The sequence below is a fragment of the Bombina bombina genome, unplaced genomic scaffold, assembly GCF_027579735.1.
Source record: "Bombina bombina isolate aBomBom1 unplaced genomic scaffold, aBomBom1.pri scaffold_572, whole genome shotgun sequence".
NCBI lineage: Eukaryota > Metazoa > Chordata > Amphibia > Anura > Bombinatoridae > Bombina > Bombina bombina.
Genome location: NW_026512403.1, coordinates 168,721 through 310,707, shown reverse-complemented (window position 1 = coordinate 310,707; position 141,987 = coordinate 168,721). Strand labels below are relative to the sequence as shown.

General features: G+C 39.7%; 2 protein-coding genes across 2 annotated transcripts in view; both read right to left on the bottom strand.

Annotated features, from left to right (window-relative positions):
• Positions 1 to 20,319: 20,319 nt before the first annotated feature.
• LOC128644276 (mesenteric estrogen-dependent adipogenesis protein) lies at positions 20,320 to 104,086 on the bottom strand. Its single transcript, XM_053696950.1, has 5 exons — positions 103,489 to 104,086; positions 93,933 to 94,069; positions 50,908 to 51,023; positions 44,105 to 44,290; positions 20,320 to 21,623 (listed from the first exon to the last, which is right to left on the bottom strand). The coding sequence occupies exons 1-5, from the start codon at positions 103,692 to 103,694 to the stop codon at positions 21,540 to 21,542; spliced, it is 729 nt and encodes a 242-aa protein (XP_053552925.1). The 5' UTR covers positions 103,695 to 104,086; the 3' UTR covers positions 20,320 to 21,539.
• A 36,285-nt stretch (positions 104,087 to 140,371) lies between these two features.
• LOC128644277 (arachidonate 5-lipoxygenase-activating protein-like) overlaps positions 140,372 to 141,987 on the bottom strand; it is a 31,677-nt gene continuing 30,061 nt past the window's right edge. The window contains exon 5 of the mRNA XM_053696951.1: positions 140,372 to 140,613. Within this exon, the coding sequence (XP_053552926.1) occupies positions 140,451 to 140,613 (163 nt within the window). The 3' untranslated portion in view covers positions 140,372 to 140,450. The remainder of the gene's footprint in view (positions 140,614 to 141,987) is intronic.

Below are 141,987 nucleotides of genomic sequence, written 5' to 3'. Positions count from 1 at the left end.
ATGAACAATAGCAAATAAACAGTTAGTGCCGGCACTATCTTGTAACGATATAGTTAAAAATATAACCTAAAAACATTTAAAAATAGCAGCTTGAAGTTTGTAGCAATATGCAAAGACAAGATTTATACTTGCTTGCAGGATGTTATTTTTGCAGCGTATAACATAGAATATTTCTGTATTAGAGAATGATACAACGTTCTTAGCTAATATTTGCAGAGTTACCGTCTCTAAAATAGAAAGTGTTGTCCGTTATTAAGCAGTCCCGTGTCTTTGTATGGAATGGAACGGCTCTCCTGATTGAAACGGAGCGTATAGTGATCCAGGTGACAGGATGCTTATTAGGAAATTTCTTCAACCTGTTGGTTAGTTCTTTCTGTACACCCACCAAGAAACAAACAAATTAACCAATAAGGAAGAACTCTAAGGTATTTAAATCCGGATCACAACAGAACGAGCATCTTGATAAAGGCCTACAGGGCTGAAACCGTAGATTTGCTCGTCTATCCGACTTTTGTATTTGATACACAATTGGTTACAGTAGGTGCGGTGCATAATCCCTCTCGCTAAAAACCTGAGTGGCTGATATATGCTTAAAATCCCACCCATGACCTGCATACCTCTTGTTTTCAACAGGTACCTGGTCTGTAAAATTGTCTAATTGTCTGGGGTTTTATTAAAGCTCCTTCACCTCCACATTGGAAAGGGTAACAGGACTCGTTGGTATAGCTGTGAAAAAAATCTTCTGCTGTCAGCTAATACCTCGGTCCCAGGACCTACCCACTTCCCTGCTATCATTACCAACATCCTAGGATGCCGCAAGGCAATCTACAGAAAGAACTAACCAACAGGTTGAAGAAATTTCCTAATAAGCATCCTGTCACCTGGATCACTATACGCTCCGTTTCAATCAGGAGAGCCGTTCCATTCCATACAAAGACACGGGACTGCTTAATAACGGACAACACTTTCTATTTTAGAGACGGTAACTCTGCAAATATTAGCTAAGAACGTTGTATCATTCTCTAATACGGAAATATTCTATGTTATACGCTGCAAAAATAACATCCAGCAAGCAAGTATAAATCTTGTCTTTGCATATTGCTACAAGATTTATACTTATACAACTTCAAGCTGCTATTTTTAAATGTTTTTAGGTTATATTTTTAACTATATTGTTACAAGATAGTGCCAGCAATAAACTGTTTATTTGCTATTGTTCATTAAATTTATCTTATCATCTAATCATATATCTTTATTATTATCTTACACATATATAATTTTCATTTGAATCTCATTTAGAGTGACCACATGATTATTACTCCTAGTTCACCTGTACGTTTTATATTAGTCTCACATACATTTGCTTTAAGTAGCGCTACCCTACCCCCACTTCCTTGTTGTCACTTTTCATTAGCAATTTGGAGATTTGCTAATGTTTTTGGGTTAGCACAATAGAGCCAGAGAGTGTTAGCATCTTTTACACGCTATCCTTCTAGTCCCTTTTGGCGGTGCTAAGACCACGGGGCATAGCAGTGGCGCCTTATCTAGACGACATCTTAATTCAAGCGTCGACTTTCCAGCTAGCCAAGTCCCACATGGACATCGTGTTGGCTTTTCTGAGATCTCATGGGTGGAAGGTGAACATAAAAAAGAGTTCTCTTTTCACTCTCACAAGAGTTTCCTTTTTAGGGACTCTGATAGAAATGAAAATATTTCTGACGGAGGTCAGGAAATCAAAACTCATAACCACCTGCCGAGCTCTTCATTCCATTCCTCGGCCATCAGTGGCTCAGTGTATTGAGGTAATCGGATTTAGGGTAGCGGCAATGGACATAGTTCCTTTTGCCCGCCTACACCTCAGACCACTGCAACTATGCATGCTCGAACAGTTGAAAGGGGATTATGCAGATTTATCTCCTCAAATACATCTGGATCAGGAGACCAGAGATTCTCTTCTCTGGTGGTTGTCTCAGGACCACCTGTCTCTGGGAATGTGTTTCCGCAGACCAGAGTGGCTCATAGTAATGACAGATGCCAGCCTACTGGGCTGGGGTGCAGTCTGGAACTCCCTGAAAGCTCAGGGCTTATTGTCTCAGGAGGAAGCTCTCCTCCCGATAAACATTCTATAATATTCAATGCTCTTCAGGCGTGCCTCAGCTGGCTGCGGCCAAGTTCATCAGATTTCAGTCAGACAACATCACGACTGTAGCTTATATTAATCATCAAGAAGGAACACGGAGTTCTCTAGCGATGATGGAGGTGACCAAAATAATCCGATGAGCGGAGACTCACTCTTGCCATCTTTCAGCAATCCATATCCCAGGGGTAGAGAACTGGGAGGCGGATTTCCTAAGTCACGAGACTTTCATCTGGGGGAGTGGGAACTCCATCCGGAAGTATTTGCCCAGCTGACTCGGCTATGTGGCACTCCAGAATTAGATCTGATGGCGTCTCGTCAGCTTCCTTGTTATGGGTCCAGGTCCCGGGATCCCCAGGCAGTACTGATAGATGCTCTAGCAGTGCCCTGGTCCTTCAACCTGGCCTATGTATTTCCACCGTTTTCTCTCCTTCCACGTCTGATTGCCAGAATCAAGCAGGAGAGAGCTTCAGTGATTTTGATAGCGCCTGCGTGGCCACGCAGGACTTGGTATGCAGATTTGGTGGATATGTCATTGGTTCCACCATGGACTCTGCCGATGAGGCAGGACCTTCTATTCCAGGGTCCATTCAAGCATCCAAATCTAATTTCTCTGCGTCTGACTGCTTGGAGATTGAACGCCTGATTTTATCAAAGCTTGGGTTTTCTGTCATTGATACCCTGATTCAGGCTAGAAAGCCTGTCACCAGGAAAATCTATCATAAGATATGGTGAAAATATCTTTATTGGGGTGAATCCAAGGGTTACTCATGAAGTAAGATTAGGATTCCTAGGATATTGTCTTTTCTCCAAGAAGGATTGGAGAAGGGATTATCAGCTAGTTCCTTGAAAGGACAGATATCTGCTTTGTCTATTCTTTTACTCAAACATCTGGCATATGTCCCAGATGTTCAGGCGTTTAGTCAGGCTTTAGTCAGAATCAAGCCTGTATTCAAACCTGTTGCTCCGCCTTGGAGCTTAAATTTAGTTCTTAAAGTTCTTCAAGTGTTTCCGTTTGAACCTATGCATTCCATAGATATTAAGCTTCTATCTTGGAAAGTTCTGTTTTTAGTAGCTATCTCTTCGGCTCGAAGAGTTTCTGAGTTATCTGCTTTACAGTGTGACTCACCTTATCTTGTTTTCCATGCTGATAAGGTGGTTTTGCGTACCAAACCTATATTTCTTCCTAGGGTTGTTTCTAATAGGAATATCAATCAGGAAATTGTTGTTCCTTCTCTGTGTCCTAATCCTTCTTCCAAGAAGGAACGTCTGTTGCACAATCTTGATGTGGTTCGTGCTTTAAAGTTCTACTTACAAGCAACTAAAGATTTTCGTCAAACATCTTCGTTGTTTGTTGTCTATTCTGGTAAGCGGAGAGGTCAAAAGGCTACGGCTAGCTCTCTTTCTTTTTGGCTGAAAAGCATCATCCGTTTGGCTTATGAGACTGCTGGCCAGCAGCCTCCTGAAATGATTACTGCTCATTCTACTAGAGCAGTGGCTTCCACATGGGCTTTTAAAAATGATGCTTCTGTTGAACAGATTTGTAAGGCGGCAATTTGGTCTTCGCTTCATACTTTTTCCAAATTTTACAAATTTGATACTTTTGCTTCTTCGGAGGCTATTTTTGGGAGAAAGGTTCTACAAGCAGTGGTGCCTTCTGTTTACCTGGTACCTGTCTTGTCCCTCCCTTCATCCGCGTCCTAAAGCTTTGGTGTTGGTATCCCACAAGTATTGGATGAGTCCGTGGACTCAATACATCTTGCAAGAGAAAACAGAATTTATGCTTACCTGATAAATTTCTTTCTCTTGCGATGTATCGAGTCCACGGCCCGCCCTGTCTATTTAAGACAGGTAGTATATTTTTATTTAAAAAACTTCAGTCACCACTGCACCCTATAGTTTCTCCTTTTTCTTCCTAGCCTTCGGTCGAATGACTGGGGGGTGGAGCTAAGGGAGGAGCTATATAGACAGCTCTGCTGTGGGTGCTCTCTTTGCCACTTCCTGTTGGGAAGGAGAATATCCCATAAGTATTGGATGAATCCGTGGACTCGATACATCGCAAGAGAAAGAAATTTATCAGGTAAGCATAAATTCTGTTTTTTGATAACTATGGATTCCATCCCACCTTCCACTTATATCCTGAACTCCAGAGTGCTTGCCCAGTCATGAATAATTTGACCAATACTATCTCTGAAAACTTTTCGATCCTTTCTGACAACATCAAAGCAGCCTAGATTTGTCAGAAAAGATACTATGATCTCAGAAGGAGACCCTCTCCTGACTTCTTTATAGAGGACTTGGTTTGGTTGTCCACTAAAAACCTAACACCTAGATTACGAGTTTTGCGTTAGAGGCTGTGCGGTGCTAACGAGCAGTTTATGCTCACCGCTCACTTACAGACAGCGCTGGTATTACAAGATTTTACAAACCAGACAAGAAGTGAGTGTTGAGCAAAATTTTGCTCCTTACCGCACTCCAATACCAGCTCTGCTTACGTTAGCGGTGAGCTGGTGTAACGTGCTTGTGCACGATTTCACCATAGGAATCAACGGGAAGAGCTGGCTGAAAAAAGTCTAACACCTGCAAAAAAGCAGCGTGAAGCTCCTTAACGCAGCCCCATTGATTCCTATGGGGAAATACATTTTATGTCTACACCTAACACCCTAACATGAACCCGAGCCTAAACACCCCTAATCTTACACTTATTAACCCCTAATCTGCCGCCCCTGACATCGCAGACACCTACATTTATAATTGTTAAACCCTAATCTGCCGCTCCGGACACCGCCACCACCTACATTATACTTATGAACCCCTAATCTGCTGCCCCCAACATCGCCGAACCCTACATTATATATTAACCCCTTCTCTGCTGCCCCAATGTCGCCGCCACCTACCTACACTTATTAACCCCTAATCTGCTGTCCCCCCAACATCGCCGCCACTATAATAAACATATTAACTCCTAAACCGCCGCACTCCCGCCTCGCGGCGGTTCCTTTAAATGATGTCATCCAAGATGGCGCCCCTTCAATTCCGATTGGCTAATAGAATTCTATCAGCCAATCGGAATTAAGGTAGAAAAAATCCTATTGGCTGATGCAATCAGCCAATAGGATTGAGCTGGCGCAATCAGCCAATAGGATTGAGCTGGCATTCTATTGGCATCAGCCAATAGGATTTTTTCTACCTTAATTCCAATTGGCTGATTGAATTCTATCAGCCAATCGGAATTGAAGGGACGCCATCTTGGATGACGTCATTTAAAGGAACCTTCATTCAGTCTTAACCGTTGGATGAAGAGGATGCTTCGCGTCGGATGTCTTGAAGATGGACCCGCTCCGCGCCGGATGGATGAAGATAGAAGATGCAGTCTGGATGAAGACTTCTGCCCGTCTGGAGGACCACTTTGCCCGCTTGGATGAAGACTTCTCCCGGCTTCGTTGAGGACTTCGGCCCGTTTGTATGAAGACTTCTCCCAGTAAGGTGATCTTCAAAGGGTTAGTGTTAGTTTTTTTTTTAAGGGGGTATTGGGTGGGTTTTAGAGTACAGTTGGTTGTGTGGGTAGTGGGTTTTAATGTTGGGGGGGTATTGTATTTTTTTTTACAGGTAAAAGAGCTGATTACTTCGGGGCAATGCCTGCAAAAGGACCTTTTAAGGGCTATTTGTAATTTTGTATAGGGTAGGGATTTTTATTATTTTGGGGGGCTTTTTTATTTATTAGGGCGATTAGATTAGGTTAATTAGTTTAAATTTTTTTTAATTATTTTATTATTTTCTGTAATTTAGTGTTTGATTTTTGTCGTAATTAGATAATTATATTTAATTGTATTTAATTGTAGTTAGTTTAGGGAATTAATTTAATTTAAGTGTAGTGTTAGGTGTAATTGTAACTTAGGTTAGGTTTTATTTTACAGGTAAATGTGTTTTTATTTTAACTAGTAGCTATTAAATAGTTAATAACTATTTAATAACTATTGTACCTAGTTAAAATAAATACAAAGTTGCCTGTAAAATAAATATAAACCCTGAGATAGCTACAATGTAACTATTAGTTATATTGTAGCTAGCTTAGGGTTTATTTTACAGGTAAGTATTTAGTTTTAAATAGGAATAATTTAATTAATTGTAGTAATTTTATTTAGATTATTTTAAATTATATTTAAGTTAGGGGTGTTAGGGTTAGGGTTAGACTTAGGTTAGGGGTTAATATATTTATTATAGTGGCGGCAACGTTGGCGGCGGCAGATTAGGGGTTAATAAGTGTAGTTAGGTGGCGGCGACATTCGGGGTGGCAGAGTAGGGGTTAATAAATAAAAAGTAGGTGTCGGCAATGTTGGGGGCAGCAGATTAGGGGTTCATAAGTATAATGTAGGTGGCGACGGTCTCCGGAGCGGCAGATTAGGGGTTAATAATATAATGCAGGTGTCGGCAATGTCGGGGGGCGGCAGATTAGGTGTTTAATAAGTGTAAGATTAGGGGTGTTTAGACTCGGGGGTTCATGTTAGGGTGTTAGGTGTAGACATAAAATGTGTTTCCCCATAGGAATCAATGGGGCTGCGTTAGGAGCTGAACGCTGCTTTTTTGCAGGTGTTAGGTTTTTTTTCAGCTGATTCTGCTCCATTGACTCCTATGGGGAAATCCGTGCACTAGAGCACGTTTTTCCAGCTCACCGCTACCGTAAGCAACGCTGGTATGTATGTGGAGCTAAATTTTGCTCTCCGCATCACTTTTTTGCGGCTAACGCAGGGTTTAAAAAAACCAGTAATACCAGCGTTGCTTGTAGGTGAGCGGTGAGCATAAACTGAGTGTTAGCACTGCAAGCCTTACGAACAAAAACTCAAAATCTAGCCGTTAGGGTTTATTTTATAGGTAAGTATTTAGTTTTAAATAGGAATTATTTAGTTAATGATAGGAATTTTTATTTAGATTTCTTTTAATTATATTTAAGTTAGGGGGTGTTAGGGTTAGACTTAGATTTAGGGGTTAATAACTTTAGTATAGTGGCGGCAATGTTGGGGTTGGCAGATTAGGGGTTAATAAATTTAGGTAGGTGTCAGCGATGTTAGGGACGGCAGATTAGGGGTTAATTAACTAATATTTGTGAGGCAGGAGTGCGGCAGTTTAGGGGTTAATATGTTTATTATAGTGGCGGCGATGTCCGGTTCAGCAGATTAGGGGTTAAAAATTTATTTTAGTGTTTGCGATGCGGGAGGGCCTCGGTTTAGGGGTTATAGGTAGTTTATGGGTGTTAGTGTACTTTTTAGGCACTTTAGTTAAGAGTTTTATTGCTACGGCATTGTAGTGCAAAACTCTTAACTACTGACTTAAAATGTGGTACCAGTCTTGACAGGAGAGGGTGTGTACCCGCTCACTTTTTGGCAGACTCGTAATACCAGCGCTATGCAAGTCCCATTGAAAAAAGAGGATACGCAATTTACGTAAGTGGATTTGCGGTATTTCCAAGTCTGGCCAAAAAAGTGAGCGGTACACCTGTACCTGCAAGACTCGTAATACCAGCGGGGCGTTATAAAGCAGCGTTAGGACCTCTTAACTCTGCTTTTTAAACATAACGCACAACTCATAATCTAGCTGTTAGACTTTCTACTCCTAGTAGGAAATTCAATAGGTTCTACATAGGACCTTTTCCTATAATTAAAATTGTGAATGTCAAAGCTGTATCTCTCCAGTTACCACCTGACTACAAGATTCATCCAACCTTTATGAGTCGTTACTCAAACCCTACCAGTCTCTTAGTAACAACCAATCTCTTGCCTCCACCCACATTCCTATAGAACCGGATTGTGAGTTTGAGGTTCATAGTAATTCTAGACTCTAGAAAGGTGTCGGGACGTTTACAGTATTTGGTCCAATGGAAGGATATCCACATGAGGAAGATTACCTGGGAACCATCTACGAATCTATCTGCTCCTAGACTTGTCTCCTTGTTTTATAGTCGATATCCCAATCATCCTCGTCCTTGAACCTCGGAGCAGTTCTTTGTTGGGGGAGCTATGTAACAATTGCTTCTCTAATTATTTTATGGAGCTTTTACTTTATGAAGGAGTCACCCTTAATCACCAGAAACCAATAAATAGCAACCCTGTATCATACAAGGTTGCTTGGTAATATTTGTAAGTGTCTGATGCTTTAACCAGTCATTGCTGTTTATTCATACTGGACTCTACTAATTTTCTCCTAAGCCGTTCTTACCCCCTTTGACTCTGGAATCTAGCTGCTCACAACAGATTCTTTTTGTTACTTTAATACCCTTTTGCTGCTAATAGACCTTGTACGTTAATCTCCAGATTTCTCTGTGCCTCAGTCTGAACTCGCCTGCATTCGGTGACGTCACCAGAGCGAGACGCTAACCGTTTCTGCTCTACTCTGCTGCAGTTGATTTCTGACTAACTCGCTACAAACTCGGCTCCAAAACAACTATTACATCGTACTCCTTGTCTCAATAACCAATTCAGCTCATCTACCAACTGTTTGATCATTTGGCTGTGTAAGCCTTACATTTGTTACTAGGATTCCTTTATACTTTCTGTATCGTTATTTGTGTACAAAGAGTAATTGTAGCCTCTCTCACTTCAGTAATGGTTTGTTCCTGAAACGGTGTTTTTCTCACTTTACTGCATACGCTGTCGGCATTTATCATTGCACAAGCAGTTCTGGTGAACTGCTTGTGCAATGCCGCCCCCTGCAGATTGGCAGCCAATCAGCCGCTAGCAGGGGGTGTCAATCAACCTGATCATATGCGATCGATCGGATTACTGTCCACCGCCTCAGAGGTGGTGTAACTCCTGTTTCCGGCGAGCCCCCCTGGTCTTAACATATCTCTGCTATGTCTGCATATAACACTATTAAATCTCTATAGGGATCTGAATTGTCAGAGAAGAGTGACCAGCCGTGTACAGCACCAGACCTATCTCCTTCCTTGCTAACCCATGTCACTAACTGCTTTCTCATATCTCCTCTTTGATGTCCTCTCACTACCTCAAGTTAAATCTCTCCTAAACTGAGCTCATTATTTCCCCCCTTCTTTCAAAATCTCAACCCCTCATTTCTCTATAACGGTCGATAACTCCATCATTACCCCTACCCCACATGCCCGATGTCTTGGGGTCACACTTGACTCAGATCTTTCTTTCACTCCTCACATTTAGTCCTTGGCTAAAGCTGGCCACTTTCACCTTAAAACATCTCTAAAATTAGACATTTCCGTGCACAAGACACAACTAAGATTTTAATCCACTCTCTCATCCTTTCCTGACTCGACTACTGCAATTCCCATCCTCTCTGGTCTCCCTAGCTGCCACCTAGCTCCTTTACAATCCATAATGAATGCCTCTGCCAGGCTCATCTTCCTTACACGTTGCTCTTCATCTGCTGCACCTATCTGCCAATCCCTTCACTGGCTTCATCTTGCCTCCAGGATTAAACACAAAGCCTTCAACTGTACTGTTCCCCTCTACATCTCAGACCTTGTCTCCAGATACTCTCCCTCCCGTACCCTTCACTCTGCTCATGATCTCCTACTCTCCTCCACTCTTGCTACCTCCTCACATTCCCATTTACAAGACTTCTCCACACTGGCTCCCATCTTATGGAACTCTCTGCCTCGCTCCATAAGACTCTCCCCTAGTTTTGAAAGCTTCAAGCACTCCCTGAATACTCTACTATTCAGGGATGCATACAACCTACACTAACCTTCCTAAATCCATTGCTATCCCCTTGAACCCCTAAGTATGTAAGCCTATGAGCCCAGCTGTTGTAGTTCACCTTCATAAGAGCCGACTACAACATTGCAACTCTCGGCAGGGCCCTCTACCTATTTGATCCCTATAATGTTATCTTGTATACTGCCTAGGGCTCCAGGATCTGTTGGTGCGCTACAAATACCTGATAATAATAATAATAATAATTACAGTGACATAGTTCTTTTGGATAAAACATCCATGCTCTTACTCTTGCCGACACTTAAAGGGACAGTCTACTCAGAATTGTTATTGTTTAAAAAGATAGCTATTCCCTTTATTTATATCAATACACTTTTTACCTCTGTAATTACCTTGTATCAAAGCCTCTGCACACTCCCCCCTTATTTATGTTCTTTTGACAGACTTGCATTTTAGCTAATCAGCGCTTTTTCATAAGTAACTCCACGGGTGTGAGCACAATGTTATCTATATGATACACATGAACTAAGGCCCTCTAGCTGTCAACTAAGAATACCAAGAGAACAAAGCAAATTTGATGATAAAAATGAATTGGAAATTTGTTTAAAATTGCATGCCCTATCATGAAAGCTTAATTTTATCTAGACTGTCCCTTTAAATAGCATAGGGATTGCAAAACTAAAATCACCCAAACATAAAATACTAAATAATCCAAGATAGATGTTTTATAAAATGTCACATAGTTTTACACTCACTTTTCTAATTTGTTTGCTTAGAGAAGAAATGATCTATGAGTCCTGATATCAACATAATGGGGCAAGGAACAGGGAATCTTATTAGCAGCGCAAGTCTGACAGGCCTTAACATAATCCTGAGAGTCAGACTTCATAGTAGGCCACCATACATGTCGGGAAAGAAGTTTAAAGGTTCTTGTAAATACCAGGATGTCCTGATAGTTGTTGTCATGAGCCTAGGATAGCACTGGAGTGCAAAGGTTCAGAGGTACGAAGAAGATATCGGGAGCCGGAGGAGCTTTAGGAGGTTTTCCTAGACTGGGCACGTTTGCAGTCTTTAAAGAAGAGAGGTGTTAAGGTGAGCAAGCAGACAGGACGGAGGAATGATGTGTTCATAGGTGCTTCAGAAGAGTCGTTAGACTGAAGAAACTGACGGGAAAGAGCATCAGCCTTTTTATTTTTGGTCCCAGGAAGATAAGAGATTCTGAAGTTAAAACGAGAAAAGAACAAGGCCCACCTGACCTGTCTAGGATTGAGTCGATGAGCAGTCTCTAGGTACATCATATTCTTGTGGTCAGTGACAATCTGAACGGCGTTGGCGGTACCCACATCATTATTCCTCTCTGCAGGAGTAAACCGTTTAAAAAAGGCTAAAAGGTCCCTTTGGTTCAAGACTGCACCAGCTCCTATCTCAGAGGCATCAACCTCTAGAGTGAACTGTAATTCAGGATCAGGATGGCGGAGCACAGGAGCAGAACAAAATATCTTTTTTCAGATGAGAGAAAGCATCCACAGCTACAGGAGGCCAATTCTTGCATTCTCTGTTTCATTAGTCAGCTCAGTGAGTGGAGCAACGATTTGGGAGAGGTTCTTTATAAACTTGTGAAAATAATTGGAAAACCTCAAGAATCTCTGTAGTTCCTTTAATGAGGTGAGTTGAGGCCATTCCAGAACTGCGGTTCGCTTTGTAGGATCCATGGCAAAACTCTCCTTTGAGATGAAATATCCAAGGAACTGGATCTGAACTTGATCAAACTCACATTTCTCCAGCTTGGCTACCAAAGAATGGTTTCTGAGGTGAAAAAGTACCTGTTTTACATGCTCATGATGCTCCTCAAGGGTGGAGGAGAATATGAGGATGATATCTAAATAGACAATGACAGTGCGATTAAGGAGGTCACATCATTGATGAATGCTTGCAAAACAGCAGGGGCATTGCACAACCCAAAAGGCATTAAGAGGTATTTGTAATGCCCTGATCTCATGTTGAAGGTAGTCTTCCACTCATGTCCCGGGAAGATACGAATGAGATTGTACTCCCCATGTAGATCCAACTTTGTAAAGTAGCAAGCATTTGAGCAAATCATATAATTCAGTGATCAAAGGAATAGGATAACAGTTCTTGATTGTAATGTTGTTTAGGGCTCTGTAGTCAAAACATGGTCTGAGGTCACCATCCTTTTTACTGACAAAAAGAAGCCAGCCCCGGCAGGAGAGGAGGAAGGGTGAATAAAGCCTTTAGCTTGGTTCTCTTGGATATATTAATCCATGGCCTTGGTTTCAGTTTTGGAGAGCGGATAAGTCCTCCCTTTAGGAAGTGGGACTCCAGGAAAGAGGTCAGTTTTGCAGTTGTAAGGATGGTGAGGAGGCAGAACATCAGCTGCTTTCTTTTCAAAGACATCCATAAATTCTGCGTATACTGAGCGAAAATTAGAAGGGGTCAGAAGGCTGGCTATAGGAATGTGATGCAGGGGAGTAACCTTAGCCAGGCAGGAGTGAAAACAGGATTTACCCCACGAGGCCAACTGTCCCTCAGTCCAGTCGAATTAAGGATTGTGTTTACGTAGCCAAGGAAGACCAAGGATAACTAGTTGTGTAGAAGAATGAATGACATCTGCAACTGTATGTAGGACTCCCACAGTCATGGTTAGGGGTGCTGATTCGAAATGGATTAAACCTGATCCAAGGGGAGTGCAATCTAGAGTGGTTATTTTAATTGTTTTTTCTGAAGAAGAGGCAACCCTGTGTGAATCATGAGACGGTGATCTAGGAAATTTCCAGCTGCCCCTGAATCAATAAAGGCTTGAGTGTGGACAGAATTCTGAAGAAAGGTAAGGGTAACAGGTACCAGGATCCTAGAAGAGTAAGGGGAATTAGTAGTGGCCAGGCTTAGAGGTACCCCACTGTTATCCTCTAAGCGTTGGCTTTTCCTGACAGTATATCACAATTCTTGATTAGGTGCGAATTAGAACCACAATAGTCCAACATAGTCTTAATCTACTTCTTCTCTGTCTTTCAGATTCAGAGGGCTTAAGGGAAGAGAGATCCATGGGTTCTTCTTCAGAGGTAACTGGAGGTGCTGAAGGGGTAGAGGATAGTCTAGTAACTGGACAAGTAGTAGGACAAAAGGGAAGGATTCTGCAAATTCTCTCTCTCTCAGCTTGTGTCTCCTGAAACTGAGAATCCAGACTGATGCAAAGTGTTATGAATTCATCCAGGGAAGATGGAACATCACGATAAGTGAGCTCTCCTGAAGGCCGCTTTGAGGGCACTGCCATCCCAACTGGTCTCATGTGCCAAGGTGTGAAACTTGATGGCATATTGTGCCACAGATCTATTGCTCTGACGGACATCCAAGAGAGAGTATTCTGCAGCAAAAGTGCGGCCAGAGATCCCAAATACGGAAGATAATGCAGAAATGAAGGTATCTGCATCATTCAGGAGCTGAACACTCTGTTCCAAAAGGGGAGAGGCCCAGGCTAGGCCTTGTCTTTCAATAAAGAAATTATAAAAGTGAGCTTTTAATTGATGAGATTGGAAGGTGTGAGGGTCATTGCGGTAGTGCAGCCTGCACTGGTTGAGAAAACCCCTACAGTTGGTAGTACCATCATACTTGTCATGCTACGGTATCCAGGGTTTACTACCAGAAACAGGGGAGGAGGTTGCAGCACTAGCAGCAGGGACTGACTGTGTGGCAACAGAAGCAGCGTTTTTCTCTGTGACCAGTAAGGAGAGCATAGCGGTTATAGTCTCTAGTTTAGAACCCAAATTCTACCTCAATTGGGTCCATGGTCCAAGTATAATGTAATGCTTGTGGGATATTTCCCTATCAGACCAAACTTGGCCAGTAGTCTTCTTATCCCGGCGTCAAGTAGAAGGATAAGGAAATATTCCAGAACAAAGTGAGTTTAAGAAATGAGGTAAAAAGTACTCACGGTAGACAGGGTAGTCCTTCACAACAATAAGGGTAATCCAGCAGTTCAGGAGTTAACCAGTAGAATGATCAGAGACAGGCAGAGTTCTGCAACAGAAAAGCAATCCAGCAGGTCAGGGGTTAACCAGTAGAATGGTAAGAGACAGGCAGAGGTCAGCAACAATAAGGCAAAACCAGCAGTTCAGGGGTAAACCAGTAGAGTAGTAAGGAACAGGCAGAGGTCAGCAACAATAAGGCAATCCAGCAGTTCAGCAGTTCAGGGGTAAACCAGTAGAATAGTCAGGAACAGGCAGAGGTCAGCAACAATAAGACACTCAGCAGTTCAGGGGTTAAGCAATAGAATAGTCTTGAAACAGGCAAAGTTCAGTAATAATAAGGCAAACAGCAGTTCAATATAAGCACCCAGGAACACACACAGTAACACCTATACTTGGGCTAAATGCATAAAGTGAGAGGTACTTACATAGGTGCAGGTTCGCGCCAAGAAGATCAAACAGGAGAGCGGCATCAGAGGCCAGAAGCGGCATGTGGTGATGATGTCATCGCCACAACAACCGCCCCAACCATGACAATGGCCGTGGTAGGGAAGGAAGAGCCGCTGCCAAGATAGAGCGGCGTGACAGTTTCCAGGTGATTATATAAATGGTGAATCTCCCCTCTTTCAAATGAGCAATCATATTTTCTATAGCAATCACCTAGTTCCTACAGAGGTAAAAGCAAGTTTCATATTAAATAATTTAATTGATTAATTTGTGTACAGTGTATGATGTCCTTATGGGACAGAGCAATAGTGGCAAAGCTTGCATTGCTTGCCTAAGCTAGCTTGGTAAATCCAACCAGCATATTGCCCACTGCTAGCACCTTTCTGCATTCAAGAGAATATTTTAGATAATTATTGCCAATGTATGTACAATTGATTCCTTTTTCCAAAGAGGGGTCACTAGTGCTAGGTGGTATGGTAAATGACTCCTCATCTACATTCACAAGTCATTTTTTAAAAGCTTTCCCTTAGTCGACTAAGAAAATGTGTTGTAGAAAATGTAGGGCCTGCAGATGAAAAACTCACTGGGATAGAGAGAAATCAAACAAAATCTTTGGGTATTTTTTTAGACCATATATTTTATTGTATTTGTCTGTCCTTCACATCTAGTGCCCTGCAAAGCAATATTTGCCTTTTTTTTTATTTACTTCAAAGACATCGCAGTGATGATGAGACTTCTTAGATAATTTCATCAAAACGGAGAGCTTTATCTCATTGGGCCCATAAAGATAAAGTGGAGATATAGCAAATGATAACCTCTCTGAGAACAATGACCTAAATATAGTAAAATAATATTTAAAATGTTGATACTTCAATTGATTTTTAATGGCAATGCAGAAATACAAGGTTTTTCAGAAAACGTTAAACCCACCCAAGGCCTTATTTAATACTGGGATACCTATTAAGCCTACTAATGGCTAGAAATGTAGTTACAGATATTCAATTTAAATAGATGTACTGTGGAAATTTAGCCCACATAGGCCTAGATTTAGAGTTTGGCGGTAGCCGTCAAAACCAGCGTTAGAGGCTCCTAACGCTGGTTTTAGGCTACCGCCAGTATTTGGAGTCAGTCAGGAAAGGGTCTAACGCTCACTTTCCAGCCGCGACTTTTCCATACCGCAGATCCCCTTACGTCAATTGCGTATCCTATCTTTTTATGAGGGTCCCCCGGTGGAATACATGATCGCTCTTATTAAGTACTGTTTATTCAAGAATTACTTCCGTTTCGAAAATAAGTTCTATTTACAAGCGGCCGGTACGGCCATGGGTTCCTCCATGGCCCCCGCATACGCCAACATCTATATGTCACATTTTGAAAATGTGCACCTATGGCCCCAACATTGTGCATCGGTCATCTGTTATTACAGATACATAGATGACATCTTCTTGGTGTGGCGTGGGGGCATGGAGGAACTCCAGGCCTGGTACAATTCTTTTAACAATTGTACCAGCAATGTTAAATTTAAAATGACAGTGGATGAACACTCCATCAGCTTCCTTGATCTTACAGTCTTTAAAAATTCAGACAAGCTTGGTAACACATTATACCACAAGCCTACAGACTGTAATTCCATACTTAGGTCGGACAGCTGCCATCCCCCAGCCCTACTGAAAGGCATTGTGAAGTCACAATTCATCAGAACTATTAGCGACTGGGGTCTCCCAACTGGTAGGTGTGGGTGAGAGATTCCGCTCAAGGGGTTACAAGGCATCCGTGATCCAAGAAATTATGGAATCTGTATCCACATTAACACAATCTGAATTAATTCAACCGAAGCCTAGACGGGACACTACAGATAAACTCATCATGTCCACCACTTTCACTCCGGCAACCAAGAACACTGGTCAAATTCTCCGCCAGCATTGGCCCATCATGTCCTCTGACCCAAAGTTGACATTTACCAAGAATTTAAAACCCATGGTGGGTTTCAAGAGGGGTACCAATCTAAAAGATTTGCTGATGAGAACAGACCCTAAAACGTGTTACAGCACTGCCGTCAGAAGGAACATTAAGGGATCTTACCGGTGCTTAGGTTGCACTACTTGCAACGGTCTAATTGGCACGAAGGTGTTCCATCACCCACACACGAATCGGACCTTCACAATTAGACACTCAATAATGTGCACCACTACGCACGTAGTGTAGCTTTTATTCTGTCCTTGCTCCATGTTTTATGTAGGCAAGACCTCTGGTACATTACGTGAACGGATGGCCAACCATCGACACGCTATAAGGACTGCCCTCAAAGATGGTGATTCGGAGCAGCCAGTGGCGCGACACTGCGCCTATAAGGGACACTCAGTTTCCTCAATCCGTTACATCCTGATTGATCACGTACCCCCATCGCAACAAACAGCTTTTAAGATGTGAGGCCCAATGGATGTTTCGCTTGGGTACTGTGCAACCTGGTGGCCTGAACACCACGCCAGATTTCAAGAATCTCTTGTGAACCTGACCTAGTGTGCTACATACCTTGAGTATTTTTAGGGGGGCAAAGTGGCTCTGTGTTTGTGCTGTGCCGTACCACTCCCTTCATTGGGTGAGGTTTGCATAGCTCTCACAGAACTGTAAATTGGGATCTTTTAAGGTTCCATATTCTACAGTGGAAGCCTGGCCAACCTTTATAAGTTACTTTATCTCTTGCACTGAATACCATAGCTAATCTAGGCTATGGGGGTCTGACCACCTATTATATTTTGGGACACTCTGTAAACTATATACATATGTCTGTATACCCAGTGGTGTATACCTCTACATTGTGTTTTTTCATTTACCATACTAGGATTTAGGTACTAGGGATATATATACATATACTTTGCTTAGTTATGCAAAGAGGGTCTGTTATGCAATAACTGATCGTTGAAACGATAGGTCATGTCGTTATCACATATAATGACCATTCCCCTTAATATGTATCCACGTTACCAGATTAGTTGCCTTTAAATTTGGATAGCCATTTAACTGCAGTTATGTTTATTAGAACACCTTTGAGACAATTGAATTGTCATTAATAGCACTATGTTGTAGCCCAATTTTGTTTTTAACTTTTAATCTTAAAAAAAAATATTTCACTACTAGGATTAATAATCCAGGCTAGTAATTGTTCTGTTTTACTTTATAGTTTAAAGTGGTCTCACATATCTAAGTATAGTTTATGGGTTTCACCTTTAATGCGAACACAGTTACTATAATGTGTGAGGCTCATTCCACTAAAGAATTAGTAACAATATTGGTGTCCATGACAGCGGTTGCCATGGTAACAGAATCACATTTGAACAACAAATTTTGACACAACAATATTTGTCACAATATAACTGTTAAGTATACACACTTGTTTGATCACTACTTTTTATAAGTCACAGTATAAACTTGGTTATAGTGATGTTTGATGACAATTTCTTTCACTGTTGTTGTCTGTATAATAATTTCGGCGAAAACCGTAAGTGATGTCATTGAACTTCCGGTTTCGGCACTGACCGTGGAACGCACTTTGTGTTCCACTGACGAATCTTTTGGCGCAATTTTGGAGGAGTGAGGTTTGTGTTTGTTCACTTTTATGTATACACTATAAAAGGGTTGTTTTATTGCACAGTTGTATGCTGATGAAGGGGTGTTAAACCCCGAAAACGTTCCATATTAAAATTATTGTTGAAAAGACCTGTGAGTGCATCTCTGGTTACTTTTTACTTTATAATATATATATAATGTAGACATACTAAGTGCACAATTGTAAAGCAAGAAAACATTATTTAGAAAAGTGTTTTTAGATTACTGCAACAACGACTGCTTAAAGACAGAGATGCACACACAGAATACAAAATAGTTTTTTTGAGCTAACGAAGCCGGATAATATAGTGATAGCGCATTTATCAACATATTCTGACAGCATCGATCGGTGTCTGCTATAGACAGATCCCCCAAGGACCTCAGATTCCACAGTTGCTGTTTAAGTGATCGACCCTAAGTTCTGACTAGGAGAAAGCTTCTTCTCCAATTAAAAACAAACCCAACGGTGTTCCTAGTAGCTAGAACCCTCAGCAGAGCTTTGAGTTTAGGCTGTCAATTAGGTAAATAAGACACGGAACAAACACAACAGTCAAGCTTTACGCTCGCCACCCAGGGAGCATATGTAAATACATGGTCGGGCAAATGGTTTATACATTGTACGTACCTCGTCCTGCCCTCTGTACTGTTACCTAACGTGACCGGCATCGGCTGCCTGCGCCTGCACCTCTGCTGTGTTTGACCGCGCTAATAAATTTGCGCACAAGGTTATGAGCATCACACACAGCTGCGCAGCCGCAGGACTTGACGAATCCCCTCCAGGCCAGCCTGTTAGCCCACCAATACCGAGTCTCGACCCTCTTCCCCCTCCCACACACACCCCAGGCTCCGTATCTCCTCTCCCTATCTCCTCCTGGGCTAAGAGCTCCCCTTGGCAGCTAATTTTTTTTTAATCTGTGCTTAGTTTACTTCTGCTTGCTGCACCAGGGGAGCTCTTAGCCCGGGACATTTAAGGGTATTTCCGGGACACAAAGCGCCCGACCAGGACTGTCCTGGTGAAACATTTAAGGGTAGGGTGGGTGGCAACCCTACATGGGGAACACATTCTGAGAAAAACAATTTTACAGTGAACTGTCCCTTTAATCATTCAATCAGGATGCTAAATCACAGGACTTGCAAGAGAGCATACATATGGCATGTACAGCACAGTTACTTTATTCCCCTCCTCAGTTTAAGAAAGTTTACTATGAAATCTCATGGGTTTCAGTGAAATACCATGAGATTACAGTATAGCACAAAGTAAAGTGTGAAATCAGCACAGATGAAGTTGATCGCAGTCTCCCCCTATTAACAGAATCCTGCACTGCAGCTACATTAAAGGGACAATTCACTGTAAAATGCCAATATAAAGGCTAAGGAGCTATTTGGAAACAATTTAATACACCCCAGCAGGTAAAATAGATCACTGGGAACAAATTAAAGGAAAGTTTTGGATAGACTGTCTCTTTAATAATGTGCTGAATAAGAAGTACTGTACTGAGCGTGCCAGGTGGCAACATAACTAACCATCTATACTGGATTGTGGAACTGCTGCAAAACAAAAGCTTATTTGTATCAAATAACTTAAAAATATTTTTAAAGTTAATGGGGCCGATTTATCAAGCTCTGTATGGAGTTTGATGCCCCTGTATCCGCGCGAGCCTTCAGGCTCGCCGGAAACAGAAGTTATGAAGCAGTGGTCTTAAGACCGCTGCTGCAAAACTTGTCCGCCTGCTCTGAGGCTGCGGACAAAAATCAACCTGATCGAATGCGATTGGGTTGATTGACACCCCCTGCTAGCCGAGAATCTGCAGGGGGTAGCATTGCACCAGCAGTTCACAAGAACTGCTGGTGCAATGATAAATGCCGACAGAGTATGCTGTCGGCATTTATCGATGTGCAGCGGACATGATACGCTACATTGTATCACGTCCGCTCACACTATGATAAATCTACCCCATAGAGTTCGGACTACCATTAGACCAATTCAAAAGCTATCAGCATGCTAACTTTCATGAAAATACATTCAGCCATGTCAGCCGTAGAACTGCCCATAAATTCCAATTATAAGTCAATGAACTTTAGTCTACATTAAATAACTTTAAAAGTTGTATTTTGTAGTCTTTACTAATATTACTAATAACTACAAAAGTTACTAATTTTAGCACAATTACTTGATTTGTTTAAGTTATGCAACTTTGGAAAAAACAGAAACTGTTTAAACTATAGCTGATAGCTCGACAAACCCAGTAGCCTGGGAGCCACTGGCTCCTAGAATTTTAACCCTGGCTCCTAACTTTTGGGGGTTTTATCCATATATCTTTATAGAAATCCCATTCTCTGGCTCCTAAATATTCTTACTGGCTCCTGTTTTTTAAACAGATTTGTCAAGCACTAATATATACACACACACATATACATATATTTATATATTAAATACTGTTGAAAAAAGCAGAGACAATACATATTTTATCACAAGTTTTCTTTATTTCAATATCTCATGAGGTAAAAACGTTGTGAACAACATGTCAGCAATATATTGCAGAGATAGAATTCACAGATTTAGGTTAGAAAAGGATAACAATACTAACAGCCTTTAAGGTGGCAGCTATGCAATTTTTTTCCATTCTTAAAAACATGTTAACCTTATTTTATATAGGGAAATTAAACTGCAATAAGCTGCAAAGTAGTTAAAGACATAGTTAAAGTCAGCTCTACAGCAGCACTACATAGCATGAGTTGAACGCGACCGGTAATTGGCAGCTACACATAAACCACCCCTGTATAACTCACCAGCTGTGCTAAGCTAAAGACTAGTAGTGCTAATATGTATAGCCAGACATTAGTGTAATAAGAAAATGTTCAGAATATTTTGCTATTGCAACGTTATGTCTTTTTACCATTTTTTTAAAAATATATTTATGTTTTTCTTTCTGTAATTCTGTCATACTGATGATTAATTTACAAGAAAAAGCTTAGATGTGCCAGGTGTTTTCTTTACTTTTATGGACTATACAAAAAACATTTTGTACAGGGTCTGCACACATAAAAGGAATAATAGCGATCACTGAAGTATGGAGTTGAATATACATCATAAACATTTTACACAATTGCTTTAGCTGTTGAGTCACAACAAAACTTCTGACATTTGAATTCTTCCCTAATCAGCAAGAATGTGTTTTATCTTTTATCATTATGGAAATGCAATGAACCTCCAAAGGCATCTTAATCTGTTGCTGTACTGCGTTCTTTGGGGCCGAATTATCAAGCTCCGAATGGAGCTTGATGCCCCTGTTTCCGTGCGAGCCTTCAGGCTCACCAAAAACAGCAGTTATGAAGCAGCGGTCTAAAGAGCTGCGGACATCAATCCTCCCGATCCTATACGATCGGGCTGATTGACACCCCCTGCTAGCGGCCGTATACTATCGGTATTTTTCAATGTGCGGTGGAAATGATACTCTACATCGTATCATGTAAGCTCGCACTTACATAAATCGTCCCCATTGTCTCCTATATGTCTGGAGTCATATACAACCCGCCCTCCCCTATTTGATCATTCACCCGTTCATAACATATTATGAGTTGTTTGCATAAACATTGTGCTCAGGTCCTGCTTGTACATGTCAATTGCTTCAGTTCTTTCAGTACAAAGAACTATAAAATTCTCTTTATGTCCCACTTATGGTTTCAACTCGGCTCCGAAACGAAGGCAAGGAAAAGTTCTTCTAGATTATGTTTTTCTTCAATAGTTCTGTTTCTTAAATAAACAATCTAAAAGAAACAGGAAAAACAGCATATTTAATAACATTAAAATTATACTTTACAATATTAAAGGGATATGAAACCCAAATTTTTCTTTCCTGATTCTGATAGAGCATGCAATTTTAAGCAACTTTTTAATTTGCTCCTATTATCAATTTTTCTTCATTCTATTGGTATCTTTATTTAAAAAAGGCAGGTGTGTAATCTTAGGAGCCAGCGAATTTAAGGTTCAGCACCCTGGGTAGCACTTGTTCATTGGTGGCTATATTAAGCCACCAATCGGCAAGTGTTACCCAGGTACTGAACCAAAAATGGGCTGGCTCCTAAGTATAAATTCCTGCTTTTCAAATAAAGATACCAAGAGATCAAAGAAAAATTGATAATATGGGTAAATTAGAGAGTTGCTTTATATGAATCAAAACCTTTTAAAATATTTAAGTTTGATTATTTGTATTCATGCAACATACACAATTAATCTAAGATTCCTATATTGTACATTTTAGGATTTGTGCAGATCTACACTATTTATTATAAGCAATTCTTTACTAAAATTATAGGTGCTATGAAGTGATTTTAACGTATTGTTATTGCTTACATTTTTTTTAATATTGGGTATCGAGCACTTCTGTTCTACTGATAAAGCAGCCGTTTTTGACAAGCTGTCATTGGAAGTTAATTTCCTTTATTATTTTTATTTAAAGGGATAAAAAAAGGTTAACATTGAAGTGTGCATGGGCCCTTTTTAATTTTAAATGGACAGACTACTCCAAAAATGTTATTGTTTAAAAAGATAGATAATCCCTGTATTATCCATTCCCCAGTTTTGCATAGCCAACATGGTTATATAAAGATACTTTACCTCTGTGATTACCTTGTTTATAAGCCTCTGCAAACAGCCCCTTATCTCAGGGCTATTTATTTATTATATATTGACTTACATTTTAACCAATTAGTGCTGTGACCTGCACAACTCCACGGGAGTGAGCACAATGTTATCTATATGGCACACATGAATTAGCAGTGGTTTGTTGTGAAAAGCTAATAAAAAAGTATGTGATAAGAGGCTGTCTGTTGTGGCTTAGAAACAGGCAGACATTTAGAGGGTTTTAATGTTATAAAGTATATTAATATAACAATGTTCGTTATGCAAAGCTGGGGAATGGGTAGTAAAGGCGTTATCTATCTTTTTAAACAATAACTGTCCATTTAAATATATATTTTTTTGCAATATATTTCCATTAGCAAAAATGCTTCTAGTAAAGGTTTTTATTGTTTTTCAGTGGCATACACACATATGCTTCGAGTGCTCTGTGCATCAGCATTTCATTTTTTTTTTATTGGTTTACAGGTACAAAGTCTACGAGGCAAGAGCAATACATAACATGCTGCTAGGTAATATCCAATAAATGTCATACACCCCAATATCCACCAATGTACCATATGTAGTCTATTACCAATATATCCACATATATACCCCAATATCCACCAATGTACCATATGTACTCTATTACCAATATATTCACATATATACACCCCAATATCCATCAATGTACCATATGTACTCTATTGCCAATATATCCACATACATACACCCCAATATCCATCAATGTACCATATGTACTCTATTGCCAATATATCCACATATATCCACATATATCCACCCCAATATCCACCAATGTACCATATGTACTCTATTACCTATATATCCACATATCTACACCCCAATATCCACCAATGTGTCATATGTACTCTATTACCAATATATCCACATATTTACTCCCTAATATCCATCAATGTACCAATGTTCTCTGTTTACAATATATCAACTTATATACACCCCAATATCCACAAATGCACAATATGTTCTCTATTACCAATATATCCACATAAATACACACTGATATCCACCAATATACCAATGTTCTCTATTACCAATACAGTATATCCACATAAATACACACTGATATCCACCAATATACCAATGTGCTCTATTACCAATATATCCACATATATACACACTAAAATCCACCAATATACCATTGTACTCTATTACCAATATATCCACATCTACACACCCCAATATATACACCAAACTACCATATATACTCTATTACCAATATACAGTATCTAGATATATACCCCCCCAATTTCCACTAATGTACCATATGTACTCTATTACTAATATATATATATATATATATATATATATATATATATATATATATATATATATATATATATATATATATATATACACACCCCAATATCCACCAATATAACAATGTTCTCTACTTCTAATATATCCACATACAGGGAGTGCAGAATTATTAGGCAAATGAGTATTTTGACCACATCATCCTCTTTATGCATGTTGTCTTACTCCAAGCTGTATAGGCTCGAAAGCCTACTACCAATTAAGCATATTAGGTGATGTGCATCTCTGTAATGAGAAGGGGTGTGGTCTAATGACATCAACACCCTATATCAGGTGTGCATAATTATTAGGCAACTTCCTTTCCTTTGGCAAAATGGGTCAAAAGAAGGACTTGACAGGCTCAGAAAAGTCAAAAATAGTGAGATATCTTGCAGAGGGATGCAGCACTCTTAAAATTGCAAAGCTTCTGAAGCGTGATCATCGAACAATCAAGCGTTTCATTCAAAATAGTCAACAGGGTCGCAAGAAGCGTGTGGAAAAACCAAGGCGCAAAATAACTGCCCATGAACTGAGAAAAGTCAAGCGTGCAGCTGCCAAGATGCCACTTGCCACCAGTTTGGCCATATTTCAGAGCTGCAACATCACTGGAGTGCCCAAAAGCACAAGGTGTGCAATACTCAGAGACATAGCCAAGGTAAGAAAGGCTGAAAGACGACCACCACTGAACAAGACACACAAGCTGAAACGTCAAGACTGGGCCAAGAAATATCTCAAGACTGATTTTTCTAAGGTTTTATGGACTGATGAAATGAGAGTGAGTCTTGATGGGCCAGATGGATGGGCCCGTGGCTGGATTGGTAAAGGGCAGAGAGCTCCAGTCCGACTCAGACGCCAGCAAGGTGGAGGTGGAGTACTGGCTTGGGCTGGTATCATCAAAGATGAGCTTGTGGGGCCTTTTCGGGTTGAGGATGGAGTCAAGCTCAACTCCCAGTCATACTGCCAGTTTCTGGAAGACACCTTCTTCAAGCAGTGGTACAGGAAGAAGTCTGCATCCTTCAAGAAAAACATGATTTTCATGCAGGACAATGCTCCATCACACGCGTCCAAGTACTCCACAGCGTGGCTGGCAAGAAAGGGTATAAAAGAAGAAAATCTAATGACATGGCCTCCTTGTTCACCTGATCTGAACCCCATTGAGAACCTGTGGTCCATCATCAAATGTGAGATTTACAAGGAGGGAAAACAGTACACCTCTCTGAACAGTGTCAGGGAGGCAGTGGTTGCTGCTGCATGCAATGTTGATGGTGAACAGATCAAAACACTGACAGAATCCATGGATGGCAGGCTTTTGAGTGTCCTTGCAAAGAAAGGTGGCTATATTGGTCACTGATTTGTTTTTGTTTTGTTTTTGAATGTCAGAAATGTATATTTGTGAATGTTGAGATGTTATATTGGTTTCATTGGTAAAAATAAATAATTGAAATGGGTATATATTTGTTTTTTGTTAAGTTGCCTAATAATTATGCACAGTAATAGTCACCTGCACACACAGATATCCCCCTAAAATAGCTAAAACTAAAAACAAACTAAAAACTACTTCCAAAAATATTCAGCTTTGATATTAATGAGTTTTTTGGGTTCATTGAGAACATGGTTGTTGTTCAATAATAAAATGAATCCTCAAAAATACAACTTGCCTAATAATTCTGCACTCCCTGTATATACACCCAAATATCTACCAATGTACTTTTTATTACCAACATATCCATATATACACTAAATATATATATATATGTAGTCTATTACCAATATAGCCACATATAAACACCCAAATAGCTACTGTTCTGTCTATTATATGGTTATTATGTTGATGGCATCTGGTGGGTTTATATTGAAATTACAGTTTAGTTCCTCTCAAGAAGGAATCAGGAAGTGTCCTGCCCTTTGTTAATAAAGTTCTCAATTGTCAATAAAAGTTTTTACTTTCAGTTTCACAGCAGCTTCAAGAAGCATATAAAACCAGCTCTTCATATTTGCCTCTAGATATACATATGCCTGTAAGTTATTTATTGTTTGCTAAGAGTTCATTGTACATTTGAATTGCATTATTATTTTGCTGTAAGGTTTAAATGTGAGCTCCATGAATTGCATTGTTATTTTGCTGTAAGGTTTAAATGTGAGCTCCATGTATCATTGTATGTATTGAAAGCACCACGTGTAAGTAGATATTGTAATTTCTATCTATCTGATTGTATTGCAGTTTTACAACCAAAAAGAATAACTATTCAGAAGTAAAATCAGTTTGGAATAAACACAAAGCTATTTCTGTCTGTTTTGTTAACTAGCTGTCTAGCTATCAGTAGTGAGGATAGTATAGTAAAAAGGCAGGCTATATCAAGGGAAGATACAGAGCTAGCTGCCTTGTAAAGTGAGAAGCAATAACAAGCAAGATACAAAGGTTTTAAAGTAAAAAGCAGTAAATAACAAGCAAACATACAAGACCTGCAATTTAAAGTGAAAGGCAGTAAAAATAATTTGCACAAGAACTGCATTTAAAATATTGTGCTACTTTAACCTGATCACTATGAACCAAGATAAGTGTTGATATGACGCAGCAAACTTTAGAGACCAGATCCTATGCCTCTGGCTCTAAATATTCCATGCGCTCTTGCAGATCATCAGCCAGTTCTGCAGGACTCAGAGCCCGTACTAAAGCGCAAACAGCTCAGGTACAAGTTTCTTATGCTGAAAAAGAAGCAGACATGATAAAGCAGAAAGCAGCACTAGAAGCAGAGGCAGCTAGGCACAAAGTAGATATGGAAGCAGAGACAGCAAGGTGTGAAGCTGAAACAGCGCAATGCAAGGCAGAGTTAGAAGCTAATATGCATGTGCTAAAGATTCAAAGGGCAGCAGTTGCAGCATCTGCAGAAGCAGCAGTCTATGAAGCAGCAGCTGAACTAGAAGATGAACCACTTCAAGATTTTGCAGAAATAACTACCCATGATTCAGTACAAAGGACTCGTGAGTATGTACAGAACCATGCTCTGGACCAAGATAAAACAGAGCATGCTCCTATCCAACCTATGTCCAGCATAATACTACAGTTTCCTGGCTCAACATATTTACAGTCCACTCCAAGTATTCCTGACCTGCACCCTCCTTCCCAGACTGACACTGCAAATGTCTCAACACCAAGGGTGCGCTTTCAAGAAAGCAGAGGCTGCGCTGATCCACAACATCCATCACATTATATGGACTCTCACATATCCCCTCTCAGAAATAGTACATTAGGATCTTCAGAGACTACTGACCTAGCAAAGCACCTGATTCGTCAAGAGTTAGTGAGTACAGGGCTACTAACATTTGATGATCGACCAGAGAACGACTGGGCATCGAAGACATCATTCCAAGGTGTCACCAGAGATCTTAATCTTACAGCCAGAGAAGAACTAGATCTTTTGACTAAGTGGCTTGGACCAGAGTCATCTCAACAGGCTAAGAGAATCAGGTCAGTGCATGTTCATAACCCAATTGATGGAGTTAAAATGGTATGGCAGAGACTAGAAGAATGTTATGGCAGCCCTGAAGCTATTGAGCATGCAGTGTTAAAGAAGCTAGAAAACTTCCCCAAAATCTCAAACAAAGACAACATAAAGTTAAGAGAACTCGGTGACATGTTGTTGGAGGTGAATGCAGCTAAGACAGGAGGCTATTTGCCAGGACTGGCATACCTAGACACAGCTTGTGGCATCAAACCAATTATTGAAAAACTGCCATATAGCCTGCAAGAAAAATTGATTTTTTCAAGGTTCCAAGTATAAAGAAGACCATCATGTCTCCTTTCCACCATTCAGTTTCTTCACCAGATTTATTGTCAACCAAGCAAAGACCAGAAATGATCCAAGCTTCATATTCTCAATGTGCAGCAACCAAGTTCCAGTAAATAAAGAGAAGACAGGAACAAGGTACAGTAACAGACCAACAGTGTCAGTAAGAAAGACAGAAGTGTCAGCTACTAATGCAACTCCACAAGTGAACAGCCCTGCATGGAAATCCATGGAATCAGACAGTCCATGTCCAATTCATAATAAACCACACCCACTGTCAAAGTGTCGTGGGTTCAGAAGCAAGCACATTGATGAATGTAAAGCTTACCTGAAGGAGAATTCTATCTGCTTTAGATGTTGTGCATCCCCCAGACCCATCGTCAAAGACTGCAAAAATAACATTAGATGCAGAGAATGCAACAGTGACCAGCATACTTCAGCGTTGCATCCAGGTCCAGCTCCCTGGGTAGTAGAGACTCCTTTACCTAAGAGAGAGCAAGGCAGGGAGCAAGAGGAAGATACTCCACCCACTGTCGTATCCAAGTGTACTGAGGTATGCGGGAAAGGGACAAGGCCCAGATCATGTTCCAAGATTTGTTTAGTGACTGTATATCCCTCTAATAAACCTGACTGTTCTGTAAAGATGTATGCAGTGTTAGACGATCAAAGTAACCGTTCTTTAGCCAAATCAGAGTTTTTTTATGTGTTTAACATTAGTGGTGAAATATTTTCCTACACTCTAAGAACATGCTCAGGCATTACAGAGAAAACAGGGCATAGGGTATCCAACTTCACTGTTCAGTCTATTGATGGGAAAACACACATGAAACTCCCCACACTCATTGAATGTGACATGATACCTGATGACAAGTCAGAAATTCCAACACCTGAGATTACACAGCATTTCCCCCATCTGAAATCCTTAACAGACAAGATCCCAGCACTTGACCCTAACGCACAAATACTTCTTTTGTTAGGAAGAGACATTCTGAAGGTGCACAAAGTACGCGAGCAGCTTAATGGGCCTCACAATAGTCCTTATGCACAACATTTAGATTTAGGTTGGGTCATAGTTGGGGAAGTATGCTTAGGAGGAGCGCCTAGACCAGCAGATGTGAACTCTTTCAAGACAAATGTGCTGCCTAGTGGACACACTTCCCTGTTCAGCCCATGCACTAGCTATATACAGGTATAAAGAGACTTTTAATGCTTATAAACAACAGCCATAGACCCCCTCATTGTGTTATTTAGGAACTGCAACTCACAATGTGGACAGTTTAGATGATAATGTGTTTGTTACTACTCCAAACGATGACAGACCTGCTATGTCTATTCAAGATGGTATGTTCCTTGATGTAGTTGAAAAAGAGATGTTTATTGATGAAGCAAATTACTGGATAGCACCCCTACCATTTCACTCACCTCGTCTTAGACTACCAAACAACATAGAGCAAGCCCAGAAAAGACTTCTTGCCCTACAGTGTTCCTTTGTGAAAAAACCTGAAATGAAGGAACATTTTGTTAACTTTATGAAAAAGATCTTTGACCATAACCAAGCAGAACCTGCCCCACCATTGGAACCAGGTGAGGGGTGTTGGTACCTACCAATCTTTGGTGTCTATCACCCTCAGAAGCCAGGACAGATCAGAGTAGTTTTTGACTCAAGTGCTCAGTTTGAAGGCATCTCACTGAATGACACACTCCTCACTACTAGGTGTCCTTTTAAGTTTCCGCAAAGAGCAGGTTGCAATTACCACTGATGTACAACAAATGTTTTACTGTTTCATGGTTAGAGAAGATCACCGTAACTATTTGAGATTTCTTTGGTTTCGTGACAATGACCTTACCAAAATAATTACAGAGTTCAGGATGAAGGTACATGTCTTTGGAAACAGCCCTTCTCCAGCCATAGCCATTTATGGTCTAAGACAAATAGCAAAGCAAGGAAAGAGTGAGTATGGTGAAGATGTAGAACAGTTTATCTTGAGGAATTTCTATGTAGATGATGGACTCGCATCTGTGCCTACTGAAGCTGAAGCAGTCAGCCTCCTGCAGAGGGCTAAGGACATGCTACACAGGATCAAATCTCAAGCTACACAAAGTGGCATCCAACAGAAGTCCAGTAATGATAGTATTTCCCACAGATGACAGAGCTAAAGATCTAAAGGACCTTGTTTTAGGTGTCGATCCTCTACCCCTCCAAAGGAGCTTGGGAGTAAGTTGGAACTTACAGACCGAGAGTTTCACTTTTCAAGTGTCTAACAAGTTAAAACCTTTCACACAGAGAGGTATCCTGGCTACAGTAAACAGTCTTTATGACCCACTTGGGTTTGCATCTCCAATCACTATGCAAGGTAAATCTTTAGTCAGAGAACTCTCAACAGACCAATGTGACTGGGATTCCCCACTCTTACCAGATAGAGAAGCTCAATGGAGAGCATGGACAGAAGACTTGATCCATCTTGAAAATCTCAGTATTCCCAGACCCTATGTGCCGGTGTCACTATCGTCCATAGTGAGAAAGGAGGTATGTGTTTTTTCTGATGCTTCTACTGTAGCGATAGCAGCTGTGGCATATCTCAGAGTCATAGACAGTAGTGGTCAATGTCATTTAGGCTTTATTATGGGCAAATCTAAACTAGCTCCAAGACCAGCCCATACAGTGTCACGTCTAGAATTATGTGCTGCTGTTTTGTCAGTTGAGCTAGCTGAATTTATAAATTAAGAAATGGACATTGAACTTTATGCAGTTAAATATTACACTGATAGCAAAATTGTGTTAGGTTCTATTCACAATACTTGTAGGAGATTTCATGTATATGTCTCAAACAGAATAATTTGTATTCGAAAATCTACTAATCAAGATCAGTGGCATTTTATTAACACCAGTCAGAATCCAGCAGATCATGGTACAAGACCAATTCAGGCAGCTCACCTAAAACATACCAACTGGTTCTCAGGCCCAGATTTCTTACATCAGGTAGATACAAGTGATCAATCTGAAGCTAAAGTATTTGACCTCATTGAACCAGATTATGACAGTGAGATCAGACCTGAGCTTTAATAAGTGAAGTGTATGAACGCCAGTTAGACTCACATAGATTTCTCAGATTCTTAAAGTGGAAGTCCCTTGTGAGAGGTATAGCAACACTCATTCACATTGCCAAGTCATTTTCTAGCAGCACTCAAAAGGAGTCATGTACAGGCTGGCATTGCTGCAAAGGGTTATGCCATTCATTAGATTTCTTGCAAGCTGAAACAGTGATTATCAAATGTATCCAACAAGAGGTGTTTTCGGTAGAGAAAAGGTCTTTATTAAAAGAAAAAAATATCCCTGATCAAAGCCCAATCAAATATTTGAATCCTATAATTGACAAAGACGGATTGATTAGAGTAGGAGGGCGTTTGCTTAATGCAGACATGACGGAAAATGAGAAACATCCTCTTATAATTCCTGCCAACCATCACATAGCTACACTCTTAGTTAAACATTATCATGAAAAGGTAGCACATCAAGGTCGTCATTTCACTGAAGGTGCTCTATGTTCAGCTGGCTTGTGGATCATTAGAGCTAAAAAACTAATTTCCAGTGTTGTTCACAAGTGTGTCACCTGTAAGAAGCTGAGAGGAAGGCTGCAGGAACAGAAAATGTCAGATCTTCCAACAGACAGACTTACTGTAGCTCCTCCATTCTCACATGTAGGGCTTGATGTTTTTGGTCCTTGGAATGTAGTATCTCGCTATACTAGAGGACATTCTGCAGAGAGTAAGAGATGGGCTGTGATGTTCACTTGTTTAAGCACTAGAGCAGTTCATTTGGAGCTGATTGAATCTATGTCATCTTCAAGCTTCATTAATGCTCTGAGAAGATTTCTTTCCCTTCATGGACCAGTTAAGCAATTCCGATCTGACAAAGGGACAAACTTTGTAGGAGCCTGTAAGGAACTACAAATTAACCCAGATGATCCTGAGATTCAAAACTACCTACTGGATCAGGGATGCACCTGGACTTTCAATGCCCCCCACTCATCTCATATGGGAGGAGTGTGGGAGAGAATGATTGGTGTGGCTAGACGTATTCTAGACTCAATGTTGATGCAAAGCAAAAACACTTGACTGTCCCATGAAGTGCTTACTACATTGATGGCTGAAGTTAAAACTATAATAAATGCTAGACCATTGGTTTCTATAACAGACCCTGAGAGACCCTAAATTCTTACACCAGCAATGCTCTTGACTCAAAAGGCTTTTGCAATATCAGCTCCAAAAGAACTTTACAAGTGCCAGTGGAAGCAAGTTCAGAATCTTGCTGATACCTTTTGGAAACATTGGAGGCAAGTGTACCTGTCATCACTCCAAACAAGAAGAAAGTGGATAGAGGAGAAACCAAATGTTCAAAAAGGAGATCTCGTATTGTTGAAAGACTCCCAAGTAAAGCACAATGAATGGCCAATGGGTCTTATTGTAAAAACCATTCTTAGTGGTGACGGTAAAATTCGCAAAGTAGAAGTCAAAATCATTAAGCAAGGGACTGCTAAAGTATATTTCAGACCTGTGTCATATTTGATTGTTCTTTTTCAAAGTAAAGAGTTAGCTGGTTGAATTTAATAATAATTTATAGATCATGTAATAGTGGTATATGTTTATACCAGGCGGGGAGTGTTCTGTCTATTATATGGTTATTATGTTGATGACATCTGGTGGGTTTATATTGTAATTACAGTTTAGTTCCTCTCAAGAATGAATCAGGAAGTGTCCTGTCTTTTGTTAATAAAGTTCTCAATTGTCAATAAAAAGTTTTTACTTTCAGTTTCACAGCAGCCATCTTAGCTTCAAGAAGCATATAAAACTAGCTCTTTATATTTGCCTCTAGATATACATATGCCTGTAAGTTATTTATTGTTTGCTAAGAGTTCATTGTACATTTGAATTGCATTGTTATTTTGCTGTAAGGTTTAAATGTGAGCTCCATGAATTGCATTGTTATTTTGCTGTACGGTTTAAATGTGAGCTCCATGTATCATTGTATGTATTGAAAGCACCACGTGTAAGTACATATTGTAATTTCTATTTATCTGATTGTATTGCAGTTTTACAACCAAAAAGAATAACTATTCAGAAGTAAAATCAGTTTGGAATAAACACAAAGCTATTTCTGTCTGTTTTGTTAACTAGCTGTCTAGCTATCAGTAGTGAGGACAGTATATCTACCAATGTGCTCAATTACCAATATATCCACATATATACACCCCAATATCTACCAATGTACCATATGTAGTTTATTACCAATCAGGGGCGGACTAAGAACAACCAGGGCCCCCGGGCAAAAGTGTGGCAGGGCCCCCAACCCCCTCTTTGCTCCACTTACCTCCTCTGCCCCTCCTCCACCCCATTGCCTCTCCAATCTCCTGTGCCCCTCCCACCTCCCTTGCCCCTCCCACTTTATATGCCCCTCCCCTTGTTTTTAATTGCCATATAAAGAGACAATTTTTTTTCTTAAATATTTTTAATAAGAACTAAATATTGTAAATTAGCAAGTGCTTATGCCAACAACAAAAAATCACCATGCCAATATGCACTACAGTATGGAGCAGAAAGTAATAAGGGGCAAACAAGGGGGTAAAATAATTTGTTACTGGCAGCTAAAGAGGTAAAATCATTTGTATTTGTATATTTCCTTTCAATAAGAGATGCATGATCCTATAAGTAGGTGTCTATACTAAATAAAGATAAAACTATCTCCATTTAACTGAAACCAGGGCAGGTTTAAAGAAATTAATTTTAAAGGTAAAGTCAAAATTAAACTTTAAAGGAACATAAACCCCCCCCCCCCAAAAAAAAATAAATAAAATTCATGATTTAGATAGAGCATACAATTTTAAACAACTTTCCAGTTTACACTTATTATCAAATTTGGTTCATTCTCTTGGTACCATTTGTTGAAGGAGCAGCAATGCACTACTGGTTTCTAACTGAACATATGGAGCCAATGACAATCGATGTTCTCTCTGTCACACACACAGCCCCCCTAAAACTATAGGTGCTATGAAGTGATTTTAAAGTATTGTTATTGCTTACATTTTTTTTAATATTGGGTATCGAGCACTTCTGTTCTACTGATAAAGCAGCCATTTTTGACAAGCTGTCATTGGAATGACATGAATGCAAACGGATGAGGGCCTGTTTAATACCCACCTTCCTCCATTTATATTGCTCTTGGGGGTGATGGCCATGCATTTACTTATCAAAGCAGTCAAACAGTTTGACTTAAAGGGACATGAAACCCAATTTTTTTCTTTCATGATTCAGATAGATGATGCAATTTTAAACAACTTTTCAATTTACATCTATTATTTAATTTGCTTCCTTCTCTTGTTATCCTTTGCTGAAAGATTTATCTAGGCAAGCTCAGGAGCAGCAAAGAACCTAGGTTCCCGCTGCTGATTGGTGGATGCATATATATATATAAATATATATATATATATATATATATATATATATATATATATATATATATATATATATATATACATATATATACAGATTGTCATTGGCTCACCCATATGTTTAGTTAGAAACGAGTAGTGCATTGCTGCTCCTTCAACAAATGATACAAAGAGAATGAAACAAATTAGATAATAGAAATAAATTAGTAAGTTGTTTAAAATGGTATTCTCTATCTAAATCATGAAAGAAAATGTTTAGGTTTCATGTCCCTTTAAGCTCTTATAATTATTACCATTTGACTGGTTAGTATGAGTCAGGTGAGGCATTTGAGTGAAGTTCAAATTAATAGATTAGTCAGTGTAAGTAATTAGTAAAATACTGCAATCTGCTTGCTTGAACCTCTAAAATATATATATGTGTATATAAGGAACTGGCGAGGGGGGTGTATTTGTGACAGAGGGAACCTCTGTAATATATATCTGTATATAAGGATCTGGGGAGGGGGCTGTGTGTGTTGCAAAGGGGACCTCTATAATATATGTATTGTGCTATCTGGTAATATACATACCACACAATGGTTCTCAAACGAACCACGTCCATCCTGTAACTACTGATATGTAAAACATCCCACTTCCTAATAATGAGTAGTCATTAAGCAATAAACAAACCACACACCACTGATATTAAAAATGATTAAAACTCCACCTGTAATGATTCTGCTCACACGTATGTAAATTTTTTACACCATTAATAGTAATACATCTTGGACTTCCAACAGCCAGAGATTAATAAAAGTACGATGATTTGCAGATAGTTGAGTGCTGCATTTGGCTTCTGACTTACCTGAAGACATCCTGGGGCCAGCAGTACTAATCCAGTGGTCGGGGCTGACAGGACGACTCCCCACCTGCCACTAGCACCTATAACAAAGCCACAGCCGTTAAATGGAGAAAGGCAGACCGGGACAGACCGCCGCAGCTCACCTTTCGTTAGCAGTATGGCAATGGCACACATCTCCAGTTGCAGCCAGATAGCTAGGCTGGGTTGGCGATCCATTTAAACACCCTGCTCTCCCGGGTCAGAGCTGTTTGTGTTCAGGGGTCAGGGATGTGCACGGGAAGTGTTACAACCCGGCGCGTTTGTCATGCAGATCTCCGCCCCCGAGGATAACAACTATACTCTTAATGTGCCCAAGCAAAGTATTGGGAGAACCTGCAAAGGCGTGAACACTGACGGCTACATTGAGGATAAAAATGCTGTCCCTAGCTCATACTCCACCTCCTTACAATTGCTATTGGCGGAAAACGTCACAAGCTTCGCCCCAAAGCACTAGAACCGCAGACTTATTGTACTGTAAACTGTCAGTCATATAACTTTTGTAGTTCTAGTGGCAGAGGGCGGTAGAAAATATTTAAAAGAATTTGGTTACTTATACACCGCACTGGCCGCACATGTGAGGCCACCCCCGCTCACAAAAAAAAAAATCAAGGCAATAAAATAAAAAAACGTAATACATTTTTTTAATAGAAAAAAAAATGCAGCTTCAGTATGATGCATAGGGCCCCTTTAAGAAGCCAGGTCTTGTCAGTCCGCCCCTGATATATCCACATGTATACACCCCAGATTCCACCAATGTATTCTATTACCAATATATCCACATATATACACCCCAATATCCACCAACATAACAATGTTCTCTATTACCATTAAATACACATATATCCACCCCAATATCCACCAATATAACAATGTGCTCTATTACCAATATATCAACATATATACACCCGAATATTGATCAATATACCAATGTACTCTATTACCACTCTATCCACATATATACACCCCAATGTCCACCAATGTACCAATGTACTCTATTACCAATATATCCACATATATACACCCGATATCCACCAATTTACCAGTATACTCTATTACCAACATTTCCACATATATACACCCCAATATCTACTAATGTACCATATATACTCTATTACCAATATATCCACATATATCCACCCCGATATCCACCAATGTACCAATGTACTCTATTACTAATATATCCACATATATACACCCCAATATCCACCAATGTACCATATATACTCTATTACCAATATATCCACATATATCCACCCCATATCTACTAATGTACCATATGTTGTTTATTACCAATATATCTACATATATACACCCAAATATCCACCAATGTACCATATATACTCTATTACCAATATATCCACTTATATCCACCCCAATATCTACTAATGTACCATATCTTGTCTATTACCAAAATATCCACATATATCCACCCCAATATCTACTAATGTACCAATGTTCTCTATTACCAATATATCCACATATATACACCCCAATATCCACCAATATACCAATGTTCTCTATGTTCCCAATGAGGTGACGTTTCTACCTCTAAGCCAATAGCTAGCCCTGCTAGGCCGGAGGCCCTCAGCTCTGCATACATTTTGATGGCAGATAATGACCTAAATGTACATAAAGTCTCCTCTGTAACATTTTTATTTAGCATATTTAAATCTTCAGACTGATTTTACCAAGATGAGCAAATCACATATATCACTAATATAAGCACCCAATGTGAATACAACAAACTGGAATACATGAATAAATGGAAGGGAGAATAGTGTACATGGTGACAGCTCTCCCGAATAAGGAGAATCATGCAGAATGCAGGGCAGATGGGAGCTCTGATAAAATAAGTAATCTGGAACCACTTTCCATATATTGTACAACCACATTCAGAAGGAACTGCGATATATTGTGTATGAGTTCCAAATAAACAAGCAGATTCTAGAATTCCCAATCATTTTATCCCACAGAAAACTGAGGTCTGATAAACCAAATTCAAATGAACTGACTTCTTTATCAAAGCCGACCCCCAGCATCAATGTGTCTCTTTACTGTACTAATATATCCTACTACACATCACATTTGCCAAATGTCACATTTTTCTAGCCAAAGCCCCAGTTTTTGTCCTCCTATCCCATGATACAGTTTGTTGCTACAGTTTGCAGAGTCTGTTCCATGTTGATAAACCTGCCTTGAATTGTAAGCTTGGCTGTTGGAATCAGACATGAAGATTTATTTGCACATGGTGGCATTTAAAGGGACAGTAAAAACCATGGAATTTCAAGACATTTCTGTTCTGATGCTATAGAATAACTTTAGGATGACCATATTGCCGCTTTAAAAAGGGACACATGAAAAATACATATGTCAGGGTTCTTATATAACACATTTTTTTAAACAGCCCTGACATGTATTTTTCATATGTGTCCCTTTTTAAAGCGGTGATATGGTCACCCTACTTATCAGTCAAGTCTTAAAGGGACAGGAGGAGAACAAAATTCCTGGGATCAGGGCTGGGTGCAACCGGTTAGCGGCAGGAGCGGGCTCACTATAACTGAAGAGGTGAGTACATAATCAAGTGCATATTGCTTTTGTGCCTTGGTTTATAATGTATTATATAGAGAACAAAATAATATTATATACTACTGCATACTATGGAGCATATTTATTATCAAGCTCCTTCAGGGTCGCCGGAAACAGAAGTTCTGAAGATGTTATGAAGCAGCAGTCTAAAGTACGCTGCTCCATAATTTGTCTGCCTGCTCTGAGGCAGCGGACAGAAATCAACCCGATCGAATACGATCGGGTTGATTGACACCCCCTGCTAGCGGCCGATTGGCCGCGAATCTGCAGGGAGCGGCATTGCACCAGCAGTTCACAAGAACTGCTGGTGCAATGATAAATGCTGACAGCGTATGCTGTCAGCATTTATCGATGTGCCGCGATGTGCCGCTCGCACATTGGTAAATATACCCCTATATATTTATTATTGAAAAGGTATTGCTGCATACATTAATTGTGCGAATGTGATTCAGGGATCAGGGGGCGGCTAACATAAAGCTGTTGCCCAGCCCTTTTATCTGAGCGTTACAGGATTGTTGAGGACAGCATTTGCTACATAATTCTAAAAGGTAAAAAAATTTACTTTTACAAATACTATTTTTAGGGGTATTAATCTATTTAAAGTTTTAGTACTGCACTGCTGCTGCTAGGTTACCAACCTATTATGAGTGAACTGGTCCTTTAATGTTTTAAAAATAAATTAACCTTTTTTCTGCAATCATTTTGCAATAGCAAACTCCACCATTTGTCTTATTTGGAGGAGCCAATCTAGGGTTTAGTCAGCAGACAACAACGCTAGTAACTGTTGTATAGTTAGTATAAAATGCATTTATTTACAGTTGTTATCAATTAAAGCCATAAAGGGACATATATGTAGCAGAGTTTGCCTTGAAATGACAAATACATGAGTATTAGAAATTGCTAAAGTTTCAGAGCCAAAGTACATGAAAAGGGGGGTGGAAATAATTAAAATATTTTGCATTGCAAAGTAGCTTCATTATTTACAAATAAACATTTTATATAAACATTTCAAGGTGTTCACTGTCCTTTTAAGATGTATTCTATCTCTTCTGAGCATGGGCAATAACCTTACTTCCTGTTTCTCTATAAGTCACTGCTTAGTGATTTCTTTATTAAAACTAAATAGGCTGTTTTATATCCCTTTAAGAAAAATTGAATAAACGCTCCTTAAATTTGATTAATTACATTTTTCTTTTTTCTTTTCTTTTTTTTTTGAGTACAGTGACGTTTTACCTAGAGAGGCTAAGTTCTTGCCACAGGGGAGAAAACAAAGTAGATATTCCTGTTCTTCCATTATCTGTCATGCCTTTGTTATTGTTCATTTTTGCCATATGCATAGCATTATTGACAAAAAGAACTGAAAATGATCAGATGCAATTTAGTAGATCTGACGTATTCCCATGTCAAGCACTGTACGTTTATTATTCTAACATGCATGTTGTTTCATGGTAGTGAATATGTCAAACTGACAAACCAGTTTACTTTTTTTAACTCTAAGTTTATTGACGTACAATAAAGAGATTGTATTAAAAATCACTCCCTGTCTTTCTTTAGAAATTAATTTAAAGGCAATGCTGTAGTATGAACAATTATATTTAAAGGGCCACAATAGTCAAAAAATGACTGTGACAGACCCCTCTGTCAACCTCCCTACGGATTATGGATTCAGGCATTATGTTAAGTCACCCTGTGCCCATTATAGGTACAGGGTGCAAATCCAACAGTACTGGAGGGGTTAACTTCAGTTTTGAGTAACTGTTAGTTTTGAGTAACTGTATTGTCTAAGACAGTTGTGAGCAGTTGTTGTTGTTGCACCAGTTTTAAGCAGTGGCTAGAAGCAAAATAAATAGCTGATTTAGACTTAAACTTGGACTGAATTATTTAGACAACATTTTTAAGATGAGGATGTCTCTGCCTAACTAAAAGATATTGCGGAGCCTACTGCCTCTCCGCTACAATTGGTGGCAAGCAAATACACATCCGGACCTAATGGGAATACAGTATGAAAGGCTGAAAAGAGCCACCCTTAAAGACCTGCTAGAACAACTGTACAGTGAGTTGTTATACTGTTAAGTCTGGGAAAAGTAAAGTAGAAGGGAAAGTGTTGCTTCAAGGAATAATTGTGAGTTACTGCACACACAGCAATAATCAGACTGAGCAGACAGACAGACAGAGAACACAGCTTGCTTGTTACAGGACTTAAAAAAGCGACTTCTTGAAGAGGGAGATTATTACAATACTGACCGAGATGGACGGAGTACCAGGGCCTGAAGGAACCAATGAGCCCAGCATATCAGACAGAACTCCTGAAGAAGCAAGCTTTGACCGGGCGGTTAAAATAAGACCGGACATTATGGCCCCAACCCGACTGCTGAAATTATCGACCGGGTCATAGCAGCTGTGGATGCCAACCTACTTCGCCAAAGCAGCGCTGCAGCAGCCCAAGTCACAGCAACCCCAGTGGAAAAGAGAAAGGTACATTTTGCAGCTTTTAAAAACTTCATTGAAACAGAAGGAGAGATTGATAGGTACCTTGCGGATTTTGAGAGACAATGTGCACTACATAAGTTACCCGCAGAGGACTGGGTCACGATATTATCCGGAAAATTATCCGGCCGGGCCAGCGAGGCTTTTCGGGCCATTCCAGATGAGGAAGTCAGGGATTATAATGTTGTAAAAGAGACTCTGCTCTCCAGGTATGCGATTACACCGGAGGCATACAGGAGGCAGTTCAGAGACACTGTTAAACTAGCTGGAGATTCCTACGTCGAGTGGGCATATAAGGTGCACCGCACAGCAGCTCACTGGATAGCGGGGTGCCAAGCCGTATCTGGGGAAGAGGTGCTGCAGCTATTCCTGTTGGAACATTGCTTCCACAAGTTATCCGCATGAAGCTGCTCGCCTGGCAGATGAGTATACGGATGCCCGCAAACTGGACACTGCTACCACTAAGATCCCTGCCAGAGTGGAGTACAGACCCACAGACACCCCAACAGTTACCAACCCCCGGCGCACCGCTCTACCACACCGCCTTCAGCCACGAACTATCCTCAGACAGCCCGGTTCAACTCACGGGATTACTCACAGCCTATTCGGTGCTTTGGATGTAAGCGACTAGGGCACAAAAGACCAGAGTGTCCCCTAAACAGAGCAAACCAAGCACAGTCCTGGAGGAGACCCTCCGGCGGAAACCCACATAACCCTCAGCCTACTGCCCACTGAATAGAGGAGGAAGAATGCTGGGGCATCCTACATGAAGCAGACCCTGTGCAAGCTGCCCACCGGGATAACCGGCAACAGCACCGGCAACTGGTTGAAGTGAATGGGAAGGAGGTCAGTGGTCTACGGCATACTGGTGCTACCATGACCTTGCTCCAAAAGAACTTGGTGTCTGAGAACCAGCACACCGGAGACACTGTGGCTGTGAGGGTAGCAGGGGGCGCTGTGTTCCGCCTACCTGTTGCCCGGGTACATTTGGATTGGGGAGTGGGCTCTAGACATGTGAATGTGGGGGTCATGAAGGACTTACCAGCTGATGTTCTCCTTGGAAATGACTTGGCCCCCCTTGTTTCTGCCTACGCTTCCATGGGTCCCACCAATGTTAACCCTGTGACTACTCTTGCCCAGATCCGTGCCACAGAGACTGACCCACCTGCTGCTGAGCCCCAGGACGCTGAGCTCAGTAAATCTCTGTCCACTATTGATACGTGGAAGTCCCGTTACAATGCACTGATGAAGGAGAAGAGGATGAAATGGTCATGTTAAATAATCATGTAACGATGCTAGCGGGAGAAAAGAGGAGCGCAGAGGAAAAATCGCATTTAGAACGGGAATCTCTGCTAGACAAGCAGCACCGACAGACCGCAGAAAACACCAGCTTCAGAGTGGAACATGAAACATTAAAGACAAACTTAGTGACACTGGAGGAGAAGCTGACGCTGGCTCATAGTGAGGTGCAGCAACTCAAGGGCACCCTACTTCAGTATGAAGGACTTGTGGATACCTATAAAGAGCAGGTACAAAAAACTTGTAAAGAAGATGATGAGATTTGTCTCCAAATGGAAAGAAGCGTCTCTGAAAACAAAAACTTGAAGGAATGTTTAGCCCTGGTCTGGGCACTGAAGAAGTTGAACCCTTATTTATACGGACAGGAATTCTCTCTCATAAGGGGAATGCAGATGGATTGTCCCGGCAAACTGACATTCCTACCACCTCCTAGTCCGGTCATCCCCAAGTTGACCCGCCAAAGGGTCAAGCCGGGTCTGCCAAAGTGTCCCACAAGGAGGGGGCCATGTGACAGACCCCTCTGTCAACCTCCCTACGGATTATGGATTCAGGCATTATGTTAAGTCTCCCTGTGCCCATTATAGGTACAGGGTGCAACAGTACTGGAGGGGTTAACTTCAGTTTTGAGTAACTGTTAGTTTTGAGTAACTGTATTGTCTAAGACAGTTGTTGTTAGCAGTTGTTGTTGTTGCACCAGTTTTAAGCAGTGGCTAGAAGCAAAATAAATAGCTGATTTAGACTTAAACTTGGACTGAATTATTTAGACGACATTTTTAAGATGAGGATGTCTATGAAAAACTAAAAGATATTGCGGATCCTACTGCCTCTCCGTTACAATGACATGCTCTATCGACCCTACACTACTGTGTGTTTAAGCCCTGCAAAGTACTGCTCCGGACCCACAGAGCACTGCTGCTCCTGAGCAGAACCACTGCTGATTGGATCACTCGCATGACTGGCTACTCACATGACTCAGCTGTGTAACTAGAGTTGCTGATTGGGTCAGCAGTGGTGTCTGCTCTGGACCAGCAGTGCTCTGTGGATCCCGAGTAGTGATTCTTTGCGGGGGTTAAACACACAGTAGTGTAATGAAATAGCCAGTGCCATAATTTTGGACTGAGAGACACTTTGCAGCAGATTGCTTGACTTCATTAGCTGTTTGTATACAGTTCTCTGTAGGAGATCTGGCAGGTGAAAGCTGTGCCGGGTGCCAGCAAACTGATATGCTGTGAATACCCAGAAAGCCTGATTTAGCACCTCAAATATAAGTTTCAACATATCTGTGAGTTGTTTACTCTCTTAGATAATACACATGGTGGCACTCTCTGTTTTTCTTTCATGTCTTTTTAGCTTAATTTCCAAACTTAACTTAGAAGTGATTCTGATGCAAAAATAACAAGAGTATTGTATTCAGAAGTAGTAATACCTTTTAGTTGTCATTTTCTTAGAAGTATCATAGTGATATTTTAAATCCATACTTCCCAATATATGGGGCAAGCTATTAGAGACTAGGGAGGTTGAGGAGGCCGTCGCATTCATGTTGGTGGTGCAGTATTGGGAGGGGCGGGGTCATGGGCATTTCTGGGTGGTCAGTTGGTGTATCTGAACAGTTTGTGGTGGTGTTTGGGTGGGGCTAAGGGTAATTCTGCAAGCAGGGAAATATGGCTGCCTCAGAGGGACAGAGCTCAAAATTATGAACGGTCCCTCTCAAACAGGTAGCTATGTCTGAGGAAAACCATAGATATTGTGAACATGCTTTGCCTGTAGCATATACAGGTATACCCCGCTTATACAGCGGGTTAAGGAACGGAGCCCCGCTGTAAAGTGAAAACCGCCTTAAAGTGAAACAAGGCGGTTTAAACTTTCTTTTCACTTGCCAGTGTGTTTAGAAACTTGAAAACATGTTTGAACTAACATATGTTGGGGGGGGCAATAGTACTAAGTTTAGTTTAATACTAGCACAGCACAGTATTCAATTAGTATTTAATAAATACTGTACCTGTAAAATAGTAACAATTACTGTAGTAAAATTTGCCAGACTAACACACTGAGACTCAGATTGCACTTTAATGCTGTAAACAGGGTGAACTGCACATAACAAAATGGTGCCAGTCACAATCTCATGATGATTACAGCACTGTTTCAAAATCCTTGGAGGTTGAACTTCAGCTCCACAAATCGCTGTATTATCGAAGCGTTGTAAAGTGAAGCGCTGTAAAGTGAGGTATACCTGTATATTATTAATATTAGTGAAAAGGAAATGAGGGCAAAGCAGTAATTTATTAATGTTAATGTATCACTTTCGTGTCCCTACAGCAAAAATGTTATTATCAATATAGAAACATAGATATTAACGGCAGATAAGAGCCATAGGCCCAGCAAGTCTGCTGGATATTACCTAACAGTATAAACTTATCTAGTTCATAAGATAGCCTTATGCTTGTCCCAGGCATTCTTAAAGTCCCCGACAAACACTGTCGGGGACTTTAAAAATGCATGGGACAAGCATGAACTAGATAAGTTTATACTGTTAGGTAATATGGGGCAGACTTGCTGGGCCTATGACTCTTATCTGCCCTCAATATCTATATTTCTATGTTTCTATATTGATAATAACATTTTTGCTGTAGGGACACGAAAGTGACACATTAACATTAATAAATCACTGCTTTGCCCTCATTTCCTTTTCACTAATATTAATAATATACAGGTATATCTCACTTTACAGTGCTTCACTTTATAGTGCTTCGCTAATACATCGCTTTAATATGTTCATATTTCACAAACAAATTTAAAATGTTCATACAGACCTTTCCATGGAGTGAAAACCTCCTCTTGCTAAATCCAAACCAATATGGAAAGTCACAAGATGCATCACTTTCATAGTTCAGGTTAAATGTTGTGTTCAGCCAATCTGGGGTTACAGTACGAGGTCCAACTGTAATTGCAAAACCTTGGTCTTGTGTCCATTTCTGCAGAGTTTCCTTTAAATCAATCTAAATAACAGAGATCAGCATAATATTATTACTATGGAAAAAAAGTAAAATATTTGTAAAAAAAAAATCAGTTTCAGTTATATATTAGAGGGTGTAGATGTAAAAGAGAGTCATAGGGGTTCCAAACGTTTTGCATATCTGACCTTCAAAGTTAGTTTTCACTTGAAGGGCCAAAGATCACATTTAAGAAATACTACCACATTAGAAAAAAAATATACAGTACTTCTACATAAATAAACTTCAAATGCGTAAAACTTTATTCAGAAGTACCAATGTCTGCTTGTTATAAGATTACCCATTGATGTATCTATGATATTGTACGGACCCAAACAGAAACAAATGAAACAGATATAGGATTTTATCTAACTTTCTGACTTATACTCTGATAACAGGGGAGTTTCTAGGGATATCATTTGGGGAATCAATAGATCACAGCAAAGCTTTATTGTGCAGTGTGGGGAACCTTTTATTTTAATAATTATTCATACCTTATTTCTTACCCTAACCCCCTTCTTCCGTTACCTCTTTCATTGTTCTGTGTAGACCAATAGCCATTTAAAAAAGCCTCTGTCATGCAAATGCAGGACAGCTAATACCTTTCAATTTTGGGATGAAACTGTAATCAATGGGGTTATATCACATCCCAGCAACTACCTAGAACCAGCACTGACTGATATGTATACAGCCACAGCCTGTGTATAACAAGTTGGGAGGTTTAAACCATTAATGATCAAAACCGTTCAGCTGTAAATTAAAAACATTTTCAAAGTCTAAAAATGCAACATATAAAGTCACATTTGTGTAATAAACTTATTTAAAACTGTTGGTTTAAAAATATTTTTAAATGTTTAAAGCAAACCAAAAAGTAAATTTAAATTTGCGTAGATGGCTTTGAATGTCCAATAAGCTATTTGTAGCAGAGTGAAAATGGAGAAAAGAGGTAAGATGATTCTGAGTTCTTGGTAGGATACAAAAGACCAGGGGCTTCAGCCCATACTTACATACAACAACCCTCCTAAAAAAAGCAACCTACGCTGTGTCTCAAGACTATTTATTACATACTGCGTAATGGTTGTTTACCCCTCTAAGCTACCAGCGATATACATGGATTATTTATTTATTCTCTTTGCTGCAGAGCCATCTGATATGCCAGTACATACATAGCAATTATTTAAAGGGACAGTATACTCTGACATTTTAGCTCAAGATTACATGTGCAACATGTATTAAACCTAAGTTTCTTTCATCAATTGTTAAAAAACTGTATTTTTAGACTATATATTTGATCTACAAACCTTTACCCCTTGTGTGTTCACTGTCCGCCTACCGAACCGCCGATTTCCCCCCCGATTTTTTTATAATTAGAGATCAACCTTTAGTGATGATCTGTCGCACTATGTACCAGATTAGTGAAAGCGCGCACGATGACATCATCTACTTCTGGTTTGCTCTTTTCTCATTTATGCGCATTGATGCTTCCAACACTGAATACATTTTGCCATTGCGCATTTCGTTCTTTATAAGATGCATTGATCGAAAAAAAATTGTCAAGCTCTGCATCCTCATCATTATTTGGTATAAAGAAATAGATAATGCTGTCTATATTTAAACTGAATTATACATTCAATTGAATTATTGTATATAAATCATCTAAACACAGATTTCAGATATCATTAACTTTTCTAGACTTAAATGTGTTGTAGATGATCCATTTAAATAGCCCATTCTGATCCAATGTCTGACAAGAATTTATAGTTTATAGGGACTTGTGTGAGCACAATTCAATGACATAAAATTTACCTGGGTTATAGTCAGGGCCGCCATCAGGGGGTGACATTTTGGCAGCCACCAGTGGGTACTACAGCAGAGTGCTAATTGAGCATGGGAAATGTTATTACAAGGAGTAAAGTGTTAGCATGTGAGAGGATTTCTGAGTGTGCACTAAACCACTATGCACAGTGTGAGACAGACTTGGCACTTTGTTTGTACAATGTGTGCCTGAGTCAGACTGCAGATCACTTTCATTTGCAGAGGAGGTAGGACTTACTTAGCAAATGTTTTTTATTTCTTTGTGCAATTTTGGATTGTAACTTCAGTGGAGTAGTAGTTGTATGGTGGGGACAGAGGTCCGTAAAAACACATTTTTTTAGCCTCAGTGTATTTATGATTTTTTGACAATGCTGTAGAAATTCTATATTTAAAACCATGCAGAAATGTTTCCTCCTCAATACACAAATGGTAGGTGCCCTTTTGGCAGCTATGCATTTATATATAGAGGTCCATAAAAACACATTTTTTTAGCCTCAGTGTATTTATGATTTTTTGACAAGGCTGTAGAAATTCTATATTTAAAACCATGCAGAAATGTTTCCTCCTCAATACACAAATGGTAGGTGCCCTTTTGGCAGCTATGCATTTATATATATATATATATATATATATATATATATATATATATATATATATATATATATATATATATATTACATTCCAGTTTACTGTCCCTTTATGCAAGGACTTTCCAGATGCAAGTAGGCATTTTAGCTAAGATTTTTACATCTGCATAAAATGTTATACTCTCAGACTAAGATTCCTCAGTGTTTATAATGAGACAGGTTAACTTAAAACTGTTCAGTTTACACTACAGCTAACTTAATTTTGAAATACATACCAACAAGCCTAAATCCTGCATTTATCCAAATCTAATGGTATGAGTAACACAGCTTATGGTTCCACCAAGACCATATAGAGTACAGCATTTTCAAAATCCATAAGTACAACTGACAGATGGGAACATTTGTACACTATATTTGAAGTTGTGCTCTTAGTTGGGGAAAATGGGTAAAAAACAAATATATGTCAACCTTTTAAAAGTACTTTTCTTCATCTAGCCATCTACCCAGATCATTAATCTACAATTTTGAATTCACAGAATTATTTTTGTTTGCACATTTACAACTATGATTCTTTAAAAAGTGATCTCTTAATTTCTGCATTTTTTTCCATCATGCATGTCACACACTGTTGATTTAGGGGATGCAAGGTGCATAAATGTTTCCTCCTGTGAGTGTTTCTGTGGGTGTCTGTGTTTATGTCTTTGTGCTTTGGTTTGTGTCTCTATGAGTGTGTATGTATTTTTTTCCTGTGGGTCTCCCTGTGAGGGTGGGTGTTTATGTCTTTGTGCATTTTCTGTGGATGTCTGTGAGGGTGTGTGCATATGTCTTTGAGCTTTTTCTATGAGTGTCTCTGTGAGGGTGTGTATGTTTGTCTTTGTGTATTTTCTCTGGATGCCTCTGTGAGGGTAGGTGTGTATGTCTGTGTTTTCTGTGGATGTCTCTATGAGGGTGTGTGTTTTCTGTGGATGTCTCAGTGAGGGTGTGTATATGTATGTCTTTCTGTGTTTTATGTGGTTGTCTCTCTGTGTGTGTATGTCTTTGTGTTTTCTGTGGGTGTCTCTGTGTGTGTGTGTATGTCTTTGTGTATTTTCTGAGGCTGTCTCTGTCAGTGTTTCCTTGGGTGTATGTGCAAGTTTATGTGTGTGTGTGTCCATTGTCTGTTCCTTTTTAGGGCATTTTGACCATACTACTGATTATTCACATCTTTCTACAGACTTTGAGACTAACGAGACCTTTCCGGAAGTCACCAATACACCATTTAACCTTTAAATTATTGTTAGGTAGTTCAGGGCCCTTCCTTTCAGCCACTGCATGCTGTTGTCATCATTTAGTTGGCATCTTCCTTTACAAAAAGATAATCAGAACTCAATATTTTGTTTTCTAAATCTCCTTTTTTTTACAAAACTGTAGTTTACCTCATTACTTGTCAGGTCAATGTAAACAAGTGCTGAGTGTCTGTTTAGGTGTCTGTGTCTGAGTGTGTTTCTTTGTGTGTCTTCTAGAGTGTCTATATGTGAATCCTTATGTGTGAGTGTGTGTTTCAGTGTATGAGTGTGTCTATGTTTGTGTATGTTACAACCTTTATAACATTTCCAAGTTTAAATAGACACTTAAGAATAAAGTGCATATATGTCTTAGTCACTTGGTCAAAAATTGCACATGTCAAAGGGGGGGGGGGGCTGATCAATGGTTAAGTCAGGGGCCCCAAAATTTCTAGTGGCGGCCCTGGTTATAGTAGGTGAATGTTTATATATTTTACCTATATCTAAAACACAGAGGATTATAACTTTTTTTTTACTAATAGGGGATTGTGGGTCTGATTTGAGGTCTGACATATGCAAATAAATGGCAGGGTCTTCTTGGATGTGAGTTTAATCTGAGATTTGAAGTGAGCATTTAATTGATGGGACATTCACAGCTGTAGTCTGATCTGAGGTCCAGTACATACATATAACTAACAGTGGCTGTAGAAAATTGAGTGTTTATCAGAGGTCTAATTTGGTCATATGACTAAAATGAACCAAAAGACCAATAAATCATGGCCCTACCTATAGCTTTCACCTGTCCGTTAATTTTGTATCTGCTATCCCTAGATGTGGCCATATATACCAGACATAAAGTCATGGGTCTAATTCAGGGGTCAAGTTGGGCGGGAACGCATGGGAACGGAGTTCCTGCACTATTTTTGCAGGAGGAACTAAGTTCCCTCTGGACAGAGAAAAGAAACACTTCAGTAAACACTGCTGCTGCTGTTGGGAGAAGCTGGGCCACAGTCTGGTTGGAGGGATAGTGAGATCCTCTAGTAATGGTCAGTAACACTTCCTACAATACACTAAATGTAAGACTGTCAGCAGTCCTGCTATGTTATCACCCCTGTTATTGATATTATCTTTATTATCTTTTATTACACATGGTGCTTACATTTCTGTGTGGCTTGCTCTGGGGTTATTTAGCTCCCCTCAGTAGAAATGGAACTATTGTTCTTTAAGTGGGTGAGACTCTGTTTCAGAGGAGGATTCTCAGGCCCAAAGGCAACCATTCAATGCTTCATTGGATTTAATTTGCTTTCATTAACCAAAGTCTATAGATTATATACATATAAATACAGTGTGTAAGTATGAGTGTATATATATATATATATATATATATATATATATATATATATATATATATATATATATATATATATAAAAGAATATTAATTGTGAGGGAGGGTGGAAGTCTTGGTGAGTTCCACTTTTTTTTAGGACTTGACCCCTGGTCTTATTATTATTATTGGTTATTTGTAGAGCGCCAACAGATTCCGCAGCGCTATAAACATAGGCAGAATACAAAGAAACATTTATAGGGATCAGACGGGTAGAGGGCCCAGCCACGAGCCGCACTCTTGTAGTCAGCTCTAAAGAAGGTGATCTACAAACAGCATGGCTCTTAGGCTTACATGCTAAGGGGGTTCAAGGGGATAGAAATGGAGAAGTATAAAGAAAGGTTAGTGTAGGTTCTGTAATCTGAGATATGATATGGTATATAGAAGGCCTCTAAAATTAAAGGTAAGGGGAAAATATTTTGTCTCTTAGGGTATCCTAGGAGGGTAGACCTACGTATCCCTACATAGGCAGTGCCTAAATACCAAAATAATATATATCCAAAAGATTAACGGTAGAGAAAAAGAGGTATTTATGTGGCACACTGAGATAAGAGACTAAATAGGTTGTACGAGGGTGGGTAGGGAGGGCTGATGTAACTAATAAAATATAACTTTTATTAAATAATTAAATAAAAAGGAAATGAATAAACATGTGACAGACAACAACATATATTATACAGAAGGATTAAATATAAAAGGGGGGTAGGATCCTTATAAGTGTATCAGTATGAGTATAGTGTCACTGGGACCACTGTTGGTTGAGAGCGGTAAAGAAATGTATAAATCTATAAATATCAGAAGGTTGCAACAAAATTCCCAATTAGGACGATTTAGTTGCAAAAAATTATTTTATAAATCCTACAATAAAGTAGTACGTCCATAAGGTATCATCGTACCCCAACACATTTATACCCACAATCTGCTTCTCTATATAGGGAGATACACCGTTAATCTGACTATTAATATAACCCAGATATCTACTGTATATAGAAAAATTATATTATCCACCCATATAATATGAAAAATAACGTATCAAGTATATAAAGTATAAAATTGTGTTTAAAGGACAAACACAAAAATAATGTTTAACACAGACTTCTCCTGTGATAAAGTGGTAAAAAAATATTATTACCCTTATCTATAATCGCTTTCTATTAGAAAAAGAGCGTATACGGTAGATAAAAAGTCTCACGGATAGGTCTCTACCTCTAACCCATAATAAGAACAGCTAGGTAGGGAGAAAATAGCAGTATTTATCTCACACAGTACTAGGCAAGCACCTAAACCTATGTACTTATATCCTTTAGAGGACTTACTCATATACTATTAGTTATCGAGTGTACCCGGTAACAGTAAAGAGGTAACTTATTAGCTTTTAAAGTCAAAACCTAAAAGTAAGAGACTATATGCCAATTAAGGCCACCAAAATTAGGTCTTAAGCTCGTTTTAAAAAAATAAATACAGAAGAAGCAGTGCGTATGATATGGTATATAACTCTCAGAAGCTGCAGGTAATGGGGTCTGATCTGTCATGTGACAGGCAGGAGCTATATGATTATGGTGTCTTATACTTACCTTTACGGTAAAGTTCTCTGAAGAAACTGAAGAAAACACATCATTTAATCCTCTTTCCATTTCCCATTTAATCATTGGATTGTTTCCGTTTATTATTAAAATGAACTGCTTCAACACTAAAAAAAAATAACACTTAAGTTAGTAAATTGAATATTGCTAAATGATTGCAAAATCAGTTTTTGAAGAAGTTCTTTGGGTTTATTACATATGTTGTAAATGCTATTTCTGTTATTTTAAATAAAAGTGGAACTTGTCTTTGCAGAACTATTGTAGATAATGCGGCATGCAGTAGTTTTTGTGTCATTCAACGAGCACTCAGTAAATTGACCACCTTCTAAATATTAGAACCTTATCTATTCTGTCTTAATATGTAAATAAACAAGATATAATTTTGGATTAGTCATTTTTAAAAAAAGAATATTATAGATAGATAGATATAATATAAAAAAAAATCTTACCTATGCAATTACTCCCAGCACCAGGGTGCTAAGCAGTAGCAATACCCAACAGAAACTTTAGCAATCTCTGGATTTAACTTACTACTCCGAAACATCACATAATAAACGTTTGGAGTCTACACAAACATTTGTATTGTTTAAAAAGATAGATAACGCCTTTACTACCCAGAACCCAGCTTTGCACAACCAACATTGTTATATTATTATGCTTTATAACATTTAAACCTCTACATTTCTGCCTGTTTCTAAGCCACTAAACACAGCCTCTTATCACATGCTTTTTTATTAGCTTTTCCCAACAGGAGACTGCTAGTTCATGTGGGCCATATAGATAATTAACATTGTGCTCACGCCCGAGGAGCTATTTAAGAGTTAGCACAACACAGTATTAAATGAAAGTCAATCCTATATAATAAAAGGCCAAGTATGTTTGTCCGAAGCTGTCATGCGCAATAGAGACAGCACGAGGACAAACACACCTGGCCTTTGAGTCCCTAGCTGATCTGCGGCAGAAGTGGGCGTGAGCGGGGGCATGGCCTGCGTGAAAGGGGCGTGGTCGGGCGTGAATTGCCATGAAGGGGCGTGGCTGTGCGATAGAAGGGAGAGAGATAGAGAGGGGGAGAGATAGAGAGGGGGAGAGATAGAGAGGGGAGAGAGATAGAGAGGGGAGAGAGAGCTCAAAAGAGAGGGGGGGGGAGAGAACAGAAGAGGGTGAATAGAGAGAGCAGAAGAGGGGGGAATAGAGAGAGGGAGAGAGAGACAGCAAAAGAGAGAGGGGGATAGAGACAGCAAAAGAGGGGGGGGAGAGAGACAGCAAAAGAGAGGGGGAGAGAGACAGCAAAAGATTGAGGGGGAGAGAGACAGCAAAAGAGAGGGGGGAGAGAGACAGCAAAAGAGAGGGGGGAGAGAAACAGCAAAAGAGAGAGGGGAAGAGAGACAGCAAAAGAGAGGGGGAGAGAGACAGCAAAAGAGAGGAGGGAGAGAGACAGCAAAAGAGAGGGAGGGAGAGACCGCAAAAGAGAGAGGGGAAGAGAGACAGCAAAAGAGAGGGGGAGAGAGACAGCAAAAGAGAGAGGGGAAGAGAGACAGCAAAAGAGAGGGGGGAGAGAGACAGCAAAAGATAGAGGGGGAGAGAGACAGCAAAAGAGAGGGGGGAGAGAAACAGCAAAAGAGAGGGGGGAGAGACAGCAAAAGAGAGGGGGGAGAGAGACAGCAAAAGAGAGGGGGGGGAGAGACAGCAAAAGAGAGAGGGGGAGAGAGTCAGCGAAAGAGAGGGGGGAGAGAGAGACAGCAAAAGAGGGAGGGGGGGCGGAGCCTGATCTCAATGCGGTAGGATGCGTCTCAGGGAAGCTCCTAAAGTTCAGAAGACTTTTTACTAGTTATATTTCTCCAAAACTCAATATTTCACGATTCTATGTGAGATTAATTACTAGGAATTGATAGCAGCTGAGATCTGATGAATTGACGAAGTTCCTGCCTATGCTCCTTGAGACAGCTATGCAGTCAGCTTCCCCACAGGCCTGGTAGCCATTTTGCAGCCTGCAGAGCGCAACAATGAGTAGATATTATAAGTTGAGCCCTGTGTGGGGAGTGTAACATAGGTCTGGGGCTGCCGCAAATTATTCCCCCCCCCCCCCAAACTCTGGGGTTACGATATCCTGTAATAGGATAAAAACTGTTCACTGTTTTGCTGGATACAACCACAATTTGAGTAAGAATTGGAACATGGAGACAGATGCAATGCTATTGTCGGAGCTGACATATGTACTGGAACAACATCATAACTCTCTATTGCATATGATTAGAAAGGCTTTTGGTTCTATCCGGCTGACTGACCAAGCTAACGATGCAGAGGGACACTCTGCATGCAATCTAAGGTGGATTGATGGAGCCTCGGGGCCCCGACTCCTAAGTCCCCAAGTATTGCACAAACAGCAGCCAAGTGCCATTGCTAACAGACCGGACACTAGTAAGGCACTGATTTGTACTTTGAACCCAGTCGATCGCAGTGAGATAAATGATGACAGTGGAAAACAGGGCTCTTGCACGACCACATTGACGGGAACGCATATTGCAAATCTTACGGCAACTTCTCCTTCTAGCCCTGAACTGGGATCACCCACTCCAGTCTCCCGCCGGATCCCGGATCAAAACACTAGAGTCTTGTACAACCCCTACAAAGCAGGGTCCCTAGAGATCGCTGAGGATGGGCTGACATCTATATGGGGAGCTTCCCTAAAAGAACCGGTATCTAAATTCCCTCCAGTATTACTTGCTTCCCCAAAACTTACCTCCGGTAGACTGAAGACATCTACAGTGGCGAGGCTCCTACCACGCCAAGGGGACTTTGGAATTCCTGCACTTTCTTCACCCGCAAAGAGACTGACATCGAGGCAGGAACCATCTAACAGAAGAAAGCACCATAGAGCTGGCCTCCACAGGGATCTGCACTACTTGTTTCAACAGGCCAAACAATGTGCCAGAATACGAGCAGCTTCATTTCATAAGCAAAATGAGCGTTCTACACTGTTCCCACACTACCCAACACAAATCTGTGAGCCGGTGGTAAACCCAGTAAGTTACCGCATGGAGACCTCGACTAGCAACAAGAGACGCTGTACTGTAGTGACATTAGTACAACAGCTGAAAACTTACAGCACAAAGCAGGTCTCTCCTTCTGCAAGGTCTGGAATCGGTTAAAAGATGGGAACTATTGGTAGACTTTCTCATATCAATAACCATTTTTACCTATGATATGAGAATGGACATTGCCTTTTACCATAATCCATTGTGCATTGTGCATTGTATTCCACTATGTACATTATTAAATTCTAGGGCTATAAAACAACGGGAGCTCGCACTAGAAGGAAATAGATTATCGCATGTTAGCAGGCCAAAACTCTTTTTTATATAATCGGTATGAGGCTTACTATACACACAGAGACAGAGGTGCTGCAGCTGTTCTCACAACACCCTATTTCTGACTTGGCGGCTTACGGCCGGAGCCGCAGAGAGGTGGAAATATTTAGTTGCAGATCAAAGGAATCGCCTCTTGTCTACATATATATGAAATTCCTTATTGTAAGCTTATCACTGTTGCCTTTAGCACAGTATTAATTTCATAAAAGCTAACGGGCCCTGTAATATATTTTATACGAAACATTATATCTCTTGGTGAAGGGGTCTAACTACCTTTTATCCCTGTCTTCTGCCCCATTGTGGGATAGCTAGGTTACCACTTTTAACTAACCCATGCATTTAGCCCCTGGCCTACATCTGCTAGCAAATTTATCCTTGTTTAAATATTCATGTGTCAAATCAATTCTATAGCCACTAGATCAAAAACATCTACATAGCTGTTATTCACATGAGCTGCATTATATATATTTACTTAAACACCTTTCAACAGCTTACATTAATATAGTAAAGCTCATACTAGATCACTATTAAATAACGATTGTCCATAATGAACAACACTGAAGGCATACTCGTTCCTTTTCTTTGCATACTGTACTGCCTTTTATGCTGTAGGTGTGTCCCGGTGTGGCCTATGCATCTTTGCTTCTCTTTAAATCATATTAGATCAATCCAGGTCTTTATTACAATGCTATCCTCTGTTTAATTTTGTTTAAGGTTATGTTTGTTTTTCAGTTTAACTTTATCTTATAGATTTGAACCCTATAAAACCAGAAAATGGAGATTCTTCACAGAAAATCAAAAAGTGGTCTCCGTACTTTCAGAAGGTACCTTCCTTGGTTCTGTTTAGATTTCCACAAGGGCCCAAGAGTGGCCTTCTAGTTCGTTTTGAAGGTATAGAGGTTTTTTTTTGGCACTAAATATATTATCTAATCTATGATTGTTATGGCACACAATAACGCTTTGACATTCTAGTAAGTATTAATTGAATTTGTGGAAAATACTTGTCTGTAAAACTTTAATTGTCTTGTATGCCTTGCTTGCCTTTTAATGAATCTCAATTAAAAAAAAAAAAAAAAGAGAGAGGGGGAGAGAGACAGCAAAAGAGAGGGGGGAGAGAGAGTGCAAAAGAGGGGGGAGAGAGAGCACAAAAGAGAGGGGGGAGAGAGAGCGTAAAAAAGAGAGGAGTGGAGAGAGAGCGCAAAAGAGAGGGGGAGAGAGAGCACAAAAGAGAAGGGAGAGAGAGAGTGCAAAAGAGAGGGGAGAGAGGGGGGGAGAGAGCGCATAAGAGATGGGGGGAGATAGAGAGCGCAAAAGAGATGGGGGGGAGAGAGAGCGCAAAAGAGATGGGGGGAGAGAGAGCGCAAAAGAGAGGGGGAGAGAGAGAGCGCAAAAGAGAGGGGGAAGAGAGAGCGCAAAAGAGAGGGGGAGAGAGCGCAAAAGAGAGGGGGGAGAGAGAGAGCTCAAAAGAGAGGGGGGGAGAGAGAGAGCAAAAGAAAGGGGGGACAGAGAGAGTGCAAAAGAGAGGGGGAGAGAGCGCAAATGAGAGAGGGGGGAGAGAGAGAGCTCAAAAGAGAGGGGGGGAGAGAGAAAGCTCAAAAGAGAGGGGGAGAGAGGAAAAGAGAGGGGGGAGAGAGAGCAAAAGAGAGGTGGAGGGAGAGAGCGCAAGGGGTGGGACCGCTGTACTGTAAAAAATGGCCAGTGTGAACGGGCTTTAGGACTAGTAGATAATAAATAAAAAGTCATGTGATCAGGGAACTGTCAGAAGATGCAAGGTAATCACAGATGTAAAAAAATATATTAATATAACTGTGTTGGTTATGCAAAACTGGGGAATGGGGAATAAAGGGATTATCTGTCTTTTAAAACAATAAAAAATCAATTGTAGACTGTCCCTATAAATCCAGAGAGTGCTAATGTTTCTGATATTTATCCACTATTCCCTCTTGAGGTCATTTGTAATTTATTTGGTTAAAAAACATTCCAATCACCTACTATTTCATATGGGGAACATCTTCAGAGCAGTAGAGGATCAACTACATAGCAGCTTCAAGGGACAGTAAATCAAAATTGTACTTTTATGATTAAGATAGAGCATTATGTTTTAAACAACATTCTAATTTATTTCTATTACTTAATTTGTTTCATTCTCTTTGTACACTTTGTTGAAAAGGATGCATAGGTAGGCTCAAAAGCAGCAATGCACTACTAGGAGCTAGCTGTTGATTGGTGGCTGCACACATATGCCTTTTGTCATTGGCTCATCCGATGTGTTCAGCAAGCTCCCAGTAGTGCATTGCTGCTCCTTCAAGAAAGGATACCATGAGAATGAAACACATTTAAAAATAAAAGTATAATGGAAAGTTGTTTAAAAATGCATTCACTCTGAATCATGAAAGAAAGATTTTGGGTTTTATGTCGCTTTAAACTTAAATAAATTTAAAGTAGTAACTAGTGCTACTGCTACAAATCAGCAGCAAAACAAAAATATTGCTTTTTTATTTATTTATTTATTTGCTTATTTTTTTTATTTTTTTTTTATGAAGTCAGGATTGGCTCAGAGCAAAAGCTTCCATACTTATTGGCTGACAGAAAAATCAATCACCTGGCAAGGGCATTGTTGATTGATTATTGAATAATGTAAATCTGATGTTTTTTGCCACCAGCAGAGAAGCCTTTCTTGCCTTAATGTAACATTTTTAACCACATGAACAAATCAACAAGTTTTTTGTAGCGTGCATTCATTTGTTGGCTCATTAGGTTCAATAGAAGCAACATTGTTGCAAACATTTTCAATACATCCCTCCCTAGGCTCTCCCTCCCAGCGCCCAGGTTCAATAGAAGTAACATTGTCACAAACATTTTCAATACCTCCCTCTTCATCAGAACAAGACATTACTGGTGTACACACAGGCAGAGCTGCATTAACCCTCAGCCCCCCATCCCAGCCATCATGTTCAAGGGAATCATCCTTTATCCTTTGGTTGGATGCCTCCAGCTCTGGTGCAGCGAGCGATGTGTCCATACCTAGCTTCCCCTCTGGGTCCCCCAAAGTTTCACACAGTACCTCACTTGGTGCAGGGCCCTCTACTGGCCCTTCCAGGTTGCAGGTGTTGTCTTCTGGGACATACTGACAAAGCATCCGGCCAATATCCACCAGCAAAACAACAGGGATATCCGCAGAAATCCCCACCCCCTGCAAACCTTTTCCCACACCCCAATCCAGGGGTACACATGCCGTAGGGCACTCCCCGCAAACTTCTTCATTATCCACAGTCTCTCCTGGGATAATATCCTCTGCCACTTCAGGGCGCACCAAGTGATATCCAGCCCCAGTGTCCTGAAGTCTAATGGTCACACAGTCTCCCTCTGTGACACTCTGCAGATTACCTGCTGACCCACCCACAAACAAAGCGGCTGCAGATTTTCCTGCTGTACTTCCACCCCAGACTGCATGTTGAGGTTTCTCCTTGGTGGGGCAGGCAAAACTCAGGTGCCCAAATTCGTGGCACCAAATGCATGGGCGGGTATCCCCCTTGCCCAATGCAACTTCTGCCCCCTTGATGGGAGATGTTCCAGGGGAAGGTACTTCTGTAGAATTGGTTGTCAGTTGCTGGCACATTCCCTCCCTCCAGGGAGGTGATACAGCTTGCACAGTGGAACACTTGGCTACTGGGGCTTCGTTGTTAGTGCTGTCTGTAGCCCCTGCTGCTGAATCAGGTTCCATTCCCAGGAGCACTCTTCTGACCAACGGGCTCACTATCTGGAAAATATATTGCAAAAATTCTGGGTACAGGAGAGGTGCCTCGGTTATGGTAAAGTCAAAAACCTTTACCACATGTCTCCGCTGGGTATCCCTTATAGCTATTTTGTGCTTTCTTTTTCTCTCAGCAGCTTCTCTCTCTCTTTTTCTCTCAGCAGCCTCTCTCTCTTTTTCTCTCAGCTGCTTCTTGAAACTTTAGGATCAATTCCATTCTCAGTTTAGGATCAGCATCCCCCAAGTACCTGAGTGCTGTTTGTAGCGCAGACTCCTTTTCACTCACAGGGGTAACAGCAGTAGGTAACAGTCCTTGGGATACAGGAGGGTCAACAGTGTTGGGTACCAGGTCTTGAGTTACAGCTTCCACAGTAACCCTTTATGTGACTGTTTCAAACTTTGTTGTGAGGCCCTCTGCCTCCAGCAATTTCAGTATCAGCTGTTCTTTCCCTTTGCCAAGAATATTAATTCCTCTTTCCTTGCAAAGAAACTCCAGAGACCATTCAGGCATTCTCCTATATTCTTCCATAATGAGTAGCAACGAACAACAAGAGGGAGGGAAAAAAGAACTGCTTCTTTGCACTGTCTCTGTAATTAGTCACTGAGTTCTGTCTTTGGGAAATTACACAAAAACATGTCATTTCTTTTAGTACTATAAAAATAGCACTAAAAAACTCATGAAGGGGTTAATGGCACACAGCTATGGTTCCCTTATCCTTGCAACTCTGCAAAAGGACCTCAAAAGAGATACCACATTAACCCCACATCCGGTCCACACTGCTCTAATTAACAATTTTCCTGCTGCCACCACCAAAACTTTTAAATTAAAGGGGAGTTTTGGGGAACCCCTAAAAACTCACACTGTTTAATATTTAGGTAACGTGCCTTTAACCTTGTCTCAACAGGAGTGTGAATTCAGATATTAGAGCCCAAAGACAGAATGAGATTTTCTATGGCCTAGATTTAGAGTTTTGTCGGTAACGACCCGCGTAGCTAACGCCAGCTTTTTTCTGGCCGCACCATAAAAATAACTCTGGTATTGAGAGTCCACAAAAATGCTGCGTTAGGCTCCAAAAAAGGAGCGTAGAGCATTTTTAACGCAGCTTCAACTCTCGATACCAGAGTTTCTTACGGACGCGGCCAGCCTCAAAAACGTGCTCGAGCACGATTCCCCCATAGGAAACAATGGGGCTGTTTGAGCTGAAAAAAAACCTAACACCTGCAAAAAAGCCGCGTTCAGCTCCTAACGCAGCCCCATTGTTTGCTATGGGGAAACACTTCCTACGTCTGCACCTAACACCCTAACATGTACCCCGAGTCTAAACACCCCTAGCCTTACACTTATTAACCCCTAATCTGCCGCCCCCGCTATCGCTGACCCCTGCATATTATTTTTAACCCCTAATCTGCCGCTCCATAAACCGCCGCTACTTACATTATCCTTATGTACCCCTAATCTGCTGCCCTAACATCGCCGACCCCTATATTATATTTATTAACCCCTAATCTGCCCCCTCAACGTCGCCTCCACCTGCCTACACTTATTAACCCCTAATCTGCCGAGCGGACCTGAGCGCTACTATAATGCTAACATGTACCCCGAGTCTAAACACCCCTAGCCTTACACTTATTAACCCCTAATCTGCCGCCCCCGCTATCGCTGACCCCTGCATATTTTTTTTTTTTTTTTTTAAAACAAGCTTTATTGAATGTCCAGAAGTAAAGGTTTTACAATCATTGATAAACAGACAGGAGTCACAGATCACATATTATGCATATCTTTAGGAAGAAAGCAACCATGTCAGTTAAAACGTAAAAGTCTTTCTTTAACAAAACTCCTAGTTTATGCTGCTGGTACATTGTTCACAGTTGTTAGCGTGTTTTTTAAGCAACAGAGTTTTTCAAAGTTGTATCCAAATGTTAGGATAGTAAACTAGCTCGGGTATTTAGTCATACCCAGTGAGAAGAATGAGAAGATAGAGAGGAAAGAAGAGGAGGGGAAGAATGAAAATATAGAAAGACAAGTGGGGAAAAAAAAAAAAAAAAAAAAAAAAAGGGGGGGGGGGGGGTGAGGATCTGTTCTCAGCGTTCCGCCCATGCCAGCTATTTTAAAAATCTTACTTCAGGATTCTGATCTCAATGTTTCCTATATCTCACATTGTTCCATGGTTCTTTTATATATGTGTATCTCCAGGGCCACACCTCCACTCCAGTTAGGTTAGCTATCTCCGTTTTGAGTTAAAACATTTTTCAAATATTTTTCCCTTCCCAGATTAAGGTCATATGTTCGTGTAAGTCAAGTTTCCCTATTTTAAGGTAGTGAAACCTCTCCAGACCGAGCAGATCTCTTATCCCATTTTTCCATTCATTAAAGTTTGGCACAGTCAATGATTTCCAGTGTTTTGGAATTAACCCCTTTGCACAGTTCAGCATCAGTAGAAAAAGTCTATGCTTTGCTTCTACCACAATCTTAGGGAGACCGTGGTATAGTAGGTACTGAGGGTTCGGGGGTATAATCACCCCAAGAAGCCGACTACTCTCTGCAAGAACTCTCTCCCAGAATTCACGGATTCTCGGGCATGTCCACCAAACATGCAAAGTGGAGCCCATTTCCCCGCACCCCCTCCAACATTCATCACTTGCCTGTGGATAGATCTTATGTAGTCTTTGAGGGGTCAAGTACCATCGGCTCAGAAATTTAAAATGCATTTCTTGCAACCTCATAGATACTGAGGCCGTCTTTGCCTTATTAAAGATCTGTAGCCACTCCTTGTGGGTGATGTTTAAGTCAAGTTCCGCCTGCCAAGCTCCTGTGTATGAGGGCAGCGCCTCCTCATTACCTGTCAGTAGCAGCTTATACAAGCGGGAGATCAAATGACTAGGTGTTTGAGCCAGTGTGCAAATGTTTTCAAAGGCGGTCTTCTCTCTCGTGAGATGGGTCATATCTTTATGTCCCTTGATATAGTGGTGAAACTGTGCCACCCTAAACCAGGATGAGAAAAGCCACTGGTTCCATTTCATAAGATTTTCCTGAGTTTGGAGCTTGCCTTCATCGAAGGCATTAGATATGGCGGCCTCTGCTAAAGTGTAAGTATTTCTCGGTGACCGGGCTTCGTTTGCCAGAGCGTTATCTGGGTTTTCAAAAGCCGGCGTTACCGGTGATGGTTTAGAGGAAAGACGTGTCTTTTTTGACCCATGTGTCCCATTCATGAAGGACATCATTTAAGAGGGGGTATTGAAGTATCAGAGGGGTCCGGTTTTCAACTGATATCCATGCAAGCGCGCCTACATTGCCCCTTTGTAAGATGTCTCGGTCTAGATGAACCCATGCTTTGTTTGCATTGTTGTGGCACCAATGAACTAGACGTTGGGCATTTATTGCTTTAAAATATGTTTTCAATAGGGGGACCCCTGCACCTCCCCTGTCTCTAGGCAGATACATTGTGTTCTTTCTAATTCTTGGCCTTAAGCCATTCCATATATACGCCTCCATTTCTGATTGAATCTGGTGAATGAGGGGCACAGCCGATAGGAGGGGAAGCGCCTGCATGACGTACAGGACTCTAGGTAGCACATTCATTTTGACCGCATGGATACGGCCCATCCATGAAATGGATTTATTTTTCCATCTGGTCATATCTTCAGTCACTGCATCTCTAATCAGCTTGTAGTTCATCTCCACAAGTTCGGATAGAACCGGAGTCAGATATACCCCAAGATACTTTAGGCGATGTTTCGCTATACTAAGAGGACAGTTGCCGCATGTCTCACGAAAGGCATCTGCCGGTACAGACACATTCATAATCTCAGACTTAGACAAATTCAGTAGAAAGTCTGAGACCTTTCCAAATTCCTCAAAGTCAGCTAATAAGGCCAGAAGTGATACGGATGTGTCGGACAGCGTCACGAGGACATCATCCGCATACATTGCCAGCTTGTGCTCCCTATAGCCGACCACCATGCCCGAAATGTTAGGATTATTACGAATCTTACAAGCCAGAGTTTCCATTACCAGTGCAAATAGCAGGGGTGACAGGGGACACCCCTGCCTCGTCCCGTTTGTGATCGAGAAAGGTTTTGAGAGCATACCATTTACCCGGACCCTAGCACTGGGCATGGAGTATAGCGAGAAGATCGTACGGATGATGCCTTCACCGAATCCCAGCTTGACCAATGTGTGTCGCATAAATGACCAGTTGATTCGGTCAAAGGCTTTTTCAGCATCCGTGGACACAAGTGCCAACGGTGCTGAAGTATTATGCGCATAAGATATCAATTGGGTTACTTTGAGGATATTATCCCGGGCCTCTCTACCCGGGACAAACCCTACTTGGTCTGTGGAAATGAGCTGCGGGAGGAGCTCAGCAAGGCGATTCGCTACAAGTTTTGCTAGGATTTTTAGGTCCGAGTTTAAGAGTGATATCGGCCTGTAGCTACTGGGCTGCTTTTCAGGTTTCCCTGGTTTATGTATGACTGAAATATGTGCCTCGAGCATAGATCCCGGCAGGACAGCCCCCTCTTGTAGCTGATTAAACATTTTTAATAGATGAGGTATCAGTTTATCCTGAAATACTTTGTAATAACGCATTCCGAACCCGTCGGGGCCCGGACTTTTACCCCCTGGGAGTAATTTGATCGCCCGCTGAATCTCCTCTACCGTGAATGGGGTTTCAAGTTGCTCAGCCTCTGCCTGGGTTAATCCAGGCATCTCTAGTCCACCCAGATAGTCTAGGATAGCTTTCTCTCGAGTTTCTTCAAGTGCCCCCTCTTGGCTCCCTGAGCCTCTAGGGTGTAAGTTATATAAGGTTTCATAATAATGTCCGAAGGTGCCAGCAATTGCAGGGCCTTCTTGCTGGTCCTTACCAAAATGGTCAGTAACCTCATAGACATAGGTTTTGAGTCTCTGGCGTGCCAGTGCTCGGGCGAGCAGCTTCCCCGCCTTATTTCCGTGCTCGAAATAATGTTGTCTAAGCCTGAGGGCTTTTGCTTGTTGTTCTGCCTGTATGTGGCTCAGAAGAGCTGATCTCGCCCCTGCGAGATCCGCCTGTAGAGCGCTATCCGTCGGTCGCGTCTTATGGGCGGTTTCCGCTTGTGCCACTTTCTCAAGGAGAGCGGCATAGAGGGACCGTTGCTCCCGGCGTAGAGCCGACACATGTCTGATCAAGACACCCCTTAGGACGCACTTATGCGCTTCCCAAACTGTGGTATCAGCTATTTCCTCTCTCATGTTATTTCGGAAGTATTCTTCGATAGTGCCCTCTAGTTTTTGTTTTAACATGTTATCATCTAATAATGATTCGTCCAAACGCCAGACAAATGAAGTGTTTGGCTTCTCCGGCCATTCTATGGAGCATTTCACCGGAGCATGGTCAGACCAGGTGATTTGTCCTATACTACTGCTAGTCACAAGAGGCAGCCCTGTTGAGTCTGTGAAAATGTAATCGATCCTCGTGTATTTCCCATGTGGATGGGAATAGAATGAGTAGTTCTTGACAGTTGGGTGCATCGTGCGCCATACATTGTGGAGAACCAAGTCTCTCATACATTTAGATATCTGCTTGACTACTCTATGCTTGGTACTGGATAGGCCATCTGATGCATCCAGAGTGGGGCAGAATGAGACGTTAAAGTCCCCCCCTAAGAATATAATCCCTTTCTGTGCTTCTAAAATCTCGTTCTTTAGTTTTTTGAAAAAAATATCTTGTGCCAGATTTGGGGAGTAAGCATTGACAAAAGTTACATATTTCCCATACAGGGTTCCGACTAAGATCAGGTATCTGCCATCTGGGTCTTTTATAGTCTGCTCCATCCGGAAAGGCACACCAGTCCCAAACAAGATTCCCACCCCATTTTTTTTAATCGGGCCAGAGGCAAAGTATGCAACTGGAAAATGTTGGTTATACCACTTGGGTTCTCTATACTTGGAAAAATGTGTCTCCTGAAGGTACACAATATCCCCACCCATCCTCTTAAGATCTCTAGTTACAAATGATCTTTTCCCTGGGACATTGAATCCTTTAACATTAATTGTGATAAGTTCCATGGTAGAATTACCAGTAATGCTCATTTTGCTAGTCAGGTTATAAGTTGTGATGGGGAGGTAGGCTGTTTAGTGATGGGAGGGCTATTAGGCCACTAAGTCGACGGGGGGGGGGGGGGGGGGGGGGGGGGGAAAGGGGGAGAGGGGGGGAGAAGTAAAGGAGAAGAAGGATATGAGAAGGGAGAGATTAAAGTATAGTCAAGGAGCAGCACAAGCAATAGATAAAGATAAGAAAGATAAGAAAAGTAGAGTCAGAAAAGGGAGATATAGCTGTCCCCCAAGGGACTTTTAGAAGTAGTGTGGAAGTAAGGAGTTAGTAAAAGAGAAACAAAGTAAGGAAAGTATAGTCAATCTCCACTAAGAACAATAGTGAATAAACAAATACACAAATAAGGGGGGTAGTAACCCCTATACTCTCAGCAAATGAACTATGTTTTTTTTTTTAAAACTGTATAACTTGTGGATAAACACAACAACATGGTGATAACACATACATTTTGATTTACCATATAAGATAGAGTAGTTACATTCTGCGAGTAGCTGCCCATAAACTATTTGCAGAGCCTGCAAGGGCACTGAGCGCTGCAATATCTCCAAAGGCATCCCATCCCATGAACTGAAGGGCACCGGTCAGTCTGGATCCGCCATTGCTGCATTTTAATTTAGTGTTCGGCGTTAACTGTTCGGTGTCATATGTTATTTCCCTAAGTGGGGGCGGGCGCGAGGGGCTTATCTCCTGGCGCTTTAGGGGATTGAAGCGTCGTCTAGTTTATGTTTACATTATGGAATCCCTGTTGTTATATGGCATACGCAGCTAGAAGTGTCATGCAGCGCGCAGGAACAAGGCAGTTAAGGGCCAAGGTACCCTAGTGCCCAGGGCGAGGCCCACACGGTGAGGTAGGCCCAACCCCAGGCCAGAGCACTGGGCAGCAGAAAAGTACCATTGTGTCCAAAAGCAGAATACATTCCTACAAACCCCAAATGATAACATGTTATAATAATTACAACAAAGAGATATGAACTTGGCTTAAACAGTGACATTAAACATTAAGACGTTACATTTCTTAAGACCGACATTGTGGTGACCATACAGCCATGCCAGCCCATCATGTACAGATAAGCAGCATCGCTCCACAGTAAACCCACATATGTCCACGGTCAGGGTAGTATATCAGGCATGATGTTACATCATATGGAGTATCTGTGAGAGACCGCAAACATTACAATGTACAAACTTAAATGCACCTTTCGACATCCAGGAGCATCACATATTAGTCAATGGTCAGTACAGAACTATAACTACTTGCTATAATGGCATCGTGCCTGTAGCCAGGTCCAGGTATCTAATGTCTCTCCCTATTGAGGGAGCCTATTGTGTACAGTAGTAGGAGGCTACTTTATAAATATCAGGGTGTAAATACAAGGGACACAACAAACATTATACTTAGCTGCCAGATGTATCGGTCTAAGTCCTGTATATGTGGTGTCTGCCATATTTGAGATATGGCCAGCTTCGTAGTTCTGTCCACAAGCCCACGCCATGTCTATACCATGGCGAGGCGTGTAGTTCAAGGAGGCCCCCTGCCCTGTTGGATTCTTTCTGCTCTGTGATCTTCTCTTCTTTGAGCTTGTTCAGCCAGGGGTTCAATAGGCCTAATTTGTAATCCAAGGGCTTGGTTAAAGGCTGGCAGGTCAGCTGCTGTGCGATACGTGGCTGTAACTCCATCCTTGGACGCTATCAAGCAGGTTGGGAAGCCCCACCTGTATGGGACCCTGTGTTCTTTGAGATGTAAAGTAAGAAAGCGCATTTCTCGCCGCTTTTGTAGCGTTGCAGGGCATAGGTCTGTGTAGATCTGGATCTCCACTCCTTCATGCGTTAGTGGCTGCCTGTTTCTGGCATGTCGGAGTATATCTTCTCTATCTCTGTACGATAGGAGCTTGACAATTATATCTCTGGGTGGAGCTCTGGCAGGCGGTTTAGGCCTTAAGGCCCTATGAGCTCTTTCCACATGAACATCTGCCTCCTCTGGGTTGTTTTTAATGCCTTTAAAAAGCTTTTGAATGTATTCGTTAATTTCTGCCGGAGCCACAGCCTCAGGAACACCCCGTACTCTCAGGTTGTTCCGTCGGCTCCTATTTTCTAGATCTTCAATTCTTTCATTCAAGGTCTGAATAGTTGTGTCCTGTGTCTGTATGCAACTGGTATTGTGCTGCACATCAGAGCGTAGCGCCTCCTGTGATTCTTCCACTAACGTGACCCTGTGGTCTATATTGGCAATGTCTTTCTTAAGCTCCCCAAACATATTTCTCATCTCCATGATAGCATCCTTTATATCATTTTTAGATGATAAATGTCTTATATCATCTTTTGTGATATAGCCACTATGCTGAGGGTCAGTGTTGTGGGTAGCTGCTGTTCCCTGCATGTTAACAGAATCAGGGGTGTCCTTATGTGATCCCTGATTTAGATCTGCCGGTATGAGGTAGCTGTCCATGTTAGATGAATGTGTGGCCTTATTAGGTTTGGCACCTCTCTTGCTTGTCATTCTTATAGAGTGTACTGCATGTGTCTCAAAAGATAGACTTTTCTGTTCAGCCCCTACTTTGCTAATGTAAAGGCGTATGGCGCACACGTGGTGTTGTATAAATGGCAGCCTAGTAGCGTCTTTTATTTCCCAACCATGTTATATTCATATGTCCCAGCAGCATGTATTGTAATATGCTTTTCCTGCTTCAATCCTTAATGAATATATTTGGGCCAAATCTTTGTTAGTGGGATATGTTAGCCCTTCTCTATGTTCAGTGTGCCCTGTTCTTAGGGATATGAAGCGCCAATTGACGCTACTCACCGCTCCACAGAATATCCTTTCGGTCCACAGGCAGGCCACCGGCAGTCGTGCTGCTGTCTTTTAATTTTGTCCTCCTTCTCTCAGGATCGTGAGCTGCCGGGACACGCCGCGGCCTGACTGTCTCTTCACGGGCCTATGAGAGCCGCAACTCCTCTCGCGTGAGCCGTATCCCAGCAAGCGTAAATTTGTGACCGCTGCTTCAAATGTAGGCAGCCCAGAATACCGGTCAGTCAGCGCATCGGCTGTGGCTGATCTCCGCTGCCAGTTCGCTTTGCCTGTTCAGGTAAGAGGACGCGGGAATCAACAGGGCGTAGTTTCAATCCGGCAGTTTGTAGGCCTCATCTTGTGCCGCCCCTGTTAATCAGTCCCCGTGCTATATTTCGCCTCAGACCTTTTATGGCCATATGCTAGGGTCAGCTGAGTCCAAATGTGTCAGGTTTTAGTGCTGTTTGCCATGTTTATCCTAGTGCTGAGAGTATTAGGGTATCAGAGCACTATCAATGTGCAGCCATTCACTTTAACAGCCAGGCTCCGCCCCCCCCTGCATATTATTTTTAACCCCTAATCTGCCGCTCCATAAACCGCCGCTACTTACATTATCCTTATGTACCCCTAATCTGCTGCCCTAACATCGCCGACCCCTATATTATATTTATTAACCCCTAATCTGCCCCCCTCAACGTCGCCTCCACCTGCCTACACTTATTAACCCCTAATCTGCCGAGCGGACCTGAGCGCTACTATAATAAAGTTATTAACCCCTAATCCGCATCACTAACCCTATAATAAATAGTATTAACCCCTAATCTGCCCTCCCTAACATCGCCGACACCTAACTTCAAACATTAACCCCTAATCTGCCGACCGGAGCTCACCGCTACTATAATAAATGTATTAACCCCTAAAGATAAGTCTAACCCTAACACTAACACCCCCGTAAATTAAATATAATTTTAATCTAATGAAATTAATTAACTCTTATTAAATAAATTATTCCTATTTAAAGCTAAATACTTACCTGTAAAATAAATTCTAATATAGCTACAATATAAATTATAATTACATTGTAGCTATTTTAGGATTAATATTTATTTTACAGGCAACTTTGTAATTATTTTAACCAGGTACAATAGCTATTAAATAGTTAAGAACTATTTAATAGTTACCTAGTTAAAATAATAACAAAATTACCTGTAAAATAAATCCTAACCTAAGTTACAATTAAACCTAACACTACACTATCAATAAATTAATTAAATAAAATACCTATAATTATCTACAATTAAACCTAACACTACACTATCAATAAATAAATTAAATACAATACCTACAAATAACTACAATGAAATAAACTATCTAAAGTAGGCTAGTAGGCGTCGGGAGAAGAGGATGTTCCGCGTCGGAGGTCTGCAAGATGGATCCGGAAGAAAGAAGATTGAAGATGCCGTTGATAGAAGACTTCATCCGGATCATGGACCTCTTCAGCTCCCGCTTGGATGAAGACTTCATCCGGATCATGGACCTCTTCAGCTCCCGCTTGGATGAAGACTTCATCCGGATCATGGACCTCTTCAGCTCCCGCTTGGATGAAGACTTCAGCCGGATCATGGACCTCTTCAGCCCCCCGCTTGGGCTTGGATCAGGACATCGGAGGAGCTCTTCAGGACGGATCGGTGAACCTGGTAGGGTGAAGACAAGGTAGGAAGATCTTCAGGGGCTTAGTGTTAGGTTTATTTAAGGGGGGTTTGGGTTAGATTAGGGGCATGTGGGTGGTGGGTTGTAATGTTTGGGGGGGGTATTGTATGGGTTTTTTTACAGGCAAAAGAGCTGAATTTCTTGGGGCATGCCCCGCAAAGGGCCCTGTTCAGGGCTGGTAAGGTAAAAGAGCTTTGAAATGTAGTAATTTAGAATAGGGTAGGGCATTTTGTTATTTTGGGGGTCTTTGTTATTTTATTAGGGGGCTTAGAGTAGGTGTAATTAGTTTAAAATTGTTGTAATTTTTTTCTTATGTTTGTAAATATTTTTTTATTTTTTGTAACTTAGTTCTTTTTTATTTTTTGTACTTTAGATAGTTTATTTCATTGTAGTTATTTGTAGGAATTGTATTTAATTTTTTTATTGATAGTGTAGTGTTAGGTTTAATTGTAACTTAGGTTAGGATTTATTTTACAGGTACATTTTTAATTATTTTAACTATTTTAGCTATTAAATAGTTCTTAACTATTAAATAGCTATTGTACCTGGTTAAAATAATTACAAAGTTGCCTGTAAAATAAATATTAATCCTAAAATAGCTACAATGTAATTATTCGTTATATTGTAGCTATATTAGGGTTTATTTTACAGGTAAGTATTTAGCTTTAAATAGGAATAATTTATTTAATAAGAGTTAATTAATTTCGTTAGATTAAAATTATATTTAACTTAGGGGGGTGTTAGTGTTAGGGTTAGACTTAGCTTTAGGGGTTAATACATTTATTAGAATAGCGGTGAGCTCCGGTCGGCAGATTAGGGGTTAATAATTGAAGTTAGGTGTTGGCGATGTTAGGGAGGGCAGATTAGGGGTTAATACTATTTATTATAGGGTTAGTGAGGCGGATTAGGGGGTAATAACTTTATTATAGTAGCGGTGCGGTCCGCTCGGCAGATTAGGGGTTAATAAGTGTAGGCAGGTGGAGGCGACGTTGAGGGGGGCAGATTAGGGGTTAATAAATATAATATAGGGGTCGGCGGTGTTAGGGGCAGCAGATTAGGGGTACATAGCTATAATGTAGGTGGCGGCGCTTTGCGGTCGGCAGATTAGGGGTTAATTATTGTAGGTAGCTGGTGGCGACATTGTGGGGGGCAGATTAGAGGTTAATAAATATAATACAGGGGTCGGCGGTGTTAGGGGCAGCAGATTAGGGGTACATAAGGAAAACGTAGGTGGCGGTCGGCAGATTAGGGGTTAAAAAATTTTAATTGAGTGGCGGCGATGTGGGGGGGCCTCAGTTTAGGGGTACATAGGTAGTTTATGGGTGTTAGTGTTCTTTAGAGTACAGTAGTTAAGAGCTTTATGAACCGGCGTTAGCCCAGAAAGCTCTTAACTACTGACTTTTTTCCTGCGGCTGGAGTTTTGTCGTTAGATGTCTAACGCTCACTTCAGACACGACTCTAAATACCGGAGTTAGAAAGATCCCATTGAAAAGATAGGATACGCAATTTACATAAGGGGATCTGCGGTATGGAAAAGTCGCGGCTGAAAAGTGAGCGTTAGACCCTATTTTGAGTGACTCCAAATACCGGAGTTAGCCTAAAACCAACTTTAGGAGCCTCTAACGCTGGTTTTCACGGCTAACGCCAAACTCCAAATCTAGGCCTATGTGTTTAATAACAAAAATATCAACACAGGTTACACAGTGCAAAATTATAAAGACATTCAGAATAACATACAAATACAATGCTACAGTTCTTTAGAAACAAAATGGGAGATGAAAAGAATTACTGACAATATCTAATTTATTGCCAAGTTCCTTTAGATATGTGGAGAGCTGCCATTCTAGATGTTAGTCGCTTGAGTCCTCAGGGCAGTTCTGCTTAAGTCTGTCTCTTGCCTACTTGAATCAAATTCTCTTTGTCTTATCAATGACAACGCCCTGGTTATGGTTTACCACAAGTTCAACCAATTGCAAACAAGTCTTAGCCCCCACTATCAGTCATCAAGGGGAGGAGTGTCCTGCATTCCTACACACAGTTACACAAACAGCATTAGGCTAAGGAGGGGGAAGGGGTCTCAGTCCACAGCTTCTCTGAATACAGATTCCCCACACAGAAATAACAGTTCACCTTAACCCCTTCCAGGCTGAGACAATACCACCTCTGCTGAGCAGCCAATCCAGGCATCAACTACTCCACATGATTGTATCATGACAGTCATGATAAACTTTTACATGCAGATAGAGTGTCCATCTGTAATAGTACATTGCCGGTTGCAGTTCCTTCAACTTCTAATGTACATGATATACCTATGAATTTTAAAGAATTTGTTACTGATTCTATTCAGAAGGCTTTGTCTGCATTTCCACCTTCTAATAAGCGTAAGAGGTCTTTTAAAACTTCTCATTCAGTTGATGAAATTTCAAATGACCGACAACATAATGAATTATCCACCTCTGATGAGGATCTATCTGATTCAGAAGATCCTTCCTCAGACATTGACACTGACAAATCTACTTATTTATTTAAAATAGAGTATATGCGTTCTATGTTAAAAGTAGTGTTAATTACTTTGGATATTGAGGAAGCTAGTCCTCTTGATATTAAAACCAGTAAACGTTTAAATGCTGTTTTTAAACCTACTGTGGTTACTCCAGAGATTTTTCCTATTCCTGATGCTATTTCTGACATGATTTCTAAGGAATGGAATAAGCCAGGTACTCCTTTTAATCCTTCTGCAAGGTTTAAAAAATTGTATCCTTTATCAGCGATTGCAATAGAGTTTTGGGAAAAGATCCCCAAAGTTGATGGGGCTATTTCTACTCTTGCTAAACGAACCACTATTCCTATGGAAGATAGTACTTCCTTTAAAGATCCTTTAGGAAGCTTGAATCTTATCTAAGGAAAGCCTATTTATATTCAGGTCATCTTCTTAGGCCTGCAATTACTTTGGCTGATGTTGCAGCTGCTTCAACTTTTTGGTTGGAGAATTTAGCGCAACAAGAATTGGATTCTGACATATCTAGCATTGTTCGCTTACTGCAACATGCTAATCATTTTATTTGTGATGCCATTTTTGATATTATCAAAATTGATGTTAGATCCATGTCTTTAGCTATTTTAGCTAGAAGAGCTTTGTGGCTTAAATCTTTGAATGCTGATATGACATCTAAGTCTAGATTACTATCTCTTTCTTTCCAAGGTAATAATTTATTTGGTTCTCAGTTGGATTCTATTATTTCAACTGTTACTGGGGGGAAAGAAGGTTTTTTGCCTCAGGACATAAAACCTAAGGGCAAATCTAAGGCTTCTAATCGTTTTCGTTCCTTTTGTCAAAATAAGGAACACAAAATCTAATCCTTCCCCCAAGGAATCTGTTTCCAATTGGAAGCCTTCCTCAAATTGGGATAAATCCAAGCCTTTCAAGAAACCAAAGTCAGCCCCTAAGTCCGCATGAAGGTGCGACCCTCATTCCAGCACAGCTGGTAGGGGGCAGATTAAGGTTTTTCAAGGATGTTTGGATAAATTCTGTCCAAAATCAATGGATTCAGAGCATTGTCTCTCAGGGGTACCGAATAGGATTCAGAGTAAGACCTCCTGTGAGAAGATTTTTTTTCTCTCACGCATCCCAGTGAATCCAGTAAAATCTCAGGCTTTCCTGAAGTGTGTTTCAGATCTGGAGGTTTCAGGGGTAATGATGCCGGTTCCTTTTCAGGAACAAGTACCTGGTTTTATTCAAATCTATTCATTGTCCCAAAGAAAGAAAATTCATTCAGACCAGTTCTGGATCTGAAAATTTTGAATCGTTGTGTAAGAATACCAACTTTCAAGATGGTGACTATAAGGACTATTCTGCCTTTTGTTCAGCAAGGACATTATATGTCTACACTAGACTTGCAGGATGCTTACCTTCATATTCCGATTCATCCAGAACATTATCAGTTCCTGAGATTCTCTTTTCTAGACAAGCATTACCAATTTGTTGCTCTTCCATTTGGCCTAGCAACAGCTCCAAGAATCTTTTCAAAGGTTCTGGGTGCACTACTCTCTGTAATCAGAGAACAGGGTATTGCAGTGTTTCCTTATTTGGATGATATCTTGGTACTAGCTCAGTCTTTACGTTCTGCAGAATCTCACACAAATCAAATTGTGTTGTTTCTTCGAAAACATGGTTGGAGGATCAATTTACCAAAAAGTTTTTTGATTCCTCCGACAAGGGTCACCTTTTTAGGTTTCCAGATAGATTCAGTGTCCATGACTCTGTCTCTAACAGACAAGAGACGTTTGAAATTGGTTGCAGCATGTCGGCACCTTCAGTCTCAGTCATTCCCTTCAGTGGCTATGTGCATGGAAGTTTTAGGTCTCATGACTGCAGCATCGGACGTGATTCCTTTTGCTCGTTTTCACATGAGACCTCTCCAGCTTTGCATGCTGAATCAATGGTGCCGGGATTATACAAATATATCACAATTAATATCCTTAAATCCCAATGTTCGACACTCTCTGACGTGGTGGTTAGATCACCATCGTATAGTTCAAGGGGCCTTGTTCGGCCAACCTGGACTGTGATCACAACAGATGCGAGTCTTTCAGGTTGGGGAGCTGTCTGGGGATCTCTGACAGCACAAGGGGTTTGGAAATCTCAAGAGGCGAGATTACCAATCAATATTTTAGAACTCCGTGCAATTCTCAGAGCTCTTCAGTTTTGGCCTCTGTTGAAGAGAGAACCGTTCATTTGTTTTCAGACAGACAATATCACAACGGTGGCATATGTCAATCATCAGGGTGGGACTCCCAGTCCCCTAGCTATGAAAGAAGTATCTCGGATACTTGTTTGGGTGGAATCCAGCTCTTGTCTATTTTCTGTGGTTCATATCCCAGGTGTAGACAATTGGGAGGCGGATTTTCTCAGCTGTCAGACTTTACATCCAGGGGAGTGGTCTCTCCATCCGGATGTGTTTTCTCAGATTGGTCAAATGTGGGGTCTTCCAGAAATAGATCTGATGGCTTCTCATCTAAACAAGAAACTTCCCAGATACCTGTCCAGGTCCAGGGATTCTCAGGCGGAAGCAGTGAATGCGCTGACACTTCCTTGGTGTTATAAATGTGATAGTGAAAGACAGCGCCTATTTTCCTTCTGGGGCACAGGAAAAGGGTTAGCCAGACCCCAATATGTATCCAAAAGAAGTATTTTTCCAGCCTCCAGTTAAACTTTAAAAAGACCTTTATTCATTTCTTACAGGGTCCATTATATCAACAATGTTTCAAACCTATGCCAGGTTCTTAATCATGTCTACTGAATAGTATACAGGTGTGTCTTTTATACCTGTCTAACTTTTATCAGATTACACAATAGTGCCATCTTGTGGTCAAAATTTAAAATTACATGTGATAAACTATTGAAAAGGGATTCTGAATTAATTTCTTCATTACTTATATGTATTTATCACATGGAAATTTAAAACCAAACGTATATACATACAATTAAAACCTATACACATAATAGTATCAGAATCAAATATGCTACTACAGATATATGCTATCATATTGAATCAGAAAAATAATGACCATTCAAAATCTTTATTTAATGTGTGGAAAGGTGATAACTAAGCGCCAACTATAACGCAACAGACCTCCAGCTCTAATAAATTGGCACCTAGTTGCCAAGGGTGGATTCAATTTTAAGATTGGATATCAGAGCGCCAAACAACGTAGGCAGGGTCTATGGGCAGATAGTCAAATACCAAAGGTAACAATAGGTTGAAATAATATGATTTAATACATAAGATAAAAAAGTTGGTACATTTAAAATTATACAACAATTAGTCATGGATCCATGTTACACTTTAAAATATATATTGAAACAATAGGAACAATTTAAAAATGCTTGTAGAACAATAAATAACAACAACAACAAAATAAAAAAAATAAAAAATCTAACAAATAATGTCTATCGCTTAAAACTTAAATTCTAATATGTGAATGCTAGGAGCGCTTATGCACACTCTATTTATAAAAACAATGGGTTACAATGCACAGGTGGATAGATTCCAGGTTGCTTGAAACCGGTGGATGTGAAATGTAAGTGGCTCCAAATTGGGCTCCAAATTTTGGTTCTATTTATGCTTTATGTTTGCATTAGTTGATTTGTCTTTTGGTTCTATTTATGCTTTATGTTTGCATTACTTGATTTGTCTTTTGGTTCTATTTATGCTTTATGTTTGCATTAGTTGATTTGTCTTTTGGTTCTATTTATGCTTTATGTTTGCATTAGTTGATTTGTCAAAAATTCACTTGTATATCGTTTTATTTTGAATTCATTGTTTATTTTGAAAATAAGGTTCAGACACCCCTGCAATATTTTTCTCACATTTTTTCACTTGTTAGGATTTACACCCTTTTTGGATAAACACATAGACACAACCTCAGGTCTTATATTTTGAATTCAGGTTCTAGACATTCCTGTAACATTTTTTGTCCACCTGTTAGGAGTTACACAATTTTGGATAAACACATAGGCAAAACCCCAATTTGGAGCCACTTACATTTCACATCCACCGGTTTCAAGCAACCTGGAATCTATCCACCTGTGCATTGTAACCCATTGTTTTTATAAATAGAGTGTGCATAAGCGCTCCTAGCATTCACATATTAGAATTTAAGTTTTAAGCGATAGACATTATTTGTTAGATTTTTTTTTTTTATTTTTTTTTTTTTTTTGTTATTTATTGTTCTACAAGCATTTTTAAATTGTTCCTATTGTTTCAATATATATTTTAAAGTGTAACATGGATCCATGACTAATTGTTGTAAAATCTTTATTTAAGCCTTCAGGTATCATTGTATTTAATTTATTTATCCAAAACATCTCCCTTCTTTTAAGCATTTGGTCCCTGTCATCAGTCAACTTAGGTTTCAAGTCATTGAACAAGTTGACAGACCCAGGAGGGGAGGTGACAGGGACCAAATGCTTAAAAGAAGGGAGATGTTTTGGATAAATAAATTAAATACAATGATACCTGAAGGCTTAAATAAAGATTTTGAATGGTCATTATTTTTCTGATTCAATATGATAGCATATATCTGTAGTAGCATATTTGATTCTGATACTATTATGTGTATAGGTTTTAATTGTATGTATATAAGTTTGGTTTTAAATTTCCATGTGATAAATACATATAAGTAATGAAGAAATTAATTCAGAATATAAAAATTTATAATAAATCCCTTTTCAATAGTTTATCACATGTAATTTTAAATTTTGACCACAAGATGGCACTATTGTGTAATCTGATAAAAGTTAGACAGGTATAAAAGACACACCTGTATACTATTCAGTAGACATGATTAAGAACCTGGCATAGGTTTGAAACGTTGTTGATATGATGGACCCTGTAAGAAATGAATAAAGGTCTTTTTAAAGTTTAACTGGAGGCTGGAAAAATACTTCCTTGGTGTTATCAACCTGCTTATATCTTCCCGCCTCTAGTTCTTCTTCCGAGAGTGATCTCCAAGATCATCATGGAACAATCATTTGTGTTGCTGGTGGCTCCAGCATGGCTCACAGGTTTTTGTATGCGGATCTTGTTCGGATGTCCAGTTGCCAACCTTGGCCACTTCCGTTAAGGCCGGACCTACTGTCTCAAGGTCTGTTTTTCCATCAGGATCTCAAATCATTAAATTTGAAGGTATGGAAATCGAACGCTTATTATTAAGTCATAGAGGTTTCTCTGACTCAGTAATTAATACTATGTTACAAGCTCGTAAATCTGTCTCTAGGAAGATTTACTATCGAGTTTGGAGGACTTACATTTCATGGTGTTCTCATAAATTCTCTTGGCATTCTTTTAGAATTCCTAGAATTTTACAGTTTCTTCCGGATGGTTTGGATAGGGGTTTGTCTGCAAGTTCCTTGAAGGGACAAATTTCTGCTCTTTCTGTTTTATTTCACAGAAAGATTGCTAATCTTCCTGATATTCACTGTTTTGTACAGGCTTTAGTTCATATTAAGCCTGTCATTAAATCAATTTCTTCTTTTTGGAGTCTTAATTTGGTTTTGAAGGCATTACAGGCTCCTCCTTTTGAGCCTATGCATTCTTTGGATATTAAACTACTTTCTTGGAAAGTGTTGTTCCTTTTGGCTATCTCTTCTGCTAGAAGAGTCTCTGAGCTATCTGCTCTTTCTTGTGAATCTCCTTTTCTGATTTTTCATCAGGATAAGGCGGTTTTGCGGGCTTCATTTGAATTTTTACCTAAGGTTGTGAATTCTAACAACATTAGTAGAGAAATTGTTGTCCCTTCCTTGTGTCCTAATCCTAAGAATCCTTTGGAAAGATCCTTACATTCTTTGGAGGTGGTAAGAGCTTTGAAATATTATGTTGAAGCTACTAAAGATTTCAGGAAGACTTCTAGTCTATTTGTTATATTTTCTGGTCCTAGGAAAGATCAGAAGGCTTCTGCTATTTCCTTGGTCTCTTGGTTAAAGCTTTTGATTCATCAAGCTTATTTGGAGTTGGGTCAAGCCCCGCCTCAAAGAATTACAGCTCATTCTACTAGGTCAATCTCCACTTCGTGGGCTTTTAAGAATGAAGCTTTAGTTAATCAGATTTGCAAAGCAGCGACTTGGTCCTCTTTGCATACATTTACTAAATTCTACCGTTTTTATGTATTTGCTTCTTCTGAAGCAGGTTTTGGTAGAAAAGATCTTCAGGCAGCTGTTTCAGTTTGATTCTTCTACTGCTGTTTTAAGTTTTTCTTTTCTTCATAAGAATAACTTATATTTGGGTTGTGGATTATTTTTTCAGCATTTGGCTGTTTATTTTTTATCCCTCCCTCTCTAGTGACTCTTGCGTGGAGTTCCACATCTTGGGTATTTGATATCCCATACGTCACTAGCTCATGGACTCTTGCCAATTACATGAAAGAAAACATAATTTATGTAAGAACTTACCTGATAAACTCATTTCTTTCATATTGGCAAGAGTCCATGAGGCCCACCCTTTTTATGGTGGTTATGATTTTTTGTATAAAGCACAATTATTCCAAATTCCTTTGTTGATGCTTTTTACTCCTTTCTTTATCACCCCACTACTTGGCTATTCGTTAAACTGAATTGTGGGTGTGGTGAGGGGTGTATTTATAGGCATTTTGAGGTTTGGGAAACTTTGCCCCTCCTGGTAGGATTGTATATCCCATACGTCACTAGCTCATGGACTCTTGCCAATATGAAAGAAATTAATTTATCAGGTAAGTTCTTACATAAATTATGTTTTTTTCAAAATTAGCGATAGTTACATTGGAACACTGATATCTGTCTGAAATCCCTGAATAGCCCTTGACATGTATATATTTTTTTTAGATGTCAACCCAAAGTATTGATATAGGCCCATTTTGGTATATTCCATGCCACCATTTCACCGCCAAATGCGATCAAATAAAAAAAATAGTTAATTTTTTCACAATTTTTTTTCACAAATTTTAGGTTTCTCACTGAAATTATTTACAAAAAGCTTGTGCAATTATGGCACAAATGGTTGTAAATGCTTCTCTGGGATCCCCTTTGTTCAGAAATAGCAGACATATATGGCTTTGGCGTTGCTTTTTGGTAATTAGAAGGCCGCTATTAGCCAATGCGCACCACACGTGTATTATGCCCAGCAGTGAAGGGGTTAATTAGGGAGCTTGTAGGGTTAATTATAGCTTTAGTGTAGTGTAGTAGACAACCCAAAGTATTGATCTAGGCCCATTTTGGTATATTTCATGCCACCATTTCACCGCAAAATGCGATCAAATAAAAAAAATCGTTCATTTTTTCACAATTTTTTTCACAAATTTTAGGTTTCTCACTGAAATTATTTACAAACAGCTTGTGCAATTATGGCACAAATGGTTGTAAATGCTTCTCTGGGATCCCCTTTGTTCAGAAATAGCAGACATATATGGCTTTGGCGTTGCTTTTTGGCAATTAGAAGGCCACTAAATGCCGCTGCGCACCACGCTTGTATTATGCCCAGCAGTGAAGGGATTAATTAGGTTGCTTGTAGGGAGCTTGCAGGGTTAATGTTAGCTTTAGTGTAGAGATCAGCCTCCCACCTGAAACATCCCACCCCATGATCCCTCCCAAACACCTCTCTTCCCTCCCCCACCCCACAATTGCCCCTGCCATCTTAAGTCTGCCAGTCTGCCAGTACTGAAATAAAAGTTTTGGAGGTTTTTAAAAAAAAAAAAAAATGTAAACATAATTTATGTAAGCACTTACCTGATAAATTAATTTCTTTCATATGTTCAAGAGTCCATGAGCTAGTGATGTATGGGATATACAATCCTACCAGGAGGGGAAAAGTTTCCCAAACCTCAAAGTGCCTATAAATACACCCCTCACCACACCCACAATTCAGTTTAACGAATAGCCAAGTAGTGGGGTGATAAAATAAGGAGTATAAAAGCATACAAAAAGAGAAACTGGAAATAAAATTGTGCTTTTTATACAAAAATCATAACCACCATAAAAAAGGGTGGGCCTCATGGACTCTTGCCAATATGAAAGAAATGAATTTATCAGGTAAGTTCTTACATAAATTATGTTTTCTTTGAAGTAATTGTCAAGAGTCCATGAGCTAGTGACATATGGGATAGAAAAACCCAAGATGTGGGAGACCTCAGAAGAGTCACTAGAAAGGGAGGGATAGAATAAAAACAGCTATTTCCGCTGAAAAAATTAAATCCACAAAAAAATAAGTCTTTTTTATGACTTTCACATAAATTTCAAGAAAAAAACTTAAATAAGCAGAAGAATCAAACTGAGACAGCTGCCTGAACAATCTTTCTACCAAAGGCTGCTTCAGAAGAAGCAAATACATCAAAATGGTAAAATTTAGTAAATGTATGCAAAGAAGACCAAGTTGCTGCTTTGCAAATCTGATCAACCAAAGCTTCATTATTAAAAGCCCAAGAAGTGAAGACTGATCTAGTAGAATGAGCTGGAATTCTCTGAGGCGGAGACTGTCCTACCTCTAAATAAGCCTTGTGAATCAAAAGCTTTAACCAAGATGCCAAAGAAATGGCAGAGACTTTCTGACCTTTCCTAGGACCAGAAAAAACAACAAATAGACAAAAAGTCTTCCTGAAATCTTTAGTAGCTTCAACATAATATTTCAAAGCTCTTACAACATCCAAAGAATGTAAAGATCTTTCAAGAGTATTCTTGGGATTAGGACACAAGGAAGGAACAACAATTTCCCTACTAATGTTGTTAGAATTCAAAACCTTAGGAAGAAATTTAAACAAAGTCCACAAAACAGCCTTATCCTGATGGAAAATCAGAAAAGGAGACTCACAAGAGAGCAGACAATTCAGAAACTCTTCTAGCTGACGAGATAGCCAAAAGAAACAACACTTTCCAAGAAAGTAGAAAAATATCCAAAGAATGCATAGGCTCAAAAGAAGAAGCCTGCAAAGCCTTCAAAACCAAATTAAGACTCCAAGGAGGAGATATTGATTTAACAACAGGCTTGATATGAACCAAAGTCTGAACAAAACAGTGAATATCAGGAAGTTTAGCAATCTTTCTATGAAATAAAACAGAAAGAGCAGAGATTTGTCCCTTCAAGGTACTTGCAGACACACCTTTATCCAAACCATCCTGAAGAAACTGTAAAATTCTAGGAGTTCTAAAAGAATGCCAAGAGAATTTATGAGAAAAACACCATGAAATATAGGTTTTCCAAACCCAATAATAAATCTTCCTTGAAACAGACTTACGAGCCTGTAGCATAGTATTAATTACTGAGTCAGAGAAACCTCTATGACTAAGTACTAAGCGTTCAATTTCCATAACTTCAAATTTAGCAATTTGAGATTCTGATGGAAAAACCGCCCTTGAGACAGAAGGTCCTGCCTTAACGGAAGTGGCCAAGGTTGGCAACTGGACATCCGGACAAGATCCGCATACCAAAACCTGTGAGGTCATGCTGGTGCTATCAGAAACACATGTGATTGTTCCGATATGATCTTGGAGATCACCCTTGGAAGAAGAACTAGAGGCGGAAAAATGTAAGCAGGTTGGTAAAACCAAGGCACTGCTAACGCATCCATCATCTCCGCCTGAGGATCCCTGGACCTGGAAAGGTACCTGGGAAGCTTATTGTTTAGATAAAAAGCCATCAGATCTATTTTGGGGAGACCCCACATCTGTGCAATCTGACAAAATACATCTGGATGGAGAGACCACTCCCCTGGATGTAAAGACTGACGACTGAGATAATCCGCTTCCCTACACCTGGGATATGTATCGCAGAAATTAGACAGAAGTTGGATTCCGCCCAAGAAAGTATCCAAGATACTTCTTTCATCGCTAAAAGACTGTGAGTTCTAAAATATGGATTGGTAACCTCATCTGTAACTTGCATCTGTTGAAATCACAGTCCAGGCAGGATGAACAAAAAAGGCCCCTTGAATAATCCGATGATGGACTAACCACCAAGATAAAGAGAGTTGAATGTTGTGACCCTTGTCTGTGGAATCAAGGAACTCTTTGGTAAATTGATCCTCCAACCATATCTTTGAAGAAACAACACAAGCTGATTCATGTGAGATTCTGCTAAATGAAAAGATTGAGCCAGTACCAAGATATCATCCAAATAAGTAAACACAGCAATACCCTGCTCTCATATTACAGATAGAAGGGCACTGAAAACCTTTGAAAAGATTCTTGGAGCTGTTGCTAGGCCAAATGGAAGAGCAAGAAACTGGTAATGCTTGTCTAGAAAATAGAATCTCAGAAACAGATAGTGGCCTGGATGAATCGGAATATGAAGATACACATCCTGTAAGTCTATTGAGGACATGTAATGACCTTGCTGAACAAAAGTCAGAATAGTCCTTATAGTCACCATCTTGAAAGTTGGGACTCTTACAAAATGATTCAAAAACTTCAGATCCAAAATTGTTCTGAAAGAATTTTCCTTCTTCTGGATAATGAATATATTTGAATAAAACCCCAGACCCTGTTCCAGAATTGGAACTGGTACATTCACTCCTGAAAACCCTAGATCGGAAACACACTACAGAAAATCCTGAGCTTTCACAGGATTTATGGAACATGAGAGAGAAAAAATCTTCTCACAGGAGGTCTTATTCTGAAAAATATTCAATACCCCTGAGAGACAATATTCTGAATCCAATGATTCTGAATGTAACCTGCCCAAACATTTTAAAATAATTTCAATCTGCCCCCCACCAGCAGAACTGGATTGAGGGCCGCACCTTCATGCAGTCTTGGGGGCTGGCTTTGGTTTTTTGTAAGGCTTGGATTTATTCCAACTCAAGGATGGCTTCCAATTGGAGGCAGAGTCTTTAGGGGAAGGAGTTGTTTTCTGTTCCTCTATTCTGACGAAAGGAATGAAACCTATTAGAAGCTTTAGATTTGCCTTTAGACTTTTTATCTTGAGGCAAAAAACTCCCTTCCCCCCAGTAATAGAGGAAATAATAATATCCAACTGGAAACCAAAGAAATTATTACCCCGGAATGATAGAGATAGTAACCTAGATTTAGAAACCATGTCAGCATTCCATGATTTGAGCCAAAAAGCTCTTCTGGCTAAAATAGCCAAAGACGTAGATTTAACATTAATCTTGATGATATCAAAAATAGCATCACAGATAAAATGATTAGCATGTTGAAGCAAACGAACAATGCTATGCAAATCAGAGTCTTTTTCCCATTGTGCTAAGCTATCCAACCAAAACGTTGATACAGCCGCAACATCAGCCATAGAAATAGCAGGTCTGAGCATATAGCCAGAATGCAAATAAACTTTCCTTAGATAAGATTCAATCTCCCTATCTAAAGGATTCTTAAAAGAGGTACTATCTTCCATAAGAATAGTAGTATGTTTAGCAAGAGTAGAAATAGCCCCATCAACCTTAGGGACTTTTTCCCAAAACTCTAATTTAGCCACTAGCAAAGGATACAACTTTTTAAACCTTGAAGAAGGAACAAAAGAAGAACCAGGCTTAGACCATTCCTTTGCAATCACATCAGAAATAGCATCAGGAACAGGAAAAACCTCAGGAGTAATCACAGAAGGTTTATAGACATAATTTAAACGTTTACAGGATTTAGTATCAAGAGGATCAGACTCCTCAATATCCAAAGTTATTAACACTTCTTTTAACAAAGAACGAATATACTCAATCTTACAAAGATAAGATGATTTATCAGTGTCAATGTCTGAAGTAGGATCTTCTGAGTAGAGATCCTCATTAGAGGAGGATATATCAGTATGTTGCCGGTCATTACAAAATTCATCAGTATTATGAGAAGTTTTAAAAGACCTTTTACGTTTATTTGAATGTGGTAAAGCAGCCATTGCCTTCTGTATCGCCTCAGCAATATAATTTTTCATATCGACAGGGATATCATGTACTTTAGATGTTGAAGGAACAACAGATACTGTACTAGCACTAATAAAAACCTTTTCTGCATGCAAAAGCTTATCATGACAACTGTTACATACTACAGCTGGAGATATAATCTCCACTATCTTACAGCAGATACACTTAGTTTTGGTAGAACTGTGTTTAGGCAGCATGGTTCCTACAGCAGCTTCTGAGACAGGATCAGATTGAGACATCTTGTAAAATGTAAAAAAGAAAAAATAACATTAAAAAGAAATATCTTATTTCCAAATATAGCAGTTTCAGGAATGGGAAAAATGCAAATGCTAAAATTGTCAAAAAAAGCAAATAGCATAGCCCTCTGAGCATAAAGAGGGAAAGGAGCATATAGGAAGTGTGGTAAAATAAAACTAAAATTCTTGGCGCCAAGTATGAAGCACAACGCAAAAGGAAGTTGAGAATTTTTTTGGCACCAACAAACATCTGGAAATGACGCAACTCACGTCATAACACATACAATTTCGCTCCAAACAACCTAGCATCAACTAAGACGCAGGAAATGATGAACATGACAGTCGCACATTCGCTCCCAAAACATTTCTCGCGCCAAGAATGACGCAATAAATAACAGCATTTTGCGCCCTCACAAGCCTAATTTTCCTGCAGGTTTACCAAAGAAAAAACAAGCCAAATTGAAAAAAAGACTATACCCCAGGTAAGACAAACTTCCTAAAACATGATTCCCAAAACAAAACTGCTGAACTGCAAAGGGAAATAAACATAGACCTGACTCATGGCAAATATAAATAAAATACATATATTTAAAACTTTATATTAATACATAAAGCGCCAAACCATAGCTGAGAGTGTCTTAAATAATGATACATACTTACCGAAAGACACCCATCCACATATAGCAGATAGCCAAACCAATTACTGAAAGCTATCAGCAGAGGTAATGGTATATAAGAGTATATCGTCGATCTGTAAAGGGAGGTAGGAGATGAATCCCTACGACTGATAACAGAGAACCCTTTAAAAAAGATTTCCTGCGAGGAAAACCATAAAATCAAATAGGCAAAACTCTCTTCACATCCCTCTGACAAACACTATACTCTGAGAGGAATTGGGCTTCAGAATGCTTAGAAGCGCTTATCATAGAAGAAATCATAAAAATCAAGCACAAACTTAATTCACCACCTCCATAGGAGGCAAAGTCTGTAAAACTGAATTGTGGGTGTTGTGAGGGGTGTATTTAAAGGCATTTTGAGGTTTGGGAAACTTTGCCCCTCGTGGTAGGATTGTATATCCCATACGTCACTAGCTCATGGGCTCTTGCCAATTACATTAAAGAAATATCTATTCTGCTGTGTAGGATCCCCCCTTAGCACCCAACCTCCCTGATCTCCCCCAAACAGCTCTCTAACCCTCCCCCTCTACCTTATAGTGTGCCATCTTGGGTACTGGCAGGTGTCTGCCAGTACCCTGTTTTTCACAAATAATGTTTTTTGTTTTGTTTTGTTTTTCTGTAGTGTAGCTGACCCCCTCAATAGCCAACCACCCACCGCCTCCCCGATCACTTAGATAACCCCTCCCTCCTCTATCCCACCTTATCCTTAGCTACAAACACATTGTCCCTTAGTGTAGATTCCCACCCGCCCCGTGCACGCACGCGTCCCCCCCCGTGAGTCCCCCCATGCACGCGTCCCTGCACGTGATCCCGGCCCTCTGCAATGACCTCCTTGCATCGATGGCCGCCCACCCGCCTCCCACATCGGCTCCCACCCACCAATGATTATGGCCATCAATGTCCGATGCAGAGAGGGCCAGAGGGCCACAGAGTGGCTCTCTCTGCATCGGATGGCTAAAAAATGTTATTGCAGGATGCCTCAATATCGAGGCATCACTGCAATAACATGAAAGCGGCTTTAAGCGATCAGGATCGCTTCCACCGCTTTCAAACACCAACAACGTACAGGGTACGTCCTTGGTCGTTAAGGACATTTTTTTGTAGTATATACCCTGTACATCGTTGGTCCTTAAGGGATTAAATAGACAGAAAACCCAAACATTTTCTTTCATGATGTAGATAGAACATACAATTTTAAACAACTTTCCTATTTACTTTTATTATCACATTTGGTTCATTCTCTTGTTATCCTTTATGAAGGAGCAGTATTGCACTACCGGCAGCTAGCTGAACACATTCAGATAGCCAATCACAAGAGACAAATGAGTGTAGGCACCAATCAGCAGCTAGCTTCCATTAGTGTAGGATATGTGCATATTATTTTTCAACAAGGGATACAAAGAGAACAAAGTACATTTGTTAAGAGAAGTACATTTAAAAGTGTGTTTAGATTACATGCTCCATCTGACTCATGCAAATTTATTTTTGACTTTCCTATCCCTTTAAAACAAGTTTTATGTAAATGTAGTATACACTGCTTTTGAAGATATATGTATACCAAACATTTTAATAGCATTTAAAGGAATTTTAAACAGTATGAAATTGTAATATAAAATGTTTAATCATGTGTTTTCCTTATCTGTCTTTCCTGTTAAGGACAATCAGAAACAGATATAAAACAGAAATAAAAAGACTGCACAAACAAAACATAGGATTAAATATCTAAAAGCCTTGTCTGCACATAGACAAATAGAAAACCAGTTCAAACATGGCAGCATTCATTACTTTATAGAAACTAAACCTTTACACTTATATATTCTATATTTAAATTAATATAAATGTAAAAAATATATCTACATATTAACCTAAGGATATTCTTTGCTTTGAATACATTATTGTGTCTAGCATGAATGAACTGCTTAACATCCCTTTAAGTAAATTTTGCTAGTAAAAGTTTTGTAACATACCTTTTGAAAAGTCCCTGGAGTATTATTTATCTTATCTAATTTGCTGGGGCCTTTTATAGACAGATAATAATAAAGGGACAGTTTACTCAAAAATGTTCTCTCCTTTAATTTGTTCACAATGACCCATTTTACCTGTTGAAGTGTATTAAATTGTTTACAAAAAGCGCCATTTTCCTTTTGCATTGAAATAGCTGATTTTGCCTGTGGTATCCCTACGTATACTGAAAGATTATATAGTTTAAGGGCCACTCAAGTCAAAATTAAACTTTCATTATTCAGATAGAGCAGCAATTTTAAACAACTTTCCAATTTACTTCCATTAAAAAAAAGTGCACAGTCTTTTTATATTTAAACTTTTTGAGTCACCAGCTCCTACTGAGCATGTGCAAGAATTCACAGAATAATCGTATATGCATTTGTGATTGGCTGATGGCTGTCACATGGTACGTGTATGCATTTGTGATTGGCTGTCACATGGTACAGGGGAAGTGGAAATTGATATAACTTTTAAAATTGTCAGAAAAAAATCTACTATTCATTTGAAGTTCAGACTAAGTGCTATTGCGTTGTCTTTTTATCATGCATTTGTTGATTATGCAAATCTACTGTGTTGACTGGTCCGACATTAAACACCTCAAGATATTAATATAAATTGTTTAATTACATGTAGTAAAACAACTTTGCAACATACTTTAATTATTTATTTTGTTCTCCTTTCCTGTAATATAATTCTGAATATTATGGGCTTTCCAATTCATGTTAAACAGAGAAGTGTAGACACAGCTATATTCCATACAGTCATTGGTTGCACACTCTAGTAAGCCATTTATAACTATTACTAATTGGCCTCATCAGAAAATGTAACCTAAGTTACAATATGGCAGCGCCCACTGCTTTATGGACAATAACTTTACCCTTATTTTTTTCAAGATTTAACCAACTAATATATATTTTTTAAAATACATGTACAAATTATTCTCAAGCTAATCTTTCCTCCAAAGGCATCATTCAAGCAATGATTTATTTAGTGTTTAATGTCCCTTTAAGTTTAGGCTATAGAAAAGTTGTGTAAACATATCAGGCAGAAGAATTTACACATCCAGTGGGGAGTAGAAGATATACATTTTCAGTTGTTATTTGTAAGTATTATATGGAGTCCAAGATAGGAAAGGGAAGCAATTGAGTGATAAGATATGGATGTCTGATCTCTCTGCACGCTAGCCTATTTTGATGGGTTGTGGTTTAAAAAGCAAATCCAGCTATTTAATTTACAAAAAGAAACATAAAGAAACACTTTCTCATACATTGTTGTATGACTGGTATAACAAGTCATTGAGAACATATTAAAGTGCCATAAAACATGTTGATATCTGTGCATATCCTAAAAGGGCTAATTAAGTAAAAATAGTTTGCATAAAAATTGTTTAAAAATTGCTGGCAAGTATTTTAAAATAACTTTCCAAAATAATCAAAATTACCTACATATCTATGCTGTCTGGAGTGTCTGATCCACCCCCCCCCCCCCCACACACACACACACACACACACACTTATCAGTTTTTAGCATCAGAAACAAAGGCATTGTATTTCACAGCAGCTTATTTGATCTAGGCCTGCTCCAGCAGATAATCCCTGTATCACTTCTGCATTCTACCAAAACAGCAATAGATATAGATACAGCCAAAGAAGAAAATATTCGGAAACTTAAAAGAAAAGGTTAATGGCGAGGCACTGCAGTATAAATTTGCAGGTAATGTAATTCACGTATATATTATTATATTTTGTCTCTATCCCAACCAATTTTTCAGTACACTGCCCCTTTAAATGAGCGTCAGCACTCTTCAAGCAATAGTCGTCGTAGTGTGTTGCAGGATTCAAAATCCTGCAAGATACTTTCCACCCTCTCTAGCGGCAGTGGTAAATTCTAGACTAAGGGCTAGATTACAAGTGGAGCAGTATTTTGCACTTCAGCTATAGCGTTAATTGTGCTAGAAGTAAACTTTTTGCGCACGCCAGGTTGCACTGGTATTATGAGTTGGAAGTAAAATGTTATTGCCAAACCAAAACTGCTGCTAATTACTGTGATTACCTGTGTCACGCTTTCGTTTTTCACGCTCCCGTTTTGTTTGAATAAAGAATAATTTCATGCTTCTCGAGTGCTGCCCGTTCTTAAAGTTCTTTTTGCTTTAAAATGTTATCGCACTTGCGTTAACCCGACGTGCACAGCTTACTTCTAACGCAATTAGACTGTCACGCCCTTCCCCCATAGAAGTCAATGGAGAAAAAAAAAGTGGCGGGTAAATCCCGCTCTAACTGGAATGCATATTGTCAGGTACGGTAACCCAACATAAAATTATGAATATTTCACAATCCAATGTTCTGCACATAGCAGAATAATGTTCTATTTATTCATAATTTTTTTTTATTTATATATATATATATATATATATATATATATATATATATATATATATATATATATATATATATATATATATATATATATATATAATGGGTTTTTGTTACAATATATATTTATATCTATTATATAGGTATAGATATATACAGATATACTGTATATATAGGAATATCTATTTATAAATAATTACAACATATTAGCGCTGCGGAATCTGTTGGCACACTATAATAACCAATAATAATAATATTCTGCTATGTGCAGAACATTGGAATGCAAAATATTTAATTAAATAAACAGAATAACACTTTATTAAAAATGAATACTGCATAAATATGCTTTTTCATGTTTTCATCTACTTAAAGGACCAGTAAACACAGTAGTTTTGCATAATCAACAAATGCAAGATAACAAGATAATGCAATAGCATTTACTCTGTATTTCAAATGAGTAGTAGATTTTTTTATAACAAATTTCAAAGTTATCTATATTTCCACTCCCCTTGTACCATGTGATAGCAATCAGCCAATCACAGATGCATATACGTATAGTCTGTGAATTCTTGCACATGCTCAGTAGGAGCTGGTGATTCAAAAAGTGTAAATATAAAAGAATGTGCACATTTTATTAATGGAGGTAAATTGGAAAGTTGTTTAAAATTGCTGCTCTATCTGAATCAAGAAAATTTAATTTTACCTGAGTGTCCCTTTAATTGCAAAGGGCTCCAATGCACTTCTATATATGTAAACATTTGTATATATGTATTTATATGTGTATATATGTCTGTAAATACATATATACACATATAAATGCATCAATACATATGTACACATACAGGGAGTGCAGAATTATTAGGCAAATGAGTATTTTGACCACATCATCCTCTTTATGCATGTTGTCTTACTCCAAGCTGTATAGGCTCGAAAGCCTACTACCAATTAAGCATATTAGGTGATGTGCATCTCTGTAATGAGAAGGGGTGTGGTCTAATGACATCAACACCCTATATCAGGTGTGCATAATTATTAGGCAACTTCCTTTCCTTTGGCAAAATGGGTCAAAAGAAGGACTTGACAGGCTCAGAAAAGTCAAAAATAGTGAGATATCTTGCAGAGGGATGCAGCACTCTTAAAATTGCAAAGCTTCTGAAGCGTGATCATCGAACAATCAAGCGTTTCATTCAAAATAGTCAACAGGGTCGCAAGAAGCGTGTGGAAAAACCAAGGCGCAAAATAACTGCCCATGAACTGAGAAAAGTCAAGCGTGCAGCTGCCAAGATGCCACTTGCCACGAGTTTGGCCATATTTCAGAGCTGCAACATCACTGGAGTGCCCAAAAACACAAGGTGTGCAATACTCAGAGACATGGCCAAGGTAAGAAAGGCTGAAAGAAGACCACCACTGAACAAGACACACAAGCTGAAACGCCAAGACTGGGCCAAGAAATATCTCAAGACTGATTTTTCTAAGGTTTTATGGACTGATGAAATGAGAGTGAGTCTTGATGGGCCAGGTGGATGGGCCCGTGGCTGGATTGGTAAAGGGCAGAGAGCTCCAGTCCGACTCAGACGCCAGCAAGGTGGAGGTGGAGTACTGGTTTGGGCTGGTATCATCAAAGATGAGCTTGTGGGGCCTTTTCGGGTTGAGGATGGAGTCAAGCTCAACTCCCAGTCCTACTGCCAGTTTCTGGAAGACACCTTCTTCAAGCAGTGGTACAGGAAGAAGTCTGCATTCTTCAAGAAAAACATGATTTTCATGCAGGACAATGCTCCATCACACGCGTCCAAGTACTCCACAGCGTGGCTGGCAAGAAAGGGTATAAAAGAAGAAAATCTAATGACATGGCCTCCTTGTTCACCTGATCTGAACCCCATTGAGAACCTGTGGTCCATCATCAAATGTGAGATTTACAAGGGGGGAAAACAGTACACATCTCTGAACAGTGTCTGGGAGGCTGTGGTTGCTGCTGCACGCAATGTTGATGGTGAACAGATCAAAACACTGACAGAATCCATGGATGGCAGGCTTTTGAGTGTCCTTGCAAAGAAATGTGGCTATATTGGTCACTGATTTGTTTTTGTTTTGTTTTTGAATGTCAGAAATGTATATTTGTGAATGTTGAGATGTTATATTGGTTTCACTGGTAAAAATAAATAATTGAAATGGGTATATATTTGTTTTTTGTTAAGTTGCCTAATAATTATGCACAGTAATAGTCACCTGCACACACAGATATCCCCCTAAAATAGCTATAACTAAAAACAAACTAAAAACTACTTCCAAAACTATTCAGCTTTGATATTAATGAGTTTTTTGGGTTCATTGAGAACATGGTTGTTGTTCAATAATAAAATTAATCCTCAAAAATACAACTTGCCTAATAATTCTGCACTCCCTGTATATAGACATCTATATACATCATACATATACATCTTTAGACAAGTATATGTATGTATCTCTATGGTAAAGTCCTTTGCCTACCTTTTTTTTTGTAACACCTGAGATCTCATATCTTTAAACCCTTATAACTTTTGTGTGCAACATTTTTTTGATGAATATATTTTTTAGATGGTGTTGTAATGAGTGTAACTTTACATTGTAATGTATTTTTGATGTGTTTTGCGAAACTTTTTATTTTCGCAAAACAGTTAACCACAGCCCTGAGATTGTGGTAATGATTCTTGCATAAATCGTGATTGCGCTCAACTTGTAATATAAATGCAATTTAACCTGCGCACAAATGATCATAAAAACCCAGGCCCAAACATTTGCGCGGCACTTGTATTCTGGCCCATAATAAGTAATGATGAAAGTACATTGAAAAGTACATTTACATTTGTCCCATTAAGAGATAAATGGGTTAGGCACGGTGAGTGCACGGATGGGGGGTTGGACGGGTAAATGGGAAGTGAATAGGAGGAAGGACTCAGAAGGAAAAAAGTATGCAATGCCCCTGGGGTATTGCAGTGGGAGTATGAGGAGGTCTTATTTCCTTATGCCTCAGACAGGAAGCTTTTTAGACTTCTAGAAAATCTGGCTCAGCATGTGTACACCATTAATAATAGGGCCAGGCCTAATTATGTTGTTTATTTAGCAAACATATTAACAATTAAATAGCAAATAAAGGGACATTAAGGTGCGTTTGATTTTATTTGTTACATCTAAAAGAAGGTGTGTTTTTAGTTTGTTGGTAAATACATTGTTTGTTTGTTTTTTATTTCTAGAGTTTTCTCCCTGTTCTCTATTACGTTTGTGCTTCTCTCTGCCAGTGACCAACTGACACTTGACATGACAAAATTAGACTTTCATTAATTAAGATATGAGTGTACAACTAAGTGTAAACTACATTCCAATTTACTTTTTTCAAATGTACTTTTTTCTTTGAGTATTTTGTTAAAACATAGTCCTTCAGGAGGATACGTCTTGAGAACTATATGGCAGTAAAGTATGCAACAATATTTATTGCCACATTATACATATGAGCCTAGTTTACAAGTGGAGCACTATCGGTAGTGCAGGGTGCAATATCAATATTGTGGGCCCAAGCTATGAATAGCGCACAATTTGGTATTACAAGTGAAGGGTTAAAAAGAATTACCTGGGAATGTTTAGTGCAGCCAGCATCTTTTTAGAGCTCCCTATACTTTCAATTTATAGCCCTGCCAAGCAAAATCGCTCAAATGACAAGTTGTATCTTATATGTTGTGCGCAAGCGAAACACATAACCGCTAAAAACGTTAGTTATACTGGAGACCTGAAGTAAAGTGTTAGGGATACAATAAAAGTATAAACAAACACATGTAAAACATATTAAAATTGGTTTTATACATATTATACTGATTTATCATATGTCCTGTTAAATAGGTTTAAATGCTTTCACTGTTTCAATTGCTGTTTTTTATATACAAACTATAGATGTCCCTCTGAGCAGTAGATTGCTGAGGTACAAAGATATGTTACCTTGTGATATTATGTGCTGTACTTATGTACTAAATGAAAATATGAATGTTTTGTGCAAATCATCTTGTTTTAAAGAAACAAACACACATGCACAGACAAAAAACCTTCATCATGAAAAAAAAAATGATTTTGTTTCATCCTATAGCTGCCCTATCTTTTAATAGTAAATTTATTTGTCTGTTATTTCCTATTTGGAATGTCATTAAAGGGCCATGATACCCACATTTTTTCTTTCATGATTTAGAAAGAGAATGCATTTTTAAACATCTTTCTAATTTACTTCTATTATCTAATTTGGTTTATTCTCTTGATATTCTTTGCTGAAAAGCATATCTAGATATGCTCAGTAGCTGCTGATTGGTTGCTGCACATAGAAGTCTCATGTGATTGGCTCCCCCATGTGCATTGCTTTTTCTTCAAATAAGGATATCTAAAAAATGAAGCAAAATAAATAATAGAAGTAAATTGTACTGTTGTTTAAATTTGTATGTTCTATCTGAATCATGAAAGAAAGATTTTGGGTTTAGTGGCCCTTTAAGGGCAGAAGATGAGCAGATTGCAGCAGCTTAAAGGGACATGAAACCCAACATTTTTCTTTCATGATTTAGATAGAGCACTGGCTTTCAAACCTGTCCTCAGGCCTCCCTAACAGGCCAGGTTTTCAGGATTACCTTGGGTGAGAGCAGGTTAAATAACCATGTTTACTTATCAGCTGTTCTAGTTCAGATATCTTCAAAAGTACATTGTAAAATTGTTTAAAATTTGCACTCTATATGAATCATTAAAAAAAAACTTGGGTTTCCCTTTAAAATTAAATAAAGTTTAAGGGACATTAAAGTAAAAGTTACATGTCCATGATTCAGATAAAGCATGCAGTTTTAATTCACTTTCCCAATTTACATTCCCAATTTACTTCTATTATCAAATGTGCTTCATTCTCTTGGTATCCTCTGCTGAAGAGTAAGCCTAGGTAGGCTCGGGAACAGCAATCTTCTACTGGGAGCTAACTACACACATACGTTAAGCCAATGTGCTGCCACCAATTACCATCTAGTTGGTTTAAAATGACGTGCTCTAGCTGAATCATGAAAGTTTAAGTAGTAGCTAGTGCTAATGCTACATGCCAGCAGCAGTACAAATAGTATGAAGAAAGAATTATGTAGATGTTATCTACAAGCAATTGTATTATCTGCAAAGTACACTTTATTTATTGAATGTGATAAATATGGAATATCCATGCCCAGTAAAGCATATGAACTTAACTGCAAACATTTATATACACATATTCATATCAGCATATTCCTATAGCTAAAAGGATGTGAAAGTAAAAATTATGAACATTTGTGGTTCAGACAGAGCTTTTTAAAACTGTTTAGTTTACTTCTATCACAAAATTGACTTTGTTCTATTGTTATTCTTTGTTAAAAAGCATACCTTAGTACACGCAGGAGCACTAATGCACTAATAGGAGTTTTGTTGTGAATTAGGTGTTATGCACATGCGTCTCGTCATTGGCTTACGAGATGTATTCAGCTAGATTCCGGTAGTGCATTGGTGCTGTGGAGTTGACTTTAGCTATGGGTTTAACGCATACCAATGGATTAAAGACACATTTATATGCAAGCAATAGTGTAATAACATTACAACATCTCAGAACTTACCTTTTGCTTGGTTATCAGCTCTCCTTCGTCTTTCACCTGCTTTTTTCTCACAAGCAGACACAAGGATTAAAAGCAGTTTTGAAGTTAATATTTTTCTCACTTTTGAATATTCAATCATTGTTTTCACCTGGACAATTCTGTAAAGAAAGTTTCAAATGATCAAGACTTTTTTTTCCACAAATTGTTTGTTATATATTGTATACGCTGTGTGGGTGTCTATATATATTTATACTATTTACACCTTTTCCTTGTTTTTATTTTATTTTTGTTCTAACATATGGGAAATGTAATAAAAAAGAAAAATGATGTTTTGTAAATATGATGCACCTAGCAGAAGAGAACAACAGGTCCAGCTCTGATGCAAGAGGATGCTAAATATATATATATTTCTGGTATAAAATGTAAGCTGGGACCTAAAAGTAGGATTTCTATTGCTGTTTGTAATGGATATTAAACATTCTGTTTCATTGTTGTAATAAAAAATAACTAAGCAGTAGGTTATCATTGCAATTTTTATTATTTATCATTTTTACCTTTTATTTCTTGGGTTTTTTAACTTCATGTGTGAAGGGTCTATTACTTCCTGTCACAGCCTTACATGGGGGCTGTGGTCTCTACAGGAAGGCAGAGTAACAGCTTTTCCTTTTTAATACTGCTAGATGCCATCTAAATCTAGCTGCAATCAGTTTATTGCCCTTGTTTAATAGGGGGCTTTTGCTGCAAAAATCATGAGATAATATAACTTAAAGGGACACTAAAGTAAAAATTAAATGTACATAAAACCCCAAAATATTCTTTCATGAATCATGATTCAATTTAAAACAACTTTCCAATGTACTTCCATTATCAAATTTGCTTTGTTCTCTTAGTATCATTTGCTGAAGAAGCAGCAATGCATTACTGGGAGCTAGGTAATGCACTGGGTGAGCCAATAAAATGAGGCATATATGTGTAGTCATCAATCAGCAGCTCCTGAGAACAAAACAAATTGGATAATAGAAGTGAATTGAAAAGTTGCTTAAAATCACATGCTCCATCTGAATCATGAAAGAAAAAGATTGGGTCTCATGTCCCTTTAAACTTTCATGATTCAGATAGAGCAAGCAGTTTTAAGAGACTTTCCAATTAACTTTCATAATCAAATTTTATATACAAACTTTCTGAGGCACCAGCTGCTATTGAGCATGTGCACAAGTTCACAGTATATTCATATACTAATCTGTAATTGGCTGATGACTGAGGCAAATAGGGAAACAAATAATTTGACAGAAAAAAATCAACTGCTAAATTGAAATTCAAGGCAAGTGTTATTGCATTAATGCATTGTTATTGCAATATGCAGCGTCAAGCCAGGTTTTTCCACACAGCTATTGGCTAAGAGGTGGAAACGTCACCTCTCAGCCAAATAGCGAAGATAGCGTTCTGCCGGTGGGCTGCCTTAGCAGCTCAGTGCGGTGATCGCTTGGAACAAATAACGGAGCTTTTAGCATGAAGTATTTTATAATTCATTTCATCACTTCTCATTCCTACATATGGAGAAGGCTTAAGGCTCATTTTGGGCCGATGGCTCTCTGTTCTAAGTAGCTCTATGTTACAAGTAGCAAGAGTTAGCACACTGGACCAATATCCATGATTCTAATCCTATTTCATCTCATCTCTCTACAGGTATGTCTTCCTGCTTCTGCCTAACTGACTGCTTTTAAATGCCCCTTTAAACTGTGCTAGTCTCCTCTGGTATGTCTTCCTGCTTCTGCCTAACTGACTGCTTTTAAACGCCCCTTTAAACTGTGCTAGTCTCCTCTGGTATGTCTTCCTGCTTCTGCCTAACTGACTGCTTTTAAACGCCCCTTTAAACTGTGCTAGTCTCCTCTGGTATGTCTTCCTGCTTCTGCCTAACTGACTGCTTTTAAACGCCCCTTTAAACTGTGCTAGTCTCCTCTGGTATGTCTTCCTGCTTCTGCCTAACTGACTGCTTTTAAACGCCCCTTTAAACTGTGCTAGTCTCCTCTGGTAACCATTTTCTCTGTCTCCATTTTGTCTACCTGTAATCATTTTATCTTATATTATTTAAACTTATTCATCCTTTAACCCCACCCCCTCTCTAATTTGCAAGTGTGTAATTCCTGCTAGCTAAAACTGCCTGTAACAGCTGCCTAGAATCATTTCATCACTTCTCATTCCTACATATGGAGAAGGCTTAAGGCTCATTTTTGGCCTAGGCTCTCTGATCTAAGTAGCTCTCTGTTACAAGTAGCAAGAGTTAGCACACTGGAGGTTGAAACTGCAGACCAACTAACAGGTAAACTTAATATCTATACTTCTACACAATGCTTTCTATGCCTTTTCCCTTCTCCTAAAATTCACTGCATGTCCCTATAACAACAATCCCCACACTATCCATATCTCCCCCTCCCTTCTCTCATCCCCTATGCTGTCCTCTCATGAACTACTTTGTTTCCTTAGAAACTCTTCCCCCTCTAACTCTCCTGTGTCTAACCATTCCCGCTCCTACAAATCTCACTCTCACCTTCTGTCTCTCTCACTGCTACTACTGCTTGCTGCTGGTGATGTCTCTCCTAACCCTGGCCCTGCAACAATCGCCACACTTTTACACTCTCGCTCCATCTCCCACTGCAAAAATCCTAGGTCACGCAATACCAACAATCTCATCTCAATTAACACACAGCGCCTAACCCCTCCCTTTTCTTGTGCCCTCTGGAATGCTCGCTCCGTCTGTAACAAGCTTACAACTGTTCACGACCTGTTTGTTTCCAACGCTTTCAACCTCTTAGCTATTACTGAAACATGGCTATCTTCCTCTGACACTGCTTCCATTGCTGCTCTCACACATGGTGGTCTTCACTTTAGCCACACACCTAGGCCAGATGAGAGACACGGTGGCGGTGTTGGCATCTTACTCTCCCCCTCCTGCTCTTATCAGTACCTATCCCCATTTCCATCTCTCTCCTTTTCTTCCTTTGAAGTGCACTGCATTCGCCTGTTCTCCCCTCTCTCTCTCAGAGTGGCAGTTATCTATCGCCCCCCTGGACCAACTTCCCAATTCCTTGACAACTTTGCTGCCTGGCTTCCTTCCTTTCTCTCCACAAATACACCTGCTCTAATTCTAGGGGACTTCAACATCCCCATTGACAACCCATCTGCCCCTGCTGCCTCTAAACTTCTCTCACTCACTAACTCCTTCAACCTGTCACAATCCACCCTATTCCCTACCCACCGCGAAGGACACTCAATTGATCTGGTATTCTCCTATCTCTGCTCTCTCTCTAATGTTGCATGTCGCCCATTTCCCATCTCAGACCACCATCTGCTCACCTTTAATCCTAATATAGATACTAAACTTACTTCCCCCTCTCGCCCCCGCACCAGCAGAAATCTGCACACTGTGGACGCTCCCCAACTCTCCAATCTTATTCAACTACGCCTCCCCCACACTTCCACGATATCCTGCCCTGACCTTGCTATAACCCACTATAACAATACTCTCTCTGCTGCACTTGACACTCTCGCTCCACCCCAACCTCACAAAGCCCCACGTCGTCAGCTCCAACCCTGGAACTCCCAACAAACGCGTCACCTACAAAAATGCTCCCGCGCTGCTGAGCGTGCCTGGAGGAAATCCCGCTCTGAACATGATTTCATGCACTATAAGTTCATTCTCTACTCCTACACCTCTGCCCTTCGCTTAGCTAAGCAAACCTACTTCTCCTCTCTTATATCCACTCACTCCTCAAACCCTAAAAGACTCTTCTCTATTTTCAACTCTCTCCTCTACCAACCTGCACCACCCCCCTCATCTGCATTCAGTGCTCAAGACCTCGCTGACTATTTTCTCAATAAAACACTTGCAATCCGAGGAAACATTCCAACACAAACCTGCAATCTCCCAACTCCGCTCCCAGTCACCCCCTCTGCCACTCTCTGCACCCTCCTCCCAACCACTGAGAGTGAAGTGGCTTCCCTTTTGTCTTCCTCACACCTCACTACCTGCCCACTTGACCCTATTCCTTCACATCTAATTCCTCCTCTGTCTACCACCCTCACTCTGGCTCTTACTCACATATTTAACCTATCCCTTTCTACCGGCTCATTCCCTGCCTCCTTCAAACATGCGAAGGTCACCCCCATCCTCAAAAAACCCTCCCTCGACCCTAACTCCCCTGCAAACTACCGCCCCATATCACTGCTCCCACTAGCTTCAAAACTCCTCGAAAAACTAGTTTTCAATCGCCTAACCCACTTCCTGTCGTCCAACTCATTGCTCGACCCCCTGCAATCTGGCTTCCGTCCCCAACACTCAACTGAAACTGCTCTCACCAAGGTTACTAACGATCTCCTTTCTGCTAAAAACAAAGGCTACTACTCTATACTCATCTTACTTGACCTATCTGCTGCCTTTGACACTGTTGACCATCCCCTTCTCCTACAGTCTCTCAGTTCTCTTGGTCTCTGTGACACTGCCCTCTCCTGGATTCACTCTTATCTCTCTAACAGATCCTTCTCAGTCTCTTTTGCTGGTGACTCCTCCTCTCTATTGCCCCTGTCTGTTGGAGTACCTCAAGGCTCTGTCCTGGGTCCTCTACTCTTCTCTATTTACACTTCTTCACTGGGTAAACTTGTCAACAGCTATGGCTTCAGCTATCACCTCTATGCTGATGATACCCAGATCTACCTTTCCACCCCTGCACTCTCTCCTTCTGTCAACTCTCACATCAGCGACTGCTTATCTGGCATTTCTTCCTGGATGGCCTCTCACCACCTAAAAATAAATATGTCCAAGACCGAACTACTTCTAATTCCCCCCTCTAGCTCCACTCCCGTCTCTAATTTCTCTATCACTGTTGGCGGCACCACTATCTCCCCATCACCCCAAGTCCGCTGCCTCGGAGTCACGCTTGACTCAAATCTGTCCTTCATTCCCCACATCCAACTGCTCTCTTCATCCTGCCGCAACCACCTACGCAATATCTCCAAAATTCGCTCGTTTCTGAGTGCTGAAACTACCAAACAGCTCATCCACTCCCTGGTAATTTCCCGACTTGACTACTGTAACAACTTACTAACTGGCCTCCCTCTCTCCCGCCTCTCTCCCCTCCAATCCGTCCTAAATGCATCCGCCAGACTAATCCACCTCTCTCGACGCTCTGTTTCTGCTGCGCCTCTCTGTGAGTCCCTTCACTGGCTCCCCATTCACAACAGAGTTAAATTCAAAATTCTCACCCTGACCTACAAAGCCCTCACCAATGCTGCCCCACCCTACCTGTCCTCACTCATCAACAAATATACTCCTGCCCATCCCCTAAGATCCAACAACGACCTGCTTCTTGCATCCTCTACCATCACCTCCTCTCATTCTAGACTACAGGACTTCTCTCGTGCGGCACCAACCCTCTGGAACGCACTTCCTCGAGATGTCAGACTTGCCCCTAACCTCTCCTCCTTTAAACGTTCCCTAAAGACCTTTCTGTTCAGGGAAGCTTATCACTCGACTTATTAACAAACTAACCAACTAAATAACAGTTGCCCTCTATCTCCTCACTAATATCATTCTCACCTCTGCAGTCCCCACCTCCTGTTTCCAATCCTCCTACCCATTTAGATTGTAAGTTCCCACGGGAACAGGGCCCTCAACTCCCCCTGTATTTGTCTGTAAAATTTTGTGTCTTATCGTATTGTTTCTCCACTGTACTGTTATCCTTGTACCCATGGGCAGCGCTGCGGAATCTGTTGGCGCTTTATAAATAAAGAATAATAATAATAATAATAATAATTCATGAATGAAAGTCCCCTTTATTTGTTCCAATGGTAAATCCTAGCGTTTCAAAAATGCTAGAATTTACCATCACTTTTAATGTCAAACAGTCCAGGTGATATAAGCAGCTCTTTGGCTGATATGTGAAATGTGGCAAATGTGTGTGTGGCTTCAATGTTTCACACTTCAGGCAGCCATATTGGCTTGGGATGCTCTTCAAAAAGCAAGTGAGTAAGCAAACACATTTGTATTGTCATTGCAAATCTTTGCCACATACTTGCTGGCTAGCACCATTGTAAGAAATGGAGGAAATAGAGCCATACAGCAGTGCAGAAAGTACTTATATATACATAATACATGATTTTATTTTTGATCCAGTCAAAGATTTCATATTTTTTATGTCTCTGGGCACACACAGGACCCCTTAGGTTACAAACAAAATAATAAAAATTAATAATAATAAAAAAAAGATTAAAGGCAGGGACATAAAACCTCAAATTTTCTTTTATGCCTCTGATGGAACATGCAATTTGAAACAACTTTCCAATTTACTTTGATCACCTAATTTGATTTGTTCTCTTTGTAATCCTTTGTTAAAAATATATACCCATGAGCAGCAGTGCTTTACTGTGAGCAAGCTGCTGATTGGTGGCTGCACATATAAGCCTCTTGTTATTGTCTCACCCATTGTGTTCAGTAAGCTCCCAGTAGGGCATTGTTGCTCCTTCAACAAATATCTAAATCTTGAAAGAATATTTTTTGGGGGATTCATATTCTTTTAAAATAAAAATCATGAAAAAAATTCCATCAAATAAAAACACCCCAATTTTTCTGCTTAATTTTTGTAAGTTCTACTTGAAACCCACTTGTTTTTTTCAAGCGATATCTAAACACTCACTGCCATTCAAATGAATATTGGCAGGACTTTTTGCCTGCATTTATTTTAGAATGCGCATCAAAATATGGCACCAATGGGCCAGATTACAAGTGGAGCGCTATTTAACACCCCTACTTAAGTGTTAACTGCGCTAGAAACAAACTTTTTTGCGTGCTTCGGGTTGCACTTGTATTATGAGTTGAAAGTAAAAAGCTATCGCTCGCACGCTAACCCGAGGTGCACAAAAAGCTAAACTTAGAATATTGTGCGCATGATAACCTTTTCTCCCACAGAAGTCAATGGAGAAAAAAAGTGGGAAAAAAAACTAACACCCAACTCTCTCGCTAACACGATCACATATTCTCAAGTGCACTAACCTGACATAACAATATGAATATTTAACATTCCAATTTTCTTCACATACAAGAATACGTTCTATTTATTCATAAATACATATTTTTATATATGTATCGGAGGATATTTTGGTACAATATATATCTATACCTATTATATATATAAATAAATAAATAAATAAATATATATATATATATATATATATATATATATATATATATATATATATACACACATTATTATAGATGGGTATAGATACTGCAAATACAGATATATATAGGAATATCTTTTTAAAACTACATAGAACATATTTTGCTATATGCAGAACATTGGAATGTGAAATATTTACAGTACATACACAGTTTAACACTTTATTAAATATGAATATTGCATAAATATGCTTTTACATGTTTTCCTCTACTTAAAGGGCTCCAATGCACTTATATATATGTGTCTTATGTGTGTGCATATGTATTTATGTGTTTATATGTGTATATGTCTGTAAATACATATATAAATACATATGTACACATATATAGATATATATATATATATATATATATATATATATATATATATATATATATATAAATATATATATATATATACATATACATCTTTAAACGTGTATATGTATAAATCTCACTGTTAAAGCCCTTTGCCTGCCTTTTTTTTTCTAACACCTGAGATCTCATATCTTTGCGCCTTTATAACTTTTGTGTGCAATTTTTTTTAATAATGTTTTTATTAGATTGTGTTATTATGAGTGTAAGTGTACTTTGTATTGTATTTTTGATGTGTTTTGTGACACTTTTTACTTTTGCAAAACAGTCAACCAGAGCTCTGAGGTCGCGGTAATCATTCTAGAGTAAATATTGATTGTGCTCACGCGTTTGCATTAGCTTAAAACTTGTAATACAAGCACAATTTAACTTGCGTGCAAACGAATGTGAAAACCCGATATTGCTTGTGCGCCAACAATAGCGCTCAACTCGTAATCTGGTCCTAAAGCGGATCTGCTTAAAAATACACAGCATGTCTTTTTGACTAGAGGCCCATGTAAGAAGTCTTGTCAGTACTACGAGGTCCCTAATATAATTTTAGAACGGCAAATTTTAGCTTGAGAGCTTTTTATTCCACTATGCAGTGAAAGACTCCATGCCAGCAAGTCTTTAATCATCAGGCCCTATCGCATTCTGTTAGCTGCCTCCAGCATTGTCCGTTGCACGTTTCTGTCAATTGCTCATGTACAGGCTGCAGGAATGTTCAAAGCCAATTCATAGCAGGTACATAAGTATTTACCGGAACATGCTATAGGCCATGGTGCCCTATGTGCTTTTAAGTTTTTATTGAGGTAATACTAAAAACTCACCCTCTTTTATATTTAAGAGACAAATTTGTAATACATAAATAAAATGCTCTAATCAGTTTATCATTTTATTATTGCAGTAGTGTTCCTTATTAACCATGATTGAGCCCAAGAAAATTAATAAATAAAGTTTTACTGAGAAATTGTGTTGCGGCTCCTTATTGGCAACTACATAAGGATATCACTCTTAGGCTCACCAGCCACCTACTGCCCAAGAGCAGAAATGCATAGAAGCTCCACAATAGGGCCCGTGTGTAAGTGCATTGCAAGGCTTTTCATGGTATTTTCAAATGTTTAACCCATTTATGCTTTGTGAAAGTTTAACACCAGTATTCCAAATCAATAAGAAAACACTCTTCCAACAGTTTTCAAATAATTTTTGAACTTTTCAAATTCAACACAATGGACACATGAAGTCGCACTTTTTTGTTCTGTTTTGTGGGCATTTTTTTTTTTTTCAATATGAAAGGTTTTGTACATGCTCAGTTCAAATGTAGTAAACCTGTAATTTATGTGGTTAATATACAATTCAAATCACACTTTTAAACAGATTAAACATGATGATTTATGATTGCAATGATGTTTTTGGAGATCTAAACACTAAAATTATCTGAAAGTATTAATTGTACACATGGCATAAATTACTATTAACAGTAAAATTAAAACTTTTTTATGAAATCGAATTATTTCCCAAACAGCTGACTTGAGATACAAATTCCTAAAATAAACTGTCTGGTTATTATTAATATTATCAGAATGTATTTGTAAAGCACAAACAAATTGTGTACTACATGAGTAGGGATACATAATAACAATAATTACTGGTAAAAAAATAAATAAATACAGATACATAAAACAACATAAAGCAACAGACGCCACTGTGGAGTAGCCAAGGTCCTATATCTAATCTTTGCTGCAGAGGCCAATTAAGGACAGCTATAAATGCATTGTTAGATTGTGCTACCAATAATTGTTTTGAATATGGAAGTGTTTAGCGTGGAGTCTGCACTTACACTTCTAATCAGGAATGGGAAAGCCCATCATTTTCAGAATTAAATTACAGGAAAAGGAAACAAAATACATAATAAAAGTATGTTGCAAAGTCATTTTACTACACACAATTAAACATTTTTTACTACAGTCTCAGAGCTTTTGTTATGTGTTATCGAACCCAGGATGTACTCACCGACCAAATGAGTTTGAAAACACTACTTTTCTACCAGAGGCAGTGGCAAAGTCGTCCATAAAGATGCAGACTTTGTCCGAGAGGCTACCTACTCTGCTTTTCTTAGGTTGGTTTTCAACATAAACTCCACTTGGAGGGTTTCTTATAAAGTCTTCAATTGCTATCAGTCCCATGAAGAAGCCAGAAGTGACATTTTCAGAACCCATTATTAAAAGACAAAAAGACCAAAAAAAAAAAAAAGCAACGAAACCTAAAAATAATTAAAAAATAAATTTAAGGTAAAGCATTGCAGAATACAAGACTAGTGTCATTTTGGAATCCAACACTGTGTATATAACACACTCTTATACTGTCTTTTCATCGTGTGTGAGCAGAGAGATAAAGCCTGTCCCTTTTCCTCCTCCCACATTCTTTAGGAAGGTCCATAGGGGGGAAGGGTGTAAGGTTTGGAATCTCCCAGTAATTAGCAACATTGACAAACTAGTGAGCAGCTTACACTGGGATTTGTCCTAGTAAATTTACTGGTCTCAGATACCAGCATGACCCTGAAAGAGAAACAAAAATGATTACAAATAAGTACAAAATATTTGCAGTAACGCAATTTTTTGTTTGTTCAACCTTGTAGCTTTTCATTCAGAAGAAATAAGCAGCAACATTTAATGCCACATCTTACCCAAGCTAATGAATCATTAATAGGCAGTGTTTGATTACCTTGGATTGTGGTCTGCACATCACTAAGAGCTCAGGGCAAGCACCACTGTGTGATGCTTTGAACAACAATATAAACAGCATCTGTGTTTGGAGTCTTCACCAGTCCAGTTTGTAACACAGGAAGTAAAAATCAAACACAAAATTATTTTAAAACACCTCCTCCCCAGCAATTTGTTAATAATACAACTTAATAATTTTGGGTTCTTTTATTTAATTTTTTTTTATTTTCAAACATATATTCTCTGACATTGGGGACCATAAAACATATTATTTTGCTACATTTCAAGACAGTATTTCAAAATGTGTCACACATTTCTGTTTAATGGGACAATATAGGAAAATAAAATCCTGCATTTTGTTAGAATATAGAGCCTTTGATTTATTTCTAAAACATAATGGGACTGTAAAGAAATGCTCATGTGCTGCAGACCTGACAAAAAACAAAAAAATGTTTCATAGTGTTGGTTGATTTGCATATCTAATGCAGTAACAAACTGCCATCATATAAAAAATAAAGGTGTCCACATTTCTTTTAAATATGTGGAGGGACGGTCACTAATGGTTTTAGGAAGGGAAAGGCCCTCATTACACTATATGCATACCTGACAAAGATAATACTTCAACATAAAATAAGATTATCGTTTTTGCTAAAACTACATAGGAAATGAGTTACTATTAATGAACTTAACTGTATATATTACTCACATTTCTGAGATTTGGTACAAATGCACATGCTTAATAAACTAATGAAAAGTGTAAGACCACCTTTTTTATTTACATTGGAGAACTGGATATTTGGGCTGCTATGATATAAAGACATCTATCGTACAATAATTCCCTATTATAATTTTTATTTTTAACAAAATTTACTTTTGTGAGAATTAAATGATCCGGGAACATTTGATATTTCAAAGGGACATTAAACTTTAGGGCCTATATAACAAGTGGAGCACAAAAAATATTAACTTGCAATACTCAAGTTAAAGGGACAGTCTACACCAGAATTTGTATTGTTTAAAAAGATAGATACTGCCTTTATTACCCATTCCCCAGTTTTGCATAACCAACACAGTTTTATTAATATATGTTTTACCTCTGTGATTACCTTGTATCTAAGCCTCTACAGACTGCCCCTTATCTCAGTGCTTTTGACAGACAGGCAGTTTAGCCAATCAGTGTAGACTCCTAAATAAGAGTTATCTATATGACACACATGAACTAGTACTGTCTAACTGTGAAAAACTTTCAAAATGCTCTGAGCTAAGAGGCGTTTTTTAGCGGTTTAAAAATCAGTTTGAGCCTACCTAGGTTTAGTTTTTCAAAAATACCATCAAGGGAACAAAGCAAATGTAATGATAAAAGTCAATTGGAAAGTTGTTTAAAATTGCATGCCCTATCTGAATCATGAAAGTTTAATTTTGACTTTACTGTCCCTTTAAATCAATATTACAGGTTGAAAGTAAAATGGTTGTGCTCGAGAGAAACCTCAGGTGAACTAACATCTGGAGGTTGGATAGCGTGGTTATGCTAACTCCCTTACCTTATAGACTTCTATAGGGCGCACTACAAAAAAACTCTGTTCTGGCTTTCACTCGAGCGCTAACCCAAAGATGTGCAAAGGCAAAGTGCGCTAATAAAGAGTTGAATTACCTTTGTTCTTCACTAGAGCTGCCACCTGTCCGGGAATGACCTGGACAGTTTAGTTTTCCATTTGTGTGACCAGGTTTGAAGCTGAGTTAGGCCCAGACATGCAAATGTCCAGGTTTGGTGGGAAACAGCCACAGCCAAAAAGATGATATTGTGCATTTTGAACATACTGCACATGCCTACAGTTATTTCTTGTGTGTGTCTTTGTGTGGGAGTATGTCTGGGTGTGTAAGTATCGTTGTGCATTGAGTGTGAAAGATTCTTACACTATGATCTGGATTTGCACAGATCTTAGTGTGGGAATCTTTTACTAGAATCAATCTGACTACGAAAAGATCCGAACGACACTTCCGCATTCAGATCCTCAAGAAGGATCTGGATACACATTGCTATTTTTTAGTAGACGTGTGCACCGATAAAAAAAAAGTCTCTGATTAATCATTGGTAACGGTAAAAAAATATATATTTCTGGGGACGTACTGTTCAGCCAAATTTTTACTTTATTATTAGTTTGTTAATGGAAATCCGTCCACTCCTTATTTCCTACAATGGATGTCTTCAAAAGCAGCACTGGAGCAATTTAACAGCAGGGACATGAAACCCCAAAGTTTTATTTCATGATTTATATAGAGCATACAATTTTAAGGAACTTTCCAATTTATTTCTATTATATAATTGATAATAGAAGTAAATTGGAAAGTTGTTAGAATCGCATGCTCTATCTGAATCATGAAAATAACATTTTGGGTTTGATGTTGCTTTAAATCTAAACAGTGCTGTAAGCCAACAGCAGCACATTTTTTTCCCTTCTATGTATTATTACTTTAAATGCAGTCAGGATTGTCAAGGAAAGCTTACAAAATTATTGGCTGACATATAAATCAATCAAATGACAAGAACAAATGTAACATTGAAACCTTTCCTGCTTGAAAAAAAATGCCTTTCCCACCTTTAGAATGACAGTTTTAATCAGATTAATGAACTAACTAAGGGCCAGATTACAAGTGGAGCGCTACATATTGCAATGCAAACGCGATATTACGTTTGCATTGCTAGGAAGCATTGCACTCACGAGAGCTTGAATCCAAATGTGAGCCTTGTTCTTATGCCGTGAGACACGTCGCGCAGTGATGGCAGCAAAGTGTAAATATATTTGCACATAACTATATACATAGATATTTATGTGTTAATATGTGTATATACACACATTAACACATAAATATATATGTATATAAGCATATTAACACATAAATATATATGTATATAAACATATTAACACATAAATATATATGTATATAAACATATTAACACATAAATATATATGTATATAAACATATTAACACATAAATATATATGTATATACACACATTAACACATAAATATATATGTATATAAGCATGTACATATATATTTACAAGGAACACACAGTTTTCTGTATTGTTTTTTTTTCTAACACCCCACATCTGCTTTCTTTAGACCCCAAAACTGCTTTTTTCAGTTATTTCATTAAAAAATAAAGCTGCTACTATCTTAATTTTAAATAAAAAAGGTATATCACAATTGATTTTGTGGGACATTTATAAAATTAACCAGAGATATGATCTTGTTTGTAATGGTTATTTATCGTGCGGCTGCAAACTGACAAATTTGCCCGTTTGCGGGCGCGCAATTAATTAAATCTCCACTTGTAATCTAGCCCAATATGTATAGGGGTGGGAGACCCCTTTGTCCTTCTCTTCCATATAAGTTGTTTTATGCTTGTCCAGCTGTCAGATAATTGTTATAACAATGACAAATACCTCACAGAACTGGTCCTATTTTAGGGGTTCTGTGAGAATCTACAAAATCTACAGAAATCTGTACAACAGATTTATTTATTTTATTTATAAATGGGGCCTGCACCATTTAAAGGGTCACTAAACCCAAAATCTTTCTTTCATGATTCAGATAGAGAATACAAATTTAAACAACATTACAATTTACTAATATTATTTATTTTGCTTCATTTTTTAGATATCCTTAGTTGAAGAAAAAACAATGCACATGGTGAGCCAATCACACAAGGCTTCTATGTGCAGCAACCAATCAGCAGCTACTGAGCATATCTAGATATGCTTTTCAGCAAAGAATATCAAGAGAATAAAACAAATTAGATAATAGAAGTAAATTAGAAAGATGTTTAGAATTGCATTCTCTTTCTAAATCATGAAAGAAAAAATGTGGGTTTCATGTCCCTTTAAGTAAAGTATTTGATGTCATTATTACCATAACACAATTTGTTGTGTCGTCTATGTCAGAGAGATCATTAAACTGCTGACTAAAAACAACTACAGTAACATAGTTACTACTCACCATGCTATGGGTTTTTCTCCTGTACACAATGTATTGTTACATCCTGTGACAGAACTCATTCACTTTCACAGATCTGTGACGTTGGCAGCGTTTTGACAGCTGTACCTTGTACTCTGTATTAGCTCGCACCATAGAAAGCAGACGCGTTACATTTTAACAATTGTTATACTGTTGAAAAGTTACACAGCAAATATAAAAACCTTCAGGAATAAAATAGCAAAATGCATCCACTGCAAAAATTTACAGCTCCCTCTCTGTACTGTGCAACTAAACTGCAGTGCATGATACAGTTTGTCAAGAAGACAGCATCATGCTTAGCAGTGACCAGCCGGACAATACAGAATTGCACTAACCAGCACTTTTGGAAGGTTAGAGACATGAAACCCAACTTTTTCAATTCAGGTAGAGCATGTGATTTTAAACATCTTTCCAATGTACTTCTATTATCTAATTTGTTGTGTTCTCTTGGTATTCTTTGTTGAAAAAGATACCTAGGTAGTCCCAGGAGCAGCAGACTGATGTTGCTGCTTCAACATAGGATACCAAGAGAATTAAGCAAATTAGATAATAGAAGTTAATTGGAAAGTTGTTTAAAACTGTGTTCTATAACTGAAATCTGTAATAAAAAAAACATAATTTATGTAAGAACTTACCTGATAAATTCATTTCTTTCATATTAGCAAGAGTCCATGAGCTAGTGACGTATGGGATATACATTCCTACCAGGAGGGGCAAAGTTTCCCAAACCTCAAAATGCCTATAAATACACCCCTCACCACACCCACAAATCAGTTTAACGCATAGCCAAGAAGTGGGGTGATAAGAAAAAAGTGCGAAAGCATAAAAAATAAGGAATTGGAAAAAAAAATCATAACCACCACAAAAAGGGTGGGCCTCATGGACTCTTGCTAATATGAAAGAAATGAATTTATCAGGTAAGTTCTTACATAAATTATGTTTTCTTTCATGTAATTAGCAAGAGTCCATGAGCTAGTGACGTATGGGATAATGACTACCCAAGATGTGGATCTCCCACGCAAGAGTCACTAGAGAGGGAGGGATAAAATAAAGACAGCCAATTCCGTTGAAAATAATCCACACCCAAAATAAAGTTTAAATCTTATAATGAAAAAAAAACTGAAATTATAAGCAGAAGAATCAAACTGAAACAGCTGCCTGAAGTACTTTTCTACCAAAAACTGCTTCAGAAGAAGAAAACACATCAAAATGGTAGAATTTAGTAAAAGTATGCAAAGAAGACCAAGTTGCTGCTTTGCAAATCTGATCGACCGAAGCTTCATTCCTAAACGCCCAGGAAGTAGAAACTGACCTAGTAGAATGAGCTGTAATCCTTTGAGGCGGAGTTTTACCCGACTCGACATAGGCATGATGAATTAAAGATTTTAACCAAGATGCCAAAGAAATGGCAGAGGCCTTCTGACCTTTCCTAGAACCGGAAAAGATAACAAATAGACTAGAAGTCTTTCGGAAATTCCTAGTAGCTTCAACATAATATTTCAAAGCTCTAACTACATCCAAAGAATGCAATGATTTCTCCTTAGAATTCTTAGGATTAGGACATAATGAAGGAACCACAATTTCTCTACTAATGTTGTTAGAATTCACAACCTTAGGTAAAAACTTAAAAGAAGTTCGCAACACCGCCTTATCCTGATGAAAAATCAGAAAAGGAGACTCACAAGAAAGAGCAGATAATTCAGAAACTCTTCTAGCAGAAGAGATGGCCAAAAGAAACAAAACTTTCCAAGAAAGTAATTTAATGTCCAATGAATGCATAGGTTCAAACGGAGGAGCTTGAAGAGCCCCCAGAACCAAATTCAAACTCCAAGGAGGAGAAATTGACTTAATGACAGGTTTTATACGAACCAAAGCTTGTACAAAACAATGAATATCAGGAAGATTAGCAATCTTTCTGTGAAAAAGAACAGAAAGAGCAGAGATTTGTCCTTTCAATGAACTTGCAGACAAACCTTTATCCAAACCATCCTGAAGAAACTGTAAAATTCTCGGAATTCTAAAAGAATGCCAGGAAAAATGATGAGAAAGACACCAAGAAATGTAAGTCTTCCAGACTCTATAATATATCTTCCTAGATACAGATTTACGAGCCTGTAACATAGTATTAATCACAGAGTCAGAGAAACCTCTTTGACTAAGAATCAAGCGTTCAATCTCCATACCTTTAAATTTAAGGATTTGAGATCCTGATGGAAAAAAGGACCTTGCGACAGAAGGTCTGGTCTTAACGGAAGAGTCCACGGTTGGCAAGAGGCCATCCGGACAAGATCCGCATACCAAAACCTGTGAGGCCATGCTGGAGCCACCAGCAGAACAAACGAGCATTCCTTCAGAATCTTGGAGATTACTCTTGGAAGAAGAACTAGAGGCGGAAAGAGATAGGCAGGATGATACTTCCAAGGAAGTGAAAATGCATCCACTGCTTCCGCCTGAGGATCCCGGGATCTGGACAGATACCTGGGAAGTTTCTTGTTTAGATGAGAAGCCATCAGATCTATTTCTGGAAGTCCCCACATTTGAACAATCTGAAGAAATACCTCTGGGTGAAGAGACCATTCGCCCGGATGTAACGTTTGGCGACTGAGATAATCCGCTTCCCCATTGTCTATACCTGGGATATGAACCGCAGAAATTAGACAGGAGCTGGATTCCGCCCATACCAGTATTCGAGATACTTTTTTCATAGCCAGAGGACTGTGAGTCCCTCCTTGATGATTGATGTATGCCACAGTTGTGACATCGTCTGTCTGAAAACAAATGAACGATTCTCTCTTTAGAAGAGGCCATGACAGAAGAGCTCTGAAAATTACACGGAGTTCCAAAATATTGATTGGTAATCTCACCTTCTGAGATTCCGAAACCCCTTGTGCTGTCAGAGACCCCCAAACAGCTCCCCAACCTGTCAGACTTGCATCTGTTGAAATTACAGTCCAGGTCAGAAGAACAAAAGAAGCCCCCTGAACTAAACGATGGTGATCTGTCCACCACGTCAGAGAGTGTCGTACAATCGGTTTTAAAGATATTAATTGAGATATCTTTGTGTAATCCCTGCACCACTGGTTCAGCATACAGAGCTGAAGAGGTCGCATGTGAAAACGAGCAAAGGGGATCGCGTCCGATGCAGCAGTCATAAGACCTAGAATTTCCATGCATAAGGCTACCGAAGGGAATGATTGTGATTGAAGGTTTCGACAAGCTGAGATCAATTTTAGACGTCTCTTGTCTGTCAGAGACAGAGTCATGGACACTGAATCTATCTGGAAACCTAAAAAGATTACCCTTGTCTGAGGAATCAATGAACTTTTCGGTAAATTGATCCTCCAACCATGATCTTGAAGAAACAACACAAGTTGATTCGTATGAGATTCTGCTAAATGTGAAGACTGAGCAAGTACCAAGATATCATCCAAATAAGGAAATACCACAATACCCTGTTCTCTGATTACAGACAGAAGGGCAACGAGAACCTTTGTAAAAATTCTTGGAGCTGTTGCTAGGCCAAACGGCAGAGCCACAAACTGGTAATGCTTGTCTAGGAAAGAGAATCTCAGAAACTGATAGTAATCTGGATGAATCGGAATATGCAGATATGCATCCTGTAAATCTATTGTGGACATATAATGCCCTTGCTGAACAAAAGGCAGGATAGTCCTTATAGTTACCATTTTGAATGTTGGTATGCTTACATAACGATTCAATATTTTTAGATCCAGAACTGGTCTGAAGGAATTCTTCTTCTTTGGTACAATGAAGAGATTTGAATAAAACCCCAGCCCCTGTTCCAGAACTGGAACTGGCATAATTACTCCAGCCAACTCTAGATCTGAAACACATTTCAGAAATGCTTGAGCTTTCGCTGGATTTACTGGGACACGGGAAAGAAAAAATCTCTTTGCAGGAGGCCTTATCTTGAAGCCAATTCTGTACCCTTCTGAAACAATGTTCTGAATCCAAAGATTGTGAATTGAATTGATCCAAATTTCTTTGAAAAAACGTAATCTGCCCCCTACCAGCTGGGCTGGAATGAGGGCCGTACCTTCATGTGGACTTGGGAGCTTGCTTTGGTTTTCTAAAAGGCTTGGATTTATTCCAGACTGGAGATGGTTTCCAAACTGATACCACTCCTGTGGGTGAAGGATCAGGCTTTTGTTCCTTATTGTGACGAAAGGAACGAAAACGATTATTAGATCTAAATTTGCCTTTAGATTTTTTATCCTGTGGTAAAAAAGTTCCTTTCCCTCCAGTAACAGTTGAGATAATAGAATCCAACTGAGAACCAAATAATTTATTACCCTGGAAAGAAAGGGAAAGCAAAGTTGACTTAGAAGACATATCAGCATTCCAAGTTTTAAGCCATAAAGCTCTTCTAGCTAAAATAGCTAGAGACATATACCTGACATCGACTCTAATGATATCAAAGATGGCATCACAAATAAAGTTATTAGCATGTTGAAGAAGATTAACAATGCTATGAGAATTATGATCTGTTACTTGTTGCGCTAAAGCTTCTAACCAAAAAGTTGAAGCTGCAGCAACATCCGCTAAAGATATAGCTGGTCTAAGAAGATTACCTGAACATAAGTAAGCTTTTCTTAGAAAGGATTCAATCTTCCTATCTAAAGGATCCTTAAAGGAAGTACTATCTGCCGTAGGAATAGTAGTACGTTTAGCAAGAGTAGAGATAGCCCCATCAACTTTAGGGATTTTGTCCCAAAACTCTAATCTGTCAGATGGCACAGGATATAATTGCTTAAAACGTTTAGAAGGAGTAAATGAATTACCCAAATTATTCCATTCCCTGGAAATTACTTCAGAAATAGCATCAGGGACAGGAAAAACTTCTGGAATAACTACAGGAGATTTAAAAACCTTATTTAAACGTTTGGATTTAGTATCAAGAGGACCAGAATCCTCTATTTCTAATGCAATTAAGACTTCTTTAAGTAAAGAACGAATAAATTCCATTTTAAATAAATATGAAGATTTATCAGGATCAACCTTTGAGACAGAATCCTCTGAACCAGAGGAACCATTATCAGAATCAGAATGATGATGTTCATTTAAAAATTCATCTGAAAAATGAGAAGTTTTAAAAGACCTTTTACGTTTACTAGAAGGAGGAATAACAGACATGGCCTTCTTAATGGATTTAGAAACAAAATCTCTTATGTTAACAGGAACAATCTGAGTATTAGATGTTGACGGAACAGCAACAGGTAATGTAACATTACTAAAGGAAATATCTGCATTAACAAGTTTGTCATGACATTCATTACAAACAACAGCTGGAGGAACAGATACTACAAGTTTACAGCAGATACACTTAACTTTGGTCGATCCAGCACCAGGCAGTGTTTTTCCAGAAGTATCTTCTGACTCAGTGTCAACCTGGGACATCTTGCAATATGTAATAGAAAAAACAACATATAAAGCAAAATTGATCAAATTCCTTAAATGACAGTTTCAGGAATGGGAAAAAATGCCAGTGAACAAGCTTCTAGCAACCAGAAGCAATAAATAATGAGACTTAAATAATGTGGAGACAATAGTGACGCCCATATTTTTTAGCGCCAAAAAAAGACGCCCACATTATTTGGCGCCTAAATGCTTTTGGCGCCAAAAATGACACCACATCCGGAACGCTGACACTTTTGGCGCAAAAAAACGTTAAAAAATGACGCAACTTCCGGTGACACGTATGATGCCGGAAACAGAAAAAAAAAATTTGCGCCAAAAAAGTCTGCGCCAAGAATGACGCAATAAAATGAAGCATTTTCAGCCCCCGCGAGCCTAACAGCCCACAGGGAAAAAGTCAAATTTTAAGGTAAGAAAAAAATTATTTATTCATATGCATTATCCCAAATATGAAACTGACTGTCTGAAATAAGGAACGTTGAACATTCTGAGTCAAGGCAAATAAATGTTTGAATACATATATTTAGAACTTTATATAAAAGTGCCCAACCATAGCTTAGAGTGTCACAGAAAATAAGACTTACTTACCCCAGGACACTCATCTACATGTAGTAGAAAGCCAAACCAGTACTGAAACGAGAATCAGTAGAGGTAATGGTATATATAAGAGTATATCGTCGATCTGAAAAGGGAGGTAAGAGATGAATCTCTACGACCGATAACAGAGAACCTATGAAATAGACCCCGTAGAAGGAGATCATTGAATTCAAATAGGCAATACTCTCCTCACATCCCTCTGACATTCACTGCACGCTGAGAGGAAAACCGGGCTCCAACCTCCTGCGGAGCGCATATCAACGTAGAATCAAGCACAAACTTACTTCACCACCTCCAAAGGAGGCAAAGTTTGTAAAACTGATTTGTGGGTGTGGTGAGGGGTGTATTTATAGGCATTTTGAGGTTTGGGAAACTTTGCCCCTCCTGGTAGGAATGTATATCCCATACGTCACTAGCTCATGGACTCTTGCTAATTACATGAAAGAAATATGGGTTTCATGTCCATTTAAAATAAGAAAATATCTTTGAAGGTAACTAGAGGTACAGGAGAGAAAATAATAGCACGGTAAGTAGTAACCTTGGTACTGTAGGTATAAACATCAGCTTAATATCCCTTTAACCCCCCTCTTGGAAATTAGAATTTTTGGTTAGTTTGAAATAATTCTAATATTTTTAAAATTTCATATATCTTGTTCCTAATCACTGAACTGCAAGATGGCACAAAATGAAAAAGAAAAAAAAGCTTCTAGTTTTTCATCAGAAATTTGTATCGAATTTTATAGGTACTGCATTCTAAAGCTTGATATCTTGGTAAAGCGAATGTATGCCAAGCATAGAACCATAAAGTATACATTTATTTAGGAAATAATGGCTTCCATGCTGTTTGCCAGGTATTCTACAGAAAATGCCACAAAAAAAATCCCTTTTTTTTTACATTTTATGTTGTGGATTTTTCCCCATGCTTGGATTATTTGGCAAACTAAAGTTATTTGCTAAAAGTGACTAATTTTTTTTATTTATTTTTTTAAACAAAACAAAAAACAAGAGATGGTGTTTTTTTATACCTTTACAGAAATTGGTGAGTACACGTAATAAATGAAAGTGGCTAAAATTAATTTTGCACAGGAATGTAAAAACAGTTTATCATCAAGCAAAGCAAGGTTTTAAAATGTAGCAAATTGCCTACACCAGAGTAGATTTGCAGAATTTTAACAAATTTGCTACAGTTGGACTCTCTAGTGAATGTGGCACATGCACAATTTTTACACTAAAGCAAGAGGTGTTTAACCGTGCAGTGCTTCACTGATAGCAGCCTCTGTCAGCATGAGAACTGTAAGCAAGAGATGTTTAACCATGTTGTGCACTCTCTGATAACAGCCGCTGTCAGCATGAGAACTGCAAGCAAGAGGTGTTTAACCATGTTGTGCACTCTCTGATAACAGCCACTGTCAGCATGAGACCTGCAAGCAAGAGATGTTTAACCATGTTGTGCCCTCACTGAAAGCAGCCTCTGTCAGCATGAGACCTGCAAGCAAGAGATGTTTAACCATGTTGTGCCCTCACTGATAGCAGCCTCTGTCAGCATGAGACCTGCAAGCAAGAGATGTTTAACCATGTTGTGCCCTCACTAATAGCAGCCTCTGTCAGCATGAGAACTGCAAGCAGGAGGTGTTTAACCATGTTGTGCCCTCACTGATAGCAGCCTCTGTCAGCATGAGAACTGCAAGCAAGAGGTGTTTAACCATGTTGTGCCCTCACTGATAGCAGCCTCTGTCAGCATGAAAACTGCAAGCAAGAGATGTTTAACCATGTTGTACCCTCACTGATAGCAGCCTCTGTCAGCACGAGAATTGCAAGCAAGAGATGTTTAACCATGTAGTGCCCTCACTGATAGCAGATTCTGTCAGCATGAGACCTGCAAGCAAGAGATGTTTAATCATGTAGTGCCCTCACTGATAGCAGCCTCTGTCAGCATGAGACCTGCAAGCAAGAGATGTTTAACCATGTAGTGCCCTCACTGATAGCAGCCTCTGTCAGCATGAGACCTGCAAGCAAGAGATGTTTAACCATGTAGTGCCTTCACTGATAGCAGATTCTGTCAGCATGAGACCTGCAAGCAAGAGATGTTTAACCATGTAGTGCCCTCACTGATAGCAGCCTCTGTCAGCATGAGACCTGCAAGCAAGAGATGTTTAACCATGTTGTGCCCTCACTGATAGCAGCCTCTGTCAGCATGAGACCTGCAAGCAAGAGATGTTTAACCATGTAGTGCCCTCACTGATATCAGCCTCTGTCAGCATGAGACCTGCAAGCAAGAGGTGTTTAACCATGTTGTGCCCTCACTGATAGCAGCCTCTGTCAGCATGAGACCTGCAAGCAAGAGATGTTTAACCATGTTGTGCCCTCACTGATAGCAGCCTCTGTCAGCATGAGAACTGCAAGCAAGAGGTGTTTAACCATGTTGTGCCCTCACTGATAGCAGCCTCTGTCAGCATGAGAACTGCAAGCAAGAGGTGTTTAACCATGTTGTGCCCTCACTGATAGCAGCCTCTGTCAGCATGAGACCTGCAAGCAAGAGATGTTTAACCATGTTCTGCCCTCACTGATAGCAGCCTCTGTCAGCATGAAAACTGCAAGCAAGAGATGTTTAACCATGTTGTACCCTCACTGATAGCAGCCTCTGTCAGCACGAGAATTGCAAGCAAGAGATGTTTAACCATGTAGTGCCCTCACTGATAGCAGATTCTGTCAGCATGAGACCTGCAAGCAAGAGATGTTTAATCATGTAGTGCCCTCACTGATAGCAGCCTCTGTCAGCATGAGACCTGCAAGCAAGAGATGTTTAACCATGTAGTGCCCTCACTGATAGCAGCCTCTGTCAGCATGAGACCTGCAAGCAAGAGATGTTTAACCATGTAGTGCCTTCACTGATAGCAGATTCTGTCAGCATGAGACCTGCAAGCAAGAGATGTTTAACCATGTAGTGCCCTCACTGATAGCAGCCTCTGTCAGCATGAGACCTGCAAGCAAGAGATGTTTAACCATGTTGTGCCCTCACAGATAGCAGATTCTGTCAGCATGAGACCTGCAAGCAAGAGATGTTTAACCATGTAGTGCCCTCACTGATAGCAGATTCTGTCAGCATGAGACCTGCAAGCAAGAGATGTTTAACCATGTAGTGCCCTCACTGATAGCAGCCTCTGTCAGCATGAGACCTGCAAGCAAGAGATGTTTAACCATGTAGTGCCCTCACTGATAGAAGCCTCTGTCAGCATGAGACCTGCAAGCAAGAGATGTTTAACCATGTTGTGCCCTCACTGATAGCAGCCTCTGTCAGCATGAGACCTGCAAGCAAGAGATGTTTAACCATGTTGTGCACTCTCTGATAACAGCCGCTGTCAGCATGAGACCTGCAAGCAAGAGATGTTTAACCATGCTGTGCCCTCACTGATAGCAGCCTCTGTCAGCATGAGAACTGCAAGCAAGAGGTGTTTAACCATGTTGTGCCCTCACTGATAGCAGCCTCTGTCAGCATGAGACCTGCAAGCAAGAGATGTTTAACCATGTTGTGCCCTCACTGATAGCAGCCTCTGTCAGCATGAGATCTGCAAGCAAGAGATGTTTAACCATGTTGTGCCCTCACTGATAGCAGCCTCTGTCAGCATGAGACCTGCAAGCAAGAGATGTTTAACCATGTAGTGCCCTCACTGATAGCAGCCTCTGTCAGCATGAGACCTGCAAGCAAGAGATGTTTAACCATGTAGTGCCCTCACTGATAGCAGCCTCTGTCAGCATGAGACCTGCAAGCAAGAGATGTTTAACCATGTAGTGCCCTCACTGATAGCAGCCTCTGTCAGCATGAGACCTGCAAGCAAGAGATATTTAACCATGTAGTGCCCTCACTGATATCAGCCTCTGTCAGCATGAGACCTGCAAGCAAGAGATGTTTAACCATGTAGTGCCCTCACTGATAGCAGATTCTGTCAGCATGAGACCTGCAAGCAAGAGATGTTTAACCATGTAGTGCCCTCACTGATAGCAGCCTCTGTCAGCATGAGACCTGCAAGCAAGGGATGTTTAACCATGTAGTGCCCTCACTGATAGCAGCCTCTGTCAGCATGAGACAGAGATGTTTAACCATGTAGTGCCCTCACTGATATCAGCCTCTGTCAGCATGAGACCTGCAAGCAAAAGATGTTTAACCATGTAGTGCCCTCACTGATAGCAGCCTCTGTCAGCATGAGACCTGCAAGCAAGAGATGTTTAACCATGTTGTGCCCTCACTGATAGCAGCCTCTGTCAGCATGAGACCTGCAAGCAAGAGATGTTTAACCATGTTGTGCACTCTCTGATAACAGCCGCTGTCAGCATGAGACCTGCAAGCAAGAGATGCTTAACCATGTTGTGCCCTCACTGATAGCAGCCTCTGTCAGCATGAGACCTGCAAGCAAGAGATGTTTAACCATGCAGTGCTTCACTGATAGCAGCCTCTGTCAGCACGAGAACTGCAAGCAAGAGGTGTTTAACCATGCAGTGCTTCACTGATAGCAGCCTCTGTCAGCATGAGACCTTCAAGCAAGAGATGTTTAACCATGTTGTGCCCTCACTGATAGCAGCCTCTGTCAGCATGAGACCTGCAAGGAAGAGATGTTTAACCATGCAGTGCTTCACTGATAGCAGCCTCTGTCAGCATGAGACCTGCAAGCAAGAGATGTTTAACCATGTTGTGCCCTCACTGATAGCAGCCTCTGTCAGCATGAGACCTGCAAGCAAGAGATGTTTAACCATGCAGTGCTTCACTGATAGCAGCCTCTGTTAGCACGAGAACTGCAAGCAAGAGATGTTTAACCATGCAGTGCTTCACTGATAGCAGCCTCTGTCAGCATGAGAACTGCAAGCAAGAGGTGTTTAACCATGCAGTGCTTCACTGATAGCAGCCTCTGTCAGTACGAGACCTGCCAGCAAGAGATGTTTAACCATGCAGTGCTTCACTGATAGCAGCCTCTGTCAGCACGAGAACTGCAAGCAAGAGATGTTTAACCATGCAGTGCTTCACTGATAGCAGCCTCTGTCAGCATGAGACCTGCAAGCGAGAGGTGTTTAACCATGTAGTGCCCTCACTGATATCAGCCTCTGTCAGCATGAGACCTGCAAGCAAGAGATGTTTAACCATGTAGTGCCCTCACTGATAGCAGCCTCTGTCAGCATGAGACCTGCAAGCAAAAGATGTTTAACCATGTAGTGCCCTCACTGATAGCAGCCTCTGTCAGCATGAGACCTGCAAGCAAGAGATGTTTAACCATGTTGTGCCCTCACTGATAGCAGCCTCTGTCAGCATGAGACCTGCAAGCAAGAGATGTTTAACCATGTTGTGCACTCTCTGATAACAGCCGCTGTCAGCATGAGACCTGCAAGCAAGAGATGCTTAACCATGTTGTGCCCTCACTGATAGCAGCCTCTGTCAGCATGAGACCTGCAAGCAAGAGATGTTTAACCATGCAGTGCTTCACTGATAGCAGCCTCTGTCAGCACGAGAACTGCAAGCAAGAGGTGTTTAACCATGCAGTGCTTCACTGATAGCAGCCTCTGTCAGCATGAGACCTTCAAGCAAGAGATGTTTAACCATGTTGTGCCCTCACTGATAGCAGCCTCTGTCAGCATGAGACCTGCAAGGAAGAGATGTTTAACCATGCAGTGCTTCACTGATAGCAGCCTCTGTCAGCACAAGAACTGCAAGCAAGAGGTGTTTAACCATGTAGTGCCCTCACTGATAGCAGCCTCTGTCAGCATGAGACCTGCAAGCAAGAGATGTTTAACCATGTAGTGCCCTCACTGATAGCAGCCTCTGTCAGCATGAGACCTGCAAGCAAGAGATGTTTAACCATGTAGTGCCCTCACTGATAGCAGCCTCTGTCAGCATGAGACCTGCAAGCAAGAGATGTTTAACCATGTTGTGCCCTCACTGATAGCAGCCTCTGTCAGCATGAGACCTGCAAGCAAGAGATGTTTAACCATGCAGTGCTTCACTGATAGCAGCCTCTGTTAGCACGAGAACTGCAAGCAAGAGATGTTTAACCATGCAGTGCTTCACTGATAGCAGCCTCTGTCAGCATGAGAACTGCAAGCAAGAGGTGTTTAACCATGCAGTGCTTCACTGATAGCAGCCTCTGTCAGTACGAGACCTGCCAGCAAGAGATGTTTAACCATGCAGTGCTTCACTGATAGCAGCCTCTGTCAGCACGAGAACTGCAAGCAAGAGATGTTTAACCATGCAGTGCTTCACTGATAGCAGCCTCTGTCAGCATGAGACCTGCAAGCAAGAGATGTTTAACCATGTAGTGCCCTCACTGATATCAGCCTCTGTCAGCATGAGACCTGCAAGCAAGAGATGTTTAACCATGTAGTGCCCTCACTGATAGCAGCCTCTGTCAGCATGAGACCTGCAATCAAGAGATGTTTAACCATGTTGTGCCCTCACTGATAGCAGCCTCTGTCAGCATGAGACCTGCAAGCAAGAGATGTTTAACCATGTAGTGCCCTCACTGATAGCATCCTCTGTCAGCATGAGACCTGCAAGCAAGAGACGTTTAACCATGTAGTGCCCTCACTGATAGCAGATTCTGTCAGCATGAGATCTGCAAGCAAGAGATGTTTAACCATGTTGTGCCCTCACTGATAGCAGCCTCTGTCAGCATGAGACCTGCAAGCAAGAGATGTTTAACCATGTAGTGCCCTCACTGATAGAAGCCTCTGTCAGCATGAGACCTGCAAGCAAGAGATGTTTAACCATGTTGTGCCCTCACTGATAGCAGCCTCTGTCAGCATGAGACCTGCAAGCAAGAGATGTTTAACCATGTTGTGCACTCTCTGATAACAGCCGCTGTCAGCATGAGACCTGCAAGCAAGAGATGCTTAACCATGTTGTGCCCTCACTGATAGCAGCCTCTGTCAGCATGAGACCTGCAAGCAAGAGATGTTTAACCATGCAGTGCTTCACTGATAGCAGCCTCTGTCAGCACGAGAACTGCAAGCAAGAGGTGTTTAACCATGCAGTGCTTCACTGATAGCAGCCTCTGTCAGCATGAGACCTTCAAGCAAGAGATGTTTAACCATGTTGTGCCCTCACTGATAGCAGCCTCTGTCAGCATGAGACCTGCAAGGAAGAGATGTTTAACCATGCAGTGCTTCACTGATAGCAGCCTCTGTCAGCACAAGAACTGCAAGCAAGAGGTGTTTAACCATGTAGTGCCCTCACTGATAGCAGCCTCTGTCAGCATGAGACCTGCAAGCAAGAGATGTTTAACCATGTTGTGCCCTCACTGATAGCAGCCTCTGTCAGCATGAGACCTGCAAGCAAGAGATGTTTAACCATGCAGTGCTTCACTGATAGCAGCCTCTGTTAGCACGAGAACTGCAAGCAAGAGATGTTTAACCATGCAGTGCTTCACTGATAGCAGCCTCTGTCAGCATGAGAACTGCAAGCAAGAGGTGTTTAACCATGCAGTGCTTCACTGATAGCAGCCTCTGTCAGTACGAGACCTGCCAGCAAGAGATGTTTAACCATGCAGTGCTTCACTGATAGCAGCCTCTGTCAGCACGAGAACTGCAAGCAAGAGATGTTTAACCATGCAGTGCTTCACTGATAGCAGCCTCTGTCAGCATGAGACCTGCAAGCAAGAGATGTTTAACCATGTAGTGCCCTCACTGATATCAGCCTCTGTCAGCATGAGACCTGCAAGCAAGAGATGTTTAACCATGTAGTGCCCTCACTGATAGCAGCCTCTGTCAGCATGAGACCTGCAATCAAGAGATGTTTAACCATGTTGTGCCCTCACTGATAGCAGCCTCTGTCAGCATGAGACCTGCAAGCAAGAGATGTTTAACCATGTAGTGCCCTCACTGATAGCATCCTCTGTCAGCATGAGACCTGCAAGCAAGAGACGTTTAACCATGTAGTGCCCTCACTGATAGCAGATTCTGTCAGCATGAGATCTGCAAGCAAGAGATGTTTAACCATGTTGTGCCCTCACTGATAGCAGCCTCTGTCAGCATGAGACCTGCAAGCAAGAGATGTTTAACAATGTAGTGCCCTCACTGATAGCAGCCTCTGTCAGCATGAGACCTGCAAGCAAGAGATGTTTAACCATGTAGTGCCCTCACTGATAGCAGCCTCTGTCAGCATGAGACCTGCAAGCAATAGATGTTTAACCATGTAGTGCCCTCACTGATAGCAGCCTCTGTCAGCATGAGACCTGCAAGCAAGAGATATTTAACCATGTAGTGCCCTCACTGATATCAGCCTCTGTCAGCATGAGACCTGCAAGCAAGAGATGTTTAACCATGTAGTGCCCTCACTGATAGCAGATTCTGTCAGCATGAGACCTGCAAGCAAGAGATGTTTAACCATGTAGTGCCCTCACTGATAGCAGCCTCTGTCAGCATGAGACAGAGATGTTTAACCATGTAGTGCCCTCACTGATATCAGCCTCTGTCAGCATGAGACCTGCAAGCAAAAGATGTTTAACCATGTAGTGCCCTCACTGATAGCAGCCTCTGTCAGCATGAGACCTGCAAGCAAGAGATGTTTAACCATGTTGTGCCCTCACTGATAGCAGCCTCTGTCAGCATGAGACCTGCAAGCAAGAGATGTTTAACCATGTTGTGCACTCTCTGATAACAGCCGCTGTCAGCATGAGACCTGCAAGCAAGAGATGCTTAACCATGTTGTGCCCTCACTGATAGCAGCCTCTGTCAGCATGAGACCTGCAAGCAAGAGATGTTTAACCATGCAGTGCTTCACTGATAGCAGCCTCTGTCAGCACGAGAACTGCAAGCAAGAGGTGTTTAACCATGCAGTGCTTCACTGATAGCAGCCTCTGTCAGCATGAGACCTTCAAGCAAGAGATGTTTAACCATGTTGTGCCCTCACTGATAGCAGCCTCTGTCAGCATGAGACCTGCAAGGAAGAGATGTTTAACCATGCAGTGCTTCACTGATAGCAGCCTCTGTCAGCACAAGAACTGCAAGCAAGAGGTGTTTAACCATGTAGTGCCCTCACTGATAGCAGCCTCTGTCAGCATGAGACCTGCAAGCAAGAGATGTTTAACCATGTAGTGCCCTCACTGATAGCAGCCTCTGTCAGCATGAGACCTGCAAGCAAGAGATGTTTAACCATGTAGTGCCCTCACTGATAGCAGCCTCTGTCAGCATGAGACCTGCAAGCAAGAGATGTTTAACCATGTTGTGCCCTCACTGATAGCAGCCTCTGTCAGCATGAGACCTGCAAGCAAGAGATGTTTAACCATGCAGTGCTTCACTGATAGCAGCCTCTGTTAGCACGAGAACTGCAAGCAAGAGATGTTTAACCATGCAGTGCTTCACTGATAGCAGCCTCTGTCAGCATGAGAACTGCAAGCAAGAGGTGTTTAACCATGCAGTGCTTCACTGATAGCAGCCTCTGTCAGTACGAGACCTGCCAGCAAGAGATGTTTAACCATGCAGTGCTTCACTGATAGCAGCCTCTGTCAGCACGAGAACTGCAAGCAAGAGATGTTTAACCATGCAGTGCTTCACTGATAGCAGCCTCTGTCAGCATGAGACCTGCAAGCAAGAGATGTTTAACCATGTAGTGCCCTCACTGATATCAGCCTCTGTCAGCATGAGACCTGCAAGCAAGAGATGTTTAACCATGTAGTGCCCTCACTGATAGCAGCCTCTGTCAGCATGAGACCTGCAAGCAAGAGATGTTTAACCATGTAGTGCCCTCACTGATAGCAGCCTCTGTCAGCATGAGACCTGCAAGCAAGAGATGTTTAACCATGTTGTGCCCTCACTGATAGCAGCCTCTGTCAGCATGAGACCTGCAAGCAAGAGATGTTTAACCATGTAGTGCCCTCACTGATAGCAGCCTCTGTCAGCATGAGACCTGCAAGCAAGAGATGTTTAACCATGCAGTGCTTCACTGATAGCAGCCTCTGTCAGCACGAGAACTCCAAGCAAAAGATGTTTAACCATGCAGTGCTTCACTGATAGCAGCCTCTGTCAGCACGAGAACTGCAAGCAAGAGGTGTTTAACCATGCAGTGCTTCACTGATAGCAGCCTCTGTCAGTACGAGACCTGCCAGCAAGAGATGTTTAACCATGCAGTGCTTCACTGATAGCAGCCTCTGTCAGCACGAGAACTGCAAGCAAGAGATGTTTAACCATGCAGTGCTTCACTGATAGCAGCCTCTGTCAGCACGAGAACTGCAAGCAAGAGATGTTTAACCATGCAGTGCTTCACTGATAGCAGCCTCTGTCAGCATGAGACCTGCAAGCAAGAGATGTTTAACCATGCAGTGCTTCACTGATAGCAGCCTCTGTCAGTACGAGACCTGCCAGCAAGAGATGTTTAACCATGTTGTGCACTCTCTGATAACAGCCGCTGTCAGCATGAGACCTGCAAGCAAGAGATGTTTAACCATGTTGTGCCCTCACTGATAGCAGCCTCTGTCAGCATGAGACCTGCAAGCAAGAGATGTTTAACCATGCAGTGCTTCACTGATAGCAGCCTCTGTCAGCATGAGACCTGCAAGCAAGAGATGTTTAACCATGTAGTGCCCTCACTGATAGCAGCCTCTGTCAGCATGAGACCTGCAAGCAAGAGATGTTTAACCATGTAGTGCCCTCACTGATAGCAGCCTCTGTCAGCATGAGACCTGCAAGCAAGAGATGTTTAACCATGTAGTGCCCTCACTGATAGCAGCCTCTGTCAGCATGAGACCTGCAAGCAAGAGATATTTAACCATGTAGTGCCCTCACTGATAGCAGATTCTGTCAGCATGAGACTTGCAAGCAAGAGATGTTTAACCATGTAGTGCCCTTACTGATAGCAGATTCTGTCAGCATGAGACCTGCAAGCAAGAGATGTTTAACCATGTAGTGCCCTCACTGATAGCAGATTCTGTCAGCATGAGACCTGCAAGCAAGAGATGTTTAACCATGTAGTGCCCTCACTGATAGCAGCCTCTGTCAGCATGAGACCTGCAAGCAAGGGATGTTTAACCATGCAGTGCTTCACTGATAGCAGCCTCTGTCAGCATGAGACCTGCAAGCAAGAGATGTTTAACCATGTAGTGCCCTCACTGATATCAGCCTCTGTCAGCATGAGACCTGCAAGCAAGAGATGTTTAACCATGTAGTGCCCTCACTGATAGCAGCCTCTGTCAGCATGAGACCTGCAAGCAAGAGATGTTTAACCATGTAGTGCCCTCACTGATATCAGCCTCTGTCAGCATGAGACCTGCAAGCAAGAGATGTTTAACCATGTAGTGCCCTCACTGATAGCAGCCTCTGTCAGCATGAGACCTGCAAGCAAGAGATGTTTAACCATGTAGTGCACTCTCTGATAACAGCCGCTGTCAGCATGAGACCTGCAAGCAAGAGATGTTTAACCATGTAGTGCACTCTCTGATAACAGCCGCTGTCAGCATGAGACCTGCAAGCAAGAGATGTTTAACCATGTTGTGCCCTCACTGATAGCAGCCTCTGTCAGCATGAGACCTGCAAGCAAGAGATGTTTAACCATGCAGTGCTTCACTGATAGCAGCCTCTGTCAGCACGAGAACTGCAAGCAAGAGGTGTTTAACCATGCAGTGCTTCACTGATAGCAGCCTCTGTCAGCATGAGACCTTCAAGCAAGAGATGTTTAACCATGTTGTGCCCTCACTGATAGCAGCCTCTGTCAGCATGAGACCTGCAAGGAAGAGATGTTTAACCATGTAGTGCCCTCACTGATAGCAGCCTCTGTCAGCATGAGACCTGCAAGCAAGAGATGTTTAACCATGTAGTGCCCTCACTGATAGCAGCCTCTGTCAGCATGAGACCTGCAAGCAAGAGATGTTTAACCATGTTGTGCCCTCACTGATAGCAGCCTCTGTCAGCATGAGACCTGCAAGCAAGAGATGTTTAACCATGCAGTGCTTCACTGATAGCAGCCTCTGTCAGCACGAGAACTGCAAGCAAGAGATGTTTAACCATGCAGTGCTTCACTGATAGCAGCCTCTGTCAGCACGAGAACTGCAAGCAAGAGGTGTTTAACCATGCAGTGCTTCACTGATAGCAGCCTCTGTCAGCATGAGACCTTGAAGCAAGAGATGTTTAACCATGTTGTGCCCTCACTGATAGCAGCCTCTGTCAGCATGAGACCTGCAAGGAAGAGATGTTTAACCATGTAGTGCCCTCACTGATAGCAGCCTCTGTCAGCATGAGACCTGCAAGCAAGAGATGTTTAACCATGTAGTGCCCTCACTGATAGCAGCCTCTGTCAGCATGAGACCTGCAAGCAAGAGATGTTTAACCATGTTGTGCCCTCACTGATAGCAGCCTCTGTCAGCACGAGAACTGCAAGCAAGAGATGTTTAACCATGCAGTGCTTCACTGATAGCAGCCTCTGTCAGCACGAGAACTGCAAGCAAGAGGTGTTTAACCATGCAGTGCTTCACTGATAGCAGCCTCTGTCAGCATGAGAACTGTAAGCAAGATGTGTTTAAAGGGACAGTATACACTCATTATCATATAACTGCATGTAATAGACACTACTACAAAGAATAAGATGCACAGATACTGATATAAAAATCCAGTATAAAACTGTTTAAAAACTTACTTAGAAGCTTTCAGTTTAGCTTTGTTGAAAAGGTAGCTGGAAAGCCCACTGCAAGTAGGAAATAAGACACTTTTCCCCCTCCCCCTTCTTTTGCATATGAAAAGACCCTTTACACATTGAAGCAAGCTGGAGAAGGTATACATCAGTACTCACATAAAACTTTGGGGCTTGGTTAGGAGTCTGAAAATCTGAGCAATGTTATTAAAAAATAAGCAAAACTAAACATTTTTTTTTAAAAAAAACTTAATGGGCTATATAAATAGATCATCTACAAAAGATTTATGCAAAGAAAAAATGAGTGTATAATGTCCCTTTAATTGTGCAGTGCCCTCACTGATAGCAGCCTCTGTCAGCATGAGAACTGCAAGCAAGATGTGTTTAATTGTGCAGGGCTTCACTGATAGCCTCTGTCAGCATGAGAACTGCAAGCAAGAGTATTTTAATCAAGCAGTGCTCTCTTATAGCAGCCTCTGTCAGCATGAGAACTGTGTAAGCAAGAGGTGTTTAACCATGCAGTGCTTCACTGATAGCAGCCTCTGTCACCATGTGAACTGCAATGTTCATGATTGGTACATTCCTCCCCATTATCTCTAGGTGATACTATAAAGGGATCTATTTCAATGTCTGTGTATAATGCAATAAAATAAAGAGTTACTGACTAAAATATTATAAAGTACATTAATATAACAATGTTGGTTGTGCAAAGCTGGGGAATGGGTAGTAAAGGTGTTATCTATCTTTCTAAACAATAACAATTTTAGTGTTGACTGTCCCTTTAAATGTCAGATTATAATAGATACTGCCATCAAGCCATTGCTGCTTTACTCCTTATATTCTTAGTAGATCCTCATGGAAAAGATGAGTATAAACTGCTAAGAGGTTTCAATTTATTAACATTCAAATTGCCTCACCAGAAACACCCCAACTTCCTTTAGGTGCTACAGACTCACACACCTACTCTAAAAACTAATATTCCTCTTAGCATTGACCCACCCCCTATTGTAAAACCCCAACACTAAAATCACCCCATGTAAAGGTTCACACCATGACCTCCTTCTAAAGTTTAGATCCCTAATCTTAACATCAAAGGATAATTAATGTGTGGGAGGTGCTGCTAATTGATTTTTGAGATCAAACACACCTGTGAGAACAGGTGTGCAGCTCTACACAGCTGACTTAGACTAACTACACACAGAAATAGTGTTTCACTACAGTACCCACAATTAAAATTAGCCATAGGAGCCACCAGCTTTATATAGTTAGTAGTAGATATAAAAGGAGCATTTAAGATTTTCTTAAATGTTTAAACTCCACTTAATAGATATAGTTTTAATAGAACTATACAAAAAGTTGCACTCATATGCACTGTATAATTCATCATAATTCCAGATCATAAATTGAATCTGATTTTGGGTTAAATCTTATTAAATGTTAGAACAGTCAGTGAGCATTTTAGATAGTCGGTTGTTTTAATTTCCCTTTTATAATCTAGGACAATTTCTGTGGTTCAGTACATATGCTGTTAAGTTCTAGTCTTATTTCATTTATATTTTTGTCATCCAGTTTGGTATTTTTTTAAATTATTGGTAACTGTTCAATTTCTTGAAGAAAGAAAACCTGCACAGGTTAGGTTATATAAGAGAAAAGGTACCAAAGACATTTTGCGTTACAGTCCACAGATCACCCTTTTAATTTATGATTTGTGTTTAAAGAATGATTTATGTATACTAATTGGTTTTAAATTATTGGTTTCCTAAAAATAAAAAGTTGCACAAAACACAACAAAAATACTTTACAAAATACAGTTACAATCATAAATAGTATAATTAACCCCTAAACCGCCAAGCCCACATCCCAAACAGTAAATAATACTATTAACTCCTAACCCCTAAACCACCACCCCCTCACATCCCAAACAGTAAATAATACTATTAACCCCTAACCCACCACCCCCTCACATCGCAAACACTAAATAATACTTTATAACCCCTAAACCGCCATCCCCTATCACAGACACTAAATAATACTAATAACCCCTAATCTGCCACCCCCCACATCACAAAATACCTAAATAAACTATTAACTCCTAAAACGCTATCCCCCCAGAATGCAAAGTTATAAACTAACATCTAAACCCCCTAACCTAACACCCCCTAACTTGACCCAAATTAAAATACCCCTAAATTAATTTAAAACATCCTAACTATCTTTTAAAAAAAAATAATAACTTACCTGTAAAATTAAATAAACACATAATCTTACCTTTAAAAAACTCATTACAGAAAAAAACTGGATGGATGAAGATGGAGTGCCGCCCATCATCATCAATGAGTACCAACTTTGGGGTTAGTGTTATTTTTTTTATAGATTAGGGGTTTTAGTTTTTTTTTGGCAGAAAAAGAGCTAAATGCATTTTTAAGGGCAATGCCCATCCAAATGCCCTTTTTTAGTTTTTTTTGTTAGTTTTTTATTTTATTTTGGGGGGTAGGGGGTTATAATGTTAATGGGGTTAGTGTTTGTTTTTTGTTTTTCACAAAAAGAGCTGATCACTTTAGGGCAATGCCCAACAAATGGCCCTTTTAAGGCTTATTGGTAGTTTTTTTTTTAGAATATTTTTTATATTTTTTTTTTTTAAGGGGTATTAGAATAGGATTACATTTTTTCATTTTTGGTAATTTCTTTTATATTTTCTGTAATGTTAGTTTTTTATTTTTTGTAATGGTAGTTTTTCTTTAATAGTGGGTTTTTTTATTTTTGTGTAATGCTAGGTTTGTTTGTTTTAAAGGCAATATTAGGCTTTTATTTCATTTTACAGATAAGTTTTTTTTTTTTAAGGTAGTTAGGCTTTTTTTAGTTAATTTAGGGGTATTTTAATTTGGGTTAAGTAAGGGGGTGTTAGGTTTGGTGGTTTAGATGTTAGTTTATAACTTTACGTTGTGGGGGATGGCGGTTTAGGGGTCAATAGTTTATTTAGGTATATTGCGATGTGGGGGTGGCAGTTTAGGGGTTAATAGTTTAATTTAGGTATATTGCAATGTGGGGGGATGGCGGATTAGGGGTTAATAGTTTATTTAGGTATATTGCAATGTGGGGGGATGGTGGATTAGGGGTTAATAGGCACATGCGAAAACTCTGTTTAGGATTTTTACCCTTTTCAGATTACCACTAGCGCAAAATACGTTTTTTTTCCAACTTGTAATACCAGCAGAACCCGACAAGCACAAAAAACCTAATGCTAACAATGTTTTCGCTAATGCAATAAAACTATTTACTGCTGTACTTGTAATCTAGCACATAATTGTTATGTCAAGTTTATGTATTTGGGGTAATCATAAGAACTCCCGAAAGATAATTAGCAAATAGATATTGTTTCCAAACATTTTCCAGTGGTTAGTGGTTTAGCTCAGTAGATGCATTCGGTAATTTGCATATATGGGTTATAAGTTTAAGAATCATTGAATACATTTAATTTGATGATTGCTTTTATTTTGCAAAATTTTCCAAATAAAACGTGGAATAGATTGCAACACAAATAAGAGTCAAAAATACTAGAAGGGAATTTATGAATGTATTGATGGCGTAATAATTATGAATTGTGCAGTACTCCTGATCTTTAATGATAAAAAACCCCCACAAAAAGTCTAATAATCATTTTTTAATAAACAAATACATTCAAATTAGCATACAAATGAAAATGTATTTAATATTGCTAGGATTTATTAAAAATAGGCAGTTCACATAAATGATAATCATAACTCCTCTAAATTACATTTTAATCACACCTTGCAACCAGATGAAGAGCTAAAAAATCACAGGGTAAAGATATTTTCTTTTAACTATGATATTGTTAAGTGCTCTATAATCAATACAAGTGTGTTGAAACCTCCATCCTTTTTGATCACAAAAGCCTTCCCTGACTATAGATGAAAAATCACAGAAAAAAACCTTAATATGTGAATTGACTATATAATAAGAACTTGCTTTTCATTTAAAAGAATGGATGTTCTTGTTTATTTTAATGTTGATTTGATTAACTGGAGATGACAAGGGATCAAGCTAAAAAAGAATCAAATAAATAAGGATATTTGAGTTTTTTCAGGAGTTATTCAGAGTTATTCAGGGTTATTCAGTAGTAAAGAATACTTATAGTTTACTTATTGTTAAAGTGTTGCATAGTTTAAAATGTCTCAGATACAGTGCAATGAGTGCAATGGGTGTTTTGCACTTTTTAATTGTGCTACTTTTTGGAGATTTAGGGGTGTTCTGTTTGTAAGCTGTTTTCCCTCTTAAAGGGACACTGAACCCAAAAATTTATTTCAGATAGAGCATGTCATTTTAAGAAACTTTCTAATTTACTCTTATTATCAATTTTTCTTGGTTCTCTTGCTATCTCTATTTGAAAACGAAGGCATCTAAGCTTTTTTCTTGGTTCAGAACTATGGATAGCTCTTTTTTATTGGTGGATGAATTTATCCACCAATCAGCAAGGACAACACAGGTTGTTCACCAGAAATGGGCCTGCATCTAAACTTACATTCTTGCATTTCAAATAAAGATACCAAGAGAATAAAGAAAATTTGATAATAGGAGTAAATTAGAAAGTTGCTTAAAATTTCATGCTCTATCTAAATCACAAAAGACAAATTTTGGGTTCAGTGTCCCTTTAAGGGAAGAAACAGCTATCCTTCAAGCTAAGGTAAGTAACATACCTGTTACCTCTACAAAGCTGCCTCAGAAAGAAGCCCCTCTACCCCAGAGATCAGCAGGGAGAGCCAGATGGATCACTGTAGGCTCTGGAAGAATTAGAACAGTAGACCAGAAGCATTGCCCAAAACCTCTGCCATTGCAAAACTCCTTTGCTGCTCTTGTCGAACACACTTGTGATGAGGAGACTGCGGTTTCTGAGCCCTCTGAAGCTGTAACAGGTAAATTAAATCTACTGGTACCTGTTTCTCCAGGTAACATAACACAGAAATGAACTGCAGATGTGTTTTTGAGGAAAAGACTGTTAGTGGGTGACTCTATTTTGAGGAATGTGTATATAGGTGAAAATAAAGGAGAAGCTAGGGAGGTTAGATGTCTTCCAGGAGCTACTGCTCACAGGGATAAGAATCATATTTTGAGAATTGTTAAGGTAGCAGGAAAGGGAAGTGAGTTAGATGTGATTGTTCATTTAGGAACAAATGATCTGGCTAGTAATCATGTTGCTGCTGTTCAGAAAGTGTTTTATGATATAGCTAATCATTTAGAGAATGTGGCATCAACTCTATCATTTTCTGCTATTTTACCTGTGTATGGCCAGGAAGCAGGAATGATGGCGCGGATAACAACATTTAATTCTTGGTTAGACAAGTGGTGCAGGGAACAAGGATTTGGTTTTATTGGCCATTATAGCTCTGTTTGGCAAGATAGGCCTCGCTTCCATTGAGTCGTTAAAAATGGAGCCGTAAGCTACCGAAGCGGCCGACAGCTAAAAGTAATTTACGGCTGCATTTTAGTACCAGGTTTCCATTGAAAAGATTAGCGTGTTGCGCGCAGTCGCTCTTTTCGTGTAGCTGTAAGTTAACGTTGTGTTAACGCTTCCATCTGACGTCGGATTTCTTGAAAATCAATTAGTTGCTAAGGTAACCCGACCTTACGCTATAGAATTTACGTTTAACGTCCGTGCTTCTTACCTGTGATCGCCTCTCAAGAAAAATAAAAAAACACTTATCCATATTTTTAATAATCAAATACTATTTTCTAATATAATTATATTTAACACTTCATAAATATAAGTAATATTTCTTGCTGCCCTAGGCATAGGTCTAGTTTGCATTCTGTAGATATGTTCTTGCATATATTATTATATTTAAATATATACTGATATTTCTATTAGACTATAAGTTCAACTATTTCTATACATGAGACAACAATAAATATTACTTATAACAATTTATTTCTACATTAAAACACTTGCATTATTTGCAAGTTTTATAATTTCAATAGAAAATAGGTCTCAAAAAGCACAATTTTCGTCTTTTACACCTAGTTGAGCTGGGGGTAATATATCTCAATGTATCGACAGCCTCCGACAATGTATTAACGGTTAGCGCTTTCATTGGAAACCTGGTATAATTTATCGATTAACGGCTTCTATTACTTTCTATGGGACGCGAAGATCTTTTCGGCAGCCGAAGTCCGGCTGCCGATATCGAGGTATAACGCGCCATTGGAAACAGTCGATAAACGATATTGCTTCCGACAGCATATTTATCGGTTTGCGAGTGCACGCAAACTGAATTACGACTCAATGGAAGCGAGGCCATACTCGGTTATTTAGGAGAAATGGCTTGGATTTGGATGTTAAAGGAACAGGGTTTCTGGGAGAGGAGTTCAAATGCTTTATTAGAAATCATTTAAACTAATAAAGGGGGTAGCATTAATATATCCACCTGCCCCCCACAGCATGCCAAAACTGTTAGTCCAAGTAACAATTCTAGAAATTCTAGTAGAAAAATTCTTTGTGCCATGAGCACAAATGCTCGAAGCGTAGAAAATTAATTACCTGAACTCATTTCAATAATGACTAGGGACAACTTGGATTTAGTAGCTATAACAATGATTTGCATGACTGGGACATAGTCATACCTGCATACAGGGAATTTAAAAAAAAAACAGAGTAGGAAATAAAGGTGGAGGAGTTGCTCTGTATGTAAATGAAAATATAAAGGTTACTAAAATTGTAGGAACAAATGATGAGGTGGAAAGTATTTGGGTGACTTTGGAAATTGGAGATAAAATTGTGTTTAGAATAGGGGTTGTATATAGGCCTCCATTGCAGGATGATAAACTGGACAATCTGTTATTAGAAGAAATAACCAAAATGACCATGAAGGTTAAATAGTAAAGGGGGACTTTAATTTGCCAGATATAGACTGGAAGATTCCTTCTGCTAGATCGGCTAGAAGCAGGTATATTCTTGAATCTCTGCTAGGGGAATCACTTGAGCAATTAGTTAAGGAACCAACTCGTAAGGAAGCTATATTAGATCTAATACTTACAAACAGTGATACAGTTTCAGATGTGTCTGTAGGTGAGAACTTAGGATCCAGTGATCATCAATGTGTTTCGTTTAGTATTCATGTGCAGGAACTGTCCACCCAGACTAAAACAAAAGTTTTAGACTTTAGGAAGGCAGATTTTTCATTAATGGGAGAAGACCTAAAAAAACTATTTAAAAGGGAAAACTCTTATTACAGGGGTTCAAGAACAGTGGGAATTTGTGAAAGGTTCCATTTTAGATGCAACCGCACACTGTATTAGACATGTCTGTAAGAGTAAAAGAAAGCAGAAACCCATTTGGCTTTCCAAAGAAGTAGCACATGCTGTAAAGACAAAAAAGATAGCTTATAAAAATTACAGACACACACAAGCAGATGATGATATGAAAATATGGAGACTCCAACAAAAACAGACTAAGCAGTTAATTAGGAAGGTTAAAGTTCATGCAGAAGAGTAAAATAAGTCAGCAAAACATGGGGACAAAACATTCTTTAGATATATCAGTGAAAGAAGAAAAAAATAAGGTAGGAATAGTAAAATTTAAATTAGTTGATGGTAGATTAATAGAAGGAGATAAGCAAATTGCAGACTCAATTATTACTTCTGTTTTTACAAAAGATTCTAAAGATACTGGGGCATATGTATCAAGCTCCGAATGGAGCTTGATGCCCCGTGTTTCTGGCAAGCCTGCAGGCTCTCCAGAAACAGCAGTTATGAAGCAGCGGTCACATAACCTGTCTCTGAGCAGGTGTACAGACATCGCCTGAAATCAACCTGATCGAGTACGATCAGGTTGATTGACACCCCCTGCTGGCGGCCTATTGGACGCGAGTCTGCAGGGGGCGGCGTTGCACCAGCAGCTCTTGTGAGCTGCTGGTGCAATGCTGAATACGGCGAGCGCATTGCTCGCCGTATTCAGCGAGGTCTGGCAGACCTGATCCGCAGTGTCAGATCAGGTCCACCAGCCCTTGATAAATAGGGGCCAGAATGTCTACATTAAGGGATGCTACGAAAAATAGAAACAAGCTTAACATTAATCTTTTTACAGAGGATGAGGTTTTGTTAGCATTATTAAAAATAAATGTTAAAAAGGCAGTGGGTCCTGATAATATTCATCCAAGGGTTTTAAAAGAACTTTGATCAGTGCTAACTGTCCCATTAACTGATCTGTTTAATCAGTCACTATTCACAGGAGCTTTCCCAGATGATTGGAGAATAGCAAAGGTAATACCTCTTCATAAAAAGGGCAGTAGAGAAGAATCTGGTAACTACAGGCCAGTTAGTTTAACTTCAGTAGTAGGGAAATTAATGGAAAGCCTCTTAAAAGAAAGAATTATGACTTACATAAAGACAAACAATTTAGATGACCAAAATCAGCATGGTTTTACTTCAGGGAGATCATGTCAGACTAATCTAATTGACTTCTTTGATTATGTTACAAAAGTATTAGACAAGGGTGGAGCAGTTGATGTAGCATATCTAGATTTCAGCAAAGCATTTGACACCGTCCCACACAATAAACTAATTCACAAACTGTATCTCATTGGTCTAGATTCAAAATTGTGAACTGGGTGGAATGCTGGCTTAAGGACAGAAAACAAAGTGTCTTAGTAAATTGAGTTCATTCAGCAGAGGGGGCTGTTACTAGTGGTGTTCCTCAGGGGTCAGTTCTGGGGCCTGTTTTGTTTAACATATTTATCTGTGATATCAGCAAAGGGCTAAAGGGGAAAGTATGTCTGTTTGCAGATGATACAAAAATTTGTAACAGAGTGGAAGTTCCAGGGGGGGAGGACAAAATGAGAAGTGATTTACAGCAATTGGAGGATTGGACAAATAACTGGGATCTAAAGTTTAACACAGCAAAGTGTAAAATAATGCATTTAGGGAAGAAAAATACAAATGTTAATTACAGACTCAATGACACTTTACTGACTGTTACAGATGAGGAACAGGACTTGGAAATTATTATTTCAGATGGTTTAAAAATTAGTAAACAATGTAGTAATGCTGCGAGTAAGGCTAGCAGAATGCTTGGATGTATTGGTAGAGGTATTTGCAGCAGAAATAGTAAGGTTCTTATGCCACTTTATAGATCATTAGTTAGGCCTCATCTTGAGTATTGTGTGTAGTTCTGGAGGCCATATCTTCAGAAGGATATTAACAAACTTGAATCTGTGCAAAGGAGGGCTACCAAAATGGTACATGGTCTAAAAAATTAAACTTACCAGGATAGGCTCAATGACCTAAATATGTATAGCTTAGAGGAGAGAATGGAAAGAGGTGATATGATAGCAACTTTCAAGTACGTTAAAGGGCTTAGTAAAACTGAGGCTGTGGGTATTTTACATAAAATGGAAAATTCAAGAACAAGGGGTCATGATCTCAAGCTAAAGGGTAGTAGATTCAGGAGTAATTTGAGGAAGCACTTCTTTACAGAAAGAGTGATTGATTTATGGAATAAACTTACTCAAGAGGTAGTAGTGACAAACACTGTGGGGGACTTTAAAAATGCATGGGACAAGCATAAGGCTATCCTACAAACTAGATAAGTTTATACTGTTAGGTAATATCGAGCAGACTTGCTGGGCCTATGGCTCTTATCTGCCATCAATATCTATGTTTCTATGATAAATAAAACCTTTAGACAAATTATTCTTTATTTACTTAGCCATGGGTCATTTTCCTATGGTACAATTAGCTATGGTTCATTTTCCTATGGTACAGTTACCTATGGGTCATTTTTCTATGGTACAGTTACCTGAGTCATTTTCCTATAGTACAGTTACCTATGGGTCATTTTCCTATGGTACAGTTACCTATGGGTCATTTTCCTATGGTACAGTTACCTATGGGTCATTTGCATGTGGTACAGTATATGGGTCCCTATCCTATGGTACAGTTACCTATGGTTAATTTGCCTATGGTACAGTTAACTATGGGTAATTTTCCTATGGTACTGTTACCTATGAGTCATTTGCCTATGGTACAGTATATGGGTCTCTCTCCTATGGTAAAGTTACCTATAGGTCCCTCTCCTGTGGTACAGTTACCTATGAGTCCCTTGCATATGGTACAGTTACCTATGGATCCCTCTCCTATGATACAGTTACCTATGGGTCTCTTTCCTACGGTACAGTTACCTATGAGTCCCTTGCATATGGTACAGTTACCTTTGGGTCCCTCTCCTATGATAGAGTTACCTATGGGTCTCTTGCATATAGTACAGTTACCTATGGGTCCCTTTCCTATGATACAGTTACCTATGAGTCCCTTGCATATGGTACAGTTACCTATGGGTCCCTTGCATATGGTACATTTACCTATGGGTCCCTGTCCTATGGTACAGTTACCTATGGGTCACTCTCCTTTGGTACAGTTACCTATGGGTCCCTTGCCTATGGTACAGTTACTTATGGGTCCCTCTCGTATGATACATTTACCTATGAGACCCTTGCATGTGGTACAGTTACTTATGGGTCCCTCTCCTTTGGTACAGTTACCTATGAGTCCCTTGCATATGGTACAGTTACCTATGGATCCCTCTCCTATGATACAGTTACCTATGGGTCTCTTTCCTACGGTACAGTTACCTATGAGTCCCTTGCATATGGTACAGTTACCTTTGGGTCCCTCTCCTATGATAGAGTTACCTATGGGTCTCTTGCATATAGTACAGTTACCTATGGGTCCCTTTCCTATGATACAGTTACCTATGAGTCCCTTGCATATGGTACAGTTACCTATGGGTCCCTTGCATATGGTACATTTACCTATGGGTCCCTGTCCTATGGTACAGTTACCTATGGGTCACTCTCCTTTGGTACAGTTACCTATGGGTCCCTTGCCTATGGTACAGTTACTTATGGGTCCCTCTCGTATGATACATTTACCTATGAGACCCTTGCATGTGGTACAGTTACTTATGGGTCCCTCTCCTTTGGTACAGTTACCTATGGGTCCCTTGCCTATGGTACAGTTACTTATGGGTCCCTCTCGTATGATACATTTACCTATGAGTCCCTTGCATGTGGTACAGTTACTTATGGGTCCCTCTAGTATGATACATTTACCTATGAGTCCCTTGCATATGGTACAGTTACCTATGGATCCCTCTCCTATGATACAGTTACCTATGAGTCCCTTGCCTATGGTACAGTTACTTATAGGTCCCTCTCATATGATACATTTACCTATGTGTCCCTTGCATATGGTACAGCTACCTATGGATCTCTCTACTATGATACAGTTACCTATGGATCTCTTTCCTATGGTACAGCTACCTATGAGTCCCTTGAATATGGTACAGTTACCTATGGGTCCCTTTCCTATGTTACAGTTACCTATGAGTCCCTTGCATATAGTACAGTTATTTATGAGTCCCTTGAATATGGTACAGTTACCTATGGGTCCCTCTCCTATGATACAGTTACCTATGGGTACCTCTCGTATGATACATGTACCTATGAGTCCCTTGCATATGGTACAGTTACCTATGGATCCCTCTCCTATGATACATTTACCTATGAGTCCCTTGGCTATGGTACAGTTACTTATGGGTCCCTCTCCTATGGTACAGTTACCTATGAATTCCTTGCATATGGTACAGTTACCTATGAATCCCTCTCCTATGATACAGTTACCTATTAGTCCATTCCCTATGGTATAGTTACCTAGGAGTCCCTTGCATATGGTACAGTTACCTATGGGTCCCTCTCCAATGGTACAGCTACCTATGGGTTCTTATCATATGATACAGTTACCTATGGTACAGTTACTTCAGGGTAACTCTCTTAGGGATCCTAGCTACAGAGTTGTATAATTTCACTTTAAGGGGAGTGTAGTAATTATATATTCTCTCTTGTTAATAAGATGCATACTTTTACTCTTCCAGAGTAAAGCAAACGGAACCCATTACACACCAGTAGGGTATTTGTTAGCTCCATGGACAGATGCTTCTGGGGGAAAACATTTTTCCAAGTGATTCTGCTGTGCTGTCAGTCTCTTTGGAAACAAATTTCGCAAAAACATATAGGTTTTTGCCTCCAAATCCCCCTTACCTTGCTGATGCAATTAATGCTATTGATGGAATCTCAGAATCTAAAACAGTAATGGATATCCAGTATAATTCAAAGGGCATTTAAAGGGACATTAAACATTAAATAAATGATAGATAGAATTGTGTATTCAATGCAAATATTAGCCTAAGAATAATATGCACATGTGTTCTTTACAATAATATTAGCAATTTAGTGTCCGTAAAGCAACAGATGTCCTATGTTGTAACTTACGCTTCCTTTTTCTGCTATAAATTGGTCTGTATAGTGTGCAACTGATAGCTGTGTGGAATATAGCAGTGTCAAGGGGACATTAAAGTCAAAATTAAACTTTCATTATTTAGATAGAGCATGCAATTAAGGAAGTTTTTAATTTATTTCAATTATGAAATTTACTCTGTTCTATTGTATCCTTTGCACTACTGGGAGCTAGCTAATGATTGGTGTCTATGAGCATATGCCTCTTGCCATTGGCTCACCAGATGTGTTCAGTTAAAAAGAAAATTAAACCCCCAAAAATTATTTCATTATTCAGATAGAGAATACAATTTTAAAAAAAAGTTTCCAATTTACTTCTATTATCAAATTAGCTTTTTACTCATGGTATTCTTTGTTGAAGGGGTAGGTAGATTGCACATGCCTGAAGCTCTTCATGACAGGAAATAGTGCTGCCATCTAGTGCTCTTGCTAATGTATAACATTGTTGCAAAACTGCTGCCATATAGAGCTGCAGACAAGTGCACACTCATAAGCTTACTTACTGCTTTTCAACAAAGGATAACAAGAAAACGAAGAAATTTGATAACAGTAGTAAATTGGAAACTTGTTTAAAATTGTATGTTCTATCTGAATCATGAGATTTATGTCCCAGTCTGCTCTGGAGCTTACATTAACTATGTGTTGCAGATGTTAACTATACAGTTATATACAAGCAAAAGTGTAGGAATGAAATGCTCTAACACATCAGTATTGAATTTTTTCACTTTTGCACTTCCACTTTTAGTAGGAATTGGAAGCCCAAGTTTGTCAGAATTAAATTACAGGAAAATCTGACAAAATAAATAATGAGCATATTTTGCATTTAATTTTTTTTTTTTCATATTGGGTCAGAAGCAACACAGTGTGCACTGGATAGTGTGGGTTAATTGTGGTTTGAAGCAGAATGAGAGTGTAGGTGTTTTGTTAAATACAATAGTTTGCATTATTTTCTAAATATTTCAAATACATTTCATTTTTTATTTAGGTTATGATTTTTATTTTATTTTTTATAATGAATAAAAGACCAATATATCTTTCATAAAAATATCACAATGAAAACAAAAAATAGAGAGACTTCTTTTATACCAAATAATATTATTGCACTGTTATAAATTATTGTATATTATGCTCATATAACATTAATTTCATTTCATGTTTAAAGTATAGTTTGACAAAAACTTTATTGATACAAAAATGGAAACATTTTTACTTTGCCAGATGACATACAAGTGGTTTACAGTCTAGGGAATGAGTAGAAGCGCTGAGACAGTTCCACTGATAGTTTTTAAATACTTTTCCATGTCACTTCCAAAGATGGCCACAAGAAAATAATTGAGAATGCCAGCTACTGACATAAGAAATAGGAAAAATATGATTCTCTTTCCGAAAATGTATCCAGGAGTGCTGAAAAAGAATAGACACAAAGTATATAATGTTTATTAGGATCTCGTATCAAAACAAAAACTAAATATGCACTACCGAACTCACTCCAAATATACTAGAAATAACATAAATACATAGATAATATTTTGTAAATATGGCAAACATATAATAAGACCCCTTCAGTATGCATGACGAGAACGCCTGGGGATCACCTATCAAACAATCTTTTGGCTATTCCTCTCACTACAGGCTGGGGATGTTTGGTGGCCTAGTGGGCAGCATTTCCAGGTTTCATGCACGTGGTTATGTCACAAAGTGGGCAGAACCAGAAAGCTCACTGTAACTGCTAGGTAGCTGGAGGGGGGAGGTTCTTCAAACCCCTCAATCTCAGCTCCCATAGCAAATACAAACCTCCAAGACCTCTCATTTGAAAGACTATACCCTTGTGGTCTTGGAACACAAAAGATCTTTTAAAAAATTAAGTAGAAAAAACACATGGGGATTTGTATCTGGTATGTGTAGAGACCCCTAATAAAGTTTATTTTCTAGTAGACAGGTTCCTCTCTCAAAAAAAGATATGAATTTGGTCTGTATAGTCCAGTGGACAGTTTTTGAAACAGCTATCTCATATGCCATGAATAATAAATGTAATAATCGCATATTGTGAATCTGCTGGGCCTGCTGAAAAAACGATATTTCATTTGTGTGGGCCACTAAACTGAAATTTGACTACAATAGGGTTTAAATCTAAGTAGCAAAAAAGCTCAAAATTGGCTCTGCACTGGGGTGAAAAAACAGCGAAAGGGTTAATATAATAGCACATGATAGTTATAATTATTATTATTAGTAGTAGTAGTAATAGCAGTAGTAGCAGCAGTACTAGTAGTAGTGGTATTGTTTAATAATAAACCACCAATATTAGGTGTAAAATTGCAGAGTACAATAAGCAAAAGACATTCACATGAATAAAAAAGGGTTGAAGGCCCTGACATGAGTTACTGTTAGTTGTAAGCTACCTTTAGATGACAAAATCTGTAGGGCAGATGGACTCGTGAGCTTACAACATAAATAGCACAGATATTGAGATACTGCAGAGAAGTTTAATTATACGTGATCTAGTAGCTTTAAATGTAGATTATGTATACAATCCATTTCCAGACAAAATCCAAAACGGGCTCAGTGGCGTCACTAGGGTTGGTGTCACCCGGTGCGGTAAGTTATGGTGTCACCCCCCCCCCCCCCAGAAAGCAGACACACACAAAAACACAGGCAAACACACATACAAACACTCAGACACACTTAAAACATACTCAGATGCACACACAAACACTCAGAAACACACTCAGACACACACACAAAAACACACACAAAAACACTGAGACACACACACACACA

What these genes read in the sequence shown, in the direction of transcription:
- LOC128644276 (XM_053696950.1), bottom strand. Translation starts at nt 103,694, where the DNA reads ATGGGTTCTGAAAATGTCACTTCTGGCTTCTTCATGGGACTGATAGCA. An exon ending in TTTTCAAACTCATTTGGTCG is followed by an intron (nt 94,070 to 103,488) that starts GTGAGTACATCC and finishes CTTTCTTTACAG; the next exon opens with AATTGTCCAGGTGAAAACAA. An exon ending in CAGAGAACTTTACCGTAAAG is followed by an intron (nt 44,291 to 50,907) that starts GTAAGTATAAGA and finishes TCTGTTATTTAG; the next exon opens with ATTGATTTAAAGGAAACTCT.